The sequence below is a fragment of the Perissodus microlepis genome, chromosome 23, assembly GCF_051167445.1.
Source record: "Perissodus microlepis isolate ML-2025 ecotype Zambia chromosome 23, ASM5116744v1, whole genome shotgun sequence".
In the NCBI taxonomy this organism is placed as follows: domain Eukaryota; kingdom Metazoa; phylum Chordata; class Actinopteri; order Cichliformes; family Cichlidae; genus Perissodus; species Perissodus microlepis.
This window is the reverse complement of record NC_140482.1, coordinates 34,952,258-35,074,153: the sequence shown is the minus strand read 5'-3', so window position 1 is coordinate 35,074,153 and position 121,896 is coordinate 34,952,258. Positions and strand designations below refer to the sequence as shown.

The 121,896-nt window shown below is 38.7% G+C and overlaps 5 protein-coding genes across 9 annotated transcripts; 2 read left to right on the top strand and 3 right to left on the bottom strand.

The window, feature by feature from the left end:
- The first annotated feature begins 1,043 nt into the window (after positions 1–1,043).
- clocka (clock circadian regulator a) lies at positions 1,044–34,252 on the top strand. 3 transcript variants are annotated; one of them, XM_084920546.1, is made up of 23 exons: positions 1,044–1,160; positions 8,560–8,644; positions 18,966–19,193; positions 19,284–19,375; positions 19,658–19,717; positions 19,918–20,066; positions 20,420–20,511; positions 20,596–20,685; positions 20,778–20,898; positions 20,994–21,107; positions 21,196–21,314; positions 21,576–21,658; positions 23,383–23,489; positions 23,599–23,746; positions 24,183–24,258; positions 24,339–24,483; positions 24,586–24,686; positions 24,808–24,933; positions 25,861–26,019; positions 26,182–26,391; positions 26,520–26,707; positions 26,940–27,204; positions 28,059–34,252. In XM_084920546.1, exons 4-23 carry the CDS (start codon positions 19,356–19,358, stop codon positions 28,269–28,271), a joined length of 2,586 nt encoding a protein of 861 aa, XP_084776672.1. In that variant the 5' UTR covers positions 1,044–1,160; positions 8,560–8,644; positions 18,966–19,193; positions 19,284–19,355; the 3' UTR covers positions 28,272–34,252. The 3 variants fall into 3 exon arrangements, with proteins under 3 accessions (XP_084776672.1, XP_084776673.1, XP_084776671.1); XM_084920547.1 differs by having other exon boundaries at positions 24,805–24,933; positions 26,230–26,391; XM_084920545.1 differs by having other exon boundaries at positions 24,805–24,933.
- Positions 34,253–34,322: 70 nt separating this feature from the next.
- On the bottom strand, positions 34,323–40,735 carry tmem165 (transmembrane protein 165). The gene is made up of 6 exons (XM_084920548.1): positions 40,381–40,735; positions 39,685–39,910; positions 39,399–39,574; positions 38,520–38,702; positions 38,213–38,318; positions 34,323–36,137 (listed from the first exon to the last, which is right to left on the bottom strand). Exons 1-6 carry the CDS (start codon positions 40,531–40,533, stop codon positions 36,061–36,063), a joined length of 921 nt encoding a protein of 306 aa, XP_084776674.1. The 5' UTR covers positions 40,534–40,735; the 3' UTR covers positions 34,323–36,060.
- Positions 40,736–43,619: 2,884 nt separating this feature from the next.
- Positions 43,620–46,119, bottom strand: srd5a3 (steroid 5 alpha-reductase 3). Its single transcript, XM_084922628.1, has 5 exons — positions 45,846–46,119; positions 45,564–45,715; positions 45,306–45,491; positions 45,090–45,215; positions 43,620–44,421 (listed from the first exon to the last, which is right to left on the bottom strand). Exons 1-5 carry the CDS (start codon positions 46,064–46,066, stop codon positions 44,162–44,164), a joined length of 945 nt encoding a protein of 314 aa, XP_084778754.1. The 5' UTR covers positions 46,067–46,119; the 3' UTR covers positions 43,620–44,161.
- A 12,017-nt stretch (positions 46,120–58,136) lies between these two features.
- Positions 58,137–76,951, top strand: kdr (kinase insert domain receptor (a type III receptor tyrosine kinase)). Of its 2 annotated transcripts, none has more exons than XM_084921716.1 (30): positions 58,137–58,507; positions 59,384–59,477; positions 62,252–62,454; positions 62,613–62,734; positions 62,923–63,088; positions 63,334–63,473; positions 64,328–64,511; positions 65,855–65,972; positions 66,081–66,244; positions 66,328–66,502; positions 67,514–67,634; positions 67,762–67,873; positions 68,030–68,374; positions 68,479–68,625; positions 68,712–68,843; positions 70,412–70,518; positions 70,929–71,064; positions 72,171–72,275; positions 72,367–72,480; positions 72,681–72,769; positions 73,003–73,165; positions 73,247–73,338; positions 73,446–73,568; positions 74,117–74,228; positions 74,316–74,415; positions 74,504–74,609; positions 74,983–75,125; positions 75,227–75,311; positions 75,979–76,064; positions 76,172–76,951. In XM_084921716.1, exons 1-30 carry the CDS (start codon positions 58,441–58,443, stop codon positions 76,386–76,388), a joined length of 4,068 nt encoding a protein of 1,355 aa, XP_084777842.1. In that variant the 5' UTR covers positions 58,137–58,440; the 3' UTR covers positions 76,389–76,951. The 2 variants fall into 2 exon arrangements, with proteins under 2 accessions (XP_084777842.1, XP_084777841.1); XM_084921715.1 differs by having other exon boundaries at positions 58,139–58,507; positions 62,920–63,088.
- An 18,047-nt stretch (positions 76,952–94,998) lies between these two features.
- kita (KIT proto-oncogene, receptor tyrosine kinase a) lies at positions 94,999–115,825 on the bottom strand. Of its 2 annotated transcripts, none has more exons than XM_084921598.1 (21): positions 115,445–115,825; positions 112,417–112,668; positions 111,045–111,329; positions 110,811–110,950; positions 110,209–110,401; positions 108,628–108,811; positions 107,544–107,659; positions 107,198–107,312; positions 105,362–105,546; positions 103,928–104,034; positions 103,668–103,782; positions 103,008–103,112; positions 102,528–102,638; positions 102,280–102,421; positions 102,024–102,118; positions 101,787–101,917; positions 100,955–101,077; positions 99,718–99,829; positions 99,525–99,624; positions 99,163–99,268; positions 94,999–97,781 (listed from the first exon to the last, which is right to left on the bottom strand). In XM_084921598.1, the coding sequence occupies exons 1-21, from the start codon at positions 115,506–115,508 to the stop codon at positions 97,599–97,601; spliced, it is 2,964 nt and encodes a 987-aa protein (XP_084777724.1). In that variant the 5' UTR covers positions 115,509–115,825; the 3' UTR covers positions 94,999–97,598. The 2 variants fall into 2 exon arrangements, with proteins under 2 accessions (XP_084777724.1, XP_084777725.1); XM_084921599.1 differs by having other exon boundaries at positions 110,209–110,380; positions 115,445–115,824.
- Positions 115,826–121,896: the final 6,071 nt, after the last annotated feature.

Genomic DNA, 121,896 nt, shown 5'->3' with positions numbered 1-121,896 from the left:
CCTTAAGCTTGAATATCTGGGTAATAACATGCTATTTTTATATTCAAGGTTCAGTGTCTGTAAAACTAATCACCTGTTTTGGATTGGTTTAAAGAATACTACGTGCTTTCCATATGAGAAGCTGCAAATCAAATAACAATTGTCTACCTGCAGAATTACGATTGTCACAGACTTTCAAGTCTGCTGTCAGAGGCTGGACATCTTAGGGACTGTGTTAGCTTGAGCTAGAGAGTTGAGTCATCATAGTAACATTAAATCATGGTAACAGATATTTACCCTAAAGCAATGGACCTATAACTTCATGTTTATTAGATAATGGAATTTAAAAGTGGCCCTGCTGTAAAAACAAACAAACTAAAAACAAAAATAGGAAGGACTGGAAACTCTGCAGTATTCCAAAGAAGTGTCGCTTACTCCTGGAATTTTTTTTCCAGTAAGTCTTAAAAGTTCAAGGTGGGAGGAATTTGATGGACTGACAGGGAATAATTGCATAATGATCTTATTTCTTTAATCACATTCCTGCATATAAGCTCACTCCCTTCCAGTTTATGGTAGGCTTAGTTTATTCATGTTTATTTAATTACTTACTTATTAGATGTCCAAAAAATCCACTAAAACATTTTTTTCTTCTTAAAGGTTTAACAAATTCAGTATTTTACCTATTTTATGGCCAGTCTATTAAATATGCCATAATCAAGTAGACTTATCAAAGTTAAAGACGCATTAAAATACTATTGCCAACTCATTATTTACAAGTTATTTAAGTTTAAAGCTAGGAGAATGGCGACTGGAAAATAAATCAACGGAAAACTTGTCCTCAAAGGCATTTTGAATACACAGTAATCAAAATACAGAGACGTTAATCAAAAATATTTAAAGCATGAAAAAAAATTTAATCTGCTGAGCTGGAGGATATAGTTACTTTCATTTTTGGGACTTCTCTATTAACTTTTTACGGGTAATGTAATGTAGGTAAATCTGGATTTGGATCAGGCCTCTCCAACCAGGTGTAATTTGTGTGTAAACAGTGGATCTGTAGGGAGGTAGGCTCTCTTGGCACCGTTTCCAGCTCCAGTGAGTCTGCCTGAGCGCTGCGCAGTCAACCGTCTGCAGCGCCACTGGCTGCAGGGATATCCCGATGAAAGAGGAGACTACTCGGGGTAAGTGTCAACTCGCAACCGTTTGGTTCCGCTCCGTATTTGTGTCGCTTTTATCCGCAGCTTCTGTGTATACTATCGACAGACGTAAATGTGTAAACGGAACAGTTTTGCTTCGGCTTCTTTGGTGACAGAGACTGGCCAAAGGCCCGGTGACCCACATTCTTATCTAATGCTGCACGTTAGCTAGCTAGCTTCAGCTGAAAGTGGGTTGACACACATACAGTACATTGTTGCCGACGAGTCAAACGCGCGCTACCTTCTATTATAAAGTCGCGAGTCAGCGACGTACGATACAGACAGGTATGTTGTTTTATCTTCTTCTTCTTCTTTTTAAATCGGGTGTACATATATTCCCAGTGTGTGTCACACGTCTCGGAAAGTGTGTTAAAGTATATAGCTGTTGGTTTGTTGCTGTAATTGGCGTTAGCGAAGCAAGCTAGGTGGCGTTAGCCTCCAGGCAATCAGTACCCGGTGTACCGGCCGGCATCACAGGCAGGAGGAGACGGACGGATACACGAGCTGTACCTGTGTTTGTCGCGTCAAGGTTCAAGCTCAGCTGATTTTTACAAACGCTACCACCGTGAATACCTCATCGGCACATATTTCTATATTTACGCGTCTTTTTTTAAATTTTAATTCAGACGTATGTCTTTTATTCCCCCCTCTGTGTTAATCTTTGTGACTCTTTTCATTTCTCTCAGATTTCGAGCCCTAAATCCGCCCCGGGTGCTCCTTATTCACCTGTTCTAAAATCGATCGCGTCTCATCTTCTGTCAGTCTGGTCCAGAAGTATCTGGACACAGCTGGATCATAGCTTGTAGATGCTAATGAGAAACTGTGTAGTCTCATACGGGTGTCAGCAAAGCTTTACTTGCTGCGTTGCTGACACTGCTGCCTGCAAACTGAACAGTGGAGAGCTGTGGCAGCCCTATGATATAAAAAATAAAGCAAGATTTGTTTTTCTGTAATTAGAAATTTATTTTTACAGTAATTTATTCTGAGCAAGACACCAGTAACCACGCTGTATTTCTGAAATGGTCATTTCAAAGCTAAGGTTCTATCTCAGACTTTTTGTTTTTCTTCCTTTTTTGTTGTCCCAGAATAAAGAGTATTTCTCCTTTTGACACTAATTGGATACACAGAAGACTTTCACTAATCAAAGTTATTTGATTCTGTTTAGTTAAGTTCAGATTTAATAAAACATGACAGATCTGTTTTTGTACAGTACACAAACTGGTGACTAAGATGCCAACCTGGCGTCTTTATACAAAAGATATTGAAATGGTTTATACGCTTCACTTTGTGCACTCTGTTCATTTCGAGAAACACAACTGCAAATCAGTATTTATTATTTGTCATTGTCATAGCTTTTTAATTGTTGGCAAATGGCATAGACTTTCACTTAAGCCTGGAAGCTGAAAAATAACTTTAATTACAATGCTGTCTGTTGTGATTAAGAACAACTAGAACCACTCTTAAGGTTGTGTGTGTTTTTTTTTCTTCTTCCATGCTTACCCTTTATTTTTTTTGCCTGTGGTAATGGGCAGTAAATACGCAATAGTGAGGATTTGATTTCATTGTTAATCATTAAACTAATTAAACTATCAAGTTGGTATCTTCCTTTTTATCATCTTTCTATAGATATATACAAGTAACAGATATATCTATTTGGCATGATATTCATTGACTGATGAGTAACCGTGACTGTAGAGAAGTACTAACCTGCAGCAATTTGGGAGCAGTTTCCCTCTTCCTTTGTTTCTCTTACAACGGAAAATGTTCTAATAATGGTTGGAAAAAAGATGGATCAAAGGCATCTTAGTGTGTGCCTTTGATTACTTTAAATGTGTCTAAATGACTTGTTGTTTTTTGAATTTTTAAGTAAAAAAAAAGGGGTCCAGTATTGGTCAAGCTCTATTAACTGATAAATCTTTGGCAGCTGTGTTTACAGACGGTACAGTCTCTGTGCTCCATTTTTACCCATAAATAGATGTTGAAGCTGTTAGCAGAGCATGGAAAAATACTTTGACACCTTTTTAGTTGCTGGCACTACATTGTGCTGCAGGTAAAAGGAGGAAGCAGAAATTTTCTCTTTCTCCACTTTCTCTCTGCTTTGGTAGATTAGATTTTACTTGTGTTATCTGTTTCTACTTGGCGTCTTAATTTAAGCATCACGTTTTTTCTAGTTTATTCTAAAACCTCAACTGCACATTTACATTTACAGGGAATAAGTGTTTTGTGCGTTAGATGCTGTGGCTATTTGCAATAAAAAGCAGCAGTAGAGCATGGCAGATTTTCTTTAAACGGAGGAGGAGGGGGGACTGGCAACACCGTGAGCTATGACGGAGGTAGAGGAACACATACAGATTATATTATTACCTGCTATGCCTAATAATGTAATTACTGAACGCCTGTCATATCAAGTTTTCCTGATAGAGAGGAGTCTGTGTTGATTCAGTGCAATGTTCTCTGGCAGCTTTCAGCTATTCAGAGGACAGATAAAAGGTAATGGCACTACTCGGGCTTTATATCTATAGTTGATACTGTTAGTCAGCAGATTGGAGTGCTGTGCTGAATTTTGGAAGTTGCATTAGTCAGTTCACATTACAGAGTTTGTGTTTTGCTTGAGTAATCATTGATGCCATGAACTTGGTGCATTTGTTTTGAATGTGAACTACACACTGTATCAAGGATGACTACTATAGCATCATGTCCTCAGGGTCATTTTCCTGTCAAAATCTGTGCTACAGCATCCATCTATAGAATTCAAGCACCAGATTTCCATTCAGAAGACTTTCGTCCAACCCTGTCTTAGTAATATTATGTTTCTTAAGTTCTTAACCATGTCTTTGCTGCATTTTGTCAGACAAACTAATTGCTTTGTTTTCAATCTCTGCCAGAGGATGACTTCTAAAGCCTTTTTCAGATGAATGTCTTGCTTGTTGCTTTAATTTTTTTTTTTCAATGACTACAAATAATTATTGTATGAGAGTTTTGGCTGTTGATGGGTTTTACATCTGAAGTTGTTACTGAAAACAGGAGTTGATAAGTCAGCATTTAACTTGACCTAAAAACCTGAAAAAATTTGACAGGTATTTCCTCTTTTGATGTGAAATGCAATTTCACAATGACTCAGAGGTTTCAATTCTTTTGTAATGAGATAGATCGACTTATCATTACAGCCATTTATTATGCTGATTTCACTAGTAGGGAACCTTACTGCTGTTTTAATAATTTTTGTTGTGTCATTTGGATTGCATTGCCTGTTGAAGTTGTGTAAGATTTTGTTTCTGCTGAAATACAATATCCATCCATTAAGCTATCTATCCATTGAGCCATTTTTCTGCAGTTTATCTGCAGAGGTTTCCCTCTTCCCAGCCAACTCCTTCAGCTAATCTGGGGAAACACAAAGTGTTCCCAGGCCAGCCGAGAGATGTAATCTCTCCAACTTGTCCCGGGTCTACCCTTGGCCCTCCTTGCAGTACGACATGCCCGGAACACCTCACCCAGGCAGCAAAGTCAGATGCCCAAACCACCTAAACTGGTTTCTTTCTCTGTGAAGGAATAGCAGCTCTACACTGATTCCCCCTTGTAAGAACTCCTTACCCTATCTCCAAGCCACCTTTCAAAGAAGACTCATTTCTTCCACTTGTATCCGCAGTCTCATTCCTTTAGTGACTACCCAAAGCTTATAGGGACATAGATAGACCACTAAATCGATAGCTTCAGTTTTACGCTTAGCTCTCGCTTCACCACGACAAACTGGTGCAATGCCACAGTCAGTCTTTTAATCTCCCGCGTCCCTCACTTTGAATAAGACTCCAGGATATTTGAATTTCTCCACTTGGGGCAACAACTTGTCCATAATCCACAGTAGGTTCCTGCCGAGAATGTTTTGGCCCCTAAGGCCTGGCCACTAGATGCTCTCTCTTGAGCTACCTCTCTTGGCTCCAAGGTTGGGCCCCAGTAACCACAGTAATTTCTTTTCACAGGGTACTCGGAATCACTCTTCATTTGTCTCCCCACCCAGGGCCAGTTTGCCTTAGGAGACCCAACCAGGGCTAAAGCCCTTGAAAGTATAGCCCCTGGGATCACAGGGACACAGACACCCCTTCCACTAACATAAGATGTTGATTTATCTCGGAGTGAAATACAGTGGTATTTGTTTAAAAACAAACAAACATTTTAACTGCTAACATTTGATGTTTACATTTGGTAGTTTTAAAAAAGACTGGGGGTCAGTGGAATAATAACAGTCCACCTTTAATAAGAAGACCACATTATAAGATCTAAATAAATTTATCACTGGTTTTTGTAGTAAATAATAATGTATTATAATAAATATGATGCAAATATTCTCAAAATAATTTTTAGACATCAAGATGGTACACTGTTAAACAGTATATTTTTCTTTTGGAGTTTTATTGAAACCAACATATGAATTACCAAATTAATGAATTATGTGTTGGCTCATAATTAGTTTTTCACACAGAGCAGTGGCAAGTGAAATATTAACAAGCTCGTGAAGATTTCTCTTTGCTGTCCCCAAGCCTTTAGAGGACAATGATCTCTGACAGCAGCATTAGTTGCAGAGAAATCCTTTCACCACACAGGATTGTTTGTGTCACACTGACCTTTCACTGAGAGCTGAGAGGATTTTTCCTCTTCATTCACAGACTTTGTCAGCAGTTGTTTCTTTGTGTGACCTAAACACTAGTTCCATTTCTTAGTAAACAATTTATCTCTTTGGCTCAGTATGCGCAGTGATATCGGAGTTATGGGAGCTGACGAGGTGCAGGCGGAGGCTTGTTTGATGTTGAACTTTTGAACTTGTAAAAATGTGTTGCTGAGATAACAACTGCATATCTGTGACAGATATAAGGACTGAACTATATACTTATGTTTTTATTATACTCATTGTTTGTACTTTACCAGAATGGATAATTAGTGAGTAGTAAAAATACAGTGCAGTCTTGCTTATGTTTCACCTTCTTTTTGCTGCTAGTAATCTGTTGGTTTTATTATGATATTATTGTAAGTTAAACATCTTAAATTAAATTTAAATGCAGTAAAATCTTTAAATATACAATACAGAGCAAAGGTAACTTTTTTTGACAGCAAGTAATTCTTGTAAAAATTAAGAAGCTGATCTACATGGAGATTAGGTGCAATTGAAAACTGTCTTAGAATGATGCTACTATGATGAAGAAAAAAATAGGTCAAGTCTACTGGGTTTTCCCTTAAAAGTGACGTTAGTATACCAGCAACTTCACTAATGATTTTGTATTTCTGAAAATGACTCGTTAATTTTTTAGTAAAAGACAAAAGCACAGAGAAATGTGACAAAAACCAAATAGATGATTTGTAAAAAGTTTTTTTTTTGTGTTGGAAAATGTGGAAGTTGATCAGTTGCGTCTTGTGCCAATGTTGCCTAAGCTGAACCCAAGTTTTTACATTGATGCTTCCAAGTCTGTACTTACACATATTTGTATGCTACTGTTTGTTTGAGGTTATGACTGTTTGCTCCCTGTAGGCTGTAAAAGCATCATGATTCTATTTAATGATAAGAAGTCAGTTAAATATAGACGGTAACTAGAACATCCATTCATTATTGCTGAAACAATATTATTACCTGTGGAGTTTTCCACATGTAAAGTAAATTAACATTTGTAATTACCAGCATTAGGTTGGGCGCCAAGCGAGATATTAAACAACTTTTGGCTGCAGCTTCACATTTTCTAGAATATTCTGTTTTGCTCAGTTTCTTTCTGTTTAATTAATGCATTTAAGATTTTTAATAGTTTTTTTTTACCAAGATATTGATTTAATTTCAGGCAAATGTGACAATTTTGTTTACGCTATTTTCTTTTTTTCTTAACTAATGAATTGGAAACTGAAAAATAAAAATAGTTAGTGGATACTTTTCTGTGGACGAGTCCGCACAGTTACAAGAAAATAGACATTCAGGCATAATATGTGACAATAATTATTGTAAGTAAGTAAAGTAAGTAAGTAAAATGTATTTATATAGTTCTTTTCACAGATAAAAATCACAAAGTGCTTTACAACACAAGAAATTGAAATATAAAACAATGTAACAGTAAATAAAACAGCAATGTAAAACAATAAAAACAACATAAGAGGAAATTAATAAAATGCTTTTTTATTTAAAAGAATCAATGGAGTCCGTGCAGCGTAGAGACATGGTCCACAGCCGTGGTGCCACTGCCTGAAAGTGCGCGGTACCACCAGCAGTCTCTGATATAATGACCTTAAAGCTCGAGAAGACGAATGTGGTTTCAGCAGGTCGATAAATATTGGGGAGCTTGACCATGTAGGGCCCTAAAGGTTAGAACTAAAATTTTAAAATGAAACCTAAAACTTACAGGCAACCAGTGAAGGGAGGCTAAAACTAGAGTAATATGAGATCTTCTCTTGGTGCCTGTTAAGAGAGGTGCTGCAGTATTCTGCACAGTCTGAAGACAATTTAAGGCTGATTTGTTAAAACAAATAAAAAGACCATTACAGTACTAAACGGGAGGAAATAAAAGCATAAGGGTCTAGGAAGCTGATATGCTGCCTAATTTTTGAGACCATGTGGCCTGGAGCAATAATTAGAGTTTCAGTTTTATCAGAGTTTAGTTGGAACCGTGGTTAAATTGTCATTTAACCATGGCTGATTTCTGTCAGGCAATTACTTAAATTAAACAATTTCTAAAACTCAGAAATCCTGAAGGAACAGTATAGTTGAATGTCATCAGCATAGAGATGATAGGAGATATTTTTATAGCGCTTAATAATTTGGCCTAGGGGGAATATATAAAGTAGAAAGAGAATTGGACCCAGGACAGATCCCTGAGGTACCCCACACGACAAAATTGTTGATTCTGACGCCACATGATTCATGCAAACAGTAAAAGATCTCTAAGACAAATATGACATAAACCATTTTAAAACAGTAATCCCAAACAAGTTCTTGAGTCTGTTTATCAAGATACTGTGATCTACAGTATCAAAAACAGAGCTGAGATCCAACAGAACCAGAACTGTGTACTCTCCAGAGTCTGCTGCCATCAAGATATCACTACATACTCTAAGTAAGGCCGTTTCAGTGGAATACAATTTACGAGCGTGGTGCTGAAACACACTCGCACACTCCTTCAGCATCACTTTTTCTTACGACGGCACAAACTAACATTCAGGTTAACATATTTTTTTATTTATATTATCTGTAAAGAGACCCTTTCAAAGCTGGTGAATGAAGTGTGTGTCATCTTATTTCTGCAGTGCTGTGGGAGGCTCGTGATGACCCAGATGTTTTAGCTCTGAGTCAGTGATGAGACTCTTTTCTCAAAGCCACCAATTTGTAATTTTAGCTTTTTTTCTTTCTGTTCAACAGGTGAATTCGGACAAGTTTTAACTACAAGTTTTAACTATATTGAGGTGGAGGAGTTGGCGAATTAAGCACCACTCAAAGACAAAAGGTAAGACTTTCTTGGAAATTAGCCACTGAATTTAGCTCTGGGTTGCAGCAGTGGACTGTTTAGAGCTTGTGCATATTCGCCTGGGTTAATTAGGCTGTTTAAAGTCTAATTCATCAGAAGCTATTACAGAGCTATTATTCGTCCATGTTTCAGTAGTGCTCTATTTTTGATTTGCAGTCTGTCATGAAAATGATGAATATGGAAATGAGAATGGTGCTGGCTGAGTCACCAGAGAATTTCAAATAAATTTGTCATGCGACGATGCAAAGTAGTTCAGTTCTTTGACTACATCTTGCTATAACCTTGATTAACTTCAGACAAAAGCTCTATCACTACTGTTGTTATACACACATTGTGTCTCGTTAAGCTCTCTAAAGGTATATTACAAGAGGCCTAGTCTGGATAAATGTAAATGTATAATCTATTGTATGTATTTATCTTTTCCTGCTTAATAGTTAAAACTAAACTGAATCTCTCTTTTTCATATTTTTAATCTGGATTCCTTGTGTTACTCTGTTAAATATTAATTAGATTAGGCTTAAAGTATAGGTTTAACGTGGCCTCAACCCATAATAATTAGCTTTTGTTAAAGACAGCTATGTCCGTGGCTACAGACATAGCTGATTAGATGCCATACTGTGGGGTAAATCAGACCCAAGATGGGTTGTTTAAATAAAAATATCAAAATCAGTAGAGAAGAACCAATGATATTTATTTTTTTTATTGCCACCATTCTTCTTTTATGTCATAACATTATGCACAATGTTTTTCAGCAGTTTGGTGTTAACTCAGAGTCCTTCTAGAAAAATCTAGAAGTCTAGGCATCTTGAAAATGACTCCAGGCAGTTATTTGAAGCTCTTTTGTGAATCAGTAGGAGAGAGCCTGAGTATAATTTTAAAGGTCACTGTGACTTAAAAACTAAAAGTACAGAATCATCACTCAAATGAGATTGAGATTTTTATATTAAAAAACAACAAAAAAAATTGTTTTGGCCCAAATTAATGTGCAAGTTATTCTTCTACAAGACGTGTCCATAGTTTTTGACAACATCATGTTTTTTTTTAACAACTTGATTCAGAGCTCAGTGTCTGTGGATCATCAGACTAGACTGTTATAGAATTGACTAATATATTTTTATTTTTTTGGATTTTGTATTCACCATATCACCTTATGACTCTGGTTATGCCAATGGTGACTGATATAACTTCAAGTACAAATGGGCTAGTAGCCTCCTTCTTTTCTAACTCGCTGTTCTTTTTAGTGCTTGCTGTAATTGTTTCATAAGAATATACATTATACACATTGAAAAAGACTTAATGTGGTGCAGTACATGAGGGAAAAATGTTTTTTTTTTTTCACACATCATTGACATTATTTGACTTTGTCCAGTAACGGCAAGTAAAAAATAATGTTTTATAATTATTTATTCAGTGCGGAAAGGCGTTGGATTTGGGGGTCTTTATAACAAGTGTTATTATTAGGGCTGAAATTCATAGAAATTGTATATCTAACACTATATGTGCTATCACAAGCCATGGTCATGGGATTATTAACTATTATTGCAATTTCCTCTTTAGTTTGTGTGGAGCGAAATTCTTTTATTTTTAGACTTTAAGTCACAACTGATGCTGCAATTATATGGGGAGACTTAAAATACAACTGCACACAGCTTGTTAAAAATATGTATAATCGGTGCAATTCCCATTTCACGTAATGGCGCTAATGGCATACAAGCATTTCCCTTTATTATGGAAGTTTTGCTCAAACAAAAGTGGACAGTAGATGTTTTATAGTTTAGAAGCTGAGGGGTTGTTTAGTTTTAATCAAAATGACAATTTCTTGTTGTTCAAACATTACCTTTTTATGCTAACACTGTTTAATGAAAAATGGTAAAACGTGTAACATCTTCAGAATGATTATTTTCTACCTGTAGTCAAAAGATAATATGGTTTAAAACTAAGACTGGATTTTTGTACATGCATTGCAGAAATGTCCTGTTACATTCAAAGGCTGAGCTAAAAGCAGATATGGCTATCTTTGGCTATCTCTGAAAAGTTCAGTCAATCAATCAATAAATGTAGTCCAGCGTAGTTAATGTCAAAGAACACTGTAGATAGACATGCCCACTGCATCCGCTTTACTTTATTTCTAATGATTAAACAATAGCTCTACTGACGTGTAAGGATGTTTGCTACATTGCATATCTACACAGGTCTTGTTAGACTTTTAGATCCCATGTCACTTGTTTGTGAGTTCTGCATGATGAATGATGTTTAATTTAAGCTTGTGTAGTGGCAGACAACGGAAGAGTGCACTCTTTATCTGAGATTAACTGCAGTCAATAAAGAGAGATTTTGGCCAGAGCAAAGTTGTTTGGGTGTGCCCTGATATATTAATCTGTGGAAAGTAATGTTGCTAAGTCATCTGGAAAAGGACAAGCACATAATCTCAGACAGAGCAGTCAAGTAATATCATTACTTGTGCAGGTTTTCTACTTGTTCAGTTTGCTCAGAGGGCTACTGCTTGTACGGTGGGGATGCAGTGTTGATTCTTATTTAAGTGGTTGTCTTCTTGTGGTCAAATGTTGGTCATATAGGGCTGCAAGTCCACGTTTAATTTTGATTGCTTTCCCCATGCTGCCAGTCGTCCTCCTGAACTCCAGTGACCCACTTGGCGTCAGGATTAGGCCCCTGGCTCAGGCCCTGCTCTTCTGGGAGAGGAGGGCAGCAGTAGTCAAGGGGCCCCTGCCAACCACTGCGGCTTGTGTCTCAAAGATTCCTGTCTGTGGATTAAAAATGCAAAACAAAGACTCCTTTTGTGCTGCTGGGCCTGAGGATGTGTGTGCAGTGAGTGCAAACACAGCTGGCTGCCCTGTGTTTAGTTTGGTTGGTATAACTGTGCAGCAGACTGGTGGGCAATGTTGACAAGCTTGTGCTGTGGATTTTATTGCTTACAGGCCAAATGAGTATGACATTATTAAAACCATCGAATCTTCCACTAGCCACAGGAAAGACTGCTCTGCCTGTAAACTGAGAGAATCACATCATTAATTGCTGTGTGAATGCCACTAGGATGTACAGACCTTGAAGCTGCCTCTCACAGGATGTGTGACTGAGTAATTTATTCACCAAAGTGTTGTTGTTGATTTGTGTGACCTGCTTGGCAGTGAGGCTGTTGCTGTTGCTGCTTGTTAAAACTGCATAATATTATCCTAGATATTTGCTATCACTTATAGCAGAATGAACACCCTCTCTTCCTTATGGCTTTCTAAACCCTGCATTGTGTCTGTTTTGCTGAAAATTGTGTGAGAATAAAGGGTGAAGCTTATAAGCACCACAGGTTTTTAAGTGGTTGACAGACTTTCAAGAAATCTTGTTAAAGCTGTGGTCTGTGCTCCCACACTTGGGATCAATGAGAGTTCACCCATCCCCTGTTCTCAGGTATCGGGGTTTTGACAGATGATGGGGAAAACACAAAGGTTGCTATGAAACCAGAGTTCATCTACTCATGTGATATAAGACCTGCTGGACAGTGTTATCTGTAGTTTGGGTTCAAAGTTTCACAAAATGTCCCTTTTAAACTGTTTTGATGACCTTAACATTATTTAGGGCACTGGGTCATATTTTAGAGTTGAGAAAAACATCTAGAGAGCCATCAAATTAGGTTTCTAACAGGCTGGAAGAATGTTCAAATGAATTGGACTTAAAGTATGAGGATTGTTTGCAAGACTGTCTGGTTTGGTGCACAGACAACTTCCTGGTTGAGTTAAATATTTAGTTTTAAACTGACTGGTATGCAGAATCTTTTGAGATGAGATGAGATTTTTTGATACTGGGTTTTTTTCTGGTTTCTGTTTGTTTGTTGTCGAGTAGTGCCCAGACAATCACGCATGGTTGGGAGAGCAAAGAGGTAGCATTGCTGAAATGGAATCATTGTTACTTTTGACAGCAAACTCTGATTTAGTCTTTTGACTAAATTGATTTGATTTTAATTTTAGTCATAATTAAGGCATCCGTTTTTTTTTAGTCTAGTTTTAGTCAACTAAATATCGTAAGATTATAGCTGAGTTAAATATATAATGTGTAAGTTTTGATAATAAAAGTGATTGATAATCAATCTAATAAAACCAGGAAGTCTTGGCCCAAATATTTGGTGTTAAAAGCGTCATATTCACAGGATAAGTCACTGAAAATAACTGATGGGTTTTCTGATTGTCTTGTCTAGATTACTGATATATTTGTTTTTTATGAATGTAAAAGGCAAAAACTTTTCATTCGCATCTGTCAAGCTGCGCATCTGCAAGCAAGCATAACTGCAGACTTCTTGACTTCTTTGAATGCTTCGAACACAGAATACTGATGAATAACAGCATAACAAAAGGTCTTGTTTTAATAACATTGTGAGCGAGAAAACATTTTCATCCTGACATTTTCATTTTAAATAACCATGACAGGCGGAGCTGTCTGGGGCTTTATTGTGCATCTGTATTAGTAGCTGCTGCTCCAGCCTGCATATGAACAAATGGTTCCTGCTCTCATTAGAGTGGAATATAATCATTATACAGTTATTTAATACTGTCCAGTGTAAACTAGGGATATTCCCTGTGACTAATTTACCAGTTGTGTATTGCTATAGTCACATTAGGCATTCGGAAATTGCGGCATAACCAAAATTATTGCAAACAACCACAGAGACATGTCGCAGGCAATTTGTGCTCACCAGTGCAGACTGACTAAGATTGACTGCAACATTTTGGCAATGAATTGGATGAGAATTAATAATAAAACTTTCACCAGTCTGTCTGATAGTAATTGTAGTCATTCCATGTCAGACTGCAATTGTTGTGATTGAGACAGGTTGCGCTCCACTTAGCGACCTTTGCAGTAGTTTTGTGATTGAAAGCGGGTGCCGAGAGGTTGCTGCACGCTCAGAATCTCTGTGTAGTTGGTGGAAAATATTCAAAGCAATCACCACTGATGATGTTTATTTTATTTATTTAATTTTCTTTCTTGTAGAAGGAGGTTGGTGGACTATTTTTACTCTAGTTTGGTTGAGCCATAAATGAGAGAGAATTATAGAATTTTGGGCTAAAAGTCAAAAAACAAACAAAACAAAATATCCAAACCCGAGGACAGTCTAATTTTTTAAATCAAACAACATCTGTACAAATCATCAGTGTATTTAAGGACCTTAAGTAACATTCTTCAGTTATAAAATTGTGTGCTTTCCTCACTGTTAACATCAACAGACCAGTGCAGAAAGTTAATACAACCACATTACATGCACATAGGAAGAGGCTGTCAGTGATGTAGGGACCAGTGACCACAGAATGTTAGTGAAATTCAAAGACTTTCAGCGACAGCAGGAACAGTAACTTTTAATGACTAGAAGCAGCAAGTTAAAATTTTCTCTGCTCTGAGGGGAAGTGATTGATTTGTTATCTTTCGTGACATGACCACGAAAGGTAACAAAGGATACCACTGACTAACGCATAGGTAACCTTGTAAATACATTACTGGGTTACCGACACAGCTGAAGGCATTAATGCCCACTTGTGACCTACGGTTAGCATTGTGTTTATTGCTCTATATGTGGACAGGGCTTTAGAATAATTTAACTGAGTATTTCTGGTCAGACAAACTGTAGTAATCTAATGTTTTGTTAATTTTTTTTTGTTAATTTCCAAGCTTACTGAGTCATATGTGAAAGCTGCTTTTGCTGTATTCTATCTTCTATCCATTTTTGGATCTTTGGCTCTTTTTCTCTGCTTTCCACGATCCCCTTAACTGAGAAGTAAAAGTGCTCTGCCTCACAAGTAGAATCTGCTTTATTATAGGTTAGGGACAAAAAGTACTGTTTGAATTGCTGCGTAGCCATGTTCACTGCATGAAGACAACAGTGCAGTAATGTTTACAGAACACATGTGTTACTGCACTGCTGCACAGGTGGAACCTGCAGAGTGTTTCACATCCATAGACTCCAGTTCATGACAAAAGGAGTCGCTCGCGGTAGTCTAATAATTCTTAGTGTATGATGGAGAGAGTATCAGCTGCGGAGGAATTCGGCTGAGCTATTTTTACACTGCACGGTGAGGCCGGTTGCTATGGTGTTGCCCATTGGCACAGTTGCTGTGTTGGCATCTCAGCGCCGGGGTGTGGCGGAGTGCGTGACGAGCGGCGCCATAGATCCACTTCAGAGTGACTCATATCCTCAGAGCTCTGGTGCCCTACATCTGAATGCACACACCCACATACAGGCGTTCAACAATGTTGTGTGAGCCACATAAAAATTATGATACATGACTGTCGTCAGTCTGCTCTTTGAGATGTTTTGGTGTGAAAAATGCATATGTGAGTGAGGCTGTTTGGTTGACGTTGTTAAAGCCCGATGAAAAATGCAGCACATCTTCATTGCTTTCTTCCTTGACGTTGGTGCCCGCTGAGGCTTAGGAAACACCAGGAAGCCTTTTCAAATCATGTGATTAAATGAGGAAACGTGAGATGCAGGCAGTTTGACTCCCTCTTCACACCTTTTGTGAAGTATACATGCTGTGGAATACTAAGGATTTGTGTTGACAGAGTGTAGTGTTATTAGTGAGAAGAGGAAGGTGTTGCTTGTGGAGCTGTGATTAAGTTAGATCGGAGGAGGAGGAAAGTAGGTCACTGGGCCAGCAGGTCAGTGAAGCACAGATGACATCACAGTTATACAACGCCTGTTCTCCCAGTTACACAACGTTCGCTCTGTGCTGAAAGCTACTGCTTCAACTACAATGTTTTCTTTCTGTCTTTCATTGTGCTCTAATATAGCCAATTTATTTATGAAATTGTCTTACATCCGATGGCCTGTGTTGCCTTTTCTTTTTTCTTTTTTTCCTTTTTTCCCCCCTAGTCTTAATTTGCAATCCAGTTTAGCTTGTCTGCTTTTAAGATGATGTACAGCCAAAAAGGAAAAGCTCTTTGTGTCTGTTGGTACAAAATCTTTAGATAATGCTCTTTACTACAACTCACCGCTCCCTTTTACAGTGCTGTGCCAATGTGTAGTTGGCCACTTGTGTTGACAAAGGTTTAATCTCAGATAAGACATCCACTCTCTAATGTATTTGTGTGAAAAGCGTCACATGTAGGGTGCAGTAAAATAACACTGCATAGCTGAAAGTCAGTGGGCCATGACAGAACCTACTCCTCCCTCTTACCTTCATTTTTTCCACTGTCCCAACACTAAGGTGCAAACACTTCCAGTGCCAACTTCCTTCCTTATTTTGATTGACTTGACAGCAAGTTTATTCCAACCAATAGAAATCCTTTTTTTAAACCAGTATTGTCATTGCTGACTGAAGTTTCCATTACACACGTACTATACCTACGAGTGTTGCTCGCTAGTTCATATCTCAGTTATTTATGTACTTTAATCAGTTTTAAGTAGACAGTGTTTGCATCTGTTTAAAAATGTTTCAGGCTTCTGAAGTTCTGGCATCACCATATATGATGGTCAAAATAGTTTTTATGTCATTATTTGTAGTCCTAACAGGGCTAACACACAGAGAAAGACAACCATTCGCACTGACATTCACTCCCACATTCACACCTATAGGCAATTTAGACTAATCAATTGACCTATCCCCACAAACTGCATGTCTTTGGACTGTGGGAGGAAGCCGGAGTACCCGGAGGGAACCCACGCAAACACGGGGAGAACATGCAAACTCCACACAGAAAGACCCCGGCCTGATGGTGGAATTGATCTCAGGACCTTCTTGCTGTGCTAACCACCGTGCTGCTAAATAAGATAAAAACTTTAAATGAATGGAAAAAACAAATTACTGAATGAAAAAGTGCACATTGAAGCTCTAGCTCATGATACTCTTTTTACAATGCATTTTCTGAATTGCAACACTTTGATGACTAGATTTCAATGGAATATGAAAAGTAAATAAGACAGAAATATTTTAAATCACATTAAAAAGAACTGTATTTTAATTATGTGAGGTGGCTGATGAATACGTTTTGAAACGTACCATAAATATGCATATTGGATCCAGAGTTATGTTTTTTACCTAATTATTTATTTATTTTTTAGTTTTAATTTTCAATACACTTTAGTTTTAGTTGATTTCAAGGGTGGGTTGATTGCTTGATTCAGTTTAAATATGCAATGCTACCTCTGTGGTGACTCCTTGTGAATAAGGCAACTGCTGAAAGTAGCTTTATTTTTATTGGTTTTTTATTTCCAGTTCATTTCCAGTAGTTTTTATTTTTTTTATTTCAATTAACTGAAGAGCTTTGTTTACTCTAATAATACACCTACACTCACCCATTCTATCGGTGAGTGTAGGTGTAATTCTTCTTTTTGGCTTCACCAAATGTTAACAGGCCTAATTTAAACTCTTTAAATTATGTCTACCAAGATTCATGGGGAAAAACACTGAAGGGATTTTCTCACCAACACAAATAGGCCGTTATGTTGAGAAAGCCTCCCACATAGGTTGTGACGGTAACTGGTTCATGAAGTAAATGGGTCAAATATTTAGGCTAGAGACCCAGCGGGCTTTCTCATTTTAATTCGAAATCTAGTGTACCTGGGCAAGGAGAATAGATAGTAGAGATGGGTGGTAGAAAGAGTATTTCAGTTACTGATGGTTGCATTTGTGGCTTATTTAAATCAAGACAGATTATGGTATATCTGACACTGCAGCACACAAGCAGGCAAATATTTGGTAGTAAGTACCCTAATTTATTTTTATTTTTATTATTTTTATCACTTTTAAAATTACTTCTGTCACCATTTCCATTTTTTTTGGGATGTTGCACTCGAACCAAACCCTACTAGCCAAGGTTTTTACAATGGCCTAAAAAAGTATGTTTGTAGTTAAACCATAACGTGTTTGATTACAGTTATAACTATGACAATCAAACGTCAATTTATAGGTAATTAATTCAAAAATTGTAATCCACAGGATTTTCTTTTTTTTTTCTTTTTTTGTGCAACTGCACATCTATTAATATTTTTTTTTATTTTACTTGTTTGTTTTTGTTGTTTGAGTTTGTTAGTATTTAGAGTCCACTTTCGCCACACTTACTTTAGATTGCTTGGGGGATTTGCAGTTAGCAATGGAGCATATAATCCAGTGTAATTTTATGTAATTGATAACAGCCTCACTGTTTACTGTTCACTCTCTGTGACAGAGCTGTTTGAGGTTACAGCTATTGCAAACCCAACACATTCTGCTGCTGCTTCATTGGCAAAACACACAAAGAATTGCCAAAGAAACTACGCAATGACTATTTGATGTAGTACGAAACTCCACTTGGTTTTATTAAAGTAAAGGGATGTATTACCACATTATACTACACAAAAAGAACAGTCTCATTGATGCTGACCCACTGAAAACACAAAGAAATAAATTGATGAGAACATCAGCACTCACAATTGTTTACTATATGTAATGGTTTTAATATTACATGGCAGCAGAAAGAAACTGACTCATTTCAGCCTTTGGCTTTCCTCGGCGTCTCTGTTGCACATGTAGGATGTGACCCCTATTAAAGCACCACCTTAATATAAGCTGTGGTGGATGCAGGTGATTATAGTCATACATTCAACAGCAACAGCAAAATTCACTGTGCTGATGTGAGTGCTGATATTGTGCTGCCACATCAAGAGTGAGTAACAATTGCAGGTCAACAGTTCTATTCTTGAATTCAGGTAAAGCAGTTTTGCAGGATTCACAGTTCAAACTTAACCTTATCTTATACTGGACCTTGGTGTTGCCCATTAGTTGATCTGGTTCTGAAATAAGCTGTTTTAGCTCCCTTCCCATTTGAAACTGAGCTTCATCCTCTGTCACTGACATCATACAGAGCCAATAGTAATACAGTAGTATTAAAATAAACTGTAACCAATAACCTATATGTCACTTCCACACCTAGTGTTAAGAGTCAACTCTTAGAACCAGTGTTCTCACGCAAACACACAGTGCTATTAGCTGCCTAACTGCTAGCTCTTTATTGAGTGGAGAGGAGGCAAGGAGGTTAAGGGGTGGCTGTCCAGTCTGTACACAGCAGTTTCTTCAAACCAGCCAATCAGCAGTCTCGCCTGGTCTCAGCAGCAAACACACTCAGCCACCTGCCTTGCAGAGAGGAGAGAGATCCACACAGCTGCATATCTAAACAAACATGGGACATGATCGTTGATCATATTAGCATCCACCATTGTTATAATGTATTTATTTTTTACTTTTTTTTAATATAAATCAATCTCATATATCATGGTTCTCTAATCTTTCAGTAACGGCCTCGGTTGTTGTGTCTTTTTGTCTCATAGACTCAGATGTTGCTGCCATGTGCCAGACTTACACCCTAAGCAGACGAAAGACACAGCACCCCGAGGAACTTTTAGCTATTTTCTGCAGCCTGGTAAGAGAGACTTTGAGAGAATATCCTCCAAGACTCATAAAAGCACACCCCTATCACAGAGTGTCCACCTGTACTCTACCTTCACCCAGCAGCACCTTCCTCATCCTCTCACAGAACTGGCTGTACTGTCAGTAAGGTGAAATGTCTTTACCATCTGATTTGCTCATGTCTGAAGTTTTTTGATTCTTTGACACTCTGCCATTTTATGGGTGTTTTTTCTTCAAAGGTTTATTCACAAATGTCTACCTCACGATTAAAAGACCCCTCACCGACACTGCGACCCTGAACAGGATACAAAATGACCTCGAGCATTGACCAGTGAGTCAAACATTTGGCTAGTTTTTTTTTTATTGTTGATTTAAAAAAATAGTGGGACATGAAAAAAATCCAAAACACATTCAGCCCACAGTTCTCATGCATCTAATTAACAGTGATTTCATTTTTTCCTTTTTTTTTTTGAAGATTAAGATCAAAGTAATTTAGGGATTTACAGAGCCTGAGTTTGATGTCTTCATGTTTTCTAGGAGAGATTTTCTTATCAAAGAGCTCACTGTAAATGTTAAAGGATCTGATATAACTGTTGGTTTGTCCAATCTGCAGGGATGACAGTAGTATTTTTGATGGGTTAATGGAAGAAGATGAAAAGGACAAAGCAAAACGGTAAGATCTCGGGTTTGTTTTCATATCAAATGCATTCAGCGAAGTTACATCCTCCATAAAATTGCTATTGTAGTTGTTACAAGACTTGATTTTAGACATCGTTTTGAATTATTACAGCTACCGTGAACAAGATTTTGATAAGTGTTCCTAGTTAAGATGTCATCTAACTTTTACTAATATTTGTTCTTCTAAATAACCAGCGTGTCCCGTAACAAGTCTGAGAAGAAGCGCAGAGACCAGTTCAATGTCCTCATCAAGGAGTTGGGTACAATGCTGCCGGGCAACACCCGGAAGATGGACAAGTCCACTATTTTGCAGAAAAGTATCGACTTTCTGCACAAACACAAAGGTGAGAAACTCTAATAACCACTAGCATTAATTATAATGGTAGTGGGTTTATCCCTCAGTTCATCCTTAGTTTAAAATGAAATGTTTTAGCTCTTTCTCTTTAAGCCAACTTTCTTATGTTTGACTGCCTCTTGCAAACAAATTCTGTGTGGACTCATATTAGGGCCACCATACACAGCCAACAGTAGAACAAAAATGAGCTGAAACTGACTGCTTTGGGCATTCTGAAACATGAACATTTGGCTTACTGGGATTACATATACTGACCACTTTAATGGTCCATAAGGTAAAGCATAATGGGTGCCTTTTTAAATTCACAGTTATAAGTTACATGCGTTATGTCTACTTTATCAGAAATCGCAGCTCAGTCAGAGTCAACTGAGATCAGACAAGACTGGAAACCTCCTTTTCTTAGTAATGAAGAGTTCACTCAGCTGATGTTGGAGGTAAGGCAGTTTCTTGCACTTATTTTCCTTTTGTTTCTATGCAAAAATATAGATGAAATATTATCTAACCTTTGTTTCTATTAGGCGTTAGATGGATTTTTCCTTGCAATTATGGCTGATGGGAATATAATCTATGTCTCTGAGAGTGTGACTTCCCTACTAGAACATTTACCAGTGAGTATAAGTTTTAAATAATAGATAAAGTCAGTAGTTCACTGATGAAACATTTGGTAATAAACATATTCATTGGTTTTGTTTTTCCCCAGTCTGATCTTGTTGATCAGAACTTGTTAAATTTCTTGCCTGTGGGGGAGCATTCAGAGGTGTACAAGGCTCTGTCCTCTCATGTCATGGAAGGAGAAACATTGACACCTGAGTATCTTAAAAGTAGGTTGGATATGTTATCTGTCTTCAGCTGCTGTTTTTGTTCTTCAATTCTTATGTTTAAGCTATTATTATTATTATTATTATTATTATTATAGCAAAAAATCAGCTAGAGTTCTGTTGCCACATGCTCCGAGGGACAATCGACCCCAAAGAGCCCCCCGTGTATGAATATGTAAAGTTTATTGGAAACTTCAAGTCCCTGAATAATGGTAAGTTACAGTACACAGAGTCAGAATGAAGAGCAGGGATTTTGTGTGAAAGGATTAACTTTGCTTTGTTCCCATTCTTTTTTACCAGTGCCTAACTGTACCCGAAATGGTTTCGATGGAGTGATTCAGCGATCACTTCACTCTGCCTTTGAAGACAGAGTGTGTCTCATAGCCACTGTGAGGCTAGCCAAGCCACAGTTTATCAAGGTGAGAATCTTTAACTGCTTCTCCTTTTATCTGGTTGACACACATTCAGTTTCTTGCTTTAGGGCTCTTAAGGTAGCTTTAATTAGGACAGGGCTCAGCAGTAATGGTCACCTGAGGAAAAATGATTTGGGCCCTTGTCATTTATCATGTGTAGTTCCCTCATGCCTCTGCTGGGAAGTCTAAATGTGGTTAAAAAATTTAGTTTTATATGTGTATATTTATTTCTTCTAAGTTCTATGTTTTCTCCCCTTGCACCAATAGGAGATGTGCACAGTAGAAGAGCCTAATGAGGAATTTACATCCAGACATAGTTTAGAGTGGAAATTTCTCTTCCTGGACCACAGGTAATTCTTTTCCAATTTATCAGTGTAAATGCACAACTTAATTTTCAGTTTGTGCTAAAATGGATCAGTATTAAGTGTTTAGTCAAACCTAACCTACTTGATTTGGTGTGAAAGTCGCTGACCTATATTTATAAAGAATGACCTCTTTTTTTTTTTTAACCATGGCTGCGGTATGTGACTGCGTGGCTTTTTTGTTAAATCAGAATTGTTGATTTTTGTGAGAGACCAAATCGAAAAAACTCGTGTTTTGTAACACTTCTGTCATTATTTATTACACAGCAGGCTTGCTTTTATGAATGCTTGTGGTCAGGAAACATAATTATTATTATAAAAGAAGAGTGAGGTCACCAGCATTTTTTCTTTATTTCCCACGGGGCTTCCACGTGGTGCTGATGACTCGGGGTGATATCACTAACACTATCCAAAACCTGTCAGTCACTCTAACTTCAGGATTGATATTTGTTTTTGTTGACTATCTACACAACTACATATTGTACAACATATTGTTTGTAAGCTCATGGATCTGGAATATTTATGTATATATTTTCTTACACAAATAGATGTTTGGGGGGGATAAGAGGATTTGAAAGTAAGCAAGCATTCACTTTTGTATGCCTCTGAAACCATGCACGTTTCAGTTGATATCCTAGGTTATGTTTCAGTGTAGCTAATTTTTTACCTTTATAAAAATAAAATGGAGTAACTTAATAATTTTATTATTTCAAAGATGTTTTTCATAATTAGTGCAGACATTCTTGAGTTTTGGCTGAAATCTCGTTTTGGTAGATCAGAGTGACCTTTGTCCAAAAAAATGAGTAAATTTTAATGAGTTCATCCTTAATTCAAAGTTAATATTTATCCCAGATGTGACGACATTCCCTCCAGGCATTCCTGATATATTACGTGAATGGGATAGACAACCCAAAAGATCCGTTCTGGCCACAGCTGTCTCCAGCATGGAAGAATAATAATAAAAATCCTAATCAGTGTCGAAATAATAATCGGTGTCGAAATAATGCCTGCATAATGATGCAATAAGCAGTGTGACGTGCAAATGCCATTCAGTTAAGGTTGAATGATAGAAGTCCAAGGTTAAGGTGTGTAAGATAAGAATAGTAGGTAGTTCAGAAGTCAGATAGCCTGAGGGCTGAAGCCCCTCCTTCATGCTTACGCCACTTAATATGTTTTTTAAAAAAAAGTGTGAACATGAAGTCAGAACAACGGCGTCGCAATGTGTTTTCCTTGGGACAGGCCAAATGAAATGAACTACAGGTATAACTGTAACCAGTAGCTAATTTAGACACAGATGTAGTTACAAAAGCTCAATGATCTTATTCAGGGATAGAAAAAAGAAGCTCTATTAGCTTTATCAGTCTAATTAAATATTACAACAACATGCTCTTCTGGGCTGGTAGAAAGGTAAACTGTACACCTGAATACAGACATTTCATCCTGGTGAGTGGTGAGAGCTGGGAGTAGCAAATTATCCCAACTCTCATTACTGAAAATGTTTAGGCATGCTACCCTGAACCATTTAGAAAGACACTTATTTTCCTTATGCTGTGAAAGCATCAGGTGAAGCTACATGCATACATACTCCCTTATTGCTTCATGTTGTCATTTAGGGGTAAATATTGCTGGATGTATGGCTTAACGTAAGAACAAGACATTTCCTGATTGACTTCCAGTTAATCATTTCAATAACGTTTACTGTGTTTGTCCAGAGCTCCGCCCATCATAGGTTACCTCCCATTTGAGGTCCTGGGTACATCAGGATATGACTACTATCATGTAGATGACCTTGAGACACTAGCCAAGTGTCACGAACACTGTGAGTACACTTCTGTCAGCGGTCACTGAAGCATGGTCATCTGCAGTTATCAACTTCCTCTCGAGCTTCCAAAGCAGAGCATTGAAATCTTCTCTTTGCTTCTGTGTAGTAATGCAATATGGGAAAGGAAAGTCCTGCTACTACAGATTCCTCACCAAAGGGCAGCAATGGATTTGGCTTCAGACCCATTACTACATTACTTATCACCAGTGGAACTCCAGGCCAGAGTTTATTGTCTGCACACACACGGTCGTAAGGTGCATGAAGATTTCCCTCTTGACCCTTTGATATGACATTGCTCACGAGCTAAAGCATACAGTCCTCTGTAAAACCCTAGAGGTAGTATAATGACATGCTTTGCTTCCAGTGATGTGGCGTTTTTATTACTATGGAGTAGACAAAAGCTACTGGAAATATCTTTACATATTGAAATGTATAAGAGTCAGCCAAATGCAGCAATATATATATTATTATTAGTAGTAGTAGTGTTACAATTGTATTAAACTTTATATAAAAAAAAAGTCATGATTTGTTAATTTTCCATATACTTCTGTTCAAACTTTGAAATCAGAAAGTCTGAACTTGAATTTAATTGTTTGAATTCAGGTGTATTCTGGTGATTTCCAGAGCCATAATTATGAAAGTTGTGTCCAACCCTAACTGTGTGTGTCATTAATTGTCTTTGCTCTGCAGTTATGCTGAAGTAAGAGCAGAACAGCGCAGAGAGCTGGGAATTGAAGAATCACCACCTCAAATCACCGCTGAGAAGGTCAGACCAACATGAGGTATGATTTGTAAAAATTAAAGAGTGGACAGCATAGTGACCTTGTGACAATGCATTGTTTACAGCAATCCCAGGATTCAGGCTCTGAGTCCCAGCTCAACACTTTCAGCTTGAAAGAGGCCTTAGAGCGATTTGACCACAGTCGGACCCCATCGGCCTCGTCTCGCAGCTCACGTAAATCTTCCCACACGGCTGTGTCTGACCCAGCCTGTAAGTACAAGCATCTTTTCACTACTGAGCAAAGCTTGATGTATATTAACTATTTATTTTTTTTATTATTATCTGAGCATCATGGTTATATTTGCCCTTCAGCATCACAAATGAAGCTTCAGGGAGATAGGAGTACACCAGGTCGCCAGTCGGTCTCTGCTGTGGAGATGACATCACAACGGAGATCATCTATCAGCAGTCAGGTCAGTGGATGGACAAGCGCACATGCTCTGGTCTTAAATTTCACGATACCTGTATTCTGGGTCATGAGGGATTTCATTAGTACTCAGGACTTTTGTTTGGTGTCTTTATTTCCATCAGCAGTCAATGAGTTCCCAAAATACAGGACAGAACGTGGCGTCATCCATGGTTTCACAACAACAGCCACAACAGCAGCAACAGCAACAACAACAACAGCAGCAACAGCAACAAGTTCCGACCAACAATCAAGTAAGATATTCACGTCATTTTTTTTTTTATTGTCTATTGTTGCTGATTCTTAAGTATAACTAGCAGACAATGACTGCAGTGGACAGCGTTTTTTTGTTTGTTTGTTTGTTTGTTTTTTTTAATGCTCAGTTTCACTTCACTATAAAGAACTTCTTTATCCATCATGTCTTATGTCTTCTGTATGGCACTTGATAAACTGAAGGTCCAACAGCACAATTATGAACAAGAGTAGCCTATGTGTCTGTTTGACACTGCCTTATGACATGGGACAGCCAATGAACATGGATCTGCAAGGATCTGTATAGCTCCCACACACTGACATGATGGGGCTGTTAACCCAGGAATGCCTATATTTATATATAAAACGTAGACGTAGTCCCTATGATGCCACCTATTGGTTTGTGGACTACTGTAGCCTGTAGTCTGACCGTCAGCATGTTGGATTTTTTTATTTACTTACTGAGAAAATTAAGCAGTCAACTTCTTTAACTGTCTTTTGGCTGGACAACCCTGTGCTGCTCAAAGCAGCACCTACATTTTTTAAGTCTTTAAAAAATGTAGGTGAGTTAAATAAAAATATAGCCCCTGCACACAGTTGTCATGAACCGTCAGTTGGCTGTAGAGAACAAAGGAAAGTTTGCAGGCTGTAAATATGTTTATTTTTGCTTTAAAGCTGAGAATTTTATGGGTGTTCAGGAATTCACTTGCTTTTATTGCCAGCGTTAAGCAGATATTCTTGGAGCTGCAGTTTGAATTGGTTACATTTTTAAGCCAGTGGTCACTGTTGGTTAAAATGTGTTCTGTGGTCAGCATGCAAGAAGTTGTTTGTACTCAGAGAATGTGACCTGAGCCTTAACAATTTGTAAAATATACGTATTGAACATTTAAAATAAACTGCCATACTGCTATGTCTTTATTCTTTAACAGTCAATGGTCCAGTTCTCCAGCCAGTTAGAAGCCATGCAGCACCTGAAAGAGCAGCTGGAGCAGAGGACCAGAACGATCGAGGCCAACATTCAGCGGCAGCAGGATGAGCTGCGGCAGATCCAGGACGAGCTACAGAGGGTGCAGGGACAGAGTCTGCAGGTAGGACTGAAGAGCTGCGCACAAGTGTTGCAAATGAATGATTACATAGCCTAGTAAATATATGAAAGGTTTTCTTTTTAATTGTTTTATATTCATCTTACATGGTGGATGTGTTGCTGTTATAATTAGAGCTGGAGTTCGAATGTGTGATGTGTATCTCAGATGTTCCTGCAGAAAGGGGCTGGAGGACTAAATGTGAGCTCTGTACAGATGGCCCAGGGGAATGGTGGGCAGCAGGGGGGTTCACTCAGCATGCAGGGCCAGGTGGTTTCTGCAGGATCTCTGCAAAACAGCATACAGCAACAACATGCTGTGCAGCCCCCATCCCAGCAGCAAACACTCCTACGGGAACAGAACACAGCACTCTTGCAGGTCAGACAGGCTTAACGGTTCTCATTTTGCCTCTCACTGACACGCTGAATTCATAGCTTAGCTGTGTTTGTTATAGATTTTTCCATCCAGCATGCTCATGTCATAGACTCCGGTTCTGTTTATTTCAGCCTCAGAGGTCGTCGCACACGCTGCAGCCTCAACAGAATCCACTGCCTGCATCTCTCTACAACACGATGATGATCCCTCAGCAAAGTCCTGCTAACGTGGTTCAGATTGCCACAAGCCTGGCGCAGAATACTGGACCCAACACTCCTGCTGTGGCAACATTTGCACAGGACCGTTCGGCTCAGATTAGGTGTGAATCTTCACCTAAATCTATTTGTTATATTTCTTCATAATGAAAATGTTATTAAGTAGTGCTCGAGTTCATTGATGGCGCCCTCTGTGGTGCATAATACTTCAATTTAATGTAGTACTAATTTAGGTACAGTGCACTTTTATAGTGAAAAAAGGTCATATATATTGACCTTATGTCAATTTGGGTTAATTAGACTTATCAGACCTGACTAACTTCCTGAACCTTACAGGTTTCCTGCAGGCCCCCAGCTGCTCACCAAGCTAGTGACAGGGCAGATGACATGTGGGGCAGTCATGGTCCCCACAACCATGTTTATGGGTCAAGTGGTGACGGCCTTTGCACCGCAGCAGGGCCAGACGCAGACAATTAGCATTTCCCAACAGGCTCCGCAGCAGCAACAGCAACAGGAGCAACAGATTCAACCGCAGTCTCAGGTCACAGCCATGCAGCAAGGGCAAGCTCCACTAACCCAGCAGCAAACACAGTTCCTACAGGTAACACTGACACAGTAACCACTTATCAGGTGAAGTTTTACTGTATGAAGTTGGCTCACATACAGGCAGCTTGCTGTTTAGGTGATTTAAAATGTCCTAATGAATTTTATTTTATATAAATTGATAATTCTTTGTATGCTCAAAGAACTTGACACAGGAGATGGAGTTGAATGTGAATATTTTTTTCAGATCTGTTGACAGACGAGGACATTTTCAAAATGTGATTTTGATTAAAATACAATGTTGAAAGATGCAGCTTAGTTTAGATGAATTCCTGTTGACAACAACGATGTTTCATTTCCATATCACTACTCACTGTTCAATCGGACTCTAACCACAACAAGAGGATGGTGGATGACAAATTAGATTTAGAAATGAAAGTTTAATTTAATGCCACAAGTTACTATTTTTTATATATATAATTAGTATACGAGGAGGAACTGATCTGCTTTGACTAATGGCCTCCAAAAGCCTGTCTAACAATTTTTTTTTTTGGTCGCACTACAATCATAAGGCTAAGTATGGTGAGACATAGCAGTCCAGATCTTTTGCTTGTTGTAGTCTCTTACATTTCAATAATCTGTAATCTCTAAATAATGGTCTGCTTCAGATACTTTTAAATTGTTAGAAATCCTCTGGTTTAGCCAAGGGACCACCCTGAATAGAGCATGAAGAATGCAGCATGCGCACTCATGTCTCAGTGTCTGTGTATTGTTCAGCCAATACACAGACACTGATTTGCCTGCCTTTCTTGCTTTACAGTGAATCAGCAGAGTCCTAGTTACTGGAGCTTTAAGTTACATCTTGGCTCATTAGGCTGTGCCGACTAAGCTAATGTAACTTTTTCACTTAAGGCTCCTCGACTCCTTCACGGAAACCAGTCCACCCAGCTGATCCTGCAGGCAGCGTTCCCTTTGCAGCAGCAGGGTACCTTCACTGCAGCAGCCCAACAGCAGCAGCAACAGCATCAAACACAGCAGAAGCAGTTACAACAAAAGCAGCAACAGCAGCTGGCTCCTCACAGAGCAGATAGTTTGTCTGACCGCTCAGCGACACAGCCGCAGTAACTAGCCAAAGCCTATCAGAAGTGCAGTTAGCCAAACTCAGGTGTGGTTGATGGGAGTGTAAAGTGCAGTTCTGCTGAAAGTGCACCACTGAAACCTCAGAGGATGAGAAGTGGACACTCTGTTGCTCTGCTTCTCTCACGCGAATCTTGTGCTGTTTGCACTTCACTCCTGAGCCCAGAGTACACCAGAGAACCCGGGATGGGGCTTGCTGTGGCAGCAGGTTTGGCTGTGGAATGAAGCCTTCCCTCCAAGAAAACAGGGCCATACAAGGCCTGCAAAAGACTCCCCCTTACGCCTCCCCTTGTGTCGTGTGTGTCTGTGTTTGGGTGTGTGTGTGTGTGTGCAGGCGCGCATGTGTGCTCTAGTCACCCTCACAGGATTATTTCACAGTTCTCCCGTCAGTGCGGTGGAGATCTTCACTTCGAGGACATCCTACAAAACAAACAATTGGTTGTTTTGTATGTTTTTCTTGTAAAACTAATTATGGGTCAGAAAATATTTTTAAGAATGTGGTGTAGATTGAACTTTGACTGTACAGAATATCATGTGTAATATATACTGTAAATATACTGAAGAATAACTAATATTTTATATGATGCATGAAATGAAATGCATAGTCTGTTATTTGCAGCTTTGAATATGCTTTTTTTCTAATACTCAGAAAAAAAGACCTGAAAATGCTTAGTGGCTGATATTTTCACAGACTTCCTTTCTCCTAGGGGATGTTTGTTTGTGTGTCTGCATCAGACAGTGCCGATGCTGTTTGTTGTGTCACAGTTTGTTTAATCCTTGACCCCTATTTTCACACAACTTCACAAAATTATCGACAGAATGATAGAAAAATACTTTAGTTTTTTTAAAGATGTGCTCAAGCACTTAAGACTTGAAATCAATGTGTGAGATTTGTGAATAGAATGGAGGCAACATTAAGATAAACATATGCAACAGTAAGATCTGCTAACATTATCCTTCATATCATCCTTTCTTAATTTTTAGAACTTGAGATCCCTCCATTTCACAGCCATCCATATCGCCTGTGTTGGCACCCAAGGATGCTTTATTTCACCTGTAAACATTTATACTTTTAGATGTATGTAAATATAAAATACTGACCCGTTAAATACGTTAGTAAGAGACATGATCTAGTTTTAAGCCATCTAACTGTTTTAGCTGGGCACGCAGAACAAAAAGCATCCACTCTCTCTAGGACTTTCTGGGAGACACCAGTCATCCTGTCAACCCGATACAAAGATCCCATCCTATTCCATTATACCCTTCTCTGAGCTCTGTGGATTATCGGGAGAAGCCAGTTGCTCTGCTTTTTGTAGCTGTGCTGAGTGGTCTGAGATTGTCTTGTGAGAACTGCAGTAACTTTATTTGGCCCCTTGATGGCAGTGACATGGATATATTATGGCTTTTTACATTCAGAAAACAAACGTATGAGTTACATTTGGGATTTCATTTGCAACCTCTCTTCCGCAGACGAGGTGCTGAGCCAGTTCTACCATTGTGCCTTTTGAGAACCAGCACACATTTTGGCAGATTTGAGAATCTAATATCATGAAGTGTTCCCAGTAGAAGTAGGTGTTGTTTCTGTGGGAGGAAAATTGAGGCTGTATCTGACAGTGTCTTGGTGTAGACACTTATGTCACTTTGGGTCCCATTTTATGGTGGCTTTTTTTTTTTGTTTAAACTGTGGAAAAACATGTGAACCCAGCTGTAGATCATGCACTGGTACCACCAAACCGTTGCTTTTCAGCTCCTTAACACTTGATGGTATTCAGCAGCTGGATGTTAACATCATCTGCTGATTGATGCTTTGCAGGTAATATTTATTTTTCTAAACTGCAGTTATGCATCGTAAAACATTCAGAGTGAGGACAATGCAAAGCCAGTAATACTCTTTAGGTTCAGAACTGTAAGCGCTTAAATATAAGCAGTCATGTGAGCAACTGTCATTGTAATAACACTGATTAAAGCTGCCTTAAATTTAAAAAAAAAAAAAAAAAAGAAGATTTTTCAGGACACGCTTATATAATATTAGGCCAAATCCAGCAGTACCGGGAAGACGTTTTAATTACCCATTAAATATTTGCCAAAAGCTAAAAAGAACCTTGGAGTTCTACAGTCACAATGGAAAGTTGGGGTAAGCCAGACTTTTAGTACACTCACCATAATTTGTATCACCGAGCTAAAGATGGCATTGAGGGGATCAGTGTTACTGTAGACGGAGACCATCACCAGGATCCCCAGCAGACTCAGCCCTACGTGTTCTGGCTCAGTAGGCTTGCTTTGCAGCCTCCTCACCATCTGATCTAATGCACTGCCAGATGGTATGAAGCTGACAGTCCAACCTCCTCTTCATCTGTGAAATGATGGGCTGAGCTCAACACATGGCCACAAAGTCAGTCTTTGACATCTGCTCCAAGATATCTTGTAAAACCGTGCACTCTTATATCATCTCCCCAGTATTAGAGTGTAGTGTTCACAAAGGGGAAACCCTACCCGATAGCATAAGTTTATTTAGAAAGTCAGTTTTGTTGTAGGCCACCTTGAATCCAGCCATTTTCAGAAGACGGAGTCAGTTGTACAGAGTGCTTCAAAGCACTGAAAAGTGAACATTTTATTCCACTGTTCCCAGTTTGTGCAGTACAGCATAGAAAACCCAAGCAAGCATCGAGTGTCAATAAAAAGCGCCTCTACTCTTATTTGCCGTTTATTGCTTGAGGATAGAGGAGCCTATCATGATTTGGCACAAGCAGCAGCTTTTCTTAAAGGTTGACGCTGCTCAGGTTGGATTAGGCTGGGAGGAAAATCAACTCACATGCAACAGCTACAGTTTCTACCACGATAATACCTCTGGGCACTTATGATTCTTCAGTCTAACTAGGCTGTTAATGTCTGAAAGTTCATTATTCAAAACTTCAAATACATTTGGCCTTTTTTCTTTGAATTATTTCTGTGACTTATCGTTTATCATTGGCCACATGTAACTACCATTTTCATTAACCTTCATACTGCAGATAAGGCAGCTACTGTATGGGACCAGATGAAGAATATAGATTTGTATATTTGTCTTCACTTGGAGAAACAATGCTTCAAAGTATCTTCCTTATCTCACAAATCACCTTTTTTTTAAAAACTTAAAATGATAACGGAACAATAATTTTACAAGATTTATCTGTATCTGATTTAGTAAGTACAGAAAAGAGTGAAAGCGAACGTACAGAATGCACCTTTATGATCCCAGATCCCACAAATGATGACAGAACATTCTGAGTTAATTATTCAATCTGTTTCTTCAGGACAACTCTAAATAAATAATAAAATCCAAATCCGGGACATTAAACTATTAGATATTCTCGCTTGCTATCTCACCAGCCTCCTGTCAGTGCAAAAGAGAAAAAACAAACAAACAAAAAAAAAAAACGCTTGTATAAACTGCCTCCTTGTTTTTAAAACCCACAAATTACATTTTCATTGATTCTCCAATACCTGCTTGCTCCACTGTGATGATTCTGTGCTGCATAAATTGGATTATAATTGGACCTCGTAGTCCTAATTTTCCACATGGCATTTCTCTCCCTCCTCCTTTAAAATCAGTGATCATACTACAACAGATCAGTGTTTGAGTAAGACAACTGCTATCTCCTGTTACGAATTTCTGTAGAGTGGACCTCGTCCTGTGCCGCATGCAAGCAGCACATGCCTACAAGAATGTATTCAGTGTCATTAACGTGGGGACTTCTTTTTTCATGAGGAGGCGTATGCCTGTGGGAGGCTTTGCACATTGTAAGATAGGAAATACAGTAAATAAGAGAACTTAATTATTTTTCTATGTCTGGTATAAACTTTATGGAACTATCATATATATATATATATATATATATATATATATATATATATATATATATATATATATAAGAAATCAAATAATCTAACTTTTAATGTGCAAAAAAGACAATAATAGAGGTTTGATAAACATTTGAAGGATTTAAACTAACTGTGACATACACACAAAGACCCCAGACTTGGAATCAAAATCAAATTAAAAGTGTGTGTGTATATATATCTATCTATATATCTATACATACTTTTATGTATATTTCTTTTCAGTCTTTATTCAGTGTTTATACTGAGTCTTTCCCTGCCAATTAAGCAATAGTGATTTTTTTTAAAAAACCCACAATGACCAATTTATATATATGTATAAGGGCAACTTGGGCTTTTAAAGTTATCTGTGGGTCACTGGCAAGTCTCAAAAACAAGTGGGGGAAATGTTGTCCAGGGAAACCTCAGGACACAAACCCTAAATCAAAGAACACAGTGAATTATGTTCAGTGTTGTGTAGTTCTGATGTACACACTAGAAACTCGGTGTTCTCTCTCTCTCTGCTTTCAGTTCATATTTTTGTGGCTTTTTTTTTGTGGTTTGGCTCAAGTAATTAACTGCTGCAGTGCGCTCAATAGCAAAAAACAACATTAAATCTTTCATGACTACATCCCACACAATGTGGTCACACCCTGATTGATGACGGGAGCAGGACTTTTGAACTCCTGTAATGACGTCAGTAGTTCAGGTTTGACCAGAAGATCCAACTTCTGATTTAACTTTGGTAACACATCTGAGTATGAATTGAAATCTTTGGTTACATTTGAGATAAAAAATACACCCTTTGTAAAGAGTTTTAAGTCATGTCTTTTTGAGTTGTTAATAAACCTCTCTCACTACATTATAGGCAAGTCTGATCACGTGGTTCTAGAAAAATGTGCAGATATGAATTAATATATTTAATCATTGTTATGTGAAGCTGAAAAACACATATATGCATGGATTATTTAGTTCAAGCAGAATATTTGAGTTACAAATTGGCAAAACTAATATCTAACTCTAAAACAATCAACTCAATTCAGAGCAGTTAATCTCTTAATCATCAATAAATGCATCTATTACAACTTTATAACCACATAATAGAATCTATTCCAGTTTTCTTTCTAAAAAGCTTTAAGAGTTTGTAGTGAATGCTAAGGCTTCCAGTTTGTTCTTCTATGAAGCACAACTGGGAAATGTTGCACTAAGCATCCACTACTGACACCTGCTGTTTGTTATTAGGTTAAACACCTCAGCTCAACTTTAATTACTGATTATATCCAACATTTAGAAATTGTACACATTAGCATTTTATTGCACTCCAGTGTTATAAAGACACTTAAAGATGACCTATTGTGCTGATTTCCAGCTTCATTGTTTTTTTTGGTAAATTCTTTAACAACATTACCGTAGCTTTGCATGACTCAAAGTTCAAAATAATCTGTTTACATTTCATACTGGATGTTGGTGCAACCCCTCAGTACATCCACTGTCTGAAACCACTCATTGTAGCGCTCATCCCTCTGCTTTTCTGATTTGCTGCCCTTAGCAAACAAAGTTTGAACAGCGTGATATGTGACGTGTTAAGAATGATTAATACTTATTCTCACTGACGACATAAAGGCATGAAAACTTGTTTCAACCACTGAAAAAAATTTTTTTTTTGCCATCCATAAATCATTAAATTGGTATATGTATGTTTATTTCAAAAGGACAATGCATATTAATTAACATGAGCACTAAAATTAATCTTATAAATAGCCAGATGGATTAATTTTCATCTGTAGTCCCTGCCAGGTTGATGGCATATTAAATGAATCAACAAAACCAAACCCCAAAGTTTGACTTATGGATGTCATTTTTCCACCCATGCAGTGTCTGAAATAAACTTCCATATACAAAGTGGAAAAAATACTCTAAAATGAGCTTTAGTCACTGTATCAGTACATAGATGACAGTAACATGATGAAAAGTGTAATAGGTATCCTTTAAGGTGACTTGCATTAATTTCTTGAGCCAAATTATTCATGGACCTCAACATAACCCTTATGAGGCAAATATGTCAATCTTTTGCTCCCCTTGGATTCAAAAATAAATCTGTGTGAATCATCTTTGGTGCTGTTCCTATAATTGACTCTCTGTATTCCTCCTCACCACTCAACTCAAACACGGCACTAAATGTTAGTTTAGAAATCAGACAACACATGAAACTTTTTTATTGATCTTTTTTTTTTTAAAGACATAGGCATTTCAAAGAACCTGTATTACAAACAGAAGTAGTTCACAGCCTGTCAAATATTGACAACACAGCTTTAGCCTGTTCACTTAAAAAAATATTTCCATTGCTTGTACAGTAATATCATCCACCCTTTGTCAATACATATGCCTAGAAAGGAAAAAGAAAAGGAAGCTAAATAAATACGTACCATTTAAAAATGAAGGGTGAAATTTAGGTCTAAATTAAGTTCGGTCGAGCTGTCACCGCAGATCCAACACAGCTAAGAGAAGTGGCTTCTACTGCAAGTCTTGTGTAGGATAAATAATTTTTGTACCTGATGTAGTCCTCTTTACAATCTGTCTCAGTAACTGTGAGGTTCGTGCTGGAAATGGCTTTAATCGCAGAGGAAGACTCAACCTGTCAGGGTGACTCCCGGCCCTTTCTTCAACCTAATCCCACGTCTTGTCCACCGTTACCGTCTGATACCATTATGAGTAAATACGATTATCATTTCTGAAGAGGTTCCCGTGAACTGTAGATAAACCCAGGATGCTGACATTCAAATACAGGTAAGTAGAGGTATTCTAGTGGTTCAGGTCTCTGTAAAGGACTGCTCTTATGTGAAACTAGGGGAAAAAAAAAATCTTGTATTTACAAAAGAAAAATAAAAAAAAATCTCAGTGTAAGTCAGATCACAGAAACTGTTGCTATAAATGTGCAGCTGGTTCTGGTTTTAGTATTTTTCCTCTGAAGTAAACAAGCTCTTTGACAATCTGCAGAACACCAGACGGGGATATGCTCTACAGCTGTCCCACATCTGACATGTAGCAGCAGTAAATAGTACTTGAGACATGTTCACACCGTTGGAAATAATGTGTGGTAACTGCAGGGGAGCTATCTGGATAGTGTGTGATGTTAGCTGTGCCATTTGCACACTGGTCCAATCTGACAGAGAATCTGAATGCACTCTCACATACACCTCTGTAAGGTGTGTGTTTAAAAAAAAAAAAAAAAAAAAAAAGAAGAAGAAGAAGAAGAAGAAGAAGAAGAAGCTAGTAACAGATGGTGGAAACAACAGTAACACCAGCCTCAACTGCTGTACTTGGGAGGAAACTGGCGGCTCATATTCTGCCAAAAGTCACCTGACAGCAAAGGGGCTCATTCTTAACATTTAAAATAGACATTAAAAACGGAAAAGACTTTTTAAATAGACTAAGTTCCTTTGCTGAGATGTTACTATGAGGAAAGTTGGCTTCAGTTTCCGAGCCACCTGTAGAACGTTATAGGGCAGCAATCAGTAACAATCTCGTTTTCTCTCACACACCGTGTGAAAAGAATACAAGTTTTAAAGAGTGTGACAAAGTCCTCCCTCCTTTCTAAGCTCGCACCTGTTAATCAGGCCTCTGTGATTCAGTCTTTCCTTCATTAGACGAGATGAAGATGAAACACACCTTGTAAGCAGTCAACAAACACATTTCCCATGAGGTTTGGATGCCACCTACAGGTTGTTAATTAACCTCTGAGAAATCCAACTGATTCACAGATCACAAAGGAACAGAGACGTTCAAGGAAAGGAAGACAGGACTCCAACTCTTTGTTGAGTCCTTTAGACTTAGAGGGTCGAAACTAAAATGCATCTACAGCAACTTGATCAAATGTTACAAGTATTTACAGAGTGAACCTGAAAGTCTTTCCTCCAATTTAAGGTCCAGTTTCTGGTGTGATGAACAGGGCAGACAAGGCAAATGCCAGAAAAACAATTCCTCCAATGATTGTAACTACAGAAACAAAACAAGAAAACAAAATGTCAGTTAAGCAAACATTTTCAGATTAAACAAGGCACAGATTTATTTGACACTAAATTGGTTTCATTTTTTTTATTTTTTTGATCTTTTAAATCTGATGTAGCTATATGAACAAACTACTGAATCTTTCTGTGAAGCCCCATCACGGGTCATCTTGAGGTTTTTGTAGCAAATGTGAATTCACCAGTAATTTTCATGATGGTAAAACCAAATGATTACAGCATTGCATCACTAGGAAGGACTCCCAGGAGTCTCAGCATTCCTGTGAGGGAAGTTAGGGGAGGACAAATGGTCCAATTTCTTCACCGACCATGTTAAGAAAATTTTAATTGAATCATATTAGGTGGAGGCAGCAGACTGAAGTCTTAGAAATAGGAGTGTCAATGGTTCAGAATCCAAACTAAAAGTGACTTTGAAATAGGTCTGCAAATAAGGATTCATTTAGTAATTGAGTATTCTATTGATTAGTCCATCGATTAACTGAGCAATCAGATAAGAACTTATTAATGAGCAATAATAAATATTCAAAAGAGGGGGAAACCCCCCACCACAGTTCTTTCAAAATATACTGCTCGTGTGTTTCCATTTTATATAACTGCATACTGGATCTTTCAAAAAACACCTAAACCCTTTAATTAGTAATATTTTATCCTCTGGATGAGGTAGGTTTCATGTGTATGTGTTTGTCTGCATCTGTGTGTGTCTGCATGTTTGAGTGTGTTAGTGAATGAATGGGGTTGTATCTGTAAGCCTTTAAAGGACTATGTGTTGGCTGAAGTCTGTCCTGTGCTATTATGCAAAATTTTCGTGCTGCTGAAAACAAGACGTTATGATGGTGCAGATGTTAATAATGACATGTTAATAATAAGTCAGTGTCCGACTTAACAGCCACAGGTCAGCAAACTTTATATATATATTTTTTTTACATATTAACAGTTTTATTCATATTTAATTTCACTTTAAATCTGAAAGACAAATTTGTGAAAGCCTTGAAATATTGTCTAAACACCCCATGACCTCCTTTAGACTCCCTCCTGCTTGTTTCAGGTATCATTATGATACAAAATGGGACGGCTTTCGTCAGGCTTCAGCCAGCTGCCTAATTTTAAACATGGTATCAGGCCAAGTTAACAGCTCATTTGGATATTTTAATGCAACTTCTGTAGCTTTACTATAGATTTTCACTGTATAAAACAAAAGGTTGGAGTTCGTTGATTGGATGGTTTGATGAAGACTCCCATTAGCTTTTTCCCAGTAAAGGTTTTAATGGTGACCACAAGAACAGCGCTGCTGTTTTGGACACTAGAAAAACGTTTTCTTTCACTCTGAGGTCACCATCTCAGTAACGGCTCCCCCTCTTTGCTCTTCACCGTGCGTGTAGACAGACTCCATGTTAAACGTCATCATCATCATCACTGCTGCTGTTGTGTTATTATACTCTTGTTGAAAAACATGGGCCTAATACTGACATATTTTATTCACATGCCTGCTCCTAGATACGTTTCTAATGAAAGTGTTAGTGGTGAAACGCTCATGTTTACATGGAGATGACTGAGCGCCACACAGCCGTGTGTTAAACAAAGGAGAAAATTTGTGTCGAAGATTTTTTTTTTTTTTTTTTTAATCGTCTGGTTATTTGAATTATTCAATGAGTCATTACAGCTCTACTTTGAAAGTTTTTACTTTACTTTTTATTTTTAGACTGCACTCTACAAATACCTACTTGATTTTTTTAAAAATAAAAATGCATTTCAATCATTGTAAAACGTGGGCTGTAAATTGTGTGTGTACCATTTTTGGGCAAAATAATAATTAGTTTAACAGTAGATCGCTGTTTTCTCTCTCTGTTTGTTTTTAAATCTGATCCACCTAATCCATCAAACCTTAACAGGATTGTCTACAAATATTTTGATAATTATTGTGTGTAAACAGAGCTGCCTCCAGAGGAATTCTCCCAGGAGAATAGGAACCCACTTCTCCTACCTGTCTTTTTTTTTTAATTAAAAAAAATAAATAAATAAAAAATTGCACAATTTAGGCCATCTTACCTGTTCTAACCGATATCTTCTGGGCAATCATTCTCCCTCCTATCACAGCCAGACCTGTGCACAGACAGTGTCCAATGGTGCCGCCCACTGCGACTCCAAATGGATCCTACGAATAAAAAACAAAAACAGTTTATATGCCTTTTTTTTTTTTTTTTTAACTCTTTTCTTAAATATTACCAGTGTATTAATACAGCAGCGACTAAAAGAAACAAACAGCCAATCAAAGTGAAAATGTATGGCCTCTATTTATTGTAAAATATATTACAAAGCATTAAACAGCAGCTGTCTAACAGTGAAAGTCACAAACCTCCCGGGCAGCTAGAATAATTGTAGTTAGCTGCGATCGGTCCCCCCACTCTGCGAGGAAAGTGAGAGTGAGGGATTGGATGAAGATGGGTGAGATGAAGCTGTGCCACTTTCCCTGAGGAACAGCAGTCCCTGTTCCAGCCTCCACATCTGCAGTCCCATTAGCGAGCTTAGTCCGCTGGAGCTGCACAGACAACAAGGCAAGAGGTTTGAAAGACAACCCAATAGAGTACTTTCACGGCTCAGTACCTGCAAGAGGCAGGGTTCACTTACAAGGGTGCTATACTTTGATCAAAATTTTGTCATGAGGTCCTCTGTGGATGGTCCAACTATATTCCTTATAACGGATTTGTTTTGATCAAGAGGATGTAGATTTATGTCCTCTACAAGTACACCTTAGAATGCATCCCGTGCAGATGCATAGACAGCATCTGCACGGGATTAAGCTTGACTTTGTATGACAAACTGTCACTATTGCTAAGAGGTTCAATTAGCCATCTGTTTTTTTTTTTTGATTTAGTCTACAGTACAGCACTTCGATTACAGTTCATAATGGTGCCATTCAATAAGACAGCCTCAGGCATCTTTAAAGTGCTCATATGCTCATATAGCCTGATGATAGAAACAGAATTTCCACACAACAAAAACTCACATCAGCAGCAGCAAAATGTAACTAGGTCTTCTGGGTGATTAAGTAATATGAGCCATTTGCGAATCACTAATTACTAAGCAAAATGGTGTCAGCAGTTAGTAACTGGACCCACTCAGGAGGGGTTTCTATTGCTGAATATGTAAATTATGTATGTGGACTGGAGTTGTACTACTGGATATTAAAAAATGATGGTGTTTTTCTAGATAGTTTAGTATCAAGTTAACTTGCCTCTTCGTCCTTCTTCTTGATCTCTGCCTGCACCTCCTCCAGCTCCTCCTGACCTTCATCTGGACTCATTTTTAGCCCCTCTCTAAGCATGCGAATACCGAAGATGGCAAACAGAGCAGTGGATACATAGTATGTGTAGATTCTTGGGATGATGGTAGTGGCATAGCCAAACAGTACTATGATGTGGGAAAGAAAAAAAAAACCAATGCGTATTTGTTATTTCTCAAGATCTGATCGAAGGGTAATGCCAAAAAACAGTCAAGGCCAAATCCAAAGTTTTACAAACCAGAAAGACAAGTCATGAATCCTAAGGCCAGCATAGCCCCGGCCAGCACGGTGAGGCGGTTGTAGCGCATGGCCATGATAGCAGCAATGAAAAAGGTCTTGTCTCCCAACTCAGAGACAATGATGACAGATAAAGAGGCAGCAAAGGCATGAATGAAGCCCAGGTTCCCTTTGGTGGAGACATCTTCAGAAACCACTGGGCCCGGTGGCTGGGCACTGGAGACTTTCTGCAAAGGAAATGCACACAGTGACTGTCAGCTGAATTACACACAGTTTGTAATAAAAATCAGTATGAGGTATTCAAGTTTGCCCTTGTTGGCTGTAACAAGCCGAAACGCGTTGGTCTATTATTAAAGTTGTTCATCTTCCCTCAAATGTTGCTGGAGTTCCTGCTTTGTGAATTCTTTTATCCTCTCCATGCACCTTGGAAGCAGGTGAAGGTGGCGGGGACATGACGATCTTCTCGTTGTGACACCCAAATGACTGTCACCTTAACTTTAAAGCAATTTCTTCACGATTAAAAAATTCAAGTGTAACTTTGTCCACTTCTGCTAACGTTACACCTGGAACTCTGCGAGACCTATCAGTTAGCACGAGCTCGGCTAGCCCGGGGCGCGAGGAAGAAGCGCGTCAAAGACCGCTTCCTACACATGACGATAAAACACTTAATTAGTGACAATGAAGCAAAACCTTTCACCTCTTGTGGGGGCTGTTCCGGGACAGCTTTTTGCTCCTCTTGAATAGCAGTAACACCGACCGACAAAAACAAAAACACGGCGGTGAGCGGAAACAAGACACACATCACATTTCTGCTAGCCCCACCATCTCTTCTGCCAGCCGCGCGAGGCATTATTACTTCTTCCGAAACACCTACACGACTCAATTTGCGCGCTAATTTCTCTCCCTCGTATCACTGCATGTTATCTGCAACAAAACCGTATAACTTCATATTTAGTAACCTATACAATTTGAGGTAACACACGTCACGATCAGACAGACCGACCGGGCCAACTCAACTCATGGGGGAAGTAGAACCGTGCTGCCGCAAAGAGGAGCAACGCAAACAGATGATTGGACGTTCAAATGAATGACGTGATATGTAAGCTGACGCACACAGCGAAGTGCTCAGTGAATGGACAATCTCATTGTCGATCATAATGCTATTTAAATATAGTTTTATTGTTTTCTTTCAATAGTTTTGCATTGAAAAAAAAAACTTGAAAAAGGGCCTTCTGTTTATTAGTTACAAATTTTCTCTTTATATATTTTTATGTAAAATTACTATTCTAATCCTAACAATAATGAGTGTTTGCCCCTCTAAATATCAGCCCATTTACTTTAAAAATATATTATTATTAGTAATAATATTATTTACTTTGAGCAGAAAATTTCCTTGGCAAATAATAAATTTGGGATAAGCAGAATAAACATTAAATAAAATTAAAGGGAAAAGAAAAAAAATACTGGCAGCCTTCACTGCTGCCCCTCAGCCTCCTAGTAGCCTCCTCAGTTTTAAAATCCTAGGTGACTTCCTTCTTGAGTTGTGGCATTACAAAGACTTTTAGAAAACTTGACCTCTGACCTTGACTTTGAGGTCGCTGAGATTCGAACTCATCTGAGTTTTTAGTAGATGATGCTATGTTATCAATTTGAAAGTCCTATGTCGCCTTAACATTCACAAACTTTGATGTCCAGCACGCCCGCCTGCCCAGTGGAATGAGGACAGTACTCCATCAGCCTTTTATAGGGATAAATAGGAAATAAAGAACGTGACCAGAGGTGGCAAAAGCACAGATATTCTCTACTTAAGTAGAAGTACTTATTAAAAGTCTTTACTCAAATTAAAGTAAATACAACTTAACCTTGTTATATTATTGTGATAATAAAATAATATTAGTACATACAAATACAAACTTTATTTCAGTCCAAATTGTAATTCTAATAAAGTTACTCAGCTTTAATCAGTTAAGTAAAACAAGAGCAGAGAAAAAGAGGAACATAAAAAATATATCCATGTTCTGTTGCCTACATTGTAGTGAGTGACTTTGCCTCAAAACAGGAAAATAGGAAGAGGTTAAAATGGAATTTGGCAGGTGGGAGAACTGGGAGGATCCATCACAGCACAGCAAACTAGCCTGTTTATACAACATTAACCTGCAGCTTATTTTCATACAACCATTAGATAAGTTATTCTACCTCAGCTTCTTTTCCAGCAGGTTTCACAATATGAAAAAGCACAATGTCAAATGTACAGTGCCCAATATCTGATGTAGAAACATAAGAACTTACATTTCCAGTTCATAAGCAGTCCTTGCCTTTACATATAACCTTTCTTTGTCCTATCCTGTTCTTATGTTTCTCCATCTCTGAGTGAAGTTTGCTCTCTTACTTTTCTCTCCCCGTGAAATACAGCAGCACACAAACAGTTTGTGAGTTTGCTGATGTTTGTTAAGCTGACAGAAATGCTGCATTTGAAATTACCTGCCACAATATTACTCCCTTCATGCTCCTCGCTACTCTTTAGTAGTGCAAGCAATAAGTAATGCAATTTCATCCCCTGACTTTGGCGTAAGGTTTTGCCTCTTTCTTCTCTTTTTACCTGGTGATTAATACACGAGTATGAATGTTTGAAGGTTAAAATAATAACTCTCCGCTGTGTAAGTAGTAGAAAATATGGATATTTGTTTAAAAATCTAGGGAGTAAAAGTAAAAAGTTGTCAGAAAGACAACTACTCAAGGGAAGTACAAAACCCTGAAAATTCTACTTAAGTACAGTAACTTAGCATTTGTATTTTCTTACTTCCCACCTCTGAACGTGACAATAAACACTTAGCAACGTAGCTGGAAATTACTCCAGTTTTCTGCAGACCTTTCAAAGAAAATAAAATTGTTCTTTACTACAAGTCATAAAACAGTTTAATATGGTATATGTACCTTTTTTATGGTATATTTACCATATGTGTGAACGATTAGTTTTCTGAGCAAAGATTGACGATTATAAACATCGCCATCTAGTGGAATCAACGTTCACACTGCAGGCGAAAGCGCATCAAATCCGACTTTTTTTGACCCTATGCGACCCATATCCGATCATGGTATGACAGTGTGAAAGCCACAAATCCGATATTGTCGAATCCGATCGGACTCACTTTCGTATGCGGCACTGAATTCGATACATATCTGATGTTTTAGAAAGCGACTGCTGTTTGAATGGTCATGTCGCATTAAATCCGTCTTTTACGACACTGACACAAGACAGACGCCAATTATCAGCGCCCGAGAAGACATCGCGAACGCTTCCGGGCCATCCAGTGTAGATGTTAGTGAACCTGTTGGGAAGACAACGTTGGAGAAACGTGAACATTTTATTTGTACTGTATAATCTGCAGATTCTGACAGAAATTTCCAACTATCATTTGAAGCACCGCTCCTCTCTAAAAACAGAAATAAGGATCATTATTAGGCCATTTGTAAATAACACAATAACGTTATAACTTAAAGCAAAATTGGGAAACGTAAAGTCCGAAACAAGTCTTTATATTAAGGGCCATCAGTCAAACAATACTGTTTGATCTGGGTCTAAACAGAGCGCGTTGTGTGTGACGTCTTCTTTTGTGCATGCGGGCCGCTTTGAGGGTTCACACTAGAGCGCGTTTGCTGTCACGTTTTATTTGTAGTGTGAACAAGCAGACAAAAAAATCGGATTTGATCAAAAAATCGGAATTGAGCATTAAGACCTGCAGCGTGAACGTAGTAAGTGGAGTTCTTGTGAATGAATCAGGGGCAATTTGTGGTCCAGTATCTAAAGGATAATGAATACATCATGCAAACTAGTGTACCTGAGGATTGAACCACCACACCCGATTGGTTTATGACTTGATTTCCCTCCTGAAAGTAACGTCCCCATGTTTGTGCCTCTTTAAACAACAATAATACTTTTTGTTGAATAAAGTTTCTTTATTCATTACAACAAGTCCATGTCATGTTACTTTTCGTTTTAAAGTAAAACTCCTTGTCGTTCCGGTATTAATACAATACATTCTGTTTTGCTATAAAAGAAAAATATTCAACACCACAGTGTTTTGCAGGTTTCTTTTTCACATAAACATTTAGAGATTACATTACCAGTTATAACTCGAGAGGTTGGCATACTGTAAAAGGAAGCAAAAGATTTTTAAGTACTTAATCGTAAGAAAAACAAGTTCTTAATGTAATGCACAAATGAATTCCAGCAATGTTCCTCACAGTGTCTTCACATCAGTCGGAGAAAGTTCTCACCTCTAGAGTCTTCTGCCAGAAATCAAACACAGTGTTGGCCTCTTAGCTGTCAAGCCGATTAGTTAAATTTGGAGGTTTGAAAGAACGTTTAGAAAAAGATGGCTTTTGCTCGTAAGGTTTCTGCTCCTCCGACATCTCTGGCAGTTTTCTTTACAGTTCCCATTTATTACCACAAAAAGACCAATACAGTGTCTGAGTATTCATAGCACAAAGGGTATAAATGCTCTTCTATGCCTTGGGTATGACTTGTATTTGCTAATGTAAAGGTCATGACAAAGCTGTCCTGCCAGTGCTTGGTTGAAGAGCACATACAGTACCACAAGCCACCAGGTGAAAGAGAAGCCTCTGAAAACAAAGCTCAACGAGATGTAGATCAGCAGCTCAGCAAAGTAATGGGGACAAGAAACCAGCTCAAACCAACCTCCCTTTGGCACTCTGTGAGTCAGCGTTTCCACTGTTCCTGCATGACACGACAAAAAACAAGAAAAAGTGACATCAGCAACTTTCAACGTTTACATAGACTGGTTTACCATTTCCAGTGTGTATCAGGTTAAAGCTGTGCTAATTAACAACTGATCAAATTACTGTCTGTTGTGAAATGTCTCACTCACGGCGCCAAACCCACAGAGAATTATCTCCCAGCTCTGCAGTTCCACTCAGCTCTCTGCAGCTTTTTAGCCTCCTTTAGCTAATGTTTTTTGAAATATTCATGCTTAAACATGGCCTCGGTTTTCAAAAAGCAAAAATAAAAAAATCAAATAAAAAATGCTGAAAGTGGGTCAATTGGCCATTTTTCAAAAATATAGGTTTTGAAAAGTATTTGATACATAAATCTAAAATTTAACAAAAATCATTACATGTATCCTAACTTTGGACCATACGTTCTTTAGGAAAATATAAGCTGGTTGAGCTAAAGGCAATTTGGAGATGGGATGACCCATGTGCTTTATGGTTAACACATAAACAGAAAACAGACAGCAGAGGAAGTTAACTTCAAGCTGTTAGTTCCTTGATCATTAATATGCAAATTCTCAGTCATAGCAATAATGCTGGAGGCAGCAAAAAACAAAAACAAAAACAAAGAAACAAAAAAACAAAACAGAGAGACAGAGAGTTTCCTAGGTTTACCTGACTTTCCAGTGCGAAGTCTGGCCAGCAGGACTATAGACTGATGCTGCAGCCACGAGGCCCAAATGAAGAGTAAAAACCCAGCAACAAGCAGCCAGTCCAGCTGAGAGAGGAGGGAGCTTCTCTCTAAAAGAAATGGTGGAAGCATCAGTACCACAAAGCAGATGAACCAGGGAATTATACACATAGAAGCACACAGAAAGCACCAACTCAAACCTTTTTCCATACGATCACAGCAGAGGATCGTCAACCCTAACATGATGTAATACCCCAGGCCGAACATATATTGTACCAAGTGCATCGCCCCATCAGAGAAAACGCTGACAAACAGGCACTCCAGCAGCCTCCTGAGGGAGTGGACCCACAGCAGCAGCTGCACCAGGACGGTGGAAAGCTGTGGGACTACAGACAACACTAACATCAAACACAAAAATGAATTAAACAGAAAAACAACCATTTTTTTCTTTAGCTTACCTTGACTGTCACTGCTGTGTGCACCAGTCAAAATGTCTAAAAAGTCGCTCAACCACAAAGGGTATGACTGATGCTGAAATATAAAGCTGAGGTACAAGACCAGAAGAAGACCATTCCAGCCAACAGAGACTGCATAGAAGTGCCAGAACCACCTGGAAGGGGAAAAGCATCCCACGTTTAAATATTTAAAAAGTAAATAATGATTCAAAACCACCTAAATGTTCGGTTAGATATAGTAGGATATAAAATACATTACAGTAAAGTTCTGTCATTCACCGTCACCTTTTTGGGACGTCAAAAACCCGCAGCCAGTCGTCTCGCTTTAAGCTCTGTTTAGTTTTTCCGTAACGAATAAGGTCCTGAAATAAAACGTAAGCGGGACACGTGTCAAATCTTCCCGGCAACAGTCGCGACACTTTGTGGGCACAAAAAGCAACGAGGAAGCACAAAGCCAGAGAAGACCACACAACGTTAATCACACTCAACCCTACTGAGCTCCACATCGTTTTGAAGCTGTGCGGGTCTGCAGTTATTATTTTGTGCAACACGGAAAAGAAGCCGCCGGTAAAACCTATCGCTAAGGTTCCGGATGAGATGCAATAACAGGGAATAGCAACCGGTTATTTCATTATAGCACAGTAAATGTATGTATTGATTTAATTAATCAATTTAATTATTTAAACATCTATATATTTATTTAATTGCAAAGTATTTTTGCATTTATTTTATTCGGCACGCACGGTTTTGAAGTGAGCATTACGACCCATTTAACGTTCGCACAGCAGAGGGCAGCATTTGAATCTTTCCCCATACACCCCCCGAAAATAGAGGTCTGGCCATGTAAACGGAGTCCAAAAATGTTTATGTTTGTGTAAGGGGAAGTTTTATTTTGAACAGGAAATGTTTAGTAATGTGCTAAGCAGGTATTTGGGGCAAAGATTTCATCATTTTATTTTTTTGATTGACTGACTGATAAATAAACAGCAACGCTAATACAGAAGTTGTCTATATAAAAATAAAGAACAAACTCAATTAGAAAAAACAAAAACAAAAACCCAACCCTGTAAAATGTGAATAAAAACAGAAAACAACGATTTTCAAATCTTACAAACCCATATTTTATTTACAATAGAACACAGAAAAGATCAAATGTTTAAACTGAGAAAATTTACAATTTTAAGAAAAATGTTGCAACATGTTTGCAACTGATTTTGGTAACTTGCAATATCTCAGTAACATGACTGAGTATAAAAAGAGCACCTCAGAACAGATGGGCAGTGGTTTGCCTTTCTGCAAAAAGCTGAATATAAAAATTGTGGAATATTTTGAGAATAATCTTTTTCAATGTAAAATTGTGAAGACTGTCAAACAATTCCCAGAATTTGAAGAAATGTTTTTGCATAAGAGACAAGGCCAAAAATCAATATTCAATGCCTATGATTTTCAGGCCCACAGAAAAATTGAAATTTTCAATTGTTTTAGCCAAACAAATAACACCACGTCCTCCAGGCAAAAGAGGAGATGGACAGTCTGGCTTTAGAGCTCAGTTGAAAAGCCTGCATCTCAGATAATATGGTGGTGCACCAATGCCTGGACCTGGCAGCTTGCACATCCAAAAGGGCATCAAAGCTGAAAGGTATATACAGGTTTTAGAAAAACAAATGCTCCCACCTGAATGTTGTTTTTGTTGCATATTTCAGCAAAACAATACTAAAGAGCGTACTGCATCTATTACAGCAACATAGGTTTGTTGTAAAAAATTCTGGGTGTTGAATTGGCCTGACTGCAATTCTGATTTTTCACCAACCGAGAACATTTGAAATATCATCAAACAAAAAATCTTAGATGTTGAGCAGCTAGAATCCTGTATCAAGGTATATATAGCAACATGCCTCCTCAGTTCCCAGACAGACTGTTGTTAAGAAGAAGTGCTACACAGCACTAAAAATGATCCTGTCCCAAGTTTTTGAGACATGTTGTTACTCTGAAATTCCAAATGAGCTAAAATTTTCTTAAAATGGTACATTTTCTCCAGTTTAAACACTTGATCTCCTTTTCCGTGTTCTATAGCGAATAATATATGCATTGAAGACATGTGCATTATGTTCTTTTATTTACATTTTACACAGCACCCAACACCTTGGAACTGAGTTTGTATAAAATAGATCAAAGCTACAAATCTGGCCAAAATCAGTATAGATTGGTTTTGCTGTTTATCTACTATATTGTACCAGGGAAACAAATACATTGGAATTCTAAATGGAAAAAAAAAAAACAGTTTCAAAGATCTTTATTGCACGATTTATAAACAATCCAAAATTAATTTGACAAAACACATGCACAGCAGCCCCTGCTGATGAATATCAGTATATTTTATCTTATTTGTATATGAATATCAGTTAGGGAGTAGTCTGAATGTCATATTGCCAAACTAAGTTAGTTTTGTAAACCTGTTGCCATTTGAGAAACCATGAAGCACTTTTTAACCAGTTCTGTGAAACATTTAGTGGATAAGAAGTATTGCATAAAATCTAATGTGTATAAAGCAGAGGTTCCCAAAGTGAGGGGGCGCAGAGCCATTGCAGGGGGGTCCTGGTATGAAAAGAAGAAGAAAAAAAAGAACGCTTGGACACTGCTAACATAATGGACAGGTTTTTGACGGGGCTCCCACACAAACGCAAAGCAGGAGATGAAGCATCGCCAAATATGTTTCCAAACCAACTTCCATCCAAGCCAAAGACTAGAAAATCTGGTGAAGCATATCTTCCCTTTGGCTTCACCTGCACGAGTGCCAATGTAGGTCTCTGCGACAGCATTAGTTTCCCCTGCATTGGGAGCACGCGCTGGGCTTTCCAAATCAGGGACAAACAGTATCCCACATTCTTGATTTTTAGTTCACAAACACTTCTTGTAATGACTAACTACTCCTGACATTTTGGAGATGTTAAGTCTTTATACAGTAAAGTTACAGCAGGATACAAATAATATCAGGCTGATCCTGCCACAATTTGTTCCCCCTTTCCAAATCACGGACAAACAGTATCCCACAGTTGTTTATGTTTTTGAACCCATTTTGCACAGAGAGACATTTTTTGAAAAATGTATTGGTAGTAATGTTGAATATTATTACACAGGAAAAAAACACAACTACACGTAAAATAATCACACCGTGATGCCTCTGCCTTTCTAAATGGAGGGACAGTAACTGCGTGTGTGTATGTAAGCGGGTAAAACCTGAAGATAGTAAGATTAACAGTATTTTGTCTCTATCTGCCTTTCTGCAATTCATCTCATGTAAACAATAACGTGGTGCACAGCCTGACGTTGAAAAAAGGCACATACAAGAACATTTTTCTTCTAAACAAAGGGGGGCCCAGCAAAAAAAGTTTGGGAACCACTGGTATAAAGTATTACATTTATGCTTTAGGTGGTAGGAGTTCTCACCCAAAGCAGTTTTTTTCCATAAACTGCACAGTTTCATAAAACGTGATTTTAAGGGCATGACTGAAGACGTTTAACTGACCTTGCAGCTTCAGTTCTTGATGCAGAGCAGGAAAAGTAAGTGTTTGTATGAAAGACTTGCCGAGGTCTTTGAGGCATTAGATTCCAGGATGCCTCTTAGAGGAGCACGGTATCCTGCCCGAGGAAGTGTGGACAGTTTCCTGCCTCCCTCCCTTCTCTGTCCTCAGTGTCCTTGTCTTTTTTTTTTCCTGTACCAAGAGCTGGACCTCCATTAGGCCCCAAAAGATTGCATAAATATCTCGCCAAGCTGGGGTTGCTTTCATAAATACCCTGTGAGCACATTTTGAAAGCATTAAAGGAGGAAGAAAAACTGAAATTTTCCAGTTCAGAGACAAAAGTCAGAAGTCTTGTAATGACAAAGTTTTTCATGTTGTTTTTATGTCAGTTGATCTTCACTAATGATTTAGTAATTTTATTCACTTGTTACAAATATAAGAGTCAAAAGGATTAAGAAAATGATTAAAATAATAAAAGACTCATTTTCTTTACTGTATCTGGACTGATCAAGTTGTGTCACCCCATTCTGAGCCTGGAAAAAAGCCCTCAAAGAAATCCAAAATATCAGAGAAATATCAGACATTGTACCAATGAGCGTGATACAGAAACTCGTGTAACTGACTATGCTCTTCTCCTTTCTTTATTCCACTCCAGCATATAAAAGACTATATCGACGTGTGTATGTTAAGTGGTAGGCTTGTACAGGGAATTCTGTCACAGTCTGGCTGCGAAGCAGACTGTGTGGGGTGAGGAGGTGGAACCAAGAGTTTTGTCATGCGAAGAGACAAAACAAGACTTGAGAGTGACAAAATCCAGCTGTTTGTTAAGGCTGGCAAAATAGTACAGAACAAAAGGCAAAGCTGAAACTAAACAATAACCTAAGCTGGGTGAACTAAGATTAAAACATGAAAAAACCTTGAACATGGAAACCTGGCATGGACACATGGAAGAACCTGGAGCCATGACATGGACATAGCAGACAACCTGACCACGACTGAATGAAAACACACAGACTAAATACACACAGGAGGTGATCAGGGGAAGTGGAAACACATGGGGAAACAGCTGACACAAATGAACATAATGATGGTACAATGGAAGAGTAAAACTAAACACATTGAACATAGGAACACAAGATCTCTTCAAAATAAAACAGGAAACATAATGAGAGGCAGACATGACAACACGAACTTGACAACATAAGCCACGCAGACATGAAACACACGAAGGCCGAGGGAGATTTAAACACAGGGGTAGGAGACACAAGGGGAATCTTAAACCATAAACCATAAACATCAAAATAAGCTAAAACTCAAAATGCTGGGTCAAATGACCCAGGATCGTGAAAAAGTACATCCTGGCAACAGTTATGAGAAAACTGATCCAAATTTCATTCATCACCAAGTGTGACCATTTCTATAACAAAAAAAAGTTTTTTGATCTGGAGCATCCAGATGTGTCTTAACACAGTGGCACAATCATTCCAGGAGTGGACGTCTCCACAAATTCACCCCAATTCCAGACCGTGTGATTCTCGGAGAAACAAAAAACCAAAGGGCTACATCTCAGACTCTGCGGGTTAGCATAGTTGGAAAAATGCTGAAAAAGTATGGCTTGCTTGGACAGTTTGCCATTGCAGTTCAGGTTAGTTCAGTTACATCTGTATAAACCACAAGACTTCTGGAACAGTGTCTTTTGATGAGATGAGACCAACATGAAGACGGACCTGGGCACCTTGCAGTCATTAGGGCAACTGTGAACTCCTGTGTTTACCAAAATATTCTAGAATCAAAATGAAACACTGAAACATGACCTTAAGAGAGCTGTGCAAAAACGAATGCCCACAAACCTGAACTGAAACAACATGTAACAACTGATTTAATCTTTTTTGTGTGTTTCTTTTGGTTTAGTGCATAATGTTTGATATATTAATTTAATTAAAATCAAGTTGAATTTCTCGCTTTTTATAGTGCGGTTGGAGAGCAGAGACGAGAGAGTGCGAGACATCTGGAAAGCTGGTGGACATATGTGCCAAACCAGGAGAACAGTATAAGAGTGTGAAATCAATAAAAACCATTAAGCAACACGGGAACAGTGTGTCAGGTCACAGTTCTTTCTACAATTACAATTAGAATGGACCGGACCAGAGGACAGGAAAGAGAAAGACGAAGGAAAGAGAAGTTGGGAAGAGAGTTAACAGAAGGAGAGGGAAAGGAAAATAGAGGAAAAGAGGGTCACCTGCTGAAATAAAAACAAGCAAAGAAAACAACATTGTAGGGAAACCAGAGCAACGACCAACATAAGCACAAGTAACAGTAAATAATAAATACTGAATGTTACTGAGCAGCATGCAGTAATGCATGATAGGTTTAGAGGCAGAAGCCAACCAAGATAATGTGTGTCTGTGAGTACCTGTTGTACACCGGTGTGAACATTTGTGTGTGTGAGCGCGTTTGTATTCATAAGGTTTTTCCATGTGAGTGTCTAATAGTGGATGTGATTATTTCAAGTTAGCTCTATAAACTGGTGAATCATTTGGTGAACTTATCATATCACAGGACTCTTGTGAAATCTTTCTTTTGTAACGTCACCGATGTAATTCAAGTCAGTAATGCCATATGGGAAAATTAAGAATTAAACATAGTGATCCTTTAGTAGGACTGAGCAGTGTGATACTGTTACAAAATGTAATCATGTCCTTCATTATTGGTAAGAAAGAATACTTTTACTTATCATGTCAAATTGTCCTTTAATTAACCTAACATGCTACATGTTTGTAGTCTCCCCGTGCGTTGCCATTCTCCCTCTTCTTTTTGTCTCGTTTTGTCTGTTAACCATTTTCTATCATCTTCTATATTGGATACAAAGATTAAAAGTACCTGTTCCAACCACATTTACAACACCTGTAAAACTATGAAAAAAAGTTTTGTTGACAGATGATGTTTTTCAGATTATAAATCTTTGAAAATTAGCATTTACATCACACTGGAAGACCAAAACGGCCCTAGGGAGAATATCTATGTTTTTAGAGCTGCTGAGATACAGCAGTTTAAACTACTTAGTGAACAAAATAACAGGGTATTGTACATGCAGTATAGAAATAGGAAATAATATACAAAAAAGGCCACATGCCAACAAAAAGTGACTGGTTTGAAAGCCACTTGTTCACAGGTCAACATTTCCTGAAGGTTGGTGCAGTGCGCACACTGAGCGTTGCCTGCTCTTTTATAGATTTTACACATGACCTGTGTGTAATTCTGTCCCTGATGCCATCAGTGTGCAGATTGTTTTCTGCAGCAAGCAACAATGCATAATGAACACACATACGCTCTCGCTCGTTCTCTCTCTCTCTCTCTCTGCACGTTTGTTCTGTGGACATTTTGTTCGGTATTGAATTGTGGGACACTGACCTTTAAAATCCCTGCTGTGCCTTGAGACCACAGAGCAAAAACTCAAATGCTGCCTAAACAATTTAGAGCTTTTCACTAAAAAGAATAAAAGAAAACACAAAACAGCATACGGGATAGAAACAATTACAGCAGTATGTTTTTTGTTCATAGAAGGTTTAAAAAAATTATTTAATTCATTGTTTATTAATGTTGTATTCTATTTTATGAAATTTTAGTGACAGTTTTAGTTGGGATATATATATAATGTGCCATAGAAATACATTTGACCTTGACTTTTTTCTTTTTTTTTTAAACTGTTTTTTTCCTTCATGTTTATTTTCTTTGTTTTGATGTTTAATTGTTTGAAAGCTTGCAAATTTTATCCTGTTCATGGCACAGACATTATCCTACATACTATACAGTTGAATACCATACATAGGCTTATTTAAAAAGAAAGTATTAGGGCCATATTTATGTTAAATAGTCCAAAGGCATATTCCAATGTAAATGTTTAATTTACAGTCATTCATTTAAAAATTTTGCAATGGTTATTTCAGTACATGATTGTTGTGGATGTGTGATATAGTTATATTGTGTGTGAACTTATGGAAGTAAACAAACATGGGGACACTGATGACAGGACATAGAGATGAACCAGAGATAGACTGGACACAAAGGGGGAACTAACATCATTAAACAAGAAATCAACTAAAATTAACTCAAAGGCACAAGAAGATAACATACTTAAGAAATAAAACATCATTTATCTTATGCCTTCAAAGAAATCAACAAAAAATCCAGAACAAAACTCAAAATACTGGGTCAATGGCCCAGAACCATGACAGCCATACAGAAGCAGCCATGCACCTGTGATATGAGGTTTTGTAATATTTTGTCCAGGAAAGACAAAAACCTGAACACAGGATACAGGTTCAAAGTATAGATTCATTACACCTTACTAGGTGGTCTTCCTTTTACCTTCAGCACTCCCTTTTTTTTGGGATAGATTCAACAAAGTGCTAGAAACATTCCTTAGAGATTTGGGTCCATACTGACATGATAGCATCACATAGTTATTGCAGATTTGTCAGCTGCCCATTTATGTTGGCAATCTCCCGGTTCAACACATATCAAAGAGCTACTGGAGTTAGATCTGGTGACTGTTGAGGCAGTTTCAGGACACTGTCACTGTCACGTTTAAGAAACCAGTTTGATTTCATCTGACTTTTGTGAGATTGTGCTGGAAGCAGCCATCAAGAGACATCAGCAAAATTCCCACATGTGGGACTAATAAAGGTTATCATATCTTATCTTAAGATAGTTCACTGTGATCACAAGGGAATAGATATTATTGTTATGGCCCCTGGCCTTGGAAGAAGTGAACCAGCCTTCCTTCAAGCAAATTCAACCGTGACAACACCCACAGACGATTGGCTGTCTGGGAACCCGTGTCAGCTTTCCTGCATGTAAATTCGAATTTGACAATCCACTCAGACTCACTCAGCCTGCCTGAGGACCTGTGGTTTGCACCTCCAGGGAGAGAGACCAATCTGCAACCAATTGTGCACACCTGTGCCTTCAAAAGGGCTGAAGAACTTTCATTCAGGGGCTGCTGCTTTGAACTGAATGTGCAGTTTGCCCCACATGCTTCTGTCTGTGAGCCTAGCTTGTGAAACCCTGTTTAAGGTGTGGAATTTGTTTGAATAGCGTTTATTCGTGTTACAGCCCATGAGGCTAGCTTTAATTTCTACTTATACGTGAGCAAGTTATTTTTGTATTGGTTATTTGCCAAGTTATTTGTAGTAAATGTCGCTATTGGTTTTCAGTTCTGAGTTTCTTTCTGTAAATAAAACTTTGTCTTAACTGATCTCCCTCGTGAGGGTCTCGTTTATGCTATCTTCCCTGTCCCCTAGCAAAACCGGGTCATAACAGACATGTTCAGCAACAATTCTCAGGAAGGCTATGGTGCTTAAATGACGTTCAGTAAGTGCTAAGGAGCTCAGAGTGTTTCATGAAAATATCCCCCATGCCATTACATCACTCCAACCAGCCTGAACCATGAATGCATTTAGATCAAATTCTGACCCTACTGTCAAAATTTGGCAGCAGAAATCAACCAGGCAACATTTTTCAAATCTTTTGTTGTCCGATTTTGAGCCCTTGTTAGCCCTTCAGTTTCCTGTTTCCTGTCCTAGCTGACAGGACTGCCACACATTGTGGTCTTCTGCTGTTGTGGTCCATCTGATTCAAAATTCAACATATTGTGCATAAAGATATGCTCTTCTGCATACTGAAATACACAGACCAGCCTCTCTTATTCACAAACAACCAAAGTCACTTAACTCAGCTTTCTGCCACATTCTGATGCTCAGTTTGAACTTCAGTAGGCTGTCTTAAACATGTTTAAATGTCTGAGTACAATGGGCTGCTACCATGTGATTGATTATTCACTTGAATGAATGGTTGGACAGCTGTGCCTAATTAAGTCACAGCTGAAAACAGCTGAAAGTCTTATACCATTAAGCTCACATTTTATCCATATATCTCTTTTGTAGATTTTAGTACAACAGTTTAATGGTGGACAAATTAGCAGTCACTACTACTACTACTACTAATTATTATTATTATATTGTAATTTTTCAGGAAAATTGCAAAATACAGTAAAATATTTTCTTCCACACAACCACACACTGCTCATTCTTTCCTCTCCTTTGCTGAAATGCTTTAAACTATGAAAACATTTCTCTTTGTCTGTGAGTGGGCCAGAGTTCAAAGCAATCACCTCTCTTTGGATTTAGAAAATAAACAGAGATAGAAAAATGGAAAAATGTTTCTGATTCCAGCTTTTCCAGAAGGGAATTCAGTGTAGACTGTCCTCCAGGAAATTATGGTTACGAGGCAGCTAGGCAGTTTAGTATTCAGAGAGTCCCAGTAGAAGTGACCAGGCCAGGAAACATGTGGATGCAGTGCATAACACACAGCCCTCAATCATCTCCCTCAACCCTCCTGAATCCATGCCAGCATCAAAACACAGCCTCCTCCCTCCTCATCAAATGAAGCACTACATTCATCACACGTTTGAAGTTCTGGAAAAATACAAAAATGGGACACAATCTGATGTTAATCAGTTCCAGGTATTACCTTTATCCATTTCCTCTTTTCAAGGCAGCAGTCCTAATGTAAATGTCATTTGGGTTTGGTATAAGCTGCGCCCTGCTTTCCTGACATGTTTTGGCACTGTCCCAGATTATCTGTTTCTTTTTCCAAACCTTAACAGATATCTTTGGGTAGGTAATGGAACCCGATCCACTGATATATTTGACCCTGTAAAAAGGCCCAGTCTGTGTCACTAGTAAAGCTTAATACTTTGATTATTTTACAGCTGTAATTTATTTCCAAGTATTAAAAAGCTACCCGATCAGCATTGGAGGGACATTAGTCATTAGTTAGGTTTAGTCAGTACTGCATTTCACCATTACTGCTCCATTTTCAGCCTGTTCCAGGAACTGCAAACTTACATGAAAAAGCCTAAATATTTTTTTCTTTTTTTTGTGAATAATCATGATGACTAAAATGCCCAAATTGTAACACAGTTGTTAGATTACTTAATGTCTGTATTCAGTAATCAAGAGATCCTGTAAATTTGCAGGTTATTAAGGTGACATTAATTACAGAATTACATTAATTAATTAACCGGTTAATTAATTGTTCTATGAATATCTTAATATTGTTTTATTTGATTATAAAATATCAATTTTTTTAATGCATCTTCAAATTCATGATATGGTAAATGGCCTGTATTTATATAGTGCTGCTTTACTAGTCCCTAAGGACCCCAAAGCGCTTTTACATATCTAGTCATCCACCCATTCACACACTGGTGATGGCAAGCTACATTGTAGCCACAGCCACCCTGGGGCGCACTGACAGAGGCGAGGCTGCCGGACACCGGGCCCTCTGACCACCACCAGTAGGCGGTAGGTGAAGTGTCTTGCCCAAGGACACAACGACCGAGACTGTCCAAGCCGGGACTCGAACCGGCAACCTTCCGATTACAAGGCGAACTCCCAACTCTTGAGCCACGATCAATGCAGTCGTTTGTTACACAGTTAGACAACACCATACTGTATTTGTAAAGAGGGGGACTTCATATAGAAATTACATTAAAATCATATTTAACCAACATCCTTGATATCCATTGTCTTTGTTTTAAGTTCACAAGCTGCAGCACACACAAACAACATGTTTAAATATTTTTTTACTCGTCGAAGAATACATTTTTAACTGCGTCTGTAATATAGCGATTTCAGCGCATTTATTAATTAAACGTATTGTGCTTTCCACTATTTCTTGTATTTACAATCCTCCCACTGAAAACGCTGCGCCCAGATGAAAAGAATCGACTTTCCGGTTATGTACCAAAACTACATGCAGTAAGTTTCTGTCACGTGTTTGGCTGATTGAAGATTTGCGTTAAGGAACAATTTAAAAGTTTTCCTTAACAAAGTGGCTGTTAAGCATAAGTAGCCAGTTTGTTTTGTTGATTGAGAATCACGCAAAGCAACTCCAGCAGGATACACGTGTGGAGCACTGTGATTGTATGGAAGTGCGTAGGGTCTGTTCGCTGGAATAAAGTATGATCAACATGAACTTTCATGTGGCGTTGTAACTGTGTGTTCTAGAAGAAGCGTAAAAAAAATAAAGTTATTCTCATTCAACCATAGTAACCTGCTTTTTTAAAGTTGGTTGTAGCAATAGTGAATCTACAAGGAAACAAGGATTTAGTTATTATTAGGCCTCATGACTTTGGTTGTGTGACCTACGGCCTACTGTTTTTTTTTTTCGTTCTCATCGGTTTCTATTTTGACAGCACTTGGCATTTATTTAAAACTCTTGCGAAAAGGATCCGAAAGCACATTTCCTTCAGCAGATGGCAATCAAGGCAAAAATGGATCTTGGTGTTGGTTTCATATTGGTGAGACCTGAATGCTAATGTTGCTTTAGGTCAGCGGTCCCCAACCTTTTTTGCGCCACGGACCGGTTTATGCCCGACAATATTTTCATGGACCGGTCTTTAAGGTGTCGCGGATAAATACAACAAAATAAAACTAGTACCGGTACCGGTACCGAAAAAAAGAAAATTTATTCATAACACACGTGAAAAGACCAAGGAAAACCGAGTAAACGATAAAAACGATAACAAAATAACGCTGAAAACCGATAAAAACCCTGAAAACTATACATTTCACACCTGAGCCTCAACTCTCGCGGCCCGGTACCAAACGACTCACGGACCGGTACCGGTCCGAGGCCCGGGGGTTGGGGACCGCTGCTTTAGGTCACATGGAGGAGAGAATAAGCAAGTCTTGGGCTTCTTTCTTCTTTTATGCAGGAGTGAAAACAGGTCCTTAACCCTAACTTATGAACACACGTTTTCTTTATGCTTTTGGTAATGGGATTTTCCTTTTAATAAATGTATAATTTTTATGATTATCACTCTAGAAGTCAAAGTTATGGTGTAAACAGTTTTTACGACTCCTCAGCAGGGGGTTATGCATCCTGGCTGTCACTAGTTCTTAAGTCTCCCAAGTTTCTCTCAAAGTTCAGTAAGTCCTCCCATCAACTGGGCAACAAGCCCAGAAGTTTATTGCAGGCTGCATTCGCCTTGGTAATTTTACAGAGAGTCAGAGAGAGAGACTCCTCCCCTGCAGGCAGGCTGCTCAGCCGAGGCGCGTCTCTCCATCCTCAGCCGCAAAAGCTCCATGGGGACACGCACAGTCACACTTTGGCCACTGCTGATCACCATCCACTGCAGGCTGTTTTTATGACTTTCAAACTTTCTCTGGGGTGGAATATGAAACAGCTTTTTTTTTTAATGGATTGGTAATGAGGCAGTAGGATTATCATTGTTTCTACAGTAACGTTAATAATTGGACTTTGATGAGGACTTTGTCCTTGTCTTTTGTCGGATGATGGCGCAGACACTGTCCGTCATTCCACTACTGGGCATTATTCTGGAAATCACCTGTTTTGCTGGTAAGATAATAATATGTTCCCCATTTAATCGTCTACCTTAATAACGGATTAAGCTGAGAAACATGAAATATATTAGTTTATGATCTCTGTCTGATCTTTTTTTTTTTTTTTTTTTTTTTAAATCTGTCAACTCAAAGTCACCCTCCAGCTCTATAAAAGCTTTTGCCGCTTTTCTAAGACATTTCAAACACTTTGTCCTCAGTTGTTCTATAGTTTTTGTCTTTGCTGATATCATTTTAGAACTGCAGTCCAGTTTGAGGAAACATTTAAGCAAAAGCGTTTGAACTGTGGCCTGATTACTTGTTTTTATGTTGTAAAATGTAAATGACAAAAGTACCCAGTTTCTGCTAATGTGCTATGTTGTTCAACAGTTTAGACTTTTTTTTCTTCTGAGATCATTAAGGCCCACTTCATCAGCTCAGCTCAACACTTAGTTTTTTTTTTCCATACAATGTATTATGTCCTTTAGGGCCTCACAGGGAGGTGGTGGGCAGGCTGTATCCTCAGAAACAGGAACCCCACCTAAGGCACACTGTGCTAGACTATTGAGTCTGACCCGGCCCATCTTCTCCTGCTTCCTGTTTTCACACAGCTCCGCCATTTGCTGCAGCAATGGAAAAAGGGCCCTATGTAGCCAGAGACTCAGATACAAAGCACATCTTGTAATGGAGACTGTTTTTTTCCTGTGCTCTACTTTCAGTTTTTACCTTGTGCCGTTTGATTTAATCTTAATCTTATGTGCATTTGTTTAAAACAGCAGGGCCATGATCTCTGAAACCTTAATTTAATCATTGTTTGTAGAGACTTATGTCATCACCCTGATTGTGTTAAAAGTAAGTCATTGCTGTGACCGATTTGTACTGTTAATCTCTCCAGCAGCGGAACTGCGGTTTATATCTGATCCACCGACACTAAATATCTATGGCATCCATAGGATGAACAAATCTGACAACCTTGAACTAACATGCAGGTATGTAAGGCTATGCATACACCTTACAGACGCTAGTGTTGTGGAAACTGGTTTTATAAACTTTTTACTTCACACCAAAAGATTTGCCAAACAGCAAAACTACCCTAGAACACATGCAACAAATGTGTGCGTGTCATTGTCTCTGTTCAAAAGGTGCCTGCGCAATATGTGTTCTCAAGAACTCCTTATATAAACAACATGAACATCTGACTGGAGTAATTGTTTTTTACAGGAAGACCAAGTCAATAAATGAATAACATTTAAGTAAAAACATGGCCATTTGATAACATTTTGTAAAAGTTAGATGTTTTTGGTGTTGGTACTTTTTGGCAGCTGTTCACTGGCAGGCTTGAAAACGAAGACCTGGTTTTAGGCTTATTATTACAATTAAGGTAAAGTAAGGATTAGACATATACAGATGTGGCCAGGAGTTTACATTCATCCTGGAGATGAAGGTCATGCTACGTTTTGACTATTAATGATTACACAGCATTCGTTTTTAATGATTAAAACAAAACAAGGATAAGGTGCACAATTTTTCCACTTTATTTAGTCTTTTGTTTAATCCACAGAGTCAAAAGTAAGAACATGGATGCTAAAATATATACATTGAGTTAAATCCTTTAATAAGAGGTGCTGAAGGTTCTACAATGTCTTTTAACTTTACATGTCCAAGGCCTATTAACTTGTAATCATGATTGACTACAACTGGTAGTTTCGCTAGGCTCACGTAAAAGAGATTTATTTGACAACACTCATTGGACTGACCAATACTCAGACCAGTGGGAAAGCCCAAGGAACTTAGGATTTAAGATGGAGAAGTGTAGATTTACACAAGTTTGGAAGGTATCTTGGAGTCATTAATAAAAATCTGCAGTTTCCAAGATCATCAGTTCCTACAACTGTACATAAACACAAGTTATTAGGATGTGTCACCACTTTGAGAGGAAATTGGTTAGGATTTTCAAGAACAACCCAGGGAAACCACTAAGGCTCAAACCTGCCATAAAATGGGAACTGCTGGAACAACAGTGTCATTGTCTCCAATGAAGTGAGCTGTACATCAGCCTGGTGGTCGGGTGCTGATCAAGAAAGAAGCCCCTGCTCTTAAATCAATACCTTCAAGCTTGACTGAAATTTGCAGCTGCCCACATGAACAAGCAAGAAGCCTTTTGGAGAAAACTTTTATGGTCAGACAAGAGAAAGATTGAGTAATTTGGCCACAATGACAAGAAGTATTGTTGGAACAGTAAATATGAGACTTTCAAATCTAAGGGCGCTGTACCATCTGTCACGCAAGTTGGTGGTAGCATCATGCTCTGAGGGTGTTTTGCTGCCAGTGGTACTCTTAAATTGTACAAAGTGGATGGAATATTGATGAAACACTATCTCTAAATTGTTCAGCATCATTAATAGTGGACAATGATTCTTGGAACGGGTAAAGTAGGCTAACATTAATCTTCTAGAATGGCCCTCCCAAAGCCCCGACCTCAGCCCTATTAAAGATTTATGAACTATTCTTAAAAGCCAGATCTGTGCAAGGAAACCAACCAGGTTAGATAAAATTTACCAATTCTGCCAGGAAGAGTGGTCAAATATTAACCCAGAATTATGCCAGAAGCTTGTTGATGGATACCAAAAACATTTGGTCCAGGTGCAACTTGCTAAGGAACATTTCCCCAAATATTAGTGGAAATGTATGAATATATATGAGCCTCTATGTATAACTTAGACCCTGTGTGGATTATAAAAATCCCAAGTAAATTCAAACTTTTGTACCCAATCTTGTTTTTAAAGTCATTAAAGGTATACAGTTTCAAGAGTTCATTAAACCCCCCCAAATACCATGCCATTCTTGCCTATTTTGAGTGTATATAAACCTTTGACCATAGCCTATGCTATATAGTGTGATCTTCCCAGAACTGTAACTACACTTTTCACCAATAGAAACCTCAGCAACTGTCTATATATAGCAAAATGTGGACTAAACACAGTATTGATAGCACAAGGATAGTACCGTCACTAAACAAAGTGTAATAGGTTATTACCGTATAGTTGACTAATTTTGCTAATGCAGTAACTAGCGTTCTTCCAGTGTAAACATTCAGCTTTTTCTATTGTCATAGCTCTGAAAGTAAGTGTATAGTTTCAAGTAGTAAGTATGACTCAAAATTTATTAGCTTCATGCCTACATGAACAGCTCCGTTTCACTCTTAATTGTAGAGCAAACTTTCTCCGCAATCCTCAATATAGCCCTTTAAGTTCCACTTTACTTTTAATCATAGACTGTGGATATAAAACGGACGCAGTTGTAGATTCTTAAATATGAAGCTAATGTGAATGTGCCTTAAACTTGCATTCTCTCTGATGGTCAGCAGGGGGCAGTTACATTAGTTGCAAAAACAACTATGTAGCTATATTTAGGAAAATTACAGTCTGCTCACTTGATCTCTCCCCTTAGTAAAAAATCATGAAGAAAATAAAATGGAACTTTTTATCGGCAGATATTACAACACTGGAACAATAATAGTAATTAGTAAATACTATAATTTAATATACTGTACTTTCTTTTGCTTAAAGTTTAATGTAGTGTTAGTAGTTGACTACTTGAGTCAAAATGTAAATAAAAATTTTGTTAAATGGCAAACTACCTCAAAATGCAGATAAACTACTAGATTAGAGAAATGTTGTTTACTGCTCCCCATCACTGGCTAAATTCACCGACTCGGTCATGTAGCATGTGCAGTATAATTCTCTTGTTTCTTCTCCTGCAGAGGTCGGCAGAATTTGAGGTGGACCACACCTGCTATAAGCACTCGTTACTCTATCAGTGACTGCAGCGGATCAGGACTGTTCTGCAAAAGGCTCACAATCACCAATTCAACTGTCAACGAAACTGGACAGTATCAGTGTTTCTACATAGGCCTGAAAGCTGAAGATGGTAAAACCTCAGCAGCAGTTTATGTGTTTGTTCAAGGTATAACTCTATTTAAGTTTATTCTTGTTTTTTTTTTTTTTGTTGTTTTATTTATTTTTTGTTTTTCAAGCATCCATTTATATAAAGGAAAATATGGGATTTATCAACTTCACACACTGGAATACATCTACTATTGTGATTTGTTTGTTAATTTTTAGATTATAAGGTGCCATTTGTGCCATCTGAAAAGGAATATGAGGTGGTGTTTATCCGTGAAGGGGAGCGAGTGGTAATACCATGCCGGGGCTCGGTGGAGAATCTCAATGTCACACTAAACATCGTAAGAAGCTGTTTCTGGTCTTTGCTTCTTGTCAGTAAAGCAGTTTTATGAAGATGTAGGTTGGTAAACAGTTGTGTTTACCAGATGTGGTGTTTTATTTACACGCTGTGCTCATGTGTAAAGCAATTGGTGTGAAATTCTTTAAACATTTCTGTTTGGAATCATGAAATTTGTGTGTTTGTCAGAAGTATCCAGTAAAGGAGTTTCATCCGGATGGGAAGGATTCTGTGTGGGATGCCAGGACGGGCTTCACTGTTCCCACTCATCTGATCAGCTACGCTGGTGTTGTGTCCTGCCAAACTCATATTGGAAACGAGACATTTAAGTCCCCGCTCTACATTGTGGCTGTTGTTGGTAAGATGGAAAAAGATACAAAGAGAAGTTATCAGTTGTCAGTGCTATGGCTGTAAAAACACCTATATGTGACTTTTTCGAGCTGAATAACACCGAAACTTACTGGGAATTCTAATTTTGACTTTGTAAGGTGAAAGACTCTCTGCACCAACACTCTGTTGCTCAGAGTGTTGGTGCAGAGAGAGTCTGTAGTCTCAGGAGAACAATAGTGTGTCGATTTACTATCTTCCCTCCTTTTTCCGCAGGATACAAGATTTATGACCTCACCCTGACCCCCAACAATGTAAGGCTGTCTGTGGGGGAGCAGCTCATACTCAGATGCACTGCATTCACAGAGCTGAACGTGGGCATCGAATTCAACTGGACGCACTCTGGTGGGGCTCTGGTCAGTACCCCACACTCTTCTGTTCTCATTATCGTTGTAAACCTGTAATGAACTTATGTAACAGTCTTAAAGAAAAGTTATATTGCTCATGTCAAGAAAGTACTAGCTGTGGATTATTTACAAATACAAACTACAGAAAAATAATTATGAGCACCGGTGAAGCCCCTCAGTTTATCCATTGTCTGAAAAAAGAGACACGTCAGACAACTTTCATAGTTTTGGATCCCCCTGAGAAACAAAAAACTTAAACTTATTTTGGGCCTAAGACGCCAGTATCAAAATTATTAGAGGATATCTGCTCTCAGAGGCATCGTAAAGATCTAAAGAGTACAAAAATGGTCTGAAATTGATTATTTATAGCAGTCTTAAGCCTGAACTTTTGGCTCACAATAATTGTTTTTGTATATACACTGATCTCATTATTTGGAACTTTTTGGAACATAAAATTTCAGCATCCTCCATTGTAACAGTATAAACATGACTGAAAATAAGGAAAAGCGTAACAGTCCACCTTTAGGTTGGCCTCTTTGACTTACTGATGAGAAGAGACTGAGATACCAGAAGTGCTGTATCTCTCTTCCTGCTGTCCTTGCACAAATTCATTACTTCCTGCTTTCAGGAATCCATCAGCCTTCATCTTGTACCACCAAAGTGCAAAGGTGACCAGATGCGTTTTTGATGTTCTGACTGCTTACATTACTGGGAACAATAAGCTGTCTGGACTGAGGCAACACTTGATCTTTAATTTCTGTAAAACTAGAAAAAAACCTCCCACATTCTGTTATCACAGCCATTATGAGTGTCACGTGAGTTTAAAAACTGTGTGTTTATACATTATGTCTTCCCTCTGTCAGACTTCGGTCAATGGTTCAAGGCCGCCCCACACAATTCCCCACAAGAAGAAGCTGTGGAACTCTCTGGAGCTGTCAAACACGCTGATCGTGGAGAATGTGACGGTAGCTCACGGAGGAGAATTCATCTGCTCTGCTTCGAGTGGGCAGATGGAGAAAAGCGCTTCAGCATTTCTTACAGTTTATGGTGGGTGCTCTGAAAACAAAACACCTGTTATGTTGGGTGAAAACTTTCAAAAAGTTCCAAGCCAAGCAATAATTCAGCATTCACAAAAAATATGTATGTAGTTGTTAAGCTCAAAGACAGCTGAAGATTGTACTGTGTTAAATATTCAGAGTAGGTTTTAACTGAAACAAATTATTTAGTTTATGTTATTTGATTACTGGCGTTTTATGCATTAGAAAAAAATGATCCTACAATATGCTGTATGCTGACATAACACTTAAGCAATATCAAAGATGCTTCTATATTGTTGCTGCAGTGCCTTCTGGTTGAGCCAAGTTCAGCCTTTACTAGTTTGTGATGTTTCCAGTTAGGATGCTTTCTGTTCCTGCTTGATAAAACTTAACATTAAGTTATTCATGGGAATTTAACATCATTGTTTTCCTGAGGAACTACAGATGTTACTGAGATGGTGTTGACTGTAGTACTTTGGATTGGGAACCTAAATTGTTAGCTAAGGCGGATGCCACATCTTTAATCTTTGTCTCTGTTAGAGTGGCTTTGCCTGATTTACAGTTCAAAGTATTCCTTATAGACAAGTTGTTTTAGCTCCTCTATCTTTTGACTGCCCTTTGCAAACACAATGTTTGCGCAGCAGGTGGGTGGGGCTTTGTGCTTGGAGAGAGGTGTCTAAGATGTCTCTCCTCACTGACATCAAACAGATCCTAATAATTAAAACCCTAATTCAGCCCTCTTTGAAACCCCTGAATTTCTGCTAATATTTTCTTTTAACATTAATAATATTTTTCATCTTTATAAACTTGTTTGTGTTCTTTTCTCAGATTTTTTTAAAATACTTTTCCTTTCATTTTCTCATCTTTTTTGCACAAATTTAATCTCTCACAACATGCTGTTTATTATTTGTGCATTTATCTTGATGACAGTGATACAGGACAATTAATTTTAAGTATCACACCGATGCAGTTGAATTGTAATATTATTATTAGTAATAATAATACTTGTTCTTGTTCTTATTCCTATTATTGCAATCAGTTATGCTTTTAAGCCATCTAATAAATTTTAATACCACTTTCAAGGATTTGGAAATTGCGTAAATTGAAAATCTCTAACTTCCCTTTCCTAAAATTACATTTGTTCAGCATCAGGAGAAAATTACACGTGAAATTTGAGATAGATTTTCCTAGAAACAATTGCAAAATCATAGAATCAAATGAATCATTTTGTATGGTTTGTATGGTCTCAGATAGTTTTGGGGTTTTTGCTTCATTTGAAGCCAAAATAATAATTGTAAGAAAGTCTTTAAAAAATTGATCTTTTCTCTATTTTTGTAATTTTTGTATTTTCAGAAAAACCTTTTATTGATATGGAAGAGCCCTGGACAAAGGTGTGGGAGGTAAATGTGGGAGAACCATCTACATACATCCCTGTGAAGTACTCAGCTTACCCTGAACCCATCATTAAATGGTGTGTTCACAGCAATATTTGCTTTATGCATAGCAATTTCCATGCATTAAAGCTACAGTTTCAGAACTGGATGGATTTTGTAACTTTACTCTTACTTTGTGTTCCCAGGTTTAAAAATGACCTCCCATTGAATGACTACAGAATAAAACAGAAGAGTGATGCCCTCGTCATACGTGAAGTTAAAGAAACAGACGCTGGCATTTACACAGTTATCCTAACCAATAAAATTACAAAAGAGGAACAGAGGCGCTCTTTCCAGCTGCTGGTCAATGGTGTGGTTTTTTTCCTCTTCTTTTCCTTTTACATTCATTTTCGGCTGCCTGTTGTGGATATGACTCTACTTCTTCCTTTGCAGTTCCTCCTTGTATCATAGAGAAGGAGATGGCAGTGGACACTGATGTGTACCTGTATGGCAGCAGCACGACTCTGAGCTGCACAGCTCGTGGATTTCCCGTACCTACACACATCCAGTGGGAGTGGATGTCCAAAGAGGACTGCCCAGAGGCTTTCATGCAAGTCAACTCTTCAGTGTGAGTGTAAAAGAGAAACAAAGAGGCTATTTTCACACATAAATGTTAAAGTTGGGACTTTTTCACACGTGGCACAGTTAGACAGGTTCAGGGCAGAAAGATACATTCGGTTCGGGGCTTTTTTTTGTGTATGCATGGAGTAGTCACATGACTTTGAGTCACTCATTGTCAACAGGTTGTTGATATAGAAGAGGAATAGCAGCTTTCGTGATGTTGACCAAAACAAGAGGGGAGACAATGAGAGCACACTGTGACCCGATGCAAATCAGCGGATGTGATTCATTCTCTTCACAATGTCCATTTTTAGAACCATGTCAGTTATTCAGACTTAGAATGTGCTCACTAATTTTGGACGACTTGTACTGACCTAGTGTTTGTGCTCACTCGATCAGCTGTTTAAGATAACAGCCCTGCCGATGCAATATTCAGCCGGTTACACAACAACCTCACGAAAGACTCCTGTTGTGATTTCACAGTGTTGATAGAAAGGAGGATGGTGTGTGTGTGTGTGTGTGAGGGACCAGACAACACCAGCAGCAGATTCCTTATCATCTTTCTACACATCTGAGCACTTCCTCTGTCCTGCACTATGTTTCCTGTTGTTCCTGTCATGTTCTTTTTCAAAAAAGAGGTTCTTCCTGCTAAAGCTAAACCTCTTCTTATTACTTACTTACTTTCTTTCCCTGTTTACTAAATTTTATGGTGTTTCTCGCTGTATTTGGGTGTATTAGCAGTTAAAAATGAGAATAAAAATTAAACTAGTAGGATTGGTAAATAGAAAAAAAGTGGAAAAACAAGTACTTAGCCATCATTCTGAAAGACCTGCCAGCTTCTTTTCATCTTCTTTTTGTGTACCATTTGTCAGTGCTAATTCGGTGTATCAGAGTGAAAGAGGAAACCGCTGTGCAGCTGTTTACACAGCTGGTGTTTTTGCATTTAATAAAAATTAAAAAAAAGATCAGAGCTGGATATTTGTGTTTTATGATTCTTCTGTTCACTTTTGTCCATCAGGTCAAGACTTGTTAGGTCTGAATCACAGCTGAAGGAGTGCACAAATTGGAGAGATGTCAGCAACAGAACTGGTCACAACCACGTACAACCAATTAGAACTGACACTGATCAAGCTCAAAAGGTAACAAAAAGTCTGTGATTACACCATATTTTCCCTTTTGCTCCAAGAATTTTACGATATCTGAACGATACGGTATTTGGAGTTTAGCTAAATAATAGTTACTCACAGATGAAATGTATTTCTCTAGAAAATCACGAGCTCTTTAAAGATTCAGAAAGCTGAGGCTCACGCCCTCTACAGATGCACGGCTGCGAACAAAGTAGGCAAGGAGTCACGTGTCATCTTTTTCCATGTAACACGTAAGTTCCATCCTTTTTTTTTCCTCTTAAAAAGCATCTTGTTGTAATCGTTTTGTGTCTGATGGTGTGGCTTCTGTCATCATTATAAACAGAAGAAAGTATTCTTCTTCTTCTTATATCCTTACTCATTCCTTACCCATGTGTTTCCATCCCTAGGTGGCCTTGAGGTGACTATGTCTCCCTCTAACAGGCCTTTGGAGGAGGATCATGTCATTCTGCGGTGTAAGGCAGACTCACTGATCTACGGCAACCTCACCTGGTTTCGTGTGACCAACGTTTCCAAGTCAGAGCAGGGAACATTGGCGCAGCCTTGTCGCTCACTGACTCTGCAGCCTACTCCACTGTCGCATGCTGTCCTGACCCCCCAGCCTGGCACCAATGTGACTCTGGAGCTGTCACTTCGCAATGCGTCCCATCAGGATGAGGGCCTGTACGCCTGTCAGGTGGTAAACATCATCACTGGGGAGAAAACCTGCCTGCTACACAGTGTTTCTCTCAGAGGTGAGATGTACTCACAGCATTTTCTTTTTGTAAGGAATAGGTCAGGGTTTGTTAAGTGAATCATACATTTGTTTCAAAATAATCTTTATAATTCTGATTTTTAGACCTTGAGGCTCCAAGGATCCTTAATAACTTCACTGACCAAAAGGTTAGAGTAAGTTCGACAGTCACTCTCCGCTGTATGGCTGCTGGGACGCCAAACCCGACTGTTGCCTGGACCAAAAACAACCACACTGTTGTGGAGAGCTCAGGTGAGACATTCGCAGCGTTTCACTGAAAACTGATTTACTTCATGAGTTACAAGAGCTGCAAAACAAAACATTTGGTTGCCTTTCAGGTGTTACTCTGAATCAGCAGAACCGTAGTCTGACAATTCAGCGTGTGACGAAGGAGGACAGTGGTCTGTACACCTGCACTGTATGTAACAGCCTTGGGTGTGACACAGCACAGGCCTCTTTGAGTACTGAAGGTCAGTCACTAACTAAGATGATGCCAAATAACAAGTAATATTTATTGTAACTCATGTCTGCTTCTTGCAGATGCTTTTTAAAGTGTTTTTTTTTCTCTCATTGGGGTTGTGTTTTGTCTTGTTTTTTGTCCATCTGCAGATGTTTTTTTTTTAAAATATCTTTGTGGTTATTTCTTGCAGTTTCTAACATGTTGCATGTCATTGTCATTGACTCAGGGCCCCCCTGACCTTCTGGGCCCTTGGGCCTGTCCCGGGTGTCTTGTGTTGTTTGTAATACATTCTCAGCTTAAAATCAGGAATATCTTATTGTCTGTGTGAAAGGTTTTGGCCTAAACCCTTTGGCAATTCCACCAATAGTAAAAAGACTGGTTTCACAAATTCACATCGCACATAGTTTTTCTTTTTATATGTCAAAGATCTAAATAAAAATAGCCTTGCTTCCTCATGACAGGAAGCTACCCCAGTTAACGCACATCCTCCTAGGAGTATCTAAATCTAAAACAATTAAGAGACGGCAGGACAAAGGGAAAGGCCAGCCCTGCCTGAGCTCCAGCCTCTGGTCTCTTGTCCACAGTCTTTTTGTACCAAACACAGGGACACAGCGAAAAACAAACAAATGAACTGACTAGACGCAGAGCCTACGTGACCGTCTCCCCGCCAGCAGAACGTGCACCCAGTTACAGTAGCTCACAATTCTGCTCAGGCGCCAGCTTTGTTAAAAGAGGGGGTAGAGGGACAGACCTTCTGACAACAAAAGCCCTGTGTATGAGGGTGGGGGGAGGCAAGCAATTGCACGTCACTTTAATAACATTTTTTGAGTTTTGCATATTACAAAAAAGTAATACTCACATTTGACCAGCTTTTAACTAAAAAAAAGGAATACCTAACCAGTAAAAATGGAGAGCTTCTATTACAAATATAGCGTAATGATGTAAATGGACAACAAATAATATAGCCAGAGAGTAAGTGAAACTAGCACAGGTGTCTGTGGGGGTGTGCTGTTAACGAACAATTTGTAATCAGAAATCTGACTGTCCATCATGTCTGTCATATTCACAAAGGGATGAGGAAAAATCCCTGCAAACAACCCTTCAGTGTAACCTTCCCATTTTCTGACCCCATCTGCCCCCCAAATAATTCAAGCTCAATAGCAGTGGAACGAAAGGGCCCATTACAGCAGCGACACACTACAATGGCTCTGATAGACCTTTTCCAAGTTGTCTTTGGCAGTAGTTATTCATTCTGACTCCTGACCATTTGTTATGACTAGATAAAATATCAGTTTTCTTACAGTCCAGATTCCAACAGTCTCCTTTCTCCAACCTAAACACAGACATACACATGTGAACAGGCCAAAAACAATGATAAACCTGTCTGAACTTTAGGAAATGCTGCCAAGGCACCTCACTGAAATTATAACCAACATTCCACTGTGACTGTTTTTTCCTCAAACACGGGCCTCAAATTTGTCATGCATGTAGTAAAATCTGTTCTGTGATACCATTACACATTTTATGTCATGTACCTTTAAATTCTTATTTTAAAAATATTATTTGTGTATATCTAAGGTGCAGAAGAGAAGACTAATGTGGAGCTGATTGTTCCTATTGGGTCAGTGGTCATCGCTATGTTTTTCTGGTTACTGATCGTCTTCGTCATCCGCGGGAGAAAGAGAGTAAGAACTTCCTCATCCTCTTTTTCCTGTACTTTTGCTTCCTCGGATTTCCCCTCCAGTTACGCACACAGATGATGTCCATTAAAAAAAATTACAAACACGGTAAAACTGACGAGTACAATGACATGCACTGTAAGGCATTTACGGCTGATTGGAAGTGACTGCTCTGGCCCTCAGTAGCTGCTCTCTTTTGTATCCAGGAACAACAGGGAGTCTCTCTGCTCCCCTAAGTCACGTAGGCCCACCACACTGAGTAGGCCCCTTTTATTGAATGGCCACGGGAGTCACTGGAAAACTGTTGTACACTTTAATTGCGGTGAAAGGGAATAACTGAGAGAAATGGCAGCTCATTAATTTACATGTTACATCTCTGCTTGTCTTTAAAATTTGCCACTGCGTCACTGTTTCAGCCAAATGGAGTGGATCTGAAGACCGGCTACCTCTCCATGATCCTTGACTCAGAGGATATGCCAATGGATGAGCAGTGTGAGAGGCTCACCTACGATGCTAGCAAATGGGAATTCCCCCGGGACAGGCTGAAACTTGGTGAGACATGATTATCATTCAAACAATCTTTGAGAAGACTTGTTAAAACAAACATCTGCACTGCTACCAACCAGTGCCTACCTTATGAAAGAGTTTATAAAGTTTATAAAACATTACATGAAGTTACAGCCCACATTTGATTTAAACTTTCAGTGTTTTGATCACTGGCCAGCCAGAGGCAAAAATAGGCAATCACGAGATTCTAAATATTGTTTTAAAGCCCATAGACCAAAATGTGGATATGGCCCCAGTGACAATACTCACAGATGACATTCCCTCATAAAATTCTAGGTAAACACTGATGTTAACAAGCCAGTCAATCAAGACTTGCACCATATACATCAAATACAACAGAAAGTTCAAGATCAGTGCTGTGATTTGAAACACTTGTTTTTGATACTTCCTGTCACAATGGCTGATAAGATGCTTGAGATGGTCAAAGCAGACACATTGATGGTATTAAGTTCCAAAGAAAAACTGCATCACACCTGAAGGTTCTGGTAGCCGTCGTGTTAAGTTTGAAGCGAGGAGCAGTCAATAGAGCTGCTGAGTGTAGGGCAGCACAAGGCAAGGGTGTAAGGATGAAGGAGGTATGATAGATATGGGGTACCATGTAACTGAAAGCTTTAAAGTGAGAAGCAGAATCTTTATTGGATATGTTAGCAAATGGGGAGCTAATGAAGGTGTAATATTGTCAGTAGACTCTTGCTGTAGAATTCTGTATCATTTGGAGTATCTCAGAGATCTTTACACTTACCTACAAGTGTAGAAAGATCAGGGAACAGCTCAGCTAACATAAATGGCCCTGTAGCATAGTGGGTTACACATTTGCCTAACATGTGAAAAGTCCCTTTGGTGTTGTGTCACGAAGGCCATCTGCTATCTGCTGTGGTCAGCTGAAAGAGGCTTCTCCTGCATGTTCAGCATGCTAACAACCATCATACCTGCCAGAAGCTTTTTTACCACCTTAGTTTGGCATTTTAAAATTTCTGGCACTGCCCTCAGTAGTTGCAATATTTCATTTAAAAACTAGTTGTTTTAAAATCATAAGTACTAAAAGTATTTTTTTTAGGGATTTTGGTCATGACAAACATTTTACTTTAAAGGTGACCCACTGGGACGAGGGGCATTTGGCCAGGTGGTAGAAGCAGCTGCATTCGGCATTGAGAAAGCGACCACATGCACCACAGTTGCAGTCAAGATGCTTAAGGGTTTGTATTTTGTCCTCCTTTTATTACACGCAGCGAGCAAACACAATAAAAACCCTCAAACACGCTGAACTAATGTTATCTCTATGTGCAGAGGGAGCCACAGCAAGTGAGTACCGCGCTTTGATGTCAGAGCTGAAAATTCTCATCCACATTGGACATCATCTTAATGTGGTCAACCTGCTGGGAGCCTGCACGAAACCTGGGGGTCAGTCAAACCAAGTGCATTATTTACTTTAGCTGACTAAGCATGTCCTCTATATGCAACTTTTCTTCACATGAACTTGAATCTTATAATCTTTATAAATCAACATCAGTGTGCCATCTGTTGCCCTTTAATGTGTTAATGTTCATTCTTCCTCTGATAATTAAACTTCTTTCTCTTCCTTCCTTCTCTTCTGCTTGCAGGACCGCTGATGGTTATTGTTGAATACTGTAAACATGGAAATCTATCCAGCTACCTTAAGAGCAAGCGCGGAGAGTACAGCCCCTACAAGGTAAATTATGTGTAACCCACATGCACCCAGTAAACCACAGTCAGTCCTCTGATGTGGTTTACAATCCAGATGGTTGCACACAATCAAATAGACTGACCGATCATTAAGTGGTACTGCAGTTCTGTACTGTCCACAGATTGTATCTAACATGAACCATATTGCAGGCAATACAAACAATTCCTGCATGAAATGTTGGGATTTTTTCATTAGTTTAACTATTCTGTGCTGAACAGAGGAAGCGAGTAAATAGCCAGAGGTGGGTGTCTGCAGAGGAGGATGTGACTGAAGGGGATCTGGGTCTGGGGAAGATTGCCCAGCTGGACATCTGCACAGGAACAGCGGTCTGTTCTACCACTTCAGACAGGGCTTCAGGCAGCAACATGGACATTCAGAAAGGTTCTGAAGACAACTTAGAATAACATTACTGTGGTGCCACTCAGGCTTCGTATTTATTCCTGTGAAATCTCGTTATTACAGAGAGTTCAGATGATGACCATCTAACCATGGAAGACCTGATAAGCTACAGCTTCCAGGTGGCCAAAGGAATGGAGTTTCTGTCTTCTCGCAAGGTGAAATCACAAATGTCTGAATTTTATGGTGCACAAATCTGCATTGAAAGTGGAGATATTACTTAATTCTTCCATGCTTTGAATGTAAATGTCTCTGTTTCTGATAGTGCATTCACAGAGATCTGGCGGCCAGAAACATCCTTCTTTCAGAAAACAATGTGGTGAAGATTTGTGACTTTGGTCTCGCTAGAGATGTCTACAAAGACCCGGACTACGTCCGCAAAGGAGACGTGAGTCCTCTTAACCGATACTCCACCAGTGTGTCCCTTCATTAGAAACACTAATCTAATAGTGCTTGGGCTGCCCTCATGCTGTAAATCAGTTCTGACCCACTGAAGCTGAGACTCAAGGTATCCTGTCACACCATTCACCAACACATTACCTGAAGTTCATTTTAGTCAATGTTAGTGCCAAATAGGATCCTGTCTTGGCTTCTTCAAAAAGCTCATCCTGTTGCTTTCTCCTCCCTAGTTAAATGATCCTTGTGCACCCAGGTGTTCATATGATTGAAAAGACAGTGAAAGTCACCAAAGCTATCTGCCATTCTTCCATAGTCAGCTTCTGATGCTCTTGTGCCCATTGTAGGTAGACCTGGGTCAGCATGGGCGTTCTGACCTGTCTGATATCTTTGTATCATGTTCACCTGCTATCCACTATATCCATGCACATTAACAGATACCACTGTAATAGGATAGTAAACGTTATTCACTTTACTACATACTCATTTACACAAATAAAGCATAAGAAGGAATAATTTACTGTTTTATTGTTACCACAGGCACGTCTCCCCCTAAAGTGGATGGCTCCTGAGACCATATTTGACCGCGTATACACCACGCAAAGTGATGTTTGGTCCTTTGGCGTCCTTCTCTGGGAGATCTTTTCCTTGGGTAAGGATTAAGTTTAGAAGTAATCACATAACACTGCTTAATGACCACTTTATATCTGCAATGAAACTTCTGTAATGTCTTCTTCAGGGGCTTCTCCTTATCCGGGTGTTTGCATTGATGAATCATTCTGCAGGAGGCTTAAGGAAGGTACCAGGATGAGACCACCCGAATATGCCACCACTGAGATGTAAGTAGACAGTGACAGTTGAACGATTTACAGAAATGTAACTTGAATCATTTGCTCTTATTGCGATCCTCATTGTCCATATTCACAGATACCAGACCATGTTGGACTGCTGGCTGAATCGTCCCACAGACAGGCCAACATTTACCGAACTGGTTGAACACCTGGGAAACCTGCTACAGGCTAGTGCCCAGCAGGTCAGTTCAGGCCTAAACAAAAAGGCAGCAGTGTTCATAAGTAATAGGATATTTAAAATTCATTTGTGCCTCAGCAACACTTTAAAATATTGTCAGCTACAAAGAAGCTTCCTTAGTTTCATCTCTTTCTCTGTGCTATTGTTACATCTGTGCAGCGTACCCTGAATGCCTTTTATGGGAGCTTTGGCAAGTTTTTTAGGTGAAACAAAATCAAAAAGCAAATGACAGCAAATATGAAAATATCACATATATTTGAAATGGATTTATAATGTGGCTTATGTATTAGATTTTTAAAGTTTATATCTCTAATTGTTTATGTATAATTATTTAATTCAGTGTGTATTTGAGCCAGTAACGTACTCTGTATCTCCAGGATGGGAAGGACTATATACCTTTGACAGTAGGTGAAGCAGAAGAATGCCAAGCAGCCCCTGACCCCAGGAGACCGTATAGCAGGCCCCAAAGTGGCGAAATTCTTGAAGCCCGGCTTAACTATGACAACCCATCATCCCTTGGGTCAGCGTCATGCTCTTAGCTCCTTCTGTCCACTGCTTCTCTCATTTTGTTAATGCTAGAGCACTCAGTTGTGGTTTTATTGACACATCCTCTTTGTACAGGTTGTCCCAACAGAATGAGAGGTGCAGTCGTCCCCTCAGCGTGAAGACATTTGAAGACGTCCCTGTGGCGCACAGCAGTGTCATGGTTAGTGTAAAACTACACATTTAACAACACCTCATTCATAAAACAAGAGCACAGTTTATCTACTTAGTACAAAAAGTCTTCAAAAAGTCTACAAAGAGCAATCAGCACCTTTAGAAGGAACAAGATTTTATCTGTCCTGAGTTGTAGCTCTCCTTTGAAATGTTGAATTGTTGAAACGCTTAGAAGCATTTCCAGTTTTACTGGACTTTACACTTTTGTGTTGTCTTGTGTTTAAAGGTTTTCTTAGAGTTTAGTTAAAACAACAGGGTCACTGATATGGGAAATAAAGATTATTTGTTAGCCAGAGAGGACACTTAATGGATGTGACATTTTAGCAAAACCCCTGACTGACATTTTGGAGAATACAAGAATGCAAAAAATCTTTTGAACTAGGACAATAACATTCATACGAACAAAAAAAAAAAAAATCTAATTTGTATTAAGAAAAACTTTTTGTGTAATAGAGAAAACCCCCCTCAAATATCTATTAACAAATTTTCTTAATTGCTTAATATTTTTACAAATACAGCTAATTGATAATTAAATAATCATTCAATTCCCATTTCATAAAAAAACAAAGTGGGCACTAACAAATGTGATTGAAAGTTAATACCTTCCCGCCATGCAGCAACCACTTAAGTTAATTTAAATGCTGTCCTCTTGGCAGGAGGGTCACACAGACAGTGGCATGGACTTCTCACCAGAGGAGATGAAGGGTCTGAATCAACATCTAACAACCACACCCAACTTAAGGTGGGGACTAAGCCTTTGCATGCTTTCTTTGAGTGGTTTATTTCATATTGTTTTTTTACCCTGTGAATCTGTTTTAAATGTGTCCTCGTCTTGCTTTGACTCTTTAGCCAACTGTTGCGGTGCAAGAGTAAAGAGTCTCTGGGTTCGGAGTCATCCAATCAGACAAGTGGATATCAGTCAGGGTACCACTCTGACGACGCAGACACCCCAATATATGCCAACGAGGAAATCATCATGAAGCACAAAATGCTGAAGAAGCCTCCTCTGCCCAAGACGCCGGACAAATTCAACATGGAGATCCGCTACAGCACGCCGCCAGTCTGACCCCATTTCCCCCCCCGCAGTCTTTTCACTGTACAGTATTCATTTACTCTCTGCGGGTATTTCACACAAGGAACGATACAAGTAATAGAACTTCACGTGTTCACTGTGGAGCTGAGATATTTTCACAAGCGATAATGTAATTATTCAGCAGAGAAAAATGAAGGTTGTATGATAAGTTTGTAAGTGCAGCTCTCTTTGGACAGCCGGAGAAATGCTATCGCGTTTACTCAGCGAGTAAAAAAAAAAAATGTCTAAGGTGCCCAAATGTGAAGGAATGCCTACTTCCTGAGGCACAATCCACCCACTTCCTTTACTACAGGAAATGGCATCTGGAATTTTTAGATAATTGAACCAGCAAATATTTTCTTTCACTCTTTTATCCTTTTTTATTGGTGGCACATTGAATGGCTGATAAGGAGGCAGTTCTCTGATATCGATATTTTTAGAGTATTATTTGTACAGTTTCTTTATTCATATTACTTGCATTATTTTATTGAAAAAACATTAGTAAAATGGCATTAAATGTAAGTAGTTTCATAAAATAAAAATAATCATAGATGAAAGCTCTTCTCATGTGTTGTTATTTGTTTCCTTTAAATCACTTATCACTTATTGTTCATCCCAGTATGATAATTCGTGAGTGTGTTTGTCTGTTTCTTTGTGTCATACATGTCATTTCCTTTCTGCGTCAAAGCAAACAATGTTTTCCCAGCCTTGGTCATTTATTGTTCATGTGTGTGGGTGTCCTATCGGAACAATGCCCTTCTGCCTTGGTTATTTTCTTTGGTGTATTCAGGTCTCGGTGCCCATAATAACAACCAAGGTCACTGTGGCCACAAACACATTTAAAGTGCATATTATTAAAGCAGGTTTGCAAGCTAATGGCAATGGTTGTATTCCACACTTTACTCTGAATGTTATCATCTTCCTGGGTTGTTATATGTATTTTTAAATAGCTAATGTTTTTAAGCCTTGTTGCTGCAGTTACTGAGGTGGGGTTTAAAAGCTGAGTGGGTGATGAATGAATGGGATGCATGACAACAAAACATATTTTGTCTACAATCAAGGACAACAAGCCCAGCTAAGCATAGACTGGAGGAAACGATACTGTCTCCATGGAGTTGTTTCCAAACTTCAACGCGGTTATATTGTAGTTAAATTTAGAACGTCCTCCCAAGTGCTGCCAGAGGAGGCCAGAGGATAGTCCAATGCAGATTTACTGAAAATGACAAATTAGAATTTTGAAACCTAATTTGTGTAATGCATATTGTAACTGAGATCTGATCAAAGGTACCAATAAAGCAAACCTTATTCATATTAAAGAAAAGTATTGACTGTATAGGAATTAAGCACAAGTTGCATTAACCTCATTCTATTAACTATAAGTGAGCAACAGCGCCCTCTGTTGTGGAAATGATATAGCTACATCCCCCCCCCCCCCTCAAAAAAAAAATACAGTAGATTAGATACACCACCAATTAATTATATGAAAAAGAACTTTGCTTGAACATTTAAAAGACTGAACAAGATTTATATCTGCAACAAATAAATGACAGCTGTCCACTGCAGAAACTTGGAGCAGTTTCCTCAGGAATGGATAAGCAGGCCAAAGACAGAGCTCTGCACGGGCAGGAAATACCTTGGCATCCACAAACAGACTGCTTGTGAACATCATCTTGTGTTACACCCCCAACAAACCAGACTGCCAGCTCACCAAATGTACCCAGACATAAAAGAAAACACATGCAGACAGACATCCTTCCCCAGCATTAATGCCTGAATTATGCTTCTGATGTAATAAAGTTACAGGAAGAGTGCAGATGTGAAATGGCTAAAGATGGTATTCTGAAACATAGACAGAGTCTGAAAGGTGTAGCCAATGTGGAAGTGCTGTAAACCTGCATTCTTGTATGGCCAACAGAAAGATGTGGGAAGAATGATCTCTCAAATGATCTCTGACTTCTATAAACATTTTTCTAGGGAGTTTATCATTTTAAACACTAGTTTCAAGAGTTCTTTGCAATATGGTATTCATTTGATCAAAACAAAAAAAGAAAAACTTTCTAAAAAAATTTTAAAGTAGCTTGTCTGATGGCCCTCCACTCCTCAGTGGTTCTTTGCGCTTCTCTCGTCTGTCCTCTTTTTTTTCTCTCTCTCAGTATGTTTGTGTGAGTGTGTTTGAGTGAGTGTATCTAACCACACCCTTTTCTTGCAGGGGCAGAATAGCTTTTGGTTTCCTGCCGTTTATTTCTACACACCTGAGGCTAATAAGCTCTCCTGTTTGTCATCAGGTGATTGTCTCACCACTATTTTGATTGAGGAACGCCTTCTGTTGTTGACTGAGTTTTAAGCTATGTTAGTAAAACTGGCTCCTCATGTGGTAAGTATGATCTGGTTTTGCACCTTGCCTGCAACTTGCCAGTTTTCTCCTCTGCATAGAACACCTGGTTTTGCCCTTGTGAGAGAGAATATTCTGGTAAAGTGGAGGAGATTTCTGACTTGGACCTGAAGCCAAGTGGAGCCTGGACCTTTACTGTTGGAATCACCTCTCAATATTGTAAATTAAGTCGCTGAAACTGATCTCTCAGAGTCCTGTGTTTGGGTCCAGCCTGCACATTAGTTATGACAGAGTCTGCTTACCATTGGACTGACAAGTTTCTAGGCATGTATGCAGTGTCTGCACATCGTGGACACACAGGCATCTTGTTTTAATGACACAAAACAATATTTTTTTTTTAATGATTTTAGGTGGTTTAAAAATGATTTGCTTTAGGTTTCAAAAAATAAACCTTTTCCAATGGTAGACAGCTTGGAAACTATAAAAGTCCAGATTCTATTTCATTTTAAAAAGGACAAAAAGCATTCGTAGAATTAAATTTGATATACAGTACATGAAATCTGAGCTCTTGTGCTAGTAGCAGAATTCTTCTGATATGTCTGTTGGGGTACATCTATTATACTGTTGTGCTATAAATATAGCAAACAAAAGTTATCACCACTTAAACTATAAAACAAAAATTCAGGGACTTTGATCTATCATTTACACCACTGAGGGGCAGTAATGTTCTAACATCCAGTCTAAGATCACAAAGAGCCAAAGGGCTCTTGATAGGTGACTGTGCACCTCAATTTTGGAACCCCAAGGTCCTGATGGTATGCAACATCAAGTACGAGCATGAAAACAAAAGAGGGTAGCAGCACCATTCTGGATCATACAGGCGATCTACCTTGCTCTTTCACTCATCTAATCATATTTGAAAAGATTAGCTGAAACATTTGTGCACACACACCAAGTCTGGAGTTGACAGAATGCCTTGTTAAACTGTCAGACCTGGGTTAGTGCGTCACTCACAGATAACAAACTGTGAGGTCTTATGACCAGGATGTCATTAGTCTGTCAGTGTCTAAATGCCTGCATAGATCGAAAAAAAAAAAGTGAGTCAGAGAACTTTTAACAAAGAGGCTTAGGTGCACGCACCGCCTCACTTGCAACCCCCATCAACCTATCTATCTGTCTATATATGTACATACACACTTATTTACCGTTTCACTCATGCTTGTTTGACTGACACCTTTATCTGAAATACCTGTCATTTGCCCTAAGCGTTCAGAGGCTGGCTGTCAAGATTGCTTTCCATGATACACAAGTATTTAGCAGCAAATTAACTCCTGTGGCATTTATCGGAAGAGGTAACCTGGAAGCAAAATGTTATGAAATTTTCTAAGAAAAAACATGGGAAATGGATGCCAAGGGAATATGATTGAATTACAACATAATTAACAAATTAAATCAACCACAGCAAAGAAAATATCATGTACCGAGTGTGCAGGAAGACCATGGGATTTAAGCTACACTGTCGACTGTGCCTAGAAGGAGAGCTGAGGTCTGACAGGAGTGGGAGGTGATATGGAGTACTGTTGGAGCCTCTGGGCTTGGATTGGAAGCGATGTTTCTATCAGTCTGTCAGTCTGACCTGCCAGCCTGTGGGATATGCTGCTCAGTCACAAGGAAGATCTCCCTCCAATATGCAATATGTGAGACTGACTGAGACCTGCCAACTAAGCTGCTGATGCAGTGCTGACTTAAGTCATACCTGTGGTTTGCAAACTTTCCAATGTAATCAAATGCATTTCCGTTGCAGGGATAATTATTATTAAATGGTGAAAAAACCGCTTTACTTTTATTCATTCATTGTTGATTTAATGTTTATTTATTTAACTGATGTGCCACCCATCCACTAGTCAAACCCAAGATTCCTCTTTAATGAAAAGGAGACATTAGAATTAAGGACAGGTACTAGCACACACACTGACTATAATTTGCCAACACATGTTTGAGCTCAAGTCACAACATAATCCTCAACTGCCAGAAATCCAGACCCACTAGGTATAAATGTAAATGAGTGGTGTGATTGTAAAGACTGGTATAGTGTCCACGAGATTAAATATCATGAGTGATATCAGGAACTGTTTACAAAAGCAGAAACATACTTGTATGGCTTTGATGTGTCAATTATTCACAACACGCCGCAACGTTGCAGGAAACTGTCGGACATTTGTGAGCAGAGACCTGTATTAAATGGTGCTTGGAATCATACATATTAACAAGCTGGAAATTGAATCAGATTAATATCCCAGACAGCAATATGAAAAACTGTCATAAATTACATTACAGAAGCTTTCAGAAAGAGATAACATCTATAATTTGAATACAATAAGATTAAAGTATTTTTTTAAGCAAGAGGTTCTTTTGTCTGGGAGAAAACATGGATGTAATAAAGTTGTTTTATCACGTCAGATGGCTTGGGATAACGACATTTCAGAGACACATCACATGAATAATGCATGCTGAAGAAACAGGCAGGACGATATTTGAATGTACGTTTATTTATTGACACCAAGCCTCAGATTTCCCATGGTACTTTTTAGTCACATCGCTTTGTTTTCAAAAGGGAGCATGAATAAAATGGCCCAGCTCCAGCCCAACATTGTTAGTGCAATGCTGCTATCTGCAGCTGGTATCAGGTTATAAACTGAATGATTCCTTCACAACTGTGCTGTATATTCACAACAATTGATTGCACAATTATCCATTATGTATTGAGCAGAGCAGGATGTGCTGCCACACTGTTATTGTGTGTCTTCCTACAAGGGGGTTGAAATCTGCAAAGCCAGATAAGAGTGCCGGCCGGACTGTCCATTCACAAATTTCTCATGAGGTCACTCAACTGTTGGATATTAAAAGCCAGTGGGGTGGCTGTGGTAGTGCTGGTGGAGGAGGGGCAGTAAAACAGTAATAACCCAGAGGATGTTTTTCTCACTGTCATGATAACACTGCTAGTTCCTTCCTTAGAAAAAGGAATGTCCAGGTACTGTAAATACACTTCATATCAAGGAAAAGAAGACTATCGGTGTCACAATTACCTCTTTAGGTTTGTGAGTGTGCGCACGTGTCTTTGGTGAGTAATCGCTGAGAAGTGTTTTTGTGCCGGTCAAACACAGCTGTACAGGAAGGAGACCCTCTTAGGTTATCACTGCTCTCACTGGACGCTCACGTCATTGCCCAGCTCCGCTGCAGATGTGTTTTTCTGTGCCCCAGGAGGGAAAACACGGCAGGAAAACTATAGCGGTGACAGGGACATTGCACAGAACGACAGTTGCACAATTCCTAAACACAAAGTGATAGTCAAAAGATCATAATTCATAACTGTTGCATTCCATTCCTGTTAAACTGTATGTTCATGCATAGACATCAGAAATATTTTGTCTTTCGCAAGAGATAAGCAGTACTGTCAAAACACTGTTTGATGCGGGGACCACATGCCTGTAGCTGCTGTATTTATGCTAATTCCAAACCAGCAAAGCATGACTTTGTAAAGAAGAATTTTGCAACAAAATTCCTAAATGTGAATGTTCTTGTTTTGCTATTTGAAGTGACTTTTTTTATGAAGTGAAACAAGATGAAACTATCAACATCATTATGGTAACAATTGTGTTTTTTTTTAAATGCAAGTGTGTTGTGGGTTACATAGAGGGTGATGATGAGTTTAATAGCCCAATTACTGGAGAAATCCCATAATTGGAGAGCAGATTGTGCTTTTTATGCTGCACTACTTCCCTTCTTCCCTTTCCACATTTTTTGAATCTTCACAAGATTGATTTTGTATCTGGTATTTGCTAATAGTGCGTTTTATCATTTAATCTTGAATACTTTTTAATGCCACACAGATACCTGGCAATGTTAATCTGTTCTTTATTTTGAAATGCACAGCCCCTGCTAACATTTTCTTTCACCAAACGAAAGTGAGAAAAATCCTGCACTTGTGTCCTTAATGTCACCATCTTCAAGGGATATTATGACGGTTTGCACGGGAGAAAATACCATGTCAGGTTGTTGCAATGACAGATGTTCAAAAGCTAAACAGCAGAGCATGACATTTAACAGGTGATTTGGTGTTTTGCAATATTGTACTGGGGAAAAGGTGTTGACTTACTTTAGCCTCCCCCACCCCACCACCACACACACACACACACACACACACACACACACACACACACACACACACACACACACACACATTTAATCTAGACATAAAATACAGATTTTGTTACCATGCAGGTTATTGGTTGAAGAGTAAGTTCTTTGGTTGACTAATAAGCCAGAAAGCTTTACTTTGGTAAGAAACACTTGTATTTGTTTACTTAATTCATGTGAATATACCTCCTGCCTCAATAGACAACACACATTAGGAGGCAGTCTTATTGTTTCTCTCTCATCCTGAACCTCTGGGGCCAATGTGGTATCCATATGTGCAAATCTATCATGTTTACCAATAACTCATTCCTGCACAGTGTCAGAATAGTCATATATATGTGAACTGGCCTGTTAGTGCACTGACACTCTGATAGTCTCCACATGTTTTAACTTATTCTGTATTTCTTGAGATTGTGAGGTTTTGATCAGATTCTTCACTGCTTGTCCATCACTTTTCCTGTTTTTCCAGCCTTGGTAAAAAATAGGGCAGGTAGCAGAAGCCACGGAAGAGTGGGAGACACTCTGTCAAGGATGGCACAAGATTAATTTCCTAATCTGCTACAAGCATTTTCTTGTCCTCTTGTCCTTGTCTCTCTTGTCCCTTTAAAAAAGGTTCACTTGGCACCAATATTTATGTATGCTGTAAAGTATTCTCCCTTCACTTCTTCGTTGTTATAATTGAATACGATCTTTATCTCTGTGGGACCTAAAATCCTGGGAAGTACCTCTATGTTTATGTGCCTGAAAAGACCCGTGTGAAAGAAAGATCTCTATGATTATATGTGTCCATTCACTAGTGTAATGGAAAACATGTAAGCATACATGCAGTTTAGTTCAAGTGTGAATTTTCTATCCAGTAACTTGAACTCCTTTATTTTCTGCAGTTGTGATAGAGTGAACATGAAAGAAAGTGACTTGGAGCAAAAGTATATGCAAGAGTCACCAGCCAATGCATTGTTATGAGCATAAATAGGATCGATGAACTACAGCACTTGGACAGAAGATCTCACTCACTGGCAGATCAGAGTTTTAAAAACTTTAAATCAGGAAAAAGAAAAGAAGACAATTGTGAATGTTGTACACCAACCCCATCTTGACTCAAACCAGATGACTCAACAATGAGCTTATTGGCTCTGAAATTTTACTTTATTACTACGACAGTTTCCTCGCATTGTAACAACTTAAAAGCATTCCTGTGGTTGGCTCAGCTAACAATTTGGCATGTTTCATCAGGAAAGGCATAGGTGTCAGCAATCATATTGATGATGACTGATCTGCATTTGAGTTCCCTGTGCATTGTGCCAAATTACCCACTAGCTAGCCATATTAAAGCACCTAATAAAGTAGACTGGGCTTTAATTGTGTTAGTTAAGACATGCTTTTATAAGTCCAAGTGTTTGCTTGTATTTGTAAGTTGCTAAGAAGAAGATCTTAATTTAGTTTATTTAGTTAACTTAGCCAGGTGTCATACAACTACAATGGTCCACACATTCAGCAGGTCGCTTATGGCACTTACAAGAAAGTGGTCTAAAGTTAATGGAGTAGTTGAACATATTAAGACATGCTTGCTCTCTCTTAATATGGAGCTTGGTTTTAATTGTTCTTTTTTGAACTTGTCTGAGGAGGGTGGAATGACATTAAGATGAACATGACACACAAACTCATCAATGTAGGATTGGAGGATGCATGCATGCGTGTGCATGGATATTTATTTAGTCGTAAACAGCTCAGATTGGAGGGGAAGGAAGACCGATATCCTAACACTGAAAATAAAGAAAGCAGAAACAGGATGTTTGGTGTGCACAAGGGGAGATAACGCCATTGTGTCCAGCATGGTCAGTATGACAGCTGCAAATGCTGTGCCTCCAGTCAAGTCATTTAATCCATCTAATTTTATTTGTGATAAAGAGTTTTATTGGTAATAATAATATTGATAATAAAAATTTTTATTATTATAATGCAATTCCTCCAATTTGTGAACTGTCAAACAACAGATTAATTTCATCATGTCATCCATGCATCTCTTAACCACTAATCCAGTTAAGGGGCTTTGAGGCGGCTGGCGCCTATCCCAAATATCATGGTCATGGAGTGAGATTTGTTAATCATTACTTTCCAAAATCTTATTTTATTGAATTTATCTTGCATAAACAATGTCTGATTAAAAAAAACATTCAATAAAGTCTTTTTTTCTTTTTAGGTCAGTAACCTCCAAACCACTTGTGGAGTGTCAGTCAGATTTAATCATTGATTCCTGAAATGACATTGAATGTCATCTGGACAGTCGGCCTTCCAGGAATTCAATAATGTTCAGTTATAATAATTCTATAGATGATCCAAAAACATTCACTAATGCATTCAAAAACATGTCTGGCAAAGAGTAAAAGGAGAGACCAGGTCAAATACTGATTATATGATGAGACACAGGTGAGAACAGCTGAAAACAATGAAAATCAGGTGAAAAAATGAGGGAGGGGCAGACAGGAAATAAGACACAGGTGGAAAATATCAGCGGGAGGAAAAAAGACAGGGTGTAAAAGCATAAGAGAAGAACAAAGAAAAGAATTTACCAGAATATACCATGGGGGCGACAGCACAAACACATAGACAAGACAGGGGATGTAAAAGACAGAGGACATCTGAAATAACAAAATCAAAACAGGAACCAAAGCTCAATAACATCATAAAAGCAGAACAATAACAAAGGGAGTCCTTCCCACAGACAAGGGTTGGAGGGGTGAGGCTGCGGTTAATGTGGTCTCGAGTCACATCCAAGTTTTTCCTTCCCACTGTCGCCAAAGTGCTTGCTCATAGGGGGTCATATGATTGTTGGGCTTTTCTCTGTATCTACTGTACAATATAAAGCGCCTTGAGGCGACTTTTGTTGTGATTTGGCGCTATATAAATAAAATTGAATTGAATTGAATTTTTAAAGTATGAAAGTGATGTTTTTCATTGAAAAATAAGAGCAATTATAATTAGAAGAATAATTAGAATGATGACCTATCATGCTTATTTCTAGCTCCACATATGTGTTGTTGGACTCTAGATTAGCTTAGTGTGATTCATATTCAAACAGTTCCTGACAATGAAGGGCAGAGCAGTCTGATGATGGAGCTTTTTGCTAAACCCATTATCTGAAACTTCAGCACTAAGCGTCCACCCTTGTAACTAATACACATGTAACAACTAGTCATTATATATATTTCACCACGCTTGCACATCACTTCTATGTAGAAAAAAGTCTTCAACAGTGACTATTCATCTCTATTAATTTAGCAGAGCAGTCTTCTCATGAATCAAAGCTACAATAAACGACATGTTTATGTTGTTCTGGAACGCTAACCTCGTTATTTGTTGTCTGTAGTGCAGAATAGATTGAATTTTAACCTGTCATGACAAAAGTTGGTACTTGTCAGCATTCTCTTCTTAAATACCACTTGAGAATGGAAAACAGCCTCAGGTCTTCTTTTAATCTAAGCAAACATCTAGATATGCCTCACTTAAATGTTCTTCAGAGGTAAAAAAAAAATATATAGATTTGACATCTTTGACATAAAACAAGCATGACATCACATACACAACATCATTTAAACTGTCGCAAACTACACCGCTTTAAGGTGTCAGTATCATTACTGTGCCAAGTTTTTTCCTCAGGATATTTTTCAGTCAACTACTTGCCTGAGAACTGGAGCCTCTCCCTGTCATTGGGCTAGAGGCAGCACGCATCCTAGACAGTTAGCCATCTAATCACAGGGCTAACACAGAGAGAATGAAAAAACATTCATACCTACAACCAATTTAAAATCACCACGTAACCTAAAAAGCATGTGCTTGGACTGTGGGAAGAAGCCAGAGCACCTGGAAGGAATGTACACTCCACACAGAAAGTCGTGAGCCCGGTTTCAGACATGCACAGCTCTTCTTGCTGTGAGGCGGCAATGCTAACCATTGTACTGTTGCACTATTTTTTTTATCATTATTATTACTCTTTTATCACATTATAGTGTTGCCATTTGCTTTTAACAACTATGCTGTCAGTACAGCCTTGCATAATATTACTAAACTAAAAAGATGATTCTTTGCCCTCATAAAGATGAAACAATAATTTTGAGTAAAATGCAACTGAAATATATAAAATCAAAGGTTTATTTATGCAACTGATTAATCATTACGGTAAAGTACTTGCTATAAACGGAATGTACGCCAATCAAATGAATTTCATTTGATCAGAATCTGTTAAATTTAAACGTTTACAAAAATAACAGAAACACAAACATGAAAATATAAGAACAGCGGTGAACAAATAAATGATAAGGAAACATTTAGGATAATGAAATTAATTAAAGTATTTTTTGAGTGTGGAGAAAAACAAGGTCTCGTTTTAAAAATGCAGTCTGTGTTTGTGTGTTCCTTCAGGTACTAGGTACTAGTGAAACAGTGAAATACAAATCAGGAAGTGATGTTCAAGTGATTCACTGTTTGAAACAGAATATTGTTCAGACATACAAGACACTGCACAGTGGTTTGTGCTGGGGTTTTCCAGCCCTGGAAGGCGTATATTCTGCAGCTAGGACTACAAGGTAACAAATAATAGTCTGTCAACCTTCGACAAATACTTTCAGAAGTTTACTATAGAGTCAGGTTTGGGTCAGGGAGCTGCTCATGTCTCATCTAATTGATGGCATTCTCACTCCAGTTTATTGCCTTTGGTCACGCGTGCTCCCACAGATTTCCTCTCATATTTAGACCATATGTGAAGGGGATTAGAGGCTCTGACAAGCTGGGCCCTGCAACTGTGAAAAGTCATTTCACAGTCCTGTGCGTTCATCACCTGACCTGAGGAACTACATATTACATGCTTTACAATAATTCTCAGTAAACAAGAATATTGCTTCAAAAGTAGAATACATGCTTTACATAATCAAGTATAAGTATCAGTAACACCAGCTTTTACAGATAGAGTAACCCTAACCCTTTACCCCATGGTTTAGAGATAATTTAAATTATTATTATTAGTAGTAGTACTAATAATAATAAAATAGCTTTGATGAAATGTATTTATTTGCTTGGTCTCTTATTCCCAAACTGTGTTTGGGGTTACTTACAAAGAGAGATAGTATCTGAGCTGCTCTAGAAGAATTTATCTTTAAGCTTCATAGATAAATTTCATGAAATATATCTGCCATCTAATAATAAAATAGGCCATTAAACTTTCTAGGAGAGAGAGCAATTAAACATATAAAATTTATCACTGTGAGTTTACTGTGACCACAGTGGAATCAAGACAAGTCAACGTTAGACAAAACAGTGGATCGAGCAAAGTTAAAGTTTAAATGGCATGTTTGGCAAACTTAACTCCGGGTGAACGTCATGAGCTGTGTGCAGTTTTCAATGAAACTGGAGATTAAAATGAAATGAACACCTTGCTTTAGTCAACCTTGAAACACAAACTAAATGTTTAATGAGCAGACAGGTGATACCTGCACATACCAGTGGAATGTTCCAATGAACAAAAAGGCTTAAAAACATGTCACAGAAGAAAACACCGAACATCGAAAATGTATTTCCTGATAAGATAAACTGATAACCTCTATAGGTATAATTATTTCAAATTCATGAAACTATGAGGCCTGTTGACAATTTATAGGTTGAATGTGAGGGAACCAGATGTTTCCATGACTCACACCGGAGAGTGTGATTTCTGTTTTGCAGAAACTTTGGCTCACTTTTATAGAGATGTTGCCTGGGTCCAGGAAAATGATGTTTAACGAAGTGACAATTCTGTTTGATATCTGGCACAGAAATGTTAGCTAGCATAGTTGCTATGCTGTGCCGTGAGCTGGCATCAACAATGTGGCATCAGGTTAATGATTACCTGAACTGCACAAGGATGTTGACTTCTCTCACTTGACCTTTGAGAAAGATAAACACACTGCAGGAGAGTTTTTCAACTACCCCTCTTTATAACGCTGATAATACATTTCCAGTTCGCCTTTTGGATTAATTTTAGCCTTTTATAAGTAAACAGAAGTAAAAGGAGGACCTGAACAAAAAAACAAACAAACAAACAAAAAGAAAAAACCCATGACAAATACAGATATTTCCACTCAGGTGCACTGCACAATGTAATGTAACGTCCGTAGTTAATTGCGTTTTTGACTCTAACTTAATTTCTATTACATTTTTAAATATATAGATTGTGCTTCAAGTATTGTAGGATCTTTGAAATATAAAGCACTTTGAAATGATATATATGTAAATAAAATTGAAGTGAAAATTGAATTGAAGTATTTATGTTGAGTTACTGAGTTGTACTATCTGCCCCCATACTGAAGAGTATAGCTGTGCATTGTTCTGCAATGGTAATTGTAAAGATTCATGGTCCTGTTAATGTTCAAATCCTTTATAGGCAAGGCAAGGCAAGGCAAGTTTATTTGTATAGCACAATTCAACAACAAGGTGATTCAAAGTGCTTTACAGAGACATTAGAAACAAAAACAAATAAAAAGCATGATTTAAAATTGATTAAAACAAGCAGACAAACAAACTAACTAATTAACAAACAAACAAAACAGTATATAAAATCAAAACAGATAAAATCAGAACAATAGATAAAATCAGTAGTTAAAATGTTAGTTTTGAAATTTAAGCTTAAGTGTGGATTTGGTGCTTTATTTAAATGCAGCTGAGAACAGGTGAGTCTTCAACCTGGATTTAAATAAACTGAGTGTTTCAGCTGATCTGAGGCTTTCTGGGAGTTTGTTCCAGATATATGGAGCATAAAAGCTGAATGCAGCTTCTCCGTGTCTGGTTCTGACTCTGGGAACTGATAAAAGACCGGATCCAGATGACCTGAGGGATCTGGAAGGTTCATACTGGGTCAGGAGGTCACTGATGTATTTTGGTCCTAAACCATTCAGAGCTTTATAGACCAGCATCAGAACTTTAAAGTCTATCCTCTGACGGACAGGCAGCCAGTGTAAAGACCTCAGAGCTGGACTGATGTGGTCCACTTTTTTGGTCTTAGTGAGGACTCGAGCAGCAGAGTTCTGAATGAGCTGTAGTTGTCTGACTGATTTTTTAGGTAGACCTGTAAAGATGCTGTTACAGTAATCAAGCCTGCTAAAGATGAATGCATGGACTAGTTTTTCCAGGTCCTGTTGAGACATCAGATCTTTTATCCTTGATATATTCTTGAGGTGATAGTAAGCTGATTTTGTTATTGTCTTAATGTGTTTTTCTAAGTTTAGGTCTGCATCCATCACTACACCCAAATTTCTCGCCTGGTTTGTGGTTTTTAGATGTATAGATTGAAGTTCTCTGGTGACCTGTAATCGTTTTTTTTGGCACCAAAGACTATTACTTCAGTTTTGTTTTTGTTTAGCTGGAGAAAATTGTGGCACAACCAGTCATTAATTTCCTCAATGCATTTACCAAGAGCCTGTACAGGGCCTCGGTCTCCTGGTGACATTGTGATATATATTTGTGTGTCATCTGCATAGCTATGATAGTTTATTTTGTTGTTCTTTATAATCTGTGCCAGTGGGAGCATGTAAATGTTAAACAGAGGGGCTCCCAAGATGGAACCTTGGGGAACTCCACATGTGATACTTGTCTGCTCAGATGTGAAGTTACCTATTGATACAAAGTATTTCCTGTTTTCTAAGTATGTTTTGAACCAGTTTAGTACAGTTCCTGAAAGACCTGCCCAGTTCTCCAGTCGTTTGAGTAATATGTTGTGGTCAACTGTATCAAATGCTGCACTGAGATCCAGCAAAACTAAGACTGACATTTTTCCACTGTCTGTGTTCAGACATATGTCATTGAACACTTTGGTCAGAGCAGTTTCAGTGCTGTGGTTCTGTCTAAAACCTGACTGGAAGGCATCATAGCAGTTATTCTGTTTTAAGAAGTAATTGAGCTGTTGAGAAACTGCTTTTTCAATGATCTTACTTAAAAATGGGAGATTTGAGATCGGCCTGTAGTTGTTCATTTGTGTCTTGTCAAGATTGTCCTTTTTCAGTATAGGTTTTATTACAGCAGTTTTTAGTGGTTCCAGAAACACACCTGACATTAAAGAAAAGTTGACGATCTGTAACAGGTCTGACTCTAAAGTCTTTGAGACCTTTTTGAAGAATATATAGTATTATATAGTATTGTTGTTAACTTGTGTTATGTTCAGATTTAGATTCTTGTGAATTGCTTTGTGGTTTCCATGGTATGTGTAGTCCAGAACAGAAAGTGAAACGCTACAACCACTATGTGGTTATTTTTAATATATAAGCCTTTACAAATTTAAATTTTTTTAAAAAACAGCCTCATTAAATTCTAATTTTTTACATATATAATAAAATACATAATAAAAATAATTAAAATATTCTGAAAATATGGTGAAAACAACCTCAGATGGACTATAACACATGACATATTACACTGTATCATTGTTTATTCCACAAATATTAAGCCAAAATGCAGAAGTACTTTATGAAAAACTAGGTACACTCTTAGTGCTTCCATAGGAAATAAAAGGGTACATAAGTTAATCAGTTGCATTTGGTTATCATGAACAAGGTGTGAGCACCTCCATAAAAGCAGAAGTTTTGACTGATCTGGAACATGCAGGTGTGCTTTAACAAAATGCCACAGAGGAAAGATACCCATTAATCTGAGGAAGGTTATAAAGCCATTTCTCAACAATTTGAAGTTCATTATTCTGCAGGGAGAAAGATTATTAAGTGGGGAACATTCAAAACTGCTGCCAATCCTTCTAAGAGTGGATGTCCCCAGCAAATTCAGCCCAAGTTCAAAGAAACAACAACAATCCCAGTGCTACATGCCAGACTGTACAGGCCTCAGTGAGCATGTAAAATGTCAACTAGAAAAAGACTGAACAAGTATGGTTTGCTTGGCAGGGTTCTCTTCTCGTAAATGCTAAACTGCAGCTAAACAAACTGCAAGACGTACAGAACAATGGTCTTTAGACAGTCGAGACCAGCATTCATGAAGAAAAGAAAACAATCTAAGTTTTCCACAGACTTTCTGCAGTTTGATTTTCTTTGTGCTAAATAAACAATGACATGATGTAAAAACACTTGGCTCAAAGGTTAAAATCTGAAGTTACCATCCACCAAATTCGTGAACTTACTTTACTGTATGCCTGCTGGATATCAGGATTTAACCTCTGTGAGCATGGTAATCTACTGACATATGCTTTTAACTTGTACAGCTTATATAAGTGCATATAAGTACAGCTTCAGTCGTGTTTAAACCAAGCAATGTGAACAGGTTTTAGTTTTTTTCTGCAGTAGTGATTTATGTTTGTGGTTCTGTTAAAAGCACATCCCATCGTGTCATAAATTAGTGTCATAAATCTCTTATGAAATCCAATGGTAGGATCCAAATTTTGTGAGGTTTGTCATGTTATATAAGTGAAAACTATACTTTGATTGAATGACACAAAGAAAAAGCAAGTATTTCCTTTTGTAATTAAATAGAAAGATATGCTCTCGTATATAGTAAACAAGATCTACCATGACCATCACATCATGGCCCCGGGAAGACAACAGTGTGGCATTAAATCTCCTATAAAACCACAAAGTGTATTTTTGGAGGAATTAAGCAAATAAAGCATAACATGTTCATTAGTGAGGTCTTCTGACTTTATAAGGTAGAATAGATCTCCTCATGTTTACGCACTGAATCAATTTAATTAAGTAATTGTACATCTGTTATGAGAAAAACTCTATAAAATACTGCAAATTAAACAAAGTCGCGCTTGAAGTTTGCTCACTGTTTTTCTATTTACAACAGAGTGATGGAAGCCATCTGCTGGGGCCCTGCGCCCTTCTGCCTGAGAGTTGCCTGTTAATGACCTGATACACAGTTATAGGAACAGAAGGTTCACTCTTAACACATGAGGAAGTGCAGTGTACCTTAGATAAAAGTTTTTTTTACCATACCCACACACCCACACCCACACACACACACACATGCATACACACACTCCTCCTCACCCACCCAACTCTGCCCACTCCCTCTGCGGTCTGTGTATCTCAGAGCTTCTGGCAGGCAGGCCACAGGAGCACCCCTCTTCAGCCCTGACAGGGTGCACAGAGGGGTGCATGTTTCCTGAGCAGCTTGAGCAAATATGGGAAGTGGTGGTGACCCAAAAAATTACCCATATGCTACGCTCCTTTCCATTTTCAACCCGACACATCCGTTAACTGCTAAATATGTGCAATAAAAACAATTTGGAGGCTTTTAGTGTTATTCAATTTGTGCAATTTATTTTGAGAGGTATCTTTTTCTGAGAAAGACCTTATGTCATTGTTATTACTAATGAAGTAGTAAGCTCCTCACTCAAGTCATGGGAGTCTTGTGGGTATGGGAATGTGTTTTGGTGTACACCAAGACAACCCTTTTTTTTCTGAGTAAAGACTCGATGTTATCTCTGTTACATATTCGCTCGCTGGAGAAAGACAGAGCTCGCGCATCACATGGTAATGCATGAAGCATCACATGATGCTGAGTAAAGACACTGTGGTCAAGGAGGTCATTTAATAGAGGCCCTGGAGGGATATTGCTGAATGTTTCTTTCTGGAAATACAATTATGATTAGTCAACTTCACAGATACTGGAGGCAATTGTGTTACCGGGTATTGCAACAATATTTTACTTTCTGGAAATCTGAAAAAGAACAGACTGTTATCATTGTTTATCTCCTGAGAAAAGGCATTGAGCCTTTGTAATGGCCACAATCCACTAGTTTTTCTGTTTCCTTCTTACCATAAGCTTAGAAACACACCGGAGGTTTTCATATCAAACCGCCAGATTTACCACGAACAGCGTCCAAAGGAAAGTGACATGCTTATCAAATTTACAGCCACAGCAAAGAACCGCAACGCGTTGAGCAATTGCAGACACAAAATATTGACAGGGACGTTTTTGCACACAACACATGGGTTACAAAGACATGCTTTGATGTTTTTATTTATTTTATTATTTCTTTCTACTTTATGATGAAACATATCATTTGTATCAGTTTTGTCTGAGCAAAACAGAGGATTATTAAAACATTTTTTGATACTGATTTTTGTTTAGAAAGAAAAGCTGCATTCAATGTCATTGTAAGGGATTATTAAAGTATTCCGATTCTGATTGATTCTGATTCTGATTAATAATGGTGTGATATGCTTTGGCAAACGTTTTTGCTGCCGTAGTAATAGTTTTCAAAAGAGTGCAAACCTGTTAATCCTAGAAGAAATGCGTAAGCCTAGAAGTCAGTATAGCTATACACTTGCATAAGTTATGCAAAGAGAAAACCGGTTTTGTGACTGTTGTTTCCATTAAAATGCAAAACACTAGCCAATCCTGAGGGTAAGATAAATGTACTGTGGGATTAGTTATGCGTGAATTTAAAATGTCTTGTTTTATGCTGTGGGAAATCTGCTAAAGATCTATATTTTTACCAGTGTCCTAATTACAGATTCATCTTAACCTTTCTTTCTAAAACTTCCTAAAGTCTGACTAACAAACATCTTTGCCTCAATGATGGGATTTCCTGGAAGTCTCTTATCAGCTAGATTCTGAAACAATGGACTCTGCCCCCGCAACTTTCTGCACCGGGTCTGTCTGAGGGGCTGCTTCAAGTGCTGCTGTCCTCCTCGTGGCTTTCCCCTCATGAACAGATGTCCTTTTCTGGGTTCAAGCCAAAGGATTTAAAATACAGCAGGAAGAATGGCAAAAATATCAGATATGGTATCATCTGTAACTTTATTTGGCAAAACTGAGATCCAGTTAACCTCAATTTTCTGGTAATGTAGAGCTTATCAAAATCACTTGTGACAGCGGCCTGAGGGCAAAAACCTGCAGTGAAGATTCATCCCCACCCAGGTGGCAGAGAAACATATAAGGACATGTGTTCCTCAGCCTAGAAACATAACGATTTCCTTTATACTAAGCCATCATGTGTTCTCTTTATTCTAATGACTTAGTATAAAGAGAGTTAAAATTGCCAGAGCTATACAGTAAGTTGAATTGTGGGAGCAAAGATGTAAAATAAGGACCAAAAGGTTTAATTGGGAATCCAATATACACAAATTTTATTTACACTGACACGTGTAATAACAACACATCAAATTTACAGAATAACTCTAAAGCTTTTAATAAATATTCAGCAAAATGCAACCAAAAGCTCTTAAATGAGAGGGGGGAAATGCAGTTACAACTGATCTCTCTATTATTCTGAGACATCTTCTTCCTGGTTGTAGAATTGTATTGACTTTGTGATGATCACACATGACCATAAGGAGCAGTTCAGCTTTGGCAGTTACCAAGTGAACTGGCAAAACTGGCTGAGATAATGAATTAGCTAAAATTAGCCAGAGTGAAAAGTTGCAGTGGCAACACAGACAGAAGCAATTTCTCAAGTTGAATCTACAGTAGGAAGTTTGTGCGCACATAAAAAACACCATGATAAATTCTGTACCATATCCTCAATAAGATAAACATCTTCAAAAGCAATGTTACTTTAAAATATATGCACATTTATATTTACAAAAAGACAGAGCAGTAAGACTGTGGGGTTTTTGAAGCCTAAATGACTTGATGACTCTTTAGTAGTGGCACCTCTTGACAGTAATCATACAGACACATGCAGACACACACACACACACACACACACACACACATACACACACACAAGCATAGAACAAAGCACACATGTTCATACACTCAAACAGGACACTTTCTGGGTGCTCCTCATAACATCCACCACAAGGAAGAGAGGGTTTCATAAAGGTCTGGACTGATACAGACTACTGGCTGAGAGGTGCTGAAAGTCCCGCTTCTGGTGGAGGAAACAGCTGGATACAAAGAAGAGAGGTACTGCTGGGAAACCAGCTACTGGCCGGAGAACAATGAGATGACCGACACGCTGAATTCTGTACCCAGTGTCAATATCTGAAGTTAGAGCCTGGAAGACCCTGTGTTTTCCTCTTGCTTGTCACCTCAGGGAATACTGCAGTCCACTTAATGGCATTTCATATGACTTTAACCACTGTACTGCAGTACAGCGTTAGCATGGGGTGAAAACAACTGCCTTTCTGTTTCCTTGTCCTTTGTGAAGGGATAGAAGGTGAAATACGGAGAAAACACAGCGCAGAAATGGCAGTACCTGTCTCATGCTTGTAAACAAATATCATACACTGGATGTGGCAGGAGAGGAACTATATCAACCTTAACAGCTATTTACACCCTAACAGGAGAACTCCAGCAATGCATCTGTCAAAAACGACCTGCTTGTCTAAGAAAACTAAAATGAAGACTTAAAGGCTTCAGGAATCGTCTATGTTGTAAAGAATGATCTAACATCTCATCGTAAAGCATTATTACCTATACCTATATACAGTTAAGCAGTTAAAAGTCGAATAAATGAAAAGCTAGCGTACCATCTCTCTGAAGACAACTGTGTGTAAAGAATAAGTGCTCGTTCATGGTAATGTGGTAATATGGTTCAGCAAAGACAGGTGTTTAGTGTCTAGGAAATGACCTCCAGCATACAAAAAAGCAGAAATATGTTCTAACTAACATGAAGCACTTACGGACTCTAAGCATGGCATAACATGCGGTCTAATAGCTTATACACCAGAATCTTATCATCTCATTTTCAATTGGCCCCTGAAAAGTAGCTCCTTCATGTAAAATAGATCTGAACAGATGGGCATAATACTGATGATAACAGAACAGGATATCAAAAAAAAGTAAAAGCTGCATTAGTTAGTATGCGGAATGATGTGAAGTTCAAGTGCCTTGAGTGCTTTTTTTCCTCCAACAACTGCAACAGCAAACCACAGTAAAAATAAAAATGCTACATACATTTTCATGAAAGGAAACAACAAACAATAACAAAACACATAAATGCAAAAAGTATATATATATGTATATATTAGTGCTGTCAGCGTTAATCTCGTTAAAATGACATTAACGGCATAACTGCATTAATTAAATCTCCGTTAGCGAGTTAGCGCAGATCGGCCCATGCGTGGGTCTGGACAGCACTAACGCGTTAACAAGCAAACCACGCTAATGAGCTAACCGTGCTGACGCATTGCCGCTGCGCAGCCCCACGCTAACTCGCTAACGGAGATTTGCCACGTTAATGCGGGTTATGCCGTTAATGTCATTTTAACAAGATTAATGCTGACAGCACAAATATATATTTATATATATTATATATATATATATATATCGGAGAGAGAAAGAGACACTCCCCCCACGCCCCGGAAAAACGCAAGAAACAAAAAGAGGTAAAAAAATAAAAACACCAAAACAACCTGTATGAAATGTGTAAGGAAAAAATTAACTGCAAAAACAAAACAAAACTGATTACAGTGTAATATGGTTTTACATAATGACAGTTTTAGAGTAACGCTTGATGTCCCTCAATTCTCCCTGGTGCCTTAACAGTTCCTTCCTGGAAGCAGGGGAGCATTAGTCCAACTGTTCTCCCTGTAGTCGTCAACAACAGTGGCAAAGATAAATGCCTTCCTTCTGCAACACATGACAAAAAAATGCTGCTGGTACCAGGTTGAGGAGCAGGTGTAGTGGTTGGGTGTTTTGTGGCGGATCATTACAGGCACTTTATGAGGCAGCCAGACAGGTCGGGTGGGTTCTTACACCCACTCGGCTGAGAGGATTGTTCCCTCCAGGAAGACCTCGTGTTGGACTAGTAAGGGCTGAGTTGGAGTATTGTTACTGCCAGCTGAGTTGAGATGGTGAGACGCTGGGCTCTGAGAACTCTGCTCCTCCCTTGCTCTAGGCATCATAGGAAGCATGGAGCTGAAGTTCAGATAAATCTAAAGATAAGACGAAAGAGCGAAACAAAAATCTGTGAGGGTTGATACTGTGTACTGGCGTGTTTAACTTTAAACATATCAGCGATCAGTGTTGTCTTATCTACACAATTACTCTGTCTTTTAGCTGTGTTGTTTTCTTATTCAATCTTTCTTATTTTTCTTTTTTCTTTTTTTTTCTCAAGATCAAAACCAGGTTTTAGGCAGAGCCTAAACAACCATCAACAGCATTGTAATAAAATTCTACAGCTCTGTTATCTTGACAATTTTCATACGGGATGCACAATTACTCATCATATAATGCCTCTGCAAGAGACTTCACAACACATCTCTAACATATCGTGTCCTTTTCAAGCATTCTTGCTATTTCTAGGATGGCTGTAGCTCAGGTGGCAGAGCAGGTCAGCCACTAACCAGAAGGTCAGTGGTTTGATCCCAGGCCCTCCCAAATATCTTGGGCAAGATACTAACCCCATGTTTGTCTACTGGTGGTGATCAGAGGGCCCGGTGGCGCCAGTGTCCGGCAGCCTCGCCCCAGGGCAGCTGTGGCTACAATGTAGCTTGCCATCACCAGTGTGTGGATGACTGAATGTAGTGTAAAGCGCTATAAAAATACAGGCCATTTACCATTTCTAACTTGCTCGGTCTCATGTTTGTTGTCAGTGATTGCTCCTTGTGCTGTTACTCTCTCTTAGACATTAGGCTCCACATGTATACATGTGCAAGGCCTGGGTCCATCCAAAATTAAGCCATACTCCCAAATATAAATTATTTTCAAATGTAATAACAATCCTATTTTGGCTAAAGTGGTCCTGTCACACAAAAGATAATACGGTATGAATCACTGCTTTTACTATATTTAATATGATTCCAAAAATGAAATGATATCTTGTTATTTCTAGGCTTGTCTAACAATAATTTCCTGTCCTGAGCCACACAAGTATATATTGTTCTGTATGCAGGGTTTTCATACGATCCTCAGTTTAACTTATCTATGCTGTTGCCATTGGCTATTTCTTAACTTAATCCCAGAAGCTAGTTGGTGTGAAAATAAAGGAAAACATTGCTTATTTGATTTGATTTTTTTCTGGGGAAGAAACCCCAAAACTCAAACCAATTATGTATGTTCCTGTGTTTGGTTCCTACCAAATCAGCTACCCATGAGTGGGAGTCATCACAATCAGTAATCAATACTATAAAAAGTAGCATTTTTGAGCACATTATTTTTTATTAAACCCTACCAACTGGAACAAAAGTCTATCCAAGCTAAACTTAAAAGCTGGCAGACCAGCTAAACGGTCTGTGAGGTATTCTGGGTGCATTATTTTCCAGGAATGTTGCCTTGGATAATGAAAGAAAACAACACTCAAATGTTGAAACCTACACGCTTAGTGGCATCTGACAGCTGCTGTTCAATCGTTTCCACGACCTTCCTGAACGGGGGTCTGTTGAAGGGGTCAGCATCCCAGCAGCACCTCATAATCTCATACCTGCACAGCAGTAATCAAACATACAATTATTATATCCTGTTTCTTTTGTGTATATTGTTTTCTGTTCTCACTTCCATCTGAAAGTTTTAACACATCCTCATTTTTAGTTTTCTTGTGAAAAGCCAAGCACAACAGGAAGACAGAAAGCTGCTATTGATATCCTGCTCATTACACTCTTTCCTAGTCACGCCACCTCCATCTGTCTCACTAAATCTCTCCTTTTGATGATCCACATTTCAATTCAACAAAAACTCACATTTCACTGGGCGCAAACTCTGGGGCATCCATTCTGTATCCTTCTTTTATTAGTTTGTAGAACTTGGCGTCCACCTGCATACCAGGGTACGGACTGTTTCCTATGTTCAGCCGAGATATTTAGTTACATTACACACTTATGAAAACACACAGATAGCCAGACAAACACACATAAAGTGGATGGAGAGACATACCCAGTGAGAAGATTTCCCAAAGCAAGATGCCATATGACCACACGTCACTCTCGAATGTGTAAACACACTCAAAGATACTTTCTGGAGACATCCATTTCACTGGGAGACGAGCCTGAAAGGTAAAGTGAATATATGGCAACTTGCAATAAATTACAATGTGACATGAAACCTTTTCCTGGAAATGTTTTTTTTTATGTGGCTGGGGACAGAAAATGTGCAACAGAGGGTTAATAAATGAATAGCCTAGACAAAGTATGCAGAAAGTATTTGCCTGGGGTCCCAGAGAACACCCAGAGCTCGGCACAAATTTGTGAGGCTCATACCTCACAAATTTGACAATCAGTTTATTGGCTGTCATGCATAGAGAAATAAATTTGGGATAGAGGTCAGTCAGAAATAAGACTACTTGCATAAGAGATGTAAGTGTTAAAGTTTTTTCTTTTTAATAAAGTACTGTGTTTGCAGCTGTCTAGCACCTGAGGGATACAGAACAACTGAGGCCACTGTTGAAACAAGGAAAAAATGTAATATGCTAAAAGAAAACTTTATCACAAAGAGATTCTTCTATAAAATGTAAATTAAATACAGTACAGGTTCTCCATAGACAGATAAGATCAGGTACCTACACTGGTTTGGGAAAAATACACGTAAGCTACTGTGTTCACAAAAGCTCGTCTTATAGACAGATACGTTAGATAACTCCTGAATTTACATATCAGGAAGTGTGGCAAGGCAAATGAACCTCTGGATTTACAATTTGAGAACTACACAAACAAAAGCTTCCAGTTTTCCGGATTTGTCTGTACCATGTTCCTGCGAATCCATTACAAGAGTAGAGTTCATACTAGCAAGCTGGCTAAAATCAACAAACAAACAAACAAAAATCTTGTTCAAATAATCACTTATAGTCCAAATCTTTCCTTGTGACACTGTTGATGATTTTGATTCTGGTGAAATCTTAAATTTAGGCTTTCCTGCTAGTTATTTTCTAGCACGTGAAAGTTTTGCTAGTGAATTCAAATGAAGCATCATTTAAACTAAATCTCACTTTCTAGTGAACTAGAATAGGTCATAAAGAAGGAATTTGTTTTTATAGTTGGTCTGAATGGTGATGAATTAAGCGGATGACCTCCAAACCTATCAAACAGTCTTATCCTACTCCAAACTAGTGATACTAAAGATGTATCACGCCTCTAATATTATATCCCTGTGTGTCCTGCAGCTAGTGCAGACTTACATTGCCTTTGACGACATAATTAGAATCTGTGGTGATGTCTCGGGCAAGGCCAAAATCACAGATTTTGGCCACTCTTCCTTCAGTCAGTAGGATATTTCTGGCAGCCAGGTCTCTGTGAATACACTGAAAAACAAATGCATCATTACTTATACAATCCAGTGATACATGATACATGTTACATACATTAACAGTTAATCACATAGTCATGAATGAGGTGCTTTTTTTGAATGCTCTTTGCTACTGAGCTTCCGCACTTGGGTCTGTAACATACAACCCCTGACACCGATACATGAGAACACTGGCCTCAGTATCATTGCCTCCACAACCAATGAATTTTTCAGCAGCTTGCTTCAACATCCATTTTGGATCTGTTTACTAGCTGTGGAAAGATGATCCATGCGCCACGTTAAAAAGGTCAGATTATCAGGCATCAGAGTTTTATCCACAAATCTAATTTGGTAGTCCATGTAAAGAAAATGCATTTTATACGTGGTAGAAAATAAATAGTGAAACAAATGTGGACTGCCGTTTGTGTCCAGCCTAATATTGTCATGACTGGACATCAAAACCTGCAGCACAGTTATGAGGAAAATGGACAAGAAATACTGATCTTATGCAAGCAATATAACCCTATAGCATTAGCTCAAAAGGACAGAATGTGGGGTGGTAATGATAATGTTAAAGGTGTACAGAAATTTAAGAGTAAAAACCTCCCTAGAATGTTCTGGAAGGACACCAAATTTTTTCACTGTGAGTGAAAAAATCAGAACATATGTATTTTGCTGCTTTATATGGACTGCCATTAAAAAATGACATTCAAGTGGATGCTCACATTTTTCGAGGCTAAGAACTCCATGCCTTTGGCAACTTGGTATGAGAAACTGAGGAGATCTTCGGTGTCCAGAGACAAGCCGTCATCAGCAAACATCTCATTCTCCGTGTCTGCTTCAACGTAAGGACCACCTGAGAAGACAAACAAAATGAAGATGATTTTTCCAATGTGATGATGTAACCACCTTGGCGTGCTAATAAAGATAGGAGAAATTTGATGAATGGCTGGCCGGCTTGCCTTTGCGTAGCGAGTTTCTCTTCTCAGAGGATGAGCTGACCGGTGCGTTGCCAGCAACAGAAGGCTTCATGGTCATGTAGCTGTTCAAGCTGTCACTGTGAAGAGGAAAGGAGCAGTCTGGTCTCAGCTGAATACAGCCACACATAAGCATGCTGTCCAAATAACTTCCTCCTACGCACGTTCTGGATAGTAAATACTAGTTCTGTCTTTTCCACTGGACAATAAATCACTTTTTAAAGATAAAAAAGAACCTGACCCATCTGTGACTCTCTGCTGCATGACGTTGCGGTTGTAGTAATCGTCCTCAAGCTTAAAGCAGATGCACAAGTCTCTCTTTCTGCGTAGAAAGTTGAGCAGATCTCCGAAACAGCAGTACTCTGTGATCACCAGGGTAGGACCTGCAGTACAGTGAAAATAAATCTCCTCAAAATTTGCAGCAATTTATGAAGTTTACAACTTTATTCCAGTCATAAACAATAACGCAAGCGAAAATGGTTGCCTCACCTCCAACTGTGCAGGCTCCCAGCAGGTTGACAATATTAATGTGGTTTCCCAAGTAACTGAGGACTTTCAGCTCTGACATTAGTGCTTCTTTCTCTGTGGCATGAGCGCTAGCTGTGGAAAGAAAAATATGCAATGCACTCATTATTTACTGAAATATTAAGGGTACACTGTAGCCAAACTCATGTTAAGCAGTGCTTGCATATCGTGATCTGATATTTGCTAGCTTAAAATACATAATTGTTGAGAGCTAAATGAAATAAAAGAGCTCTGTTAAATTTTTTGAATATAGCTATATAGCATAGCGTGCAAACCACCAAAAAATATCCACGTAATGACTCTGTTTACAGGCATCTGCAGGCAAATTATGTTTTCATTAGAATTTCTGGACAGCATGAAGCTACTGTGCACATTTCTCACATAGTCAAAACAGCTACACAGTGCTTATCCCACTTTATTTGCATGTGTGTTGACAGCACTTACATTTGAGCATTTTCACAGCCACAGTCATGACTGAATCTGCTTTGGAGAGTCCATATGCAGTGGCTTCCACCACTTTTCCAAATGCACCAGATCCCAGAGTCTTCCCTAAAAAATGGAGACAGAAACAAAACTGTTAATCCCCATCCTGTTTTTTCTCCAACAAACAAGTTCCATGGTAGTGTTCCTAGGACAACACCAGTTTTAACCCTCAGGCTGTGTACGTAGGCACCAGGACATGCAGGATCCTGTTTAAGGTTTGTTGAAAACACCCAGAATATGTCAACAATATTGTGTTTGCAGTGAGGGAGTGGGGTTTCATCATTAATGAACTGTGGAACTGGTTAGTAAATAAAGACCACAGACATGGCTAAGCCCCTAATGCTGTGTCCATACACAGAAACCAGAGTGGCTGTCAATCAATGGGAACTAGCCTGAGGGTGGCAACGATGATGTCATACCCACTGGACTGTTAGGCTTTATTACAGATACAAGCCCCCATTTATCTTCATATCATCCTGCTCCCTACTTACACCTAAGACATGGCACCCAGAACATAAATTTTAGGGCTGCAGTGTGTCAGAAATTATGGATTAATGTAATTAAGGGAGCCTAGATACGGAACACAGTACAGATTTTGGTAAATAGGTTCCGGATGCTCACCAAAGCGCAAGTTGTTTCGTGGAAACTCCCACTGGTCATCGTACGGTAGCTGGGTGGGGTCAATGTCCACATAGTCGTTTCCGATAACTTTCCACTGAATCTGATATTTGGGTTTCTAGTGTGAACAATAAGACACGGAGATATCAAAATACAATTCATACATTAATTACATGTGGCATCTCTCTGGTCTTTCTATTCACTTGTTTATAAATGTAATCAAAGAGGGTGGGGCATGCAGGAAAAGTACAGTGCTTTCTTACCTGCATGTACTTGTAGAACAGCATGATAAGGATGAGGCAGAGGATGCCTGCTGCTGAAATGGAGCCAATTAGCAGAGGGGTGAACAGGTCATGTGGAACTCTTTTCTCTGCAGAGAGACAGAAACAGTAATGTTTGATAGAGCCAATCGGGGAATCTTTTCAAGGTTTGTCATGTTTACATTCTAAACGACATTGACAAGGAGGCATTAAGGTAAGCGAGAGAAGTCTAAGTCACAGTGAAGCCCACTTTGATCAAATAACCACAAACTAATCCAATTATACAAGTATACATACTGTGGAGTTCTGTGCTTTTATTCTTTGTTTAAAAAATTATGCACTTTGTTTTGCTAATTGCTTAAATTCCCCTTGTTTTTAGTTTGGTTTTTTTTAAGCCACAATGTTGTCCTTATTTTTTACAGCTGTGCTGGGAATAATTAGAAGTAATCAGTGTTCTGTTCCATTGTGTCTGGCTCATTGTGATGCCTTATTGTTTTGCTCCTCTGTACAGTGGGGTGTAATAAGCTCTTTAGCGATAAGAAGCTTTCTCCCCACTTCAAATCTGAGAATGCAGAGTCTGCAGGAACTAATCCCCTGTAAACCTGTCAGTGGTTTCTAAAGCTCTGCGTGTTCTCTGCTGCAGCTCACTGACACCTCCGAGCCTCCCACAGCCCCACAATGCCCGGCATCGCCAGGACTCCTACTGTGCTCCACAGTCTCAGCGCCTCCGTCTGGTCCGCTGTTACTCTGTAAAGCAGAAAAATCCTGGGCACACACTCCCAAAGGCCTGTCCTGTCTGGCCACAAACACTCGTCTTCCTCATAATGCTCGCCCACATACCCGCTGGAGCCACAGTTAGCCCCTGTGTCTTGCATAAACCCAGTCCTCCAGGCTCATTTGGGGACAACTCAGCTCAGACTCAGACTACTTTGAGGACACTGCAGAGCAGATGGGGAGGCCGTTACAAAAAAGTGGATTTGGGGTCATGAAGTAAACAATGGACTCACCAAATGCTATCTGAGCCAATCATGTCGGTGGTATCTCTTCACCAATGTTTACCTAACAGATCATAGACGAACAACATCTAGTAGTAGGACTTCATTTATGGGTTAATCCCTGCCAAAGTCATGTTTTCAGTAAATATTTTGCTGAGGAATTATCCTTCCCCTCAGTGGCGTTCACTGAGGGGAAGACCTGCTTAGATAACTTCCAGATCTGTAATTTTTTTGTGTTCCAAAAAGTAAATAAATTCTTACACCTATGTCCTCTGTTGTTGTCCTATAATATTACGAAGAAAGCATGCAGAGGATTGCATCACTTCAGCAGCAAAACATGTGAACTGACAGACGTCAACGCCTCCTTTAATTCCACAACCCCTATTTAGACTACCTGTGCTGCTTATGTATGACTGGATGTATATCCGTGAATTCAACTCACCACTAATAGAGTAAAGTATGTAGGCTTGCTCTCCCTCCACTGTAGCCACACATTCCAGAGTATTGAACTGTGCTCTGCTGATGTTCACCCGACTCTCCACCTCTGTCTTCCCGAACATGGGACTGAACAGTGTGATGGTGATGACATTGAGCTCCTCCTGGGTGGAATTTACCTGCTGGGAGCACCTGAAGGCAGAAGATTATATACTGTTGACAAAAGAGTTGATGGGATCATCTAGATTTCCAACGGTTGTCTGTTGTCTGGAATCTCTTCTGTATGTGTCCGAAAGATTACTTTCTTCAGGCTATAAAACCCTTTCAAATAACCTAACTTTACAATATGCAGAACCACAGAAGCATGCATTTCTATTTTAGTACAACAGCAGCTGTTAGTTTCACCTTTTGTGATGTCTTTTTGTGCTCATGAACCAAAGATGAAATATTTGTAATTAACCTTTGACGGTACTGTACTAATAAGAGTAGCAGTTATTTAAGTGCTCTCTGGTGATAGGCTGACTTAGATCAGGTTACTTTCTACTTGGATATACATGCCTTACATGCCTTTAATGAGTGTGCATGTAGTGAGCGTTAAGTGGATTTGACTACAATTTTTTTTTAAAAATGACTGGCTAAAGTTTGGATTATCAGCAGTGATTCATTGACCCAGCTGCTTGGGATTGCAACCCAGGGCTCCTCCTTCAGCACACTTTATGTTTGACACAAGATGAACCCTGTCCACTTGTAGTACCAACCAATCACAAATCAATACTTCTCAATCCCCTGTCACATGGGAGGGTCATCTTATCACAGTCAACCAATCACAGGTCAGCCCAGTCAAATCCCTCAATCTCACATTCCACCGTCATCATCATCCCTGACTCTTTCCAATGTGTCTTTAGTGTGACCTTTAGGACCCTTGACATGCACTTCATTTCTGTCATGTTAAAGGTTGAATATGGAAATAAAACTCCAAATAAATAAATGGTTAGTGTTGTGTGCAAACACAGTGCTAAAATACGCAGTAAACCAAGAAGAATTCTCCGAAATGCAAAATGAAAATGTTGTATTTAGAAAGATTTTCTGGAAAGTATTTTGTTAAATTCACAGATGTATGCCTCATTGCCTTGCTAAAGCCATGAGACTTTTTTTTTGCAGACATAAATCTAATAATTGGATAACATTAGAGAATTTTGTCTGTTGGATACAAATTACAGAGCTGCTATTGATTTTGGTTTGGCAGGTTTTCCTTTGTTTAGTCAGTTTATGAGACAGATGACCGATCTGGCTAATATGAGTTTCCAACCAGTATAATTACTTTAGGCTGGAGTTCTAAAGTGCAGCACATACCATTGCACTCTGCCTCTGCTAATTATTATTTTACTGTCAGCTGTGTTACAAATTGAGCAATTATTTTGTATTTATCACAATGAAAATGTGTAGTTTTCCCTTGAGGGACCACATCCATTTTTTCATTTTTGCAAACTGAAATGATTAAAGCCTTACAAAATCACATCAGTCAGCATAATAACTGAAACTCTCTAGCTATATTATTTTTGGGGAAAAATGTTGCTCAACACTTCATCAGGGGCTTTGAGGCCATTGTTTGGTCAGATATGTTTGGCAGTGCCCCAGCAGCTGTCATTGCTAAACTTGGTGCAGGAATGTATGACATGACATTTCAAGATGCAGCCCCGTCCACAAAAACATTGAGAAAAGCAAGACAAACAGAAACATCTTACAAGAAGTCACAACCCTTTAAAAAAATATTTTGACATGTTGGTAACAGTAAGTAGTAGTCAGTAAATAGAAAGGATTTTAGAAGCTTTAAAAATCTCACCTGCCATATGGATGCTCACAGTAGTACCAGGTGATCTGGGGAGCAGGGAACCCCTCCGCCACACAGCGCACCTGTCCATTCACTGGGCTGTCAATCGATACAATTTCTGGTTTACCTGATAAACACAAGTTAATGTCACAATGTGTTAGGTATGTAACAATGAACAAGCAGGAAAAATATTGGTTTAAGCATTAGCAAGGTATATTTGCAAGGTGTGGTGAGGGTGGAGAGCTGGACTTCATTCCACACAAAGTAAGTGTAAAATACACTATGGGTGGGTCATGAAATTCATCCCATGGCTTAAGGGAATATGAAACCTTTCAAAAAAAATGTGAAAACAACTTACTGATCACAAAGATGGTGAATGTCTGATTCGCTGAAGCATCACCATTGGAGGCTTGAAAGGTGTAAACGCCACCCTCTAACATTTTCAGCCGCACTAGCCTCAGCTCACTGATGTAACTAAACATAAAATAATGATTTTATTAGTGCATTTGTTGATTTTTAAGATTCAAATATCACAGTATTTCATTCAAGCTCTAATTGCGCCAAAACAGGAAAGAGCTGATTCTCATTTAGCCACCCTGTGAGAAAGAACATAAAATGTTCAGATATTTGCATTTTATATTGTAACCATCTTTTCTTTGTTTTCTGCTCTTTCATGTGCATCTGCAGTATGCATATGAAAAATATTATTAGACAAGTATTAAATCTTTTCAGTCTTTTTTTGCATCCATTCACTGTTGTGGCCACTGTAGTAATAAACCCCCAAAAGTTGATTCTGTTCGTCTGGTGAAGTTTTTTCTAGTTATCGGTATCAATTGTATCAATGGATATTTACGAGTTATATTAAAGTCAGGCTTAAAGGTTGCATCAGGGTTTTATTAGGAACAAGTCTCGGCAAACATCTTGAAACTAGTCTGGGCGTCTTCTTCCTGTTGTAATGAAGCATTACCCAAATGAAGTTCAATTCTAATGATCATTGAGACATAAAAAAGTGTAGTAATAAAAACATATCTTCTTTGCCAAAAATAAGTATTTTAAAAGCTGTTCACCCTACAGGATATACTCTTATTATCTTTTTTGCTGTTGCAGAATTTTTCAACATATTTCACAATGCCATCTCTCCTGACAGTAATATTGAGGGTGGGAGGCACGGAGGATTACATCAGAATACACATTTCTATCTGCAGCATGTAGATTACACTCCAGATATATCATGGTTTTATTTCTCAAGACAGTCATTCACAGTCTGGCAGCTCCTGTTTCACAAGAAACCCCAGGGCACTGTTTCAACTGTATATTTAAAGGGACTATGACCTGCAGCTAAACCAGAGATTCACCTAAAATAAACCTGGCTGAATGTGATGTTTCCATCTTTCCAACACTTAGATTAAACAAAGCAAGTGTGTGCTTGTGTGCTGTCACACCTGTATTCATCACTGTGTGTGGTGATCACATGGTCGGTTGTGTTTCTCAGCTCATGGCCTTTAAAGCTCCAGGAGATGTGTGGCTTTGGATAAGCCACTATTCGAACTTTCAGGGACAAACTCTCGCCGGAGCGGACATGAAAGATGCTGCTGTTTGTGGGCATTAAGTCGATGAATCCTCTTTCTGAAAAATAAGAAAATTAAATTGTTGTCAAATTTGTAGATTAATGCACCGAAGTCTGAATTATCTAACTAGTGCTGTTCTCATCCAACACATGCACTCCAAAGGGTTAAGATAAATTTAAATGTGAGGGGTTTAAAGTAAACACCTCACAAACTGTTTGTAACTGTAAGCAGTAGTTTGACATTTTGGTTCAATTTTAAGTTTTAACAGCAGCAGAATACTGAAAATAGATCTTATCAGGAGTTGGGAGAAAATGTACCACTATATACTGTATGCTCTGACTGATCTGGTCTGTTATTTGGGGCATGATGTTACTTACGTATATTATTATTATCACATGCCAGATAATCAGTGGCTGTTTCAGGAATATTCAGTTATTTTGTTGTCACCATAAAATGTGACTCTAAGTGGTGATGGTCCATGAGAGTTCATGATATACACAATACTAGTGCCAGATGCATTAACGTCTTTAAAGAAAGTGGAAGTGATAGTACAGAATGAATGCTATTTTGTTCCCTTAACTTCTTGTACAGTGGGTTACATGTAGTTCAGCCTAGTTAATGTCTAATAATCACAGTGAAATATATCTTCTCATTTAACTGTTATGCTCTTCCTTTTTGTTTTAGTCATATCTGTACTGCTGCAATGGTGGATGCTTATATAAAACACTGGTAAAGTTTCAAACAAGGTATGTTTAAGTATTACCAATGAGCAAAAAGCTCAACATTAGTCAGTTTTGTTCTTATTCTTGACTCTATATGGTAAATGGCCTGCATTTGTTTTTGCTGCCCTGGAGCGCAGTGACAGAGGCAAGGCTGCCAGACACTGGCGCCACCGGGCCATCTGACCACCACCAGTAGGCAACGGGTGAAGTGTCTTGCCCAAGGACACAACGACAGAGACTGTCGGAGCCGGGGCTCGAACCAGCAACCTTCCGATGACAAGACAAACTGCCAACTCTTGAGCCACGATTGCCCCATGACATTAATGAGAGAGAACATGCTTAATATGGTCATATAAGGTGTTCAGCTTTGGATGTGAGTGTAGAAACACCTACCTGATGTTCACATATTTTGTTTGTGAGAGGCAATCAGAAGAAAACGATTTTTTAAAAGCATGAATCATACAAAGCTTCATTAGTAAAATCAAAGAATTCTAATACTGTTGGAAATTAGTGTATTGGGTTCCCTTTAACTCATTTAAAACACTGAAAACTTAATGATGCAGCAAATGTTTGAGGAGAATATTTCACAAAAACTCAAAACAAGAATCCAAATGTGTTTTTATTGCCATCTGTGAGTGGCAACAAAATTATCGAGATTGGACAGCTGAATTCATAACAATTAAGTTCATGTCCAGCTTTAAATGCAAAAATCAAAATTACATCACTTACTCACCATATACATCGAGCCACACCGACTTGCTGCTGACCCCTTTTCCATTCCTAACTTCACATATGTAACTCCCAGCATCCTGTGGCCCTACTGCATCGATTTGCAGTGTCGTTCTGTGGCTATTGGCAAATTTTTCCATCAGGGATTCTGAAGAACTGCCAACCTTTGCTGGTTGCTGTGGATACCAGACGGCACCCTGTCAACGCCCAGAGATCTCTAGAGATTAACCCTGTCTGCATGTCTATGCTCACCAAGCACAAACTACCACATACACACAACCACCTGCATGCAAGCACACACACCTACGGTAGCCCACAAGGTACACTGCAAGGCATACCTGAAGCTTAGACATCATGGACTTTTTAAAGACAGGCAACAGGAAGACGCGCAAGGACGAGGCTGTGCTACCAGTGAAAGATTGGCCAATATTATAAGGGACTTGATTTAATTTCCTTTGAATTATTTTCATTTTGGAGCACCAAATTGTAGCAGCTCATTTGGAATGGCAACAAATGCAGAATTTTAAGGCAACTCAAAAAGGGAAGCAGTTAAATCTTTCACTGACGGCAAAGCACACAGCAAAGACAAAGGCAGAAGGTTCTCACCGAGCCAGGTGGGGTGACCCACGTGATGTTGATTTCTCTATTGGCATTACTGGTGTTGCAGGTGAGGGAGAATCTCTCACCTCGGGTCAGAATCACTCTTGTGGATGGTTGGAGCTCAACTACAGGAGGCGCAGTGGGTACTGCAATAAAACAAACCTCATGTGATGTCATTCCTTTGGTTGATTTTAGCCAAATCGAAAAATGTACATATGCTGCACACCCACACTGTTTTACCTGGTACAACACTCAGGAAGAATTGGCCCGATCTGACGTCCTTTCCATGGAGTCTTCCTGCACACACATAGCAACCTTCGTAGGCCTTTTGTGTGTTGTGCATGTAAATGCCATGCTCCAGGCTGGCGGAGAACTGGAGACCAGGGGGCAGAGTTTTACTGGAGCATGTTTCCAGGTGCATATTCTCCAGATCTGGATCAGTTGCCAGGCAAGGGAAGGAAGCATTTTCTCCCTCACGAGTAACATATCTAGACACCTTTAGTTTTCTGAAGGGATTTCCAGGATCTGGCAAAAAATAAATAAATAAAAGAAATTGCAAAGGTAGCATGAAAAGGATACACAGGGTAACAGTATATGGGTATTTGAACTTTTTATTATAATAATGGGGATGTAATGCTGGATATCCAGTTCCTTTATATACAAGGAACAATGTACTTTGCTGTGACAGTCTTTTCTGTTTCACATTATTAAAGCTATGTTCCTAATAATCTCCAAATTCAACCATGAAACAGCTCTGATACAAATAAAATAAGTCCTCTTTTGATCTCAGTGGACCCACTGAGTACTGTGAGATGCTGACTCGATTGATTGGTTTGCTCTGATAGATTCTGCGGATGCTTTATCAGACTGGGACTGAGGACTTTCTAGGCTGGGTCAATGGCTTTGCATCTCCAACTAATTTCTGCAGTTAATTGTCTTGCTGGGGAAGGCTCATCTCAGATGTTTGAGGTAATTGATAATATAAACTAGAAACTGTTGCTACTTAGCTCAGACTTAACTGGCCATGCACTTTGTGCTGTTTGTGCCCTGTGAAATCTGGGATCTGTAGTCTTAAGTCACACTGCTAGTACCATGGGAACCATAATTGCTGCCAAAACAACCAACAACCAGGACTAACATGTGAAAGATTATCAATCTGTAGATATTCCTTTTGAATAAGTTCCTTAACGACAAAACAGGATGATCTTCCAACACGATTTAAACGATTACCAAACAAAATACTTCTCAATATTTCTAAATATCATCTGCTAAGCAGTTCCTGCTTGTTGCCTCAAAGGTAGATGAACGGATTGTGGAGTGAATGATCAGCACATGATAGAAGCCAGCAGTGATGGCTTTTGGCCAAGGGGATATTGGGTCATGTAGAAGAAGAAATACAGTAAAACTCAGTCATACACTCAATAAATAGCTCTGGTAGCTACTGTACCTGTCCAGGGCAAAGTCACAAACACCTTCTTCTGCTAATACACCCACACACATAGATTTTGTCTACTTTTCCCTGCAGCCTGCGTACACTCTCCTTTCTCTTTCTCTCACACAAAATTACCACACAGTCTCAAAAGGGTTTAATCACCAAGAAACATTTAGGTACCTTTCACATAGACGTAGATGGAGGCTTGTTCCTTGGAACCCTCCTCCTGGCAGATATAGCGACCCATGTGAGTAGGCAGAGCCTTCTTAATTGAATATGTCAACATCCCATCGATGTCGTTTGCTGCCAGCAGCTTTGACCTCTCCCGCTTCCACTGTATCCTGTTTTCACCCTGGCAACGTAGTTTGAAGGGTTCGTTGAGCTGGATGACGATGTGGGGTCTGGCAGGGGTGATAGTGGGCTTTGTATCACCTTGAATGGGAAAAAGAATGTATTTAAATGAATGCCACAGGTATGAAAATGCAAGAAAGTGCAAAATCAAGGCTATATTTCTTAAGCCTTCATATGAACTTAAGGCCCTACAGTTTATCCATTTGGAGATTTGTTTTGTTTTTACTTGACCAAAGCTATTGTACAGCAGTAAAATGTTTTCAGCACTGTGAAATCAAGATGTTTCCACTTATATGGCCCCACAAGCCTCCCATGCATCATGAACGCTTAGGGATAAAATCTCTGATGTAAAGTTAAACATAAGGGTAGCCCACATCAAATTTCAAAACAAAAGATTTATACTGGCCATCATTCACAAATTGACCAACAGGGACATGAACTTTATGTGTAAAACTTCTTCAGTATATTTATTTGCTCTCAACATTTATGACTTGTGACTTCTTGAAACAACATGAATTGTACTCATGGCTTCTGTACTCAGGATGTAGCTCCACAAAACAAGACGTTTGCCAAAAAGTTGCTTGTCAATCAATGTCTGATTGTTATTGAAAGATGCTAGGAGACCAAAAAGAAAGATTTTCACAAGAAAAAACTAAATCAATCAATTTATTGATTAACTTAAAAAAACAAAACAAAAAGCAATTATGCACCCCTCAAATTAATAATAGGGTTCTCTGATGGATCCAGACCCTCAAGCTGGAAATGACTTTGCAAAACATTTATCTGCATCAGTGGTGTAAGTAAAACAGCTTCAGAATATGTAAACTGTTCTACGATAGTTAAAATAAATGCTTTTCGACTGGCATTATAAAGCAGACTGGTGGTGAAAAATGTGCCATATGAGAAAACACTCAATACTTAATATGTGCTTTTTACCAGTCATGGTATAAAATAAAACAAATGCCTGTAGCATGGTCTGTATTTAAAGGGGTGGGGTTGTAACCCAGAGTCTTAATCTGCTGCACCAACTGAAAACAGGTGGGGAAAGATTGAGTTGCTTGAGTAATGTTTTTGTTCCCTGAGAAAACATCACTATCTTTATTGAAGCCACTTGTGATAAACACTATAGGACTGTGGTTGCAGCAGCAGTACAACAGGAATGAACAACAAGGTTTTTATGTGAATAGATGTGCTCTTTCCATCCTTTTAATTCATACTTGGATAAAATATATAAATGAATAAACACTGTTCAGAGAGCCAGTCTGGCACTAACAAGTCATGAAGAAAGACACTATTGTAAGAAGGATGTGTAGCAAGAAAACATTTATCTTAAATGATAAAATACACGGAATTTCAGGAATAGCAGGGTATCAGTATACAAATACACCCTGTTAAGAGACTGTAAATAATACCAACATTGCCCTGAGTTCGGGACATTAAAACGTGAACATTTGGATATCAGTATAAAAGAAGGAGATTAATTTGCATGCGATGTATATTAAGCCTAACTGAATCTTCATTGCGTTTATTTAGTTGATCTGATTTATTATATCCACCAAACGCAGAACAAACATGGTAAAACTTAATTAAGTCCACACTGTGCGTAAGCGGGCTAAAGGCAAACTTCATGGCGTGCCGTATTGCGTCATATGCCAGGTAAGCTTGTGCGCGCTCGCTGGAAATGTGGCAGTTATTCGAAGCCCCTGGTGAAAATGTCGTGAACATAAACCGTCCCCTATGGGCGCATTATATGCTGCCAAGCTGTCGGTTAGATGGAAGTCCACCTGATGCCGCCCTGAGCTGGAAGAAGCTCCGTAGGCGCACCATGTGCGCAAAGGAGCGCAAAGTTAAACAGCAACACTCGCGGTTCACCGGTTTTATAAACATGCATGGCCAATGTCGGTTTTTCATAAATTTCCATAGAGATAGCTCTGGTAAAATCCCAAACTCTGTTTCCTAACAAGATTAAAAAACAACAACAACCCAAATCTAATTTAAAAAATGACAGGCTGCACATCAACCCACTTAAAGCGACCAAAAAATTGAATCGTGAAATTAAAAAACTGACACTGAGTATTTTTAAAAGGCAGTAAAGATATCATTAGCTGTTTATAGACGATTGACCTATTCGGCTGGACTCTGAAGATGATGCCAAGTCGTAACAGTTGCAATGTGTTTTTGATATTCATCCTCAGATCAAAACACAACCAACCAACCCGGAGCGCATGCGAAACGTTTTACATTGCTCAGTGTTAAAAGTCACACATGTGACAATATTTATCTAAAAAAAAGTGAGAAATTACATGTGAATGCAGTCCTGCTTTCGACAGACGTTTTGCATACTTCCTGTGAATCAAGAGACGCCAATAAATTTCCATACTGACGGTTATGTGCAGCTCCAGGAAAAAAAACCAAAAAACGGCTTCATCGTGCACAAAATGATCAAGAAGTCTCTTTGAAGCTCACTCTTGCACATTGTTCAACACTTTATCGTTTTGATTACTTTTTTTTTTTTTTTAATAGCGCCCTGTTTTCCCAGTATAACATAAAATATTAAAGTAGCTCCAGCGCCCAGATCGTCCGCATTAGTATCCACTTTCCTCATTAGGTTTCTCTGACTTCGGGTTGTCTTATTCAGCACCCTTCAGATCTGACTACTTCATAGAACAAAGAGAAGTACGGAAAAATCGCGATGGGAGGCAAGTGCAGCGGTATGGTTCGCTATACGTAGATTATCTTTATCACACTGGGCTGCAAAATAGCAAGCATTAAAACAGAAACCCTTTCTTTGTTCAAAATTGAAAAGCAACAGTTGTCTGCGTAAACTGGCGCGTCAAGTGTAAAGGCTCAGTCTTACCTGGATGGAAGGTTAGCTGTAAAAACACAGAGAGAAGTATCCAGTGGTATTCCATAGTTATCATTCCATGGGTCTACCTGTGAAGGTGAGCCAATGCCTTTATATGAGTAAGGTAGCTCTTGTCTGCTCGCCTAGCGCGTCGGAGTTGTGGGCAGTTGACCGTGGGCTCTGATAGAGGCGCACTTAGAAGTCTTTAAAGGCACAGATGCTCAGTTCATCTCGCAACAGCAGCAGCCGTCGCCAATCTGCAAACATACTGTTCTCCTGGGGAGCGCCAGAGGGGACGGAGCAGGCCGACCAGGTATCTCTGACTGGCTGTGGCGTCAACAACATGTTTATAGGAGCCAGTGGTGGAGCCTATTACTCACACGATACAGTGAAAGAGGGAGGTGTTTGTGACCTGCAGTGTGCTTCCCAGCACACACACACATACGCACACACTGAACTCAGAGAGAGACTGACAGATCAAGACAAGGATATATGCAAGATGGCATATGCTGTAGATGATGTAGCCCGCATGCACATGCTTCAGATAATTTCGCTTTTTTTTAACCTTTTACGTATGAGTGGAAGTCAGATGATAGATGTGCATTTTTTGTGGCTTTTGTTTTTATCAGATAAGAAGTCTAACCAAGTGACTGCACACCACTAGCATCCATTTCAGCTTTAATCACACTAGCATTGGTCATTTTCCCCACGGCTTTATTATTTTACATGTTTTTTCACCAGACAACTCCCTCCTCCTAAGAACAGATATGACTAGCCCTGTGAAACTCCCCCCCCCTCTCTCTCTCTCTCTCACACACACACACACACACACACACACACACACACACACACACACACACACACACACACACACTAATGTGGTCTAGTTTTCCATTGCCTGTCACATCCATTGCTTTCTGACTGTCCTATTTGAAAACACGTGGCAGCGCGATTTTAGCTAAAATAAACCACAATACCGTCCTCATTTAGTTGATTAAGTTTACTCTGTGAGTAAATTATTCATTCATAACGCACCTTATCTGTCATCGTGTTCACGTCAAATAGGCATAGAACATTAATTTTGGCCAGTGGTAGGAAAAATGGGGTTATTTTCCTTCCTGCAAAATGTGAAAATATTTTCAGTATATTCAATTCAAATGAATGCAAAATTTTCATTTTTCTTCACCTTATTAAACAAAGATTTCAGTTCTTCCCTCTGTCATATTTAGTATTTGAGCATCAGACTAACAGATCTGGCTAAAAAATCACATGAAAATTAAAGAAAGCCAATGTTTAGTTTTTAAACTATAATTTCCATAATTAGACTTTGCATTTCCAGTTGCACTGCTTCACAAAAGCAAAATAGGGCTGCAACATTCAAATAACCCCCAACACACACAAACTAAACCCTTGGTTAGATTTATATCAGATCTAGTGAACCTGCACAAGCAAGCTCAGGCCATAAATGGCACTGCCAGCTCTTTGAAAATAGTGCCATGAAATCGGATATGTTTGCTAAGCAAGCAGGTAATAACTAATGGCAAAAAAATAGGGATTAAGTTAGCTTTCCGTTGATGAACATATATACTTTGGCTCACTCAGTGCATCATTTAAACAACGTTGGTGTGTAGAATGTATTTATAACTAAACCAGGATGTGTTCATAGTGGTGAAGGACATCTGTAAATATGTATTTGGTGCAGTTGCGTGTTTACTTATAGAGTATATGCTTGAACCACAAAATCACCGCATGTCAAAATGACAGGCAAATAAAACCTGCAAATACTCTGCTGCGGCACATTATTTTAACTGATAAGAAGAACTCAACATGCACAAGTGCTCCTGTTTTTCATCTGTGTACAGTGCAGCAACTATCACACAGTTTCGAACAAGCTCTATGTGTCTGAAAAAACACATTTGTCATGTAAATATTTTAACAACATAAAAAAGAAACAAATTTCATCCTGAATCTTCTGACATTTAAAAGCCTCTCCAATCAATTCTTAAAAAAAGAGTATCACAGACCTCGCTCTAAGGCTCAAATAGCTAACACATTGAAACCAAATCTCTAATTTAACTTGCTCGAAACATTAGCTCCTGTGAAAGATCATTCAGTTACCACACAGCAATTTTTCCATTTTGTATACATGTTAGGATTACGAAAAATAAAAAACCCAAATTGTCTCATTAGCATGTGAAACACAACAACTTGTTGTCAAATCCACCATATTCTTTGTATGTTTAATTGAAAATTACTTGTCATTCATTCCCCTTGTGGTCGAGGAAATGCAATGAAACACACAAACAACAAGCTTTTTAATATATTTGCAAAACATGAATATAAAAAAGCAAAAAGTTGTTGCCCAATATGTCCTAAATATAGAAAATGGAACATGCTCTGAAAGAGTCTATGAACAAACCTTTGTTTTTCTTCTGTAGCCAGAACACAATTTCCACCCACAAAACCATGATTGTAATATTAGAATGTTTTGACTATTTCATGTCCAGGAGGCATCAATATCCCCTCTAAACTTCCAGAACAAGGTTTTTACTGTCTCTCTCCCCTAAACATTTCCTGTGGTGAACACGGTACAGAAGAGCAGGAGAAAACACTGGGATGGAGAAGGAAGTAGGAACCTGACACTTGTTTTCATGCTGATTAATATTTTGGACTCCTGATCACCCTGGGCCAAGGACACAGTTTTGAGCCAAACCATAATTGCTTCCAACACTTCACTGAGAGTGACTAGTGAAATAAAGATGTATGCAGGCACATTTAAACTTGTGGAAATACACAGATGAAAAGATTATGATGGGAGAGGGGTTTTGGTCAGGATACTGAGGCTTGTAAGAACTTGTGCATGTGATTTAGTCAACAACCCCTTAGGAGCCATCAGCTCAGTACCAAAGAATCTGATACCAGAACAAAAGCTCTTTGTTTCTTGTTTATAAGAATAGTGTACAAAATGGGCAGGCAATATGTACTAGTACAACTAGTACTTTAAATATTAGTAATTCAAGTTCTAGTTCAAGAAAATTTAAATTGCAACATATATAAAACTGAAAAAAATGAAAATGTGTCAAATGGAAATAGCATGCAAAGCATGTATCTTTCATCACAAGCACTTTTTCCATTTAGTTTTTCATCCCCATACATGAGCTGCACCAAGATATGTTGAAGCGCTAAACTAAAATAGGCTGATCTCGCAGAGATACCATATGTCGTGTAAGAACCAGAGCCAGTCAAATGAAAGAGCAGATTGAGATGTACGTTTGGGTAACTGGTGCACCTAGTTTCTCTAGTTATTTTCTTATTAGCCCAGTAACTGCTGCCTGTGCTTTTACAGAAATGCTCTCAAGTCCTAAAGTCTCTTTAACAGTTAGGTTTGATGTACAACATCTGTGCTTCAGGCCAGGTGTGTCTTCACTACAACCAGCACTGGGAGATGCCAACTTTCTGTCATTTGCGTATTTCTAATCTCTTACTCTGTGACCTGTAATTACTGTGTTTTAGTGTTGAAAAAAATTCAGTTGATGAGTTGACATTAGGTGATGTGACATATATATTGCTTATGCCTATAATTTACTGTCCTTTTTCTTCTTGGAACTATGAGATTATAAAAAAAATGTGAAACACTTTCATGAAGCTGCAGAACAACAAAATTTATTTCCTGCTAAGAGAAAACAGATGTACACTGAGTACAATGTATGTGTGTTTTTGAAAAGGCTTGTGCATCTCCTGAAATGTTTCCAGTAACAAGATAGAGAGAAAGAAAGAGAGAGAGAGCAAGAGAGACAAAGAGTGAAAGAGAAAGAGAGAGATACAGCTCTTTCACAATAAAAGCCTTTGTTAGTGGCCCCTTGATTCATGCCTTAGGTCTTCAAGGGTCGTACTAATTGGTATGTGAATGTGTATGTGTGCATGCGAAAGATAGAAAAAGTTCTCATGGTTTCTGTTGAACATCAAAAATCAAACAGCAGTAACAGATTGTTTCAGTTTTTGAAACAAGAAGGAATGCTGGAAAACTTTTTTTTTTTCCAGTTCTGAGTTGTCAAAGCTTGTCAAAGACCTGTAATTTAGCAAAGAGTGAATCTTAATAAGTGACTTGCATAGAGTCACAACCCTAAATCCCCAAATCTCTGGGAAAAGAGAATAATTAAAATCACATCAAATAATTTTTTAGGGGTTCTAATAGTAATTCCTCCATAGCCATAAATGCAGTGTTGAATCTGCTGCCACATATTGGTTGTTGGATGATAGCACCCTATATCTTGTGATTAACGCAAAGCTGAATATGGTTATACAACAGGAAATATTTGTATGACAGAGGACATATTTGGTTCCATGAAATGTTTCATCGGCCTTGTAATGAGATACACTGTCCTGGAAGTACAGAAAGCTGAAAAAAGACAAATTCATACCCAGATGGAGGTGCTGTAATTTGCTCAGACGTGTTTTATAATGAGCAGAACAAAAAGGACTGCACAAAGTAAAATCTTTTAAACAAAAGAGAAACCAAAAGCTGAAAAACTTCTGTATAAAATAGCACCAGTGGGTAAGTATTTGTTGGTGCTATTTTCTTTTTATGTTCATGTATTAGGCTACCTGTTTTCTAAGTATGCTACACAATTACTTTTATTTTAATAACTGCAATGGGTGGAGATTTAATTGACAATATAAAATGAGTTTTCTCAGAGAGACAAACTGACTTCAACGTCAGTACAAGGCTGATGAAACAATTTATTTCCTGGGAATTCCTGTTCACATCAGGATACCAAACAAACACACACCGCACTGGTAGTTACCATTGACCGACATCAGCATAGTTAGTAACTGCTCCCAGACTGTCCCAGGAATCAAAATTGTATTTCTAAGAAATGAGCAATTCCTTTATTGATGCTTGGAAATATCAGAGGGAAAAGGGGTTCAAGAGAACACTACCTACTATGGAATTGGACATGGGGCCTTTTGAATGTAAGGTGAATATCTTATCCACCACAGCATGGAGCCACTAAGTACTTAAAGGTGATCATTTGCTTTTAAACTGCAGAAAGACCTGAGCACTAAAAATACTTGTGTTTTTGTTAACCATACTGCATGCTCAAAGTTACACAGACGGTTAGAGAGACTGAAAACGTGTGCTAGTGTCCACCAACCTTAAAAATAAAACAAAACAGAAGAAGTTTACACATCTGTGTATTTTCTGTTTCTAGTGTTAAACATGTGAGATGTGATGATAGGAGTGAGGTAGTTTATGCTTTTCTTCAAAGGTCATTGATAAAATATAATTGGTATTGATTAGCTAGTTAATGACGCTCCTCTCATTCTGAAGCCTACAGAGAAAACAGTTCAAGTCTGCTGGGTTTGACAAAGAGATCGTTTGAAAGAAGATACATTTTGCTTCAATTTGCTGATAAAATTTTGTCTGTAGAGTGAAAAATGCGTGCTTAGCAGCAGGCTAAAGAAAAGATTTTCAAACCTTTTTCTTAATATTCAGAGTGAATTAATCACCAAGCCACAGGGAGGCATAAGCCAGTGTACGCCTAGTGCCAGTTTCAAGATAAATGGGAATTGTTGCATCATGAAGGGCATACGGCATAAAGTCATTTACAAATTAAACATGCAGATCATCAGTAAGATTGCCACAATGGATTGGGGTCGTTGTGATGACTACTAAAGGGAGCAATTGAAATAAGCAAGAGAAGACCTGGTGCAAATTAACAACTGGTCCAACAAGTACAAAAGCTCAACTACCATATTGTGTGTAGTCAGAGAAACCTGCAGCTGGTTTACTGAAGAAGTGTGTTAAAGACAAGTCAGTATAGACTGAATATCCATGTAATTGGCATCATTACATATTTTATCCTGCTTATCTTGCTGGCATGCTGCTCTTTACATTCAAGAATATAAACCGTAAGTCAGTTTGGCATTTATATATGTATGCATATATCTTTTAAACATCATTTTCTACATCTTTATGCTTCAAAAACTGTGCAGAGCTTTTGCACTTTATCTTACGATGATGTGCAGCGCTTCTAACACTGTACAAAACAAAGGTTTCATCACACTGTTTATAATACTGAGCTTTGGCCAGTCTTATCAGCCTACGGTGGGGGTCTGAAGAAGATGATTTTCATCTGAGGGAACTGCTGGTGAAGATTGTAAGTCCTGTTTGATCCCTGGGATATGCATTGGTCCTCCTGATGTTTCTGATATGTCTTCTGCCTTAGTGGATCAACAGGACATCTGGCGCAGGAAGTGTGTAATGAAAGAAGGAAAGAGGTTTCTCCCAGGTTTCTCCCAGCAGCCTCCCTTATTCCCATACTGTTCCCCGTGGGTGAATATAACTATTTATGGTAATGCAGGTTTCAGGTCCTATTTGCTGGATAAATGAAACCTTCTACTCATGCATTTTTAAAGGTCATGTTTTATTAAATTTTTCTGTTTCCACATTACTAGGCTGT

Excerpts from the sequence above, each read along its gene's own strand:
- clocka (XM_084920545.1), top strand. The coding sequence starts at position 19,356 with ATGACCTCGAGCATTGACCA. Across the intron at positions 23,747-24,182 it reads TGCACACACACGGTCGTAAG|TTATGCTGAAGTAAGAGCAG; the intron begins GTGCATGAAGAT and ends TTTGCTCTGCAG. Across the intron at positions 24,934-25,860 it reads AAGTTCCGACCAACAATCAA|TCAATGGTCCAGTTCTCCAG; the intron begins GTAAGATATTCA and ends ATTCTTTAACAG.
- tmem165 (XM_084920548.1), bottom strand. The coding sequence starts at position 40,533 with ATGCCTCGCGCGGCTGGCAGAAGAGATGGTGGGGCTAGCAGAAATGTG. Across the intron at positions 39,575-39,684 it reads ATTCATGACTTGTCTTTCTG|TACTGTTTGGCTATGCCACT; the intron begins GTTTGTAAAACT and ends CCCACATCATAG. Across the intron at positions 38,319-38,519 it reads TTATTCTAGCTGCCCGGGAG|GATCCATTTGGAGTCGCAGT; the intron begins GTTTGTGACTTT and ends TTTTATTCGTAG.
- srd5a3 (XM_084922628.1), bottom strand. The coding sequence starts at position 46,066 with ATGTGGAGCTCAGTAGGGTTGAGTGTGATTAACGTTGTGTGGTCTTCT. Across the intron at positions 45,716-45,845 it reads GTTTTTGACGTCCCAAAAAG|GTGGTTCTGGCACTTCTATG; the intron begins GTGACGGTGAAT and ends TTCCCCTTCCAG. Across the intron at positions 44,422-45,089 it reads ACTTCGCACTGGAAAGTCAG|GAACAGTGGAAACGCTGACT; the intron begins GTAAACCTAGGA and ends CGTGTCATGCAG.
- kdr (XM_084921715.1), top strand. The coding sequence starts at position 58,441 with ATGATGGCGCAGACACTGTCCGTCATTCCACTACTGGGCATTATTCTG. Across the intron at positions 63,089-63,333 it reads CTACATTGTGGCTGTTGTTG|GATACAAGATTTATGACCTC; the intron begins GTAAGATGGAAA and ends CTTTTTCCGCAG. Across the intron at positions 66,503-67,513 it reads ATGCAAGTCAACTCTTCAGT|GTCAAGACTTGTTAGGTCTG; the intron begins GTGAGTGTAAAA and ends TTTGTCCATCAG.
- kita (XM_084921598.1), bottom strand. The coding sequence starts at position 115,508 with ATGATAACTATGGAATACCACTGGATACTTCTCTCTGTGTTTTTACAG. Across the intron at positions 110,402-110,810 it reads GGGTCACCCCACCTGGCTCG|GGTGCCGTCTGGTATCCACA; the intron begins GTGAGAACCTTC and ends GGGCGTTGACAG. Across the intron at positions 107,660-108,627 it reads ACACACAGTGATGAATACAG|TTACATCAGTGAGCTGAGGC; the intron begins GTGTGACAGCAC and ends TTTTATGTTTAG.